The 103,231-nt window shown below is 33.8% G+C and overlaps 13 protein-coding genes, 1 non-coding gene and 12 pseudogenes across 18 annotated transcripts; 4 read left to right on the forward strand and 22 right to left on the reverse strand.

The window, feature by feature from the left end:
• Positions 1–7,257: 7,257 nt before the first annotated feature.
• On the reverse strand, positions 7,258–9,854 carry LOC105171807 (28 kDa ribonucleoprotein, chloroplastic). The gene is made up of 4 exons (XM_011093039.3): positions 9,286–9,854; positions 8,592–8,693; positions 8,214–8,486; positions 7,258–7,552 (listed from the first exon to the last, which is right to left on the reverse strand). Exons 1-4 carry the CDS (start codon positions 9,706–9,708, stop codon positions 7,499–7,501), a joined length of 852 nt encoding a protein of 283 aa, XP_011091341.2. The 5' UTR covers positions 9,709–9,854; the 3' UTR covers positions 7,258–7,498.
• Positions 9,855–11,283: 1,429 nt separating this feature from the next.
• Positions 11,284–13,755, forward strand: LOC105171806 (uncharacterized). The gene has a single exon (XM_011093038.3). The coding sequence runs from the start codon at positions 11,531–11,533 to the stop codon at positions 13,562–13,564; it is 2,034 nt and encodes a 677-aa protein (XP_011091340.2). The 5' UTR covers positions 11,284–11,530; the 3' UTR covers positions 13,565–13,755.
• Positions 13,756–17,067: 3,312 nt separating this feature from the next.
• Positions 17,068–17,913, reverse strand: LOC105171805 (major allergen Pru ar 1 pseudogene; annotated as a pseudogene).
• A 2,400-nt stretch (positions 17,914–20,313) lies between these two features.
• Positions 20,314–21,118, reverse strand: LOC110011240 (major allergen Pru ar 1 pseudogene; annotated as a pseudogene).
• A 1,853-nt stretch (positions 21,119–22,971) lies between these two features.
• On the reverse strand, positions 22,972–23,706 carry LOC105171803 (major allergen Pru ar 1 pseudogene; annotated as a pseudogene).
• A 2,011-nt stretch (positions 23,707–25,717) lies between these two features.
• On the reverse strand, positions 25,718–26,448 carry LOC110012708 (major allergen Pru ar 1). The gene has a single exon (XM_020697385.2). The coding sequence runs from the start codon at positions 26,349–26,351 to the stop codon at positions 25,872–25,874; it is 480 nt and encodes a 159-aa protein (XP_020553044.2). The 5' UTR covers positions 26,352–26,448; the 3' UTR covers positions 25,718–25,871.
• A 2,446-nt stretch (positions 26,449–28,894) lies between these two features.
• LOC105171804 (major allergen Pru ar 1) lies at positions 28,895–29,718 on the reverse strand. Its single transcript, XM_011093034.3, has one exon. It carries the CDS (start codon positions 29,628–29,630, stop codon positions 29,154–29,156), a length of 477 nt encoding a protein of 158 aa, XP_011091336.1. The 5' UTR covers positions 29,631–29,718; the 3' UTR covers positions 28,895–29,153.
• A 1,729-nt stretch (positions 29,719–31,447) lies between these two features.
• LOC105171802 (major allergen Pru ar 1) lies at positions 31,448–32,221 on the reverse strand. The gene has a single exon (XM_088885678.1). The coding sequence runs from the start codon at positions 32,101–32,103 to the stop codon at positions 31,627–31,629; it is 477 nt and encodes a 158-aa protein (XP_088741804.1). The 5' UTR covers positions 32,104–32,221; the 3' UTR covers positions 31,448–31,626.
• Positions 32,222–35,138: 2,917 nt separating this feature from the next.
• Positions 35,139–35,963, reverse strand: LOC148786749 (major allergen Pru ar 1 pseudogene; annotated as a pseudogene).
• Positions 35,964–36,460: 497 nt separating this feature from the next.
• TRNAE-UUC (transfer RNA glutamic acid (anticodon UUC)) lies at positions 36,461–36,532 on the reverse strand. The gene has a single exon. It is a non-coding gene; the product is annotated as a tRNA-Glu (tRNA).
• Positions 36,533–39,210: 2,678 nt separating this feature from the next.
• On the reverse strand, positions 39,211–39,937 carry LOC105171722 (major allergen Pru ar 1-like). Its single transcript, XM_011092925.3, has one exon. It carries the CDS (start codon positions 39,833–39,835, stop codon positions 39,359–39,361), a length of 477 nt encoding a protein of 158 aa, XP_011091227.1. The 5' UTR covers positions 39,836–39,937; the 3' UTR covers positions 39,211–39,358.
• Positions 39,938–42,397: 2,460 nt separating this feature from the next.
• Positions 42,398–43,098, reverse strand: LOC105171723 (major allergen Pru ar 1 pseudogene; annotated as a pseudogene).
• Positions 43,099–44,662: 1,564 nt separating this feature from the next.
• LOC105171788 (major allergen Pru ar 1 pseudogene) lies at positions 44,663–45,408 on the reverse strand (annotated as a pseudogene).
• A 1,383-nt stretch (positions 45,409–46,791) lies between these two features.
• On the reverse strand, positions 46,792–47,609 carry LOC105171724 (major allergen Pru ar 1 pseudogene; annotated as a pseudogene).
• A 2,507-nt stretch (positions 47,610–50,116) lies between these two features.
• On the reverse strand, positions 50,117–50,856 carry LOC105171725 (major allergen Pru ar 1 pseudogene; annotated as a pseudogene).
• A 2,612-nt stretch (positions 50,857–53,468) lies between these two features.
• On the reverse strand, positions 53,469–54,280 carry LOC105171789 (major allergen Pru ar 1 pseudogene; annotated as a pseudogene).
• Positions 54,281–56,213: 1,933 nt separating this feature from the next.
• Positions 56,214–57,050, reverse strand: LOC105171726 (major allergen Pru ar 1). The gene has a single exon (XM_011092929.3). The coding sequence runs from the start codon at positions 56,860–56,862 to the stop codon at positions 56,386–56,388; it is 477 nt and encodes a 158-aa protein (XP_011091231.1). The 5' UTR covers positions 56,863–57,050; the 3' UTR covers positions 56,214–56,385.
• A 1,786-nt stretch (positions 57,051–58,836) lies between these two features.
• Positions 58,837–59,642, reverse strand: LOC105171790 (major allergen Pru ar 1 pseudogene; annotated as a pseudogene).
• A 2,997-nt stretch (positions 59,643–62,639) lies between these two features.
• LOC105171791 (major allergen Pru ar 1 pseudogene) lies at positions 62,640–63,377 on the reverse strand (annotated as a pseudogene).
• Positions 63,378–65,055: 1,678 nt separating this feature from the next.
• On the forward strand, positions 65,056–65,783 carry LOC105171727 (major allergen Pru ar 1 pseudogene; annotated as a pseudogene).
• A 173-nt stretch (positions 65,784–65,956) lies between these two features.
• LOC105171728 (uncharacterized) lies at positions 65,957–68,523 on the reverse strand. The gene is made up of 5 exons (XM_011092931.3): positions 68,276–68,523; positions 68,030–68,152; positions 67,113–67,193; positions 66,930–67,025; positions 65,957–66,553 (listed from the first exon to the last, which is right to left on the reverse strand). Coding segments are annotated over exons 1-5 (597 nt in total). The 5' UTR covers positions 68,277–68,523; the 3' UTR covers positions 65,957–66,257.
• Positions 68,524–70,599: 2,076 nt separating this feature from the next.
• Positions 70,600–74,675, forward strand: LOC105171729 (S-adenosyl-L-methionine-dependent methyltransferases superfamily protein). Of its 3 annotated transcripts, none has more exons than XM_088886107.1 (5): positions 70,600–71,012; positions 71,413–71,641; positions 72,564–72,719; positions 73,455–73,885; positions 74,215–74,265. In XM_088886107.1, exons 1-5 carry the CDS (start codon positions 70,803–70,805, stop codon positions 74,248–74,250), a joined length of 1,062 nt encoding a protein of 353 aa, XP_088742233.1. In that variant the 5' UTR covers positions 70,600–70,802; the 3' UTR covers positions 74,251–74,265. The 3 variants fall into 3 exon arrangements, with proteins under 3 accessions (XP_088742233.1, XP_011091234.2, XP_020553206.2); XM_020697547.2 differs by lacking the exon at positions 74,215–74,265 and adding an exon at positions 74,332–74,675 and having other exon boundaries at positions 70,601–71,012; XM_011092932.3 differs by lacking the exon at positions 74,215–74,265 and having other exon boundaries at positions 73,455–74,144.
• Positions 74,676–74,762: 87 nt separating this feature from the next.
• Positions 74,763–77,054, reverse strand: LOC105171731 (plasmodesmata-located protein 2). Of its 2 annotated transcripts, XM_011092933.3 has the most exons (3): positions 76,020–77,050; positions 75,389–75,502; positions 74,763–75,300 (listed from the first exon to the last, which is right to left on the reverse strand). In XM_011092933.3, exons 1-3 carry the CDS (start codon positions 76,792–76,794, stop codon positions 75,293–75,295), a joined length of 897 nt encoding a protein of 298 aa, XP_011091235.2. In that variant the 5' UTR covers positions 76,795–77,050; the 3' UTR covers positions 74,763–75,292. The 2 variants fall into 2 exon arrangements, with proteins under 2 accessions (XP_011091235.2, XP_020553208.2); XM_020697549.2 differs by lacking the exon at positions 75,389–75,502 and having other exon boundaries at positions 76,020–77,054.
• A 4,410-nt stretch (positions 77,055–81,464) lies between these two features.
• On the forward strand, positions 81,465–86,987 carry LOC105171732 (uncharacterized). 2 transcript variants are annotated; one of them, XM_011092934.3, is made up of 8 exons: positions 81,465–81,725; positions 83,315–83,802; positions 83,898–83,970; positions 84,051–84,131; positions 84,261–84,324; positions 86,001–86,088; positions 86,186–86,270; positions 86,687–86,987. In XM_011092934.3, exons 1-8 carry the CDS (start codon positions 81,615–81,617, stop codon positions 86,723–86,725), a joined length of 1,029 nt encoding a protein of 342 aa, XP_011091236.2. In that variant the 5' UTR covers positions 81,465–81,614; the 3' UTR covers positions 86,726–86,987. The 2 variants fall into 2 exon arrangements, with proteins under 2 accessions (XP_011091236.2, XP_020553056.2); XM_020697397.2 differs by having other exon boundaries at positions 81,467–81,725; positions 83,320–83,802.
• A 501-nt stretch (positions 86,988–87,488) lies between these two features.
• Positions 87,489–93,725, reverse strand: LOC105171733 (uncharacterized). The gene is made up of 5 exons (XM_020697399.2): positions 93,441–93,725; positions 93,155–93,252; positions 88,766–88,869; positions 87,869–87,923; positions 87,489–87,782 (listed from the first exon to the last, which is right to left on the reverse strand). The coding sequence occupies exons 1-5, from the start codon at positions 93,621–93,623 to the stop codon at positions 87,662–87,664; spliced, it is 561 nt and encodes a 186-aa protein (XP_020553058.1). The 5' UTR covers positions 93,624–93,725; the 3' UTR covers positions 87,489–87,661.
• Positions 93,726–95,064: 1,339 nt separating this feature from the next.
• On the reverse strand, positions 95,065–102,804 carry LOC105171734 (pre-mRNA-processing factor 19). The gene is made up of 18 exons (XM_011092937.3): positions 102,645–102,804; positions 102,421–102,506; positions 101,375–101,446; positions 101,181–101,243; positions 100,281–100,367; positions 100,041–100,188; positions 99,836–99,957; positions 99,596–99,712; positions 98,346–98,441; positions 98,175–98,234; positions 97,272–97,346; positions 96,771–96,875; positions 96,554–96,673; positions 96,374–96,451; positions 96,194–96,290; positions 95,915–95,966; positions 95,634–95,704; positions 95,065–95,430 (listed from the first exon to the last, which is right to left on the reverse strand). Exons 1-18 carry the CDS (start codon positions 102,655–102,657, stop codon positions 95,315–95,317), a joined length of 1,578 nt encoding a protein of 525 aa, XP_011091239.2. The 5' UTR covers positions 102,658–102,804; the 3' UTR covers positions 95,065–95,314.
• Positions 102,805–103,231: the final 427 nt, after the last annotated feature.

The raw sequence follows: 103,231 nt of genomic DNA on the forward strand, positions 1-103,231 counted from the left end.
TGTTAAATATTACATGCGATTAAAAATTATAAAATATTAAATATGTGAAATTATAAATTTTAATGTCAACTTTAGGTTGAAATTTCGAAAAGAAATTGAAAAGGACGAAAGTAGTTCAAAAAAAATTGAAATTATTTACGAAAAAGCTAAAACAGCTATAAATACCCTCTATTGTGCTTTTAGCTTTTAACTTAAAAGTAATTTTTTTAGTAGTTTTTTAAACAAAAACATGTATTACAAAAACACCTCAAAAGTTTTTTCTAAGCTATAAACTGAAAAGCGTCTTGCAGAGCTCTCGTTTTTTAATATCATTTACACAAATTTATAAAAAAATATTTATATATATTTGAAGTACAGGATCTATACATTCATTTATAATAAATATTTTACGTTTAGGGTTTTGAACGTAAGGGAATATATTAAAATATTAAATATTAAATTATTTCCTTCTCTGACAGCATAAACTTTTAGATTATGTCGCGGCTTAGCAATTATTTTGCTTTGATTTTGTAGTTCTATTTTATCTTTTTTTCCTTTTTTTGTCATGTTCTTGTTGCAGGGACCTAGTTATCAAAAAGAAAATTATGTAGAGAAATTATTTTTATTTTATATGGGATTTAGATTTGGAAATGCTAAGGGTTTTGGAATCTTTTGTTACAATTTAGTATTTTATGGTATGTTCTATTTATGTGTAAATTGGCATTTATGTTACATTTTATGAGATAAATAACATAAAAAAATAAAATATGATATCATGGGGAATTGAACTATTTCAAATCCGAATTATTCTTCTTTATTTGGAAAATATTTAGGATGGCGAGTAATTGATGTAGATTTAATTTTACTTCCTAGTCTTTCGAAATATGTAATAAAGTATAAATATACGTGCACACTCCTATCGAAAGGAGACACCGTCCTATAAATATATGTATAGTCCAGGCAAGGGACACCTTCCAAATCTAAACTCTTGCTATCAAACTCACATTGTGCACTCTCTTTGCACTTTAAACACGATTTCTCTTACGAAATTTGTTACTATACTTCAATTCTTAATTACAATTTACTTTTTACGATTATTATTTCTTAAATTCGATACTAATTTGAGAGTCGGAGTGCTAAAGTGTTGTTTTGCAGGTTCCGTTTCTCAAGTTCTTTTATTTGTTGGCCCAAAGTCCAGCACCAAAGTCCAAGCTTGTTGGACCCATGCTATTTCCGCACGAATCAATTATAATAATTTATTATTATTATTTTAATTTAATATTTCAATTTAAAATATAAAACTTCAAAAATTTATGCAGTTTTTTTGTCACATTTTTAAGTGAATATATTTTAAGAAATATGTTATTTTTTTAGATAGATGAAAACATAAAAAAATAAAAAAAAAAGTACCCAAAACAAGTAAAAATAATATGAAAAATATATAAATACTATGAGGGTATTTTTGTCAAAAAGACCCAAAATAAGGTCAAAAGCAGTCAAATTACACCCCCAATTGCACAAGGAGCGCGTGTAATGTACCTTCCATTAATTACTAACTAAAAGGGCATTTTTTGCTGAGTTTTACAAAATATAGGGGAGTTTTAGCCTATTTCAAGAACATAGGGGTCTTTTTAGCTATTTCAATAAAATACAGGAGGGTAAAATGCATTTTAGCCTAAAATAGTACTTAAAAATTTAATTTTTTTTTCTATTTAAATTTGGATAAGTGAACCATTGATTATCTTTATCCATTTCGAGATAAATTTAGTTATAAATTTATTTTTATATTCAATATAATTAGAAGAAATATGTCTTTCATATGTTTAATAATCATGGTTGCACACGGCTATTAGCTTTTCTTTTTTTCTTTTTTTTTTTTTTAAGTGAGGTCGAAATATTAGTCAAAGTTAAAAATTATGACAAATGTTTTAACTATAGATAAAATTTGAGAAATATTGACTAATTATAGCATTAATTTACCATAATTTTTTTTTTTTTGGGGGGAAGGTAGGTTGTGTGACTTCCACAATTTTATACTTACTAATCACTTTAAATTAAATTTTAAATTACTTATATTTTAGCTATTGTATATTTTAAATAAATAGAATCAAAATTTTGTCCATTTTTTTTAGAAATACAATACTCCCGTGTTCTGGCACGGAGTACCATTTAATTAAGTATTTTTATTTTTAGATGGAAGCGATGACTGTATGTTATTATATCAAGGATAAATCGCATAAAACCTCTTATGTTTTTTAAATTTAGCTCAAAATTTTTTTGTATTAAAAAAATAGACAAAAAAAAAAATCCTTATAGTTTTTAAAATATTGCATACTCTCCCCTCCCATTAGATAAGTTTAATGGCATTAAATTTTTTACTGAATTGTCAATTATACCCTTCTTATAACAACCATTGATATTCAATTGTAAAAAATGAACAATCTAAATCTTAAATAAATTTAAAATATATTATTTATACATGTAATTATATATACACTATATATAATATAATAATATATATCAATATAGGCAATCACGACTGTCGCCTACTTGGACCGTGAAGCCGTCGCCGCCTAGACGAGGAGATGATGACATTGTTTAAATTATTCTGGATAACCTCACCTCGCCCTCGAAAGGGGCGGTGACCAGATTCTAGACGACATTGCCTTAGATCTGGGCGAATATCATCACCAGCACATAGTGGCTGGCGATGGAGAAGAAGAAAAAAAATATTAAAAAATAAAATAAAAAGAATTTATTGTTTTTTTTTTCAAATTTTAAATATTGAATAATTAAATATAAATAATTAATATTATTTGTTTGGTATTTTGATATTCACTTAGTATATTTTATAACTAAATAAATAAAATTTATTAAAATATGTTTAAAATTTAATAATAATTTAATTTAGTTAATAATATACAATTATTATAAGTGATTTTTAAGAAACTCATATACTTTATAAGTGTTTTTATATTTAATTTAATATATTTCATAAGTAAATATAATTTATTATAATGTATTTGAATTTAATAAATAACTTAAATTAATAAAAAATAATAATATAAATTAATTAATTTAAAATATATTTAAAAATGTAAAAGAAATGAACAAAACGGATGTTATACACTTAAAGTAACATAGAAAAATTCCAAAAAAGATGAAGCCCACTCGCACAATAGACGAGTGTTAGACACACACTGTTAATTTTTAATGAAAAAAGGAGTCTTTTATTGTATTTTATAGAATATATTGGGTTTTTTACTTATAAAATTAACACAAGGATTTCTCCCTAATTCACCAAAACACAAGGGGGTACTATGTAATTTACCTTTATATCAATATCAATAAACTTGTAAATATATCGATTCGATTGATAAATTCATAACACAATAAATTTACATGAGACAAATATTTATTATGATAAACTCATATTAAATAAAATAAATACATATATAATAATGAGATTCAAACCCATGACCCCAAATTTATTTATTAAACTTGAGCGCTAACCATTATCTAAAACATGATGGGTACTAGGTAGACTGTTTATCTCGAGAACTGTAATTTCTATTTTGAGTGCATATAATCATAGAAACCGTGATTAGAAGGTTGTTTTTGTGCTGAGAAATATGTGATAAGTGTTTCATTATGGTTTTGTCCTTCTGATGACCACACTATATATATAGTGCCTAACGTTTCTTGTATTTCACGATGTCAATATGCTATTTGTTGAATTGTGTGGATCATGCAATGGGTTAATAGTCTGATTTTCATGGATGTTCAACAACTAGTCAAATTCGCTAGTCGTCGTCAGATTTTTATTATTTTATGATAAACTGATCAAAATCCCATTGTAAATAATTAATTATAATTTTACTTATTTTTAAAAAAAATTATAATTTTTTTTAATAAATTTTAAAAATTTTCCATCTATCTTGCCTGTTTTTTGTTTTTACAATTATTTATTTTTTTAAAAAATATGCAGTAAAGGTAAAGTTGATAATATCAGGCCTCCCAAAGCCATATAATTTCATCAAATATTAAGAGGTATTGACAATTTCTCAAATAATGAGGAAGCATTCATAATTATATTAAATTTCATGAGAGTTTGTCATAATTTACCATATTTTTTGAAATGAACCGATTATATTTACATTATAAATTTTAATCTTTCATGTAAGACAATTAAATCAATTTTTATTTGATTGACTAGAAATAACAATAAATAGGTCTGGTAATTGGATTTGAACCTGAAAAAATCAGCTCGGACTCATTTTTAGTGGGACGGGTTTTAATCCAAAAAAGTAGACATTAGGGTGGGTAATGGGTTCGGGATGGATTGTGGGTCTATGAAGACCCGTTACAAGATCCACCCCAAAATCCAATTATAAATCACACTTATCAGTATTATCTTACCTCCAATATATTATGATAAAAAATAAAAGTATGTGAAAGTACAATATAAAGTTAATTGTCTGATAGTAATATTACCATAAAAAGAAGTTACCCTGTGTTAAATTTTTTAGAAGCACTTCTAAATTAATAAGATCGATAAATTTTACTTAAAATTTCGTGATACTTATTTTTTAATTAATTAATTTATTTTATATTTTGAATTTTGGATTAGTATTTTATACATTTCTCAGAAGCTATTTCATTTTAAATTTTACTGTGCTCGAGTAAATTTTTCTTCAAACAAATTAACAACGTGGAAATTTTATTTATTTATTTATTTATTTTTTAATTGGATATGTTTATTATTGTCTAAATAGCTATGGGGTATTGTACTATTAAATAGTATATTTATCGTTATCGTATTTTATTTTTTTATAAGTAAGGTTTTATTTATTATTTAAAAAGTAGTTATGTAAGGGTGTAGTTGTCCTTTCACCACCACGAACACAACTTAATTGTGGAGTAATGATGAGTTAAAATACTTTCCTCTTTACCCAAAAAGGTTTCTGGGGATCTTTCTACTTTTACTAATTCTTGATTGAGGACAATATTTAACTTCTGTGTTTATTTGTAATTTTTCAAAAAAATTGAGGAGTATTCGTAATTATGTCAAATTTGAATATAGGTAGCAATTCACCCTGATGTTTATAAGGGATAATTACATTATATTTTCTTGAGATTTTGTGTAATTACACGTAGACCTCTATGGTTTGGAAAATTAAATGTAACACCCTTGGAGTCTACAAACAAATACTTACCTCCGATTGACTTATTACTGATTTATTGCAAGTCAAATAAGTATTTTTATGACCAAATTACCCTCATACGTCTGCACACGTTAATGCATGAAAGTAGATACATCTTCACCGTTATAAGAGTAGTTTAGTTTTTAAAAAAATATTTTGACCCGTAATAAGTTACTAATAAGTCAATCGAGGGTAAATATTATTATTCATTCAATTTTTTTTATTAATATCAACAAATTTGATAAATTCTGTCTAACGAGAAACTTATTTGTTAGATGAAAACAAACCTTAACGATGCTAAATATAATTTCCCAAATCAAAGGAGGTCTTTCAGCCTCTCTTATAATTTTCTTAATTTTAACTCAATTTGCATTTTTTTTGTTCAATATTTTACTGCTTCATTGTGTTATTTGAATACTTGTTGAACTATTATATTTATTTATTCATATCTAGCAATAAAGTTGCATTTTATATTTCGAATGTCTTCAATTTAGTTTGAATCTTAAAAACGTTTTTTTCAATTTCTTTCAAAATTTTATTAATTGCTCTACACCAGCACGCTTTAGCAAGAGAAAAATGTGACCTATTCACATTTCACATGATATAGCAAGTAATATGAGACAACCAGCAAAGTCAAATAAAGAAAAAAGAAAAAGAATGATTACATTTTTACACCCTGACTTATAGTCTATTTACACAAATTATCCTTATCTTTTGAATAATTATACATACACCTACTAGAAACATCCACATTATTTCTACAACCATACCTAATTTTTTTAAAACAAATTATAGATCAAAATATAAATGTAATTATCTCATAAAAGTATAATATATATATATATATATATTGAGATCGAGTGTGAAAATACAAACGACATATGCATTATATTGTACGGATGCATAATGATTCACACTGTGTGATACTTTCAAAATAAAAAGTTCCCAAATATCTAACATATTTCTTTCTTATTTTCCCAAAAAAATTGCTTCCATATAATTTGAAGGTTCTTTTAAGAGGAAAACATCATAACCTGCAAAGTTTATTGGACAGAGTTATCTTCCAGCACTTGCCAGATACCATCCTTATGTTTGGGTTCGTTTTTGGGCCATCTCAGAGATGGCCCAAAATCAATGTAATGTTTGGCATGCAGTGTTTTATCCATTTTTATTTTATTTTTAGGTGTTTTTGTAATAATAGTGGGGAACAAAACTGACTGTCTTCATTTACAGCAGCAGATTTTCTCTTTTCTCTCTCGCAGAAATCGCCCTTCACCTCTGTTCATCGTCTTCCTTCTTCTTCAGATCTATACCGTTCTTGATCCCAAATTGGATGATTATCTCCTGCTCTTCAGCCCATTTTTCTCCAAACAGAGAAAAAGGGTTCAAGAAGTGAGAAAATTCCTCTATCCTCAACACTTCTTATTTCAATGAATCTTCTATCCTGAACAAAAAGATTGCTAGAGCTGTGGGTTCATATATTATTTTGCTTCACAATATTTTGTGGTTGTTAGTTACACATTGCTCATAATGCTAAACCTGAATATTACAATTTGTTTGTAATTGTTGAACTGCAGGATGAGATTGTCAGCACCAGTGGTCAGATTGAACCACCTGGAATGCATATGATATATCTTCCATATTCTGATGATATCAGACCTGTTGAAGAGATAAGAGTAACTTTTTAACTTCACTAATTTCTTAAGTGAAGAATTTAGAATTAAAAACAATATGGTGGATCTGCAGCTTCACACTGATACGAATTCCATGGCACCTCGAGCAACTGAAGACCAAATAAAGAGCGCCTCTTTGTTAGTGAAGCGTGTTGATCTAAAAAACTTTTCAGTTTGCCAATTTGCGAACCCTGGTATGTTCCATATTCTGAAGGACCGCTCTGTGGATTTTCTTATAGTAAATATCATAACAGTACTTTTTGTCTCCCACTACCCAACATCAAACATACCATACTTATTTTATATTATCTCCAAAAACAAATCCAAACATACACACTATCTCTAACTTATTTTTATTTATCTTTTTCTCTCTCTATCTCCACAAAATACCCTAAAACAAGTTAAAAACAAAACCAAACATTATGCATATATTTTACTCCTAACAGAAGTAACATCTGTACCTGCAATTTCCAGGAAGAGTTGAATCTGCATATAATGCAGAAATGGGATGTAAGCAAAGTAAAAATTGAATGGTGTTCCTATCATAGCTAGTTGCAATTGCAAGAGAGGAAAATCCCTTCCATTTCTTGAGTGAAATCAATTTGTGAGCCTTAATCAAATGTACAAGTTTCTCCCTTCTTTTTACTGTTTCTTCCCTTGTGCTAGGCTAACACGCATCGCCCGTCCTCCTAATTCCTGAAATACCAATAAACGGTAACGTAGTTAACAACAAAAATCTTCTGATGTAAATAGCTGTAGTTACAAGTTCTACAAGTCATTTCTTTTCAAACTATAATCTTCCCTATAAGTTTTGGCTTAGAAAAGCTTTACAATTGTACCCTCTTAATTGAAATACGAGACTTACATCTAACGAGGTTCATAAATATCACCCGTGCGGTCACAAGACCACATTCATCCTTAAAAAATGATTACTAAAGAAAAGGATGCCATGCTGTATAAAAGGGTTCAAGAACCAGTTCCCAACAAACGTGGGATGGGAGACTTGGACCGCATTCGAAAGGCATGGATGATATGCGGACGTGATAAACTTGACGCAGCAGAAGTTTTGGTGATTTTTCCCAAAGAAGAGGATGTATACTTAGCAAATTACACCAGCCACCAGGAAGGGCTTTTGGTAATTTTGAAAGATGGAACATAAAATGTTCCGTACTTTCAGACGAGGATGGAATAATCATTTATTATACTAATCATTAACAAATCAAGATCAGACCAACGTTCCTCTCAAAAAAAAAAAAAAACAAGAAGGATCAGAGCAATGTTAACCTTAGAATATGTATACACATTCCCCTAGAGTTTTGTTTGGAAAGCAATGAAAGTTTGAGATGGAAATTTATACCACTCCATTGAGAGCTTCAAGTGCAGTTTCCATTTCGGCTTTTGTCTCATAGCACACAAAACCATAGCCACGGGAGCGTCCCGTCTCACCATCATACAAAACTCTTGCTCCTACCACGTTTCCATATTCTTGAAATGCTTCTGTTAAATTTTCAGACGTAACAGACCAGGACAGATTTCCCACAAACAGCTTGTGTTCGGTTTCTGGATATAGGGGCTCCTTCGGCTTAGGCTTGTCTGAGAAATTAACTCTCAACGTTCGACCACCGTATTCCTGCAATGAAACAAGAGGTTCCAAGATAAACATGTTGAAGGGCTGTCCTAAAAGCAACTAGTTAAGGCACGGATGTTATTGTTTTTTCAATAAACGGATTCTTACGCTCCCGTCAAGGTTCTGGATGACTGTCTTGCATTCTTCGATGCTACTCATTGTCACGAATGCAAATCCTCTGCTTTTGCCCGTGTTCCTATCGTACAGAACCTACGTGTATTTTAATTCATTAGGCCTTAGATCTCCTTAACCATGAGGTCATGAAGAAGAAAAACACTGATACAGGCAATAGAACAAAAAATTAAGTATGTAATCAAGTCCTATGATGTAATTAAAGCAGAGGTTCCATCTTTTCAAGAACATAAACAAACTGAATTTTATGGTTGTGACAATGATTGGCCAAGAAATGCAAAGAGATTCAGAGGATTCAGAAAGTACATTATAGGTGGCCAACCCAAGTTCTTGCAAATTTAAGCTAATCACATGATGATGCGCTTCAAGGAGAGTGGTCAATTACACGACAAGTGCTTATAAAATTATCAAAGCTGCCGATGCGCTCTCATACAACCATCAATCCACCTACTAATTAATTCAGATTTCATGTGGCCTAAAGTATATAAAATCCTCACCAGATCATATATAATTCCAATAGAGCGATTAGTATTGGACATCATAATCATCAACTGATCTCACGATCTCTACTCAACAAAAACATCTCAATCATTAACTGATACCAAAGGATGCGATTTTGCAAGTTTATGGGCATAGATGCAACTAAAATCGGTCTTTAAGTTTCATTTACCTCAACCAGCTCCGGACTAGCATATTCTTGAATAATACCAGCAAGCTGCGCACTATCACAAAGATAAGGCAAATTCCCGAAGTAAAGCTTAGTGTTCACATCACCACTCTCCGTGGCAGCACCTCCACCACCACTTGTCACCTCTTCCTCCGCCTCTGGCGGCTCCTCCACCGGTGCAGTCAAAGCCGCCGCCTCTTCCTGCGCCACGGCAGCGGAGACACGCGAAAGCCTCCAGCTTTTACACGCACTACTAGTAATGGGGTTAAACTCGAAGACAAGAGAGTGGGAAACAGGCGCAGATTGCAAAGTTCTTGGGCATGAAATCTTGAGCAGATGATCGGAGGGCCAATTCTTGGAGCTTACGCATTTGAAGCTCTTGATGGATGTGGAGAAGGAAGAGGGTACAGCAGCAGTGGCTGCCATTTTCAGGCTGAAATTTGAGGAGGAAGAAGTGATGATGGGAGGGGTGTTTGTTACTTCAAAAAATTTTCTTGAATTTTTGAGGTGAGAGAGTGATGTTGAAGAATGTTGAGGTGGTGAGATGCAAAAGGGAAGAAAGTATGGGGTAAATGGTGATGTGGGGAGATTGTGTCCAATCAGAATGGAAAGTGATATATGTGGGATAAGGTTTTCAGGTCCACTTTGGGGGCCCTTTGTCTTTGTGTTCTGCTCTGCTCTTCACCACAAATTCATGTTTTTACACTGTTAAATTTTCTGCTCTAAAGTTTACTTTATTTAATATATATATATTATGTATGAAATTTTTTTAAATAAAATATATAATATTATTTTTATACACGTAATGTACTAATGTTGAATGGAGTAGAATATCATATTAAGTTTACAACCAAAAATCCAATTTGATGTTATAATGTTGCCAACTCTGTGGTGAGTAGAACATGAGGAAAGTCTATATGTATGTTTGGATTTATTTTTGGAAATAATATAAAGTAAATATTGTATGTTTAATGTTGTGTCTTGGGAAACAAAAATTACAACTTCACATTAGTTGATTGTTGTCCTAAAAGAAAATATTTAAAAAAATCTAAGGATGGATAAATTAAATAATCATAAAGCATATTAGTCCATTATAATATTTTCATTTCAAGATTCAAAAAGATATTTTGGGCCGCTTACCATGAGATTTGAGTGAAACTTTATAGAATGGGCTCGTTGTTGGATAAATTTAAGCTCATAGAAATATTTGTAATTTTTTAAATAACGAAAAGATATGTGTAGTCATCCAAACATGAGGGGAAATTGTTGGAACTTGCCATTGAATTGATTATATAATAAATATAATAAGTTTGTCGTATAATTAGTTTATAGTTTTAAAAAATGACCAATCACATAACAACCATAATTCTAATAAGTTAATTTTAAAAATTTATTATTATTATTATTATTTTTACAAAAGTGACTATTTCATTTTTTTCTTTTTAAAATATAATTTATTAATTTATATTTTATTTTTTTATAATATATTTTAAAATATAAAAAATTATGTAATATATATACATGCAGAAATGACGTGCCGTGAGAACTAATTCATTTATTGTAGATAGATATAAGTATGTATTCAATATGCATTATTTACTTTGTAGGATATTAATTACACTATAATATACAAAGACCAATTTGTCCTAATACCAACCAACTACATTTTAGTAGTGATCAATTTGATGTTTTTGAGTTAATGATGTTTTAGTTTAATAATTAAAATTGAGATTCTATGATTAAGTTTAAGATGATGAATTTGAGTCTCGTCAGATTTATGAGTATTTAACTCACTTAATGTAAGTTTATTGTAATCTTAATTTTTTGTAATAAAATTTATTAATCAAATTGATGTATTGTTCGATTTATTGATATTAATATAATTATGTAACCTTGAAATAAAAATTGACATTTTTGCTGTCAAATTTATAACAATTTTAGGTCATAATATACAATACGGTCTGCTAATAGATATAGCGCATTGCAAATCCATCGATTCAGTCAACCTTTTATTTCCTATATTTCATTTGGATTACAAATTTGATTATGATTGGGGGAGATTCAGTTAAATTCTCATCAAAATCCAGTTCATTTAAAAACCCTAATCCAGTGATACAATTAGTTTGAGGCTTTGAGCCCAAAACCAACTCAATACCCATAAAAAGGCTGGCCTTGATTCACCCTGTCAGGTTTTCGTCCAAGAAATCTCTTGCTGCCTCTGCTGAAAGCCTGAAACTAGTGATGGAGCATGTCGTTTTACCTCAGACGAGCGCCGGCAGTCACCCAATTTCTCTTTTCAAAATCCTATTTCAAGCACCGAGCTATTGCTACGCTGCGGGATTTGAAACCATTCAACTTAAAGATCTCAAATTTCATGAGAAATGGCCTTATTGGAGAAGCCGAGGAACTGTTCGATGAAATGCCTCATAAGAGCATAGTCACGTACAATGCTATGATTAAGGGGTATTTTCAGAATGGGTTTTATGAGAAGGCTATGTGCTTGTATAAAGAAATGCCGGTTCGTGATACGTTTTCATATAATACAATGATATTTGGGTTAATGCAGTACGGGGATGTTGAAGGGGCTGAAGAGGTGTTCGGAAGCATGGGGTATAGAGATATTGTGACTTGGAATTCGATGATTTCAGGGTATGTTGATAATGGATTGGTTGGTGATGCGGTTAGGATGTTTAATGCAATGCCCTTGAAAGATGTAGTTTCCTGGAATTTGGTTATTGCGGGTTTCGTGGAGGTTGGGGAGTTTGATAAGGCTGAGGAGTTGTTCAGAGGAATGGGCGTACGGGATGTTGCGTCCTCGACAATTATGATTAAGGCGTATCTGGGTGCTGGACGAATTGTTGAAGCTAGGGAGATCTTTGATTATATGCCGGTAAAGGACATTCAAGCTTGGAATACGATGATTAGTGGTTATGTTGAAAATAAATTTGTTGAAATTGCGGAAAGCTTGTTTCATAAGATGCCTGAAAAGGATTGGAACTCATGGAGTGTAGTGATAGATGGGTTTGTGAGTATAGGAAGGACTAATGAAGCCTTGAGGCTTTTTAACGAGATGCCTCAGAAGCTCCAGAAGTCATGGAATTCTATCATTTGGGGATTTGTCAAGAAGGGTTTAGTGGGAGAAGCTCATGCAATTTTAGAGAAAAACCCATTCAGTGGTACTGTATCATGGACAAACGTCATGATTGGATACTTCAATATGGGAGAGGTAGAGAATGCCATGAAAGTTTTTGAATTGATGGCTGCTCGTGATACAACTGCATGGAATGTTGCCATATTTGGATTGGGGGAAAACGATCACATTGAGGATGGTATAAAATTGTTTATCAAAATGAAAGAATATGATCTGCCCATGGATGAAGCTACATTCACAAGTTTTCTCACTTTATGTTCGAATTTGCCTTCCTTAAACCTCGGAAAACAAATTCATGCAGAAGCTATTAAGGTGGGAATTGACTGCTTTACTTCTATTGGTAATGCATTTGTTACAATGTACTCTCGATGTGGTAATATGGACTCTGCATTACTTCAATTTAATTCCATGACCTGCCATGATATAATTTCTTGGAACTCTATAATATGCGGATTGGCTCATCATGGGCATGGTGGAAAAGCTGTAGAGATGTTTGAAAGGATGAGACTATCAAGCGCGAAGCCTAATCAAATAACTTTTGTCGGTGTCCTTTCTGCCTGTAGCCATGCAGGACTTGTGGAACGTGGAAAATATTACTTCAATGCTATGCAAAATGAATATTTTCTTGAGTTGACAAACGAGCATTATACCTGTATGATTGATCTGTTGGGAAGATTCGGACTCATTGATGAGGCGATGAATCTTTTGAATAAAATGAGTATAGATGGACTAGAAGTTCATGCAAGTGTTTGGGGAGCACTACTTGGAGCATGTAGAATGCACAAGAACTTTTTGGTGGCGGAGATTGCTGGAGAGAAGATTTTGGCGTTAGAACCTTCTAACTCAGGTGTGTATATGATTCTTGCTGAAATATATCTGGCTAGCGGGAGGAGAGAAGAAGCCTATAGCATGTGGATTCGCATGAAAGAGAAGGGTGTGAAAAAACAACCTGGCTGTAGTTGGATTGAGTCAAGCATTGGCGGAAAAGTATTTTTGGCGGGAGATAAAACACATCCTGAATTTAAGAGTATCTCTGGTGCATTGAGCTTGATTTATCAGGAAATGGACATAAAAAATACCATGCTAAATATTGGTTCATCCTATGAAGCTATTGAAGAAGTGTATAGTTAATATTGTAAGAACTGTTGCTTAAACTATGTCGTAAATTCCGTGTGTTCAAGGGCAAAAAATATGTACTGGGTAAGAAATGGCCCTCTTGTGGACTTGGTGCCAGATGTCTACCAATGAGAGTCAAAGTCTTCAGAGAAATGTTTAGACTATCAATAGAAATGGGAAACGAGTGCTGATTTTCCTTGTGCAGAGATATAGGAATTATGGAAGAGTTTTGTTGTTGTCGTGGGGTGTGTGTATTGTTCTCTTTTTCTTTCGGGGTGTGCACTCACACAAAGGTATGTGGAAAATACGACCTTGTCTAATATGATCTCAGGGCTGTAAAACTATTTGTTCTAATAGGTAGATGATGCTCGAAAATGAGGCCTTCTTCCCCTTGCACCGCGTATCAAATGTCACTCATCGGATTTTGATTTATGTAGTTGACAGGTTATGATTACCAACAGAGTAACAGTGTTTATTTATTCAACATCGCGCCACAGAATATACCACAACTGCTTTAGCAGCTACTGATAAACACTACATATTAATCTCTCGGATGAGCACACACATTCATCCCCGGAATGTATGTTATCATAGCACACTTGGTTCCACAACGAGGATCGGTACAGTCATGATCGGTGTCACAATAATTGGACAGACACAGATGTAAGTTTTTTCTTGAAGTTATTACTCCTGATTTCATTTTATTAGCATCCACTCCCATTCCTTTCATATCTGAGGATGATATACCTGAAAAATAACGTTTTTTCACATATTATACAGCTAACGATTTTGGATGTCGTTACTGTGACATCGATAGAGAGTGGCAGACACTCACGATAGGCGAATAACATACCAGACGTAGTGACCAGAAGTAGAGCTAAGAAGATAAATTTTGGTATAGTGCTATTCTCCATGCTTAGTTTTGATTGAAACTGATAAGAGAGGAATGACCATATTTGTAGGGTGGTGCGACTTCCCTACACGTGATCATCTGAAGAGAACAGCTTCACGCGAATTTATCATTGTTATACCATCCCGGTACGCCAACATTTACATATACCGTTTTGTAAACACTTCAAATCTCTTTGCACTTGGCTGTAATTGCATAAACAATAGGTATATTTATATTACCTTCTCCTGTGGTTTGGTATGATCATATGTGAATTTTCTGTAATTTAAAAAATTATATTTAGTATCACCGACGTTTGTTTTCATTTAACAAATAGACCCATCAATTAGTCAAATTCATTGAATTTGCTGATATTAAAAAAAAATTTGAACGAAAAGTCATATTTACCCCCAATTGATTTATTATTTACTTTTTGCAGGTTAAACAATTATTTTCTAACTAAACTAGCCATATACATCTCCACTCTTATAAGAATAATTTGCTCAAAAAATTTTTGTTTGATTTACAATAAGTCTATAAGTAATGGAGAGTAAATACGAACTTTCATTCAGCCTTTTGCTGATGTCAACAAATTACGTGAATTTTACTACCAAATTGATCCATTTGTTAAATAGAAACAAACATTAAAGATACTAGATGTAATTTTTTAAATTATAAAGAATTTATATATAATTTTACCAAATTTCAGAGGAGGACAATGTAAGTATCCTAAATATTATTAGTATTTATTACGAGGGCCCTTGAGTATATAAAGGACCTATACATGAACAATTATACTGTCTTGAAATTATGGAATTCCAAAACTTTCCAACTTTTCATTTCTTTTTTTAGGGGATGCTAGGCGTAATTTTTTTAAATCCCCACCCCCCGCCCCCCCACAAATAAAGTTGTACTCATGAGTAGTTCCAGTAAAAAATAATATTATTTTATAGGGTTAAATGCAATTTAATCCCCTGATATAAGAAATGAGTATTTTTTTTAGAATTAGCAAATTACCCTATTGTATTTTGAAATAAAGCAAACTACTCCCCTAACTATTTAGAAAGTGGGGTAATTTGCTTCATTCCAAACACAGGGGGCATTTGCAAATTTTTTTCACAGAATTTTTTTTCCTCATTTAATATATCATCGAAGGGTAAATTGCATTTTACTTCTATTTTATATTTTGAAATATTAGCTCTAAATGCTTTTGTAGATCATCGGGACCCTTCCAACTTTTTACGGCTATATTTTAATTGATATATTTAGATTCGAGGGAAGAATTTTAAATCACTCTACATGAAAGAATTTGAGATTTATTAGTATTAAAAAAAAATAATTTAAAATTAAAGTTAAACTTAAAGAATTTGAAATTCTTTAAACTTAAAATTAATTAAACAAGTCTAGAGGATTTTTTTAAGAGATTTGAAGTTCATAAATTTAAATCTTTAGATCCAAATGTAACATGAAGGTTTTTGTGAATTAATGTGAACAAAAATTAAGGTCTTGTAATTTGATTTATTTAGGATATATAGGTGATCATAAATGGGAGAATGTTTTAATCTTTCAAACGTCATGTCTTTAGTGCTTGCAAACAAATTGAGGAGTTCTTTCCTTCACATCTTCAACTTTCGGATGCATTCAATTTTTTATGGCTCGTGCGTTGCCTGCATATTCAAATCTTGATAAGTGGTTTATTTATACAAATTTCTCATTTTTTTTAAATAATTATAAATATTATCCATGGCAGTTAAAAAATAGGGATAGTTTGTGTGATGCTGTCAATATTTTTGTGGGGTGTATGCATAATTTTTCAAAAGTAGGGATGATTTGTGTAAATGTTGTTGATATTTCTGGTGGGTTTATGTATCTTATTTCAAAAGCAGGGATGATTTGTATAATTTTTTAATTTTAAATTTACAATCTAGTAACTAATTCTATTAATATACTAATCAAATTATTTAATATTTTAATTATTAAAATATGTAATTTTATATAGAGAAAAAGTTAACAAAATAACTTAAACTTAAATTAAACAATGGTATGAATCATAAAAAAAATATATGGGGTCCTATTATTCATTTTCATAAAAAAACAGGGCATTTTTGGATTTTCATTGATTTTCTTCATTGAGAAAGGTTGCGAGGGGGTGATTTTTGTAATTTTTCAAAAGACAGAGAGAATTTGTATAGAAACGGCAATAGATGAGGGAAATATAATTATTCCCTTATATTATAGGGAATAACATTTTTTTTAAGACTATCCTCCAGCTTAATTTATCTAACAATTACATTCTCATTCTGTAATAGTGTTGCAAGCTGAAATACAGAATGACAAGTCTTCAACAGATTATAATAAAACATTGCATGTTATGGCATTAAATTCCGAAAAAAAATGCAATTTTAGTTTTGTAATTTAAGGGGGTCCTTTCTAATCTTGTATGAAATAGTTTTTGCAATTTAGTTCTGTAATTCTAACTTTTAACACTTTTAATTTTTTTGTTTTGGGTTAATTTGGCTGAAAAATTGCACGTGATTACACATGAACCAATTAATTGCCATCACTAATTCATGAAAATTGTCCAAAAAAAGGACTAAAATTACCAAAATTTTAAAATTACGAGACGAAATTGCAAACATTATTTCCCTTAGGATAAAAAATACCACAATCTAAGTTGCAGGTTAACATTACATTTTTCCACAACATGGTGATACATCCACAACCATATATAAGTTCAATATCTTGTGGAAAAAGGACACTTTTTTGAGGAAATTGCAGTTGAATACAACAACTTCAACGAACATGAAAACCAAACAAGTAAAAACATTCAAACAAGGCCAATCAATTGGCTTCTAGGCATCAGGATGGGCATGGAGGTAAGCTTCAATGGCCTTGAACATCGCCAATGCCTTCTCCTTTCCTTCCTTGATCTTCTCTTCAGTAATCTCAACGTCGCCCTTGGTCTGATAAATGCTCCTGTTCTTGCAAATGCATCCTCCGTCTTCAGTCGGAACGATCTTGACATGATAAGTAATCGACTCAAGACCCCCCATCAGAGCATCACCTTCAACAATGCTGTAGCTGTGGGTTAAATTCTCCGTATCAATAGCATCAACACGGTGCTTCACGCTCTTATACTGGCTGCCTTCCCCAAAACTGATGAGCTTGATGGTTCCCACACCACCGTCTCCTTCCAAGATCTCGACGTTCTTGATAGCCTGAGGCATGATCTTTGGGATGAGGGTGTCTGCATCGAGAACAACGGCCTTGTACATCTTAGCAGCTGGGATGGAGGAAGGAATCTCAATATCGTAAGTGATGGCGCCCATATTTATGTGTTGAAAAATGAAATGGAGAATGATAGATGGATCAAAGGGCTTGCTAATGTGCGTTTGGTGGTGTGAAGAGTGAGCAGCAGAGGTGGTATTTATTGTGTAAGATGGAATGTTCTCATTCACATATATTAATCATGCAAGTGCAGAATTATATATTACTTAACAATATGTGTGAAGTTGAATATTATGAGATTCGTTGTTTTTGAATATGGGAATAAGATGAACTGTAAGCACTCCACATTGGACCAGTTTGCTTATTCTAGATTGAAACTACACTCATTTTCCCTTATTTCTGACACGGTAGCCGACTTGCACCGCTGACTGAAGTTTCTATTTCAAATTCTCTTATATTTTTTATTCTATTAGTATATATATATATCGTGTATATAAAGATTATGTTATTTATTTAAAAAAATAATCTGTACAAACCGATTATCAAATTTACCAAAAATACCCCTTATGCATTTTTAGTCATCCATACTCAAATTTTTCTTCTTATCTATATATCTACACTAATATAATAAATAAAGATATTTTTTCACTCACAAACGATAGTTTGTGATTTCGAGACACCGAATATTTGTTGTATCAATAGAATCTTTAAGTTAATCAATTAATTTATTTATATATTTATTGAAATGTAATATGTTGGTTTACATATATTATTGTTACATATAATATGTTTAAAGCATAAAAAATTATTTTTTTATATGCATGCAGAATGACTTGCCATAACAGCTAGTAGAAAAAAAGAAAGACCCTACCGCAAATGGTGGTTAGTGATACCACTGCACTCACTACAAAAAAGGTTATATTTAATCATAGCTAATTGCCATGGTTAAAAACAAAATATTTGTAGCAAATAGTCATTGATCACGACTATGCAACGATTGTTGACCATGGCCATGCAACGATTGTTCGCCGTGATATCTGCGAGGGTGGTTAAAACATTTAGCCATGACAAATATTTTTACCATGGCATTAGCTACGGCAAATAATTTTTTTTTTGTGGTAAATCTATGTTTTCACATCGAGTTTTTTTTAATCATGATCAATAAAAATTATTTACTACGGAACATAACTATTAAAATTATAGTTAATAGTCACTTTTTTTTTCTAGTGACTAATTTTTAAATATGACAATGATATTTTTATAACAAATATGGGTATAAAACCGACAGTTAATCTTTTTTATTTTTAAAAAAGTAACTCTACCACATTTTAACATCACTACACAAATTCTTTTATTGTATTGATAATATTTTAAATTATTTTTCTTATATATTTCCTGAAATATGATTTGTTGGTTAATATAGTTTACTTTTTATTTTTAATATATTTTAAAAAAAGTATAAAATTATTTATTATATGCACGAAAAATTGGCGTACTGTGACGGTTGATATTAAATATAATTAAAGATACAATAGCATTTGAAATGAAAAATTCAATCCGCCCTATTTAGAGTTAAGTTAATTATTGGTTAATAATATGTTTATTGTGCTATCGACGACTCAATAATTGATGAAATAGAAGTCAACAGTTCTAATGATTAGATTAGTTTAGAGTGTGAGGGCAGGCAAATTTCAATAGTGGGCAGTCCGCTATTGACCGGTCTGCTTGTCCTCCGCTTTGGTATACGTCACTTTAAGAATTCGTCGCAAAAACCGTCTCCTATAAAACGTGTTTTTTTCCCCTCATTCGCCCCTTCTTTGCAACCAATTCAGTCTGAGGGAAAGCCCAAGAATGATTACATTTATCATGCGCATATCGGATTATCTTCCCAAGCAAAAAAAAAAAAAAAAAAAGAAAAATATTTGTTCCTATCGGAACAAGCACGAAATCTTCTTACCTTATTTTTGTTGGTCCACATGCTGCATTTCATTACAATTTTACCACAAAAACAATTTACTGTCCTCATTTCAGACATTTCCAATGACCAACTCTTGGTTTATATTCCCCCAAATTAGAGTCGGTTTTTCGTCTCAAGTAAATGAAGCTTTGTTCTGTTTTTGGTAGAAAAAGCAAAAACAGAGCAAAGGATAAGGGGTCAAATGGGGCTGATATTCCCTCAAAATTGGCCCTTGTGAGATGCACATACGACGTTGTAGGACTAAAATTGCACAATGTTGGAACTATTTAAAAGAATTGCAATAAATGAAGGACAAAAATTATAAACTTCTTATATTGTGAGGGGAAGGTGCCTTTCAACTTGAAACAGTAACAATTAATATGCTGGATATTCTTTGGGATTAATATTTTTTATTTTTCTGATATTGATCGTAGATGAGATATAATATATAAAAATATTTTATTAATTTGTAAAACATTTAATGATTTCATCGTGCGTAATATAGATATAAAATTTTGCTAAAACAAAAAACTTAAAATTTATTAGATTGCATACTAATTACTCTATCAAATAATCAAATTTTCGCCAAAGGTAACTTCTCTAACATGAAGTGCAATAGAAAACACTACACCAAATTGTAATAGAAGATCCAATCCGTATCAGAACATTCCGAATCAAGTGATACCAAACTTAATTGCAATCTGAGAAACAATAACTTTTATTGAAATGGTACAGTAACTTACAACTTTAAGTTTATGATGCTACCTTCAAGCCCCCAAGTACATAACTCAAAATCAAGAACAAAATATCACAATAGAATCTTAAAAATAAGGGAAATTGTGCCTCAGGTTGTATAATTTGCTCTTAGGCATTGGCATGAAGGTAAGCCTCAATGGCCTTGAACATCTGCATTGCCTTCTCCTTTCCTTCCTTGATTTTCTCTTCATTGATCTCAACGTCGCCCTTGGTGTGGTAAATGCTCCTGTTCTTGCAGATGCATCCTCCATCTTCCGTCGGCACAATCTTCACATGATATGTGATGGATTCAAGAACGCCCGCCAGAGCATCACCCTCAACGATGGTGTAGCTGTGGGTCAAATTCTCCGTGTCAATAGCGTCAACACGGTGCTTAGCGCTCTTATACTGGCTGCCCTCACCAAAGTGGATGATCTTGACGGTTCCAACACCGCCATCTCCTTCCAAGATTTCGACGTTCTTAATAGCCTGAGGCATGATCTTAGGAATAAGGGTGTCTGCATCGAGGACAACGGCCTTAAACATCTTGGCGGCTGGGATTGAGGAAGGAATCTCAATATCGTAAGTGATGGCAACCATGATTGAAGGCTTTTACGTTTGAGTGCAAACTCAGAAGTAATTAATTGGAGATGAGAAAGAATGTCCAATAGGGTTGTTGATGTGGGTTTAGCAGAGGTGGTATTTATAGTGTGAGATAGAACGTTCTTCCGGACTAGCTACGTTCAGCCGTACAGATACAGACACAAAAAGTCAGTGAAACCAAAGCGAAGTAGCTGTGTGTTATTATGAACAGACCTAGTAGACTTAGCGCACTCCATGATAGACTTCTTTGGTTGGAATTTCCTGACTGCTTCTTCAGCATCTGACTTGCCGGGAGGCATCATCTATTTTTTTTGGTTGGTGATGGAATTGATCAGTTCTTGTCATGGTCGTAGAATTACACAACTCATAATACATCTTTTGGTGGGAAAAATGCATTTGTAATTAACACGTGTCGTGATATGTTACTTTTTCTAAATTGTACACTAATTACACGACAAGTGCATTGACATCAATTATTTTCGTTTGTAATTATGGTGGGGTGGCATTTTGGTCCCTCCGATTTTAATTTTACAATTCTAGACAAAAACATTAGATCATAGATCATGAGATGTTAATATAATTATTCCTTTAGAAAATGTAGAACATTAGGTCCAATTTTTTGCAAAGAGATCCCAATTTTGTTAGAAAATCACTAGAAAAAATTATCCCAATAGTTAGGAAATTAGAATGGAGCGTTGTTGGTAATTAGCAACAAATTTAGTAGGGGACAATGATTTTAGATTTTTGTGATTTCAAAAGTAATATTTGAAACGAGATATTTTCTTGCTATGACTAAAAAAAGAATTTTAATGTTTGGAGTTGACCTCGGCAGAAAGATTGACAAATTTCTCGCAAAATTTTACTAACTAGTATTTTTGTTAACAAAATTTCTAGTAATATCAGCAATAAAAATATTTAATGCTAAAATTAGCCACGAACTAATTAACAAGTAAATATTTTTTATGCTAATATTTTTTATGCTAATTTGTTGTTGACGTAAATTAGCAAAAATCCTACTATTTGACATAATCTTTTGTAGTGGATAACACATGCTTGGCACGGACAATCCCTTTTCCAACAAAAATGGCATTTTTCAGCAAATATTAGATCAAAAGTGTAAAACTAAATTACAATGGACCAAAAGTGACATCCCAAATTTATAGGACAAAAATTACATTTTTCTCATCTTTGGATAGGGACATCTTTAATTATTTAAAGCATGTTTGAACAACTAATTACTTGTGAGTTTTATTTGGACTTCAGGTCAGAGCACCCAATCATAGACTTGAGTGTTTGCTAATTATCACTAAGGAAAAATTGAATATTCACGATTACGATTTAAAAACTATGGTGTTTTGTATTGATCATTAATTTCTAAATCCTAAATCATCTGCTTATCCTCTAAAATTTTCTCTCCGAATCTTTGTAACAGGGTTTAAATGCATTTTAGTCCTACATCATTTTAATTTTCTCGAATTTAGTCCCTTTTTCCGTTAGAGTTCCCCTTTTTCCCTGAAAATTTTTGTGCATCTCATCTGATTTTTTAAAATTAGGATTACTATACTGATTGGCTAATTTTTGTCCTATAACTTTATCAGATAGCATATTGGTTTTGCACATTTTTTATTTTCATGATTTTAATCCTTTGTTTACTGGAGTTCATCCTTCTTATCAATGGAGGTGAATTTCGACGAAGAAAAGGACTAATGAAAATTAAAATGATGTAGGACCAAAATACTATTTTGAAAAGTTGAAGGATGAAAACACCAATATATGACCTAAATTACGGAGACCAGGAATACATTCAATCATTTCTAATAGTATATTGTTTTTGGACTAATGGTGCAAATTTTAACAAGACTTAGGATCAAAATAAAATCCTGCAACATGCAGAACCAAAGTGAAAATGATCCATTCTTATTGGATCGATATTGCAATTTTACCTGAAGGTAACATACTACCTCCTTCACAGGGAACTTTGTCAGCAAAATAATAGTATTAACGTAATCATAGGACAAAATGGAATGTATATATCAAACTTTTTGATTATGTGATCGAACAGATTCCAAAGAAAACCTTTAGTAAGGAAATTGCATCATCATACAAACTTGAAAGAACAAAAAATCACAAGTAATAGCAATGCAAACAAGGCTTGTAATTAGCTTTAGGCATCAGAATTGGCATGAAGGTAAGCCTCAATGGCCTTGAACATCTGCATTGCCTTCTCCTTTCCTTCCTTGATTTTCTCTTCAGTGATCTCAACGTCGCCCTTGGTGTGGTAAATGCTCCTGTTCTTGCAGATGCATCCTCCATCTTCCCTCGGCACAATCTTCACATGATATGTGATGGATTCAAGAACGCCGGCCAGAGCATCACCATCGACAATGGTGTAGCTGTGGGTCAAATTCTCCGTGTCAATAGCATCAACACGGTGCTTAGTGCTCTTATACTGGCTGCCGTCACCAAAATGGATGATCTTGACGGTTCCAACACCACCATCTCCTTCCAAGATCTCGACGTTCTTAATAGCCTGAGGCATGATCTTAGGAATAAGGGTGTCTGCATCGAGGACAACGGCCTTAAACATCTTGGCGGCTGGGATTGAGGAAGGAATCTCAATATCGTAAGTGATGGCACCCATGGCTATGATTTTCGAGTTGAAATTCTAACAAAGAAGGAATAAGAAAGCAAGATTTACTTTGTTGAAAAGGCTTGTCTTTGTGACTTAGTCTGATGCGAAATGCAAGAAGGCGAACATCTATTTATAACGTAGATAGAATGTTCTCTTGCACCCTTAGCGCAAAATATCCATATATGACTTTTCACCACCCCATGGTTGTAGCCCAAAATTGTTGAACTCAAGTCAATTCTTTTTGTCTACTACTGTCAACTACTCCAATACATATTATGATATTAAAATTTTGTGATTTCTCTCTCTGCTTGATTTTAGATGACGTGATCGTTTAATAATAATGAGATGAGTTCACGCTTTATAGGAAAAAAAATACAAGTTTAATTCTGTAATTTATAGAAGTCACATTTTTGGTCCTGTACGAATTGATTTTCACAATTTAATCCTATAACTTTAAAAATTTGGCAGTTTTCATCCTTTTTGGCCGGAAAATTGCATCTGATTTGCACATGACCCGGTTAAATTGCAATTTTAGTTTTGTAACTTAGAGGACATTAGCAATTTTAGTCCTATAATTTGGGAGATTAACATTTTTTGTCCTGCATGAATTTATTTATAAGACATTGCAAGTAGATTGCAATTTCCAGCCAATTTGGTCAGAAAAGGATTAAAATTGCCAAAACTATGAAACTATATAACTAAATTACGAAAATCAATTTATATAGGATTAAAAATGCCCACCCTCCTAAATTACAGGACTAAAATTACAATTTTTTCCGCTTTGGAGTGTGGACGCGGGCCTAATAAAGAGTGGGCATTCCATTTTTGACTAGTCTACTGGTAGATTCTCATGTACTTAATTGCTATTATTCTATGTAAACCATTTCTATAGATCTGTCACTTGATTAAGCTTCTTTCCAAATTGCATTAATTGATATTTTGCACGTCTTTATAGAAGTCAACTATGTAAGAACTTAACACATATCTCAATAGAAAACACTTAATTTAGAACTCAAATTTTTACAGAACATGTGGAACTAATATTGTACTCTTTTGACTCATTGGAGATGAATCAAATTTATATTCAAGTCTCATTCATTTTCATGATGACAATTATTGAACTGAGATGAAGTAGCACAGATTAGCTGCCCCAAGGTCCATTTTTCACGATATTGAGGAATAGGTGTGGTCAGCAAGGCGTCTAAATCACTTAATTTTTATATACGGTGCGTATGTATTAAATAAAACAGAAGATGAAATAGAATTTGGTAAAAATACCAATTCGTCGCGAACCCATGGACGTTAGGAAACGTATAGTTGTTTGTTTATTAGTTAAGACGTGGAGCTAGTAATGTTAAAAATATTAAAAATAACAAGTAAGCTTACAATATTTAGATTTAAAGACATTTTAATCATTCAAATTTGAGCCCTCTGGGATTTCAATGCTTTGTTTGTACAAGACAACAAATCCCTTGTAAAAAATTAACACGCGCGCAAATATTATTTGAATTTTTTTTTAGAAAAAGGGCAACATAACATGAGAATTGTTACAAAAGAGCAATGAAACCCTTGTGCGGAGGTAGTGAACTTATTTTTTAAATAGGGTAAATTATATTTGCCATATGAATTATGTCCACTTCTACACTTTGTCATCGATTTATTTTTTTAACTTACCGCCTCAACTTTGCAAAATTTATTTTGCCATATATGACCCTTTATTTATTTTTTTAACATTACAAGGCTGTGTATATATATATGAAAAGTATCACATCATATAATCCCTAAATATCACATGTGCACTGCATGTGATGGCCTTTTGACAAAAAAATTGATCGAAAAACAATTATAAATGGCAAAGTATAAAATTTAGTAAAGTTGAGATGGTAAGTTGACACAAAAAAAGTTTTTAGATGCCAAAATGTAAAAGCGATCATAAATTCAAATGACAAAAATATAATTAACCCTTTTAAATATTTAGATGGTTGTACATTGCATATTTTTTTTCAATTTAAGATCCTTATTAGGGAAATTTTTGTCATTTAGTATTGTCACGGGGTAAAATGTAATTAACTCTTTAAGAACAACTATGAATGTTCAAGAAAATTATCTGGGAAAAGTCGTGCCTTCAACAAATCAAAGCAGTGATATAATTTCACAAGAACAGTGAAAAGCAACAGTAGAATACAACTTATTCATCATACTCTCAAACTGTAAATGCAGACTCGAAAACAACGACAGAATACACACAAGTGATGATAGAGTCCAATTTGTGGGCATTTTAGGCATCAGGATTTGCTTGGAGGTAAGCCTCAATGGCCTTGAACATAGCCATGGCCCTCTCTTTCCCTTCCTTGATCTTCTCTTCACTAAGCTGAACATCGCCCTTGGTGTTATAAATGCTCCTGTTCTTGCAGATGCATCCTCCGTCTTCAGTCGGGACGATCTTGATATGATAAGTGATGGATTCAAGAGCGCCCATCAGAGCATCATCACCTTCGATAATGCTGTAGCTGTGAGTCAAATTTTCCGTGTCAAGAGCATCCACACGGTGCTTCACGCTCTTGTATTGGCTGTCTTCGCCGAAATGGATGAGCTTGACGGTTCCCACACCGCCGTCTCCTTCCAAGATTTCGACGTTTTTGATAGCCTGAGGCAGGATCTTGGGGATAAGGGTGTCTGAGTCGAGAACAACGGCCTTATACATCTTGGCTGCTGGGATAGAGGAAGGAATCTCCATATCATAAGTAATGGCACCCATGGCTAAAATCTTACAAGTCTGAGAGAAATGAAGGTGAGGAAAATGAGATCAAATGGCTCGGATTCTACTTTGCCTTTTGGTGGTGTGAGATATGAGAAGCAGTAAGGGGTATTTATAGTTCAAGATGGAAAGTTCTTGTGTGTGAATTAATATGTAAAACTTGACAGTAGACAGCCAAGTTGCTTGTTAATCATATTCAAAATTGATTATGACAGCACGAATACGTTGACCTCAACTATGTATAGAATGTGATTCTATTCACACACCGGAAGGACCCTTATGAATTGATAATTTAAGCATTAATCATATTTTTAGTCTTATGAGATAGGCATCCTTTCAGTTTTTGGTTTTATGGGATTTTCAAGATCGGGAAACTCGAGCGCAATTAGTTTTATCTTTTTCAGAATTTTTGAAATGATTTTAAAATTATGAAAACTCGATATATTAAGTCTTATGCTCAATTTTTTTTGTAAAAAAATAGACAACATGGGCACGTGCGATGAGCTTGTTCATCAGTTGTACGTGTGAACAATCAAGCTAACGGACACGTGCATTGCAGGTGTTCTTGCAGTCTAATTTTTGACAGAATCTTGGACATTGGACTAAATGTGTCCAGTTTTATTATTTTTGGGACTATTTTGAAAATTTCATAAACTAGAGGACTAACCGTGTTGTATTTTTTAATGATAGGACCATTTTAAAATTTTCATAAAGCATAAGACTAAAAGTATTGAACCTTTTATCCTATAGGACTAAAAGTACAATATTTCTATTAAACAGTTAATATTAGATAAATATTTATCAGCTTATTGCTGGAAATAAATCGAAAAGGAGTGTTTTTATTTTACAACTTTTGCTTTCAAACTATTTAAATAAAGTTGATTTAAATCAAAAGTTATAAGCAGTCCTCTATAAATTTTCCGCATCTTACTGGATATTAAATTATTTTTTCAAATATTCCAACTACATTTTTTTTCACTTTTATATATTTTAAAAATAAATTATGGAGAAGATTGTAAGTTAAACAGTAACAAAAATTGAGAATATCTAAAAATAAAAATGAAAAATGAAAAGAAATTGAAATGATGTTTAGAAAAATAACTTAATAATATAAAATTAAGCTGCATAAATTACTACGGAGTTACTTATGACTTTTAAGTTTTAACTTAAATTAATTAATTTAAGAGCAGAAATGGTAAATAAATTAAAATAACTTTATTTTCATCAATGTAAATACATATGGGACAGATGCAAATTAAAAGAAAAAGTAAACTTACAAAATCAATACAAATAACGTAAATGACTATTTGTTATCATATATTAAAAGGGGTTTCAGAATAAAATTTGACGAAACTTGTCAAATTTAAATGTGTAACACCAAATAAGTTTTTAGTAATAGTACCAAAAAAATTATTCATTGTATATGACATAAATAAATCATATTACAGATTTTGCAAAAGCATATATTTATATATATTTTGTTAATAGATATAGCATTAAATGTTATTCTTGATATATAACATTATCGTTCGATAATATTATCTAATATTATCAACAATATAATTAATTAGAGAATAGTAGGTACCAAAAAATATTATCACCGATTTAAATACATATCGGCCAAAATCGATCAAACATCACCCATTAATTTGAACCATGTCTAATACAATAATACATGCTTGTCTCATATGCACATGACAATTTGCCAGGAAAAAATTCATTGAATATTCTTTAAGCACAGTACAAATATATATATAAACAAAATAAAACTTGACCTTCAATAAAAATCCCCCAAAATCACTCCAAATCCCTAAAATCACTCCTGAAATACATACAACTCTATATGATATAAACATACAATATACATGTCTAATTAAGTAAATGCCCATGGACTAATTCTATGAGATTTCAGTTAAGAGATTAAGGTTGAGATTCGATAAATAAATATGAGATCATGAATTTAATAAATTAGATATATTAGTTCGTAACATGATTACATGAAATCAGTTTTTATTTCTAACGACAAACTTATGTTTTTATGTTTATTGATTACTTTGACGTTAATTTTTAGGTTACTTAAAATTATATTAATTTTCAAAAGCACTTCTAGTTAATAAGATTTAAGTTTTACTTCCAATTTCATGATATTGATTTATTTTTGTTTGAAATTTTTTAAGTTTATATTAGTGTTTTATATATTATTTTGAGGCTATTTCATTTTAAATTTTACCGTGCCTTAATGATTTTCTTAAAATTATTTAAAAGTCTCTTCTAAAAAATTAATTACGTTGAAAAATTATTTTTTTATTTATTTTTTATAATGGATATATTTATCATTATCTAAGGAGTTTAAAAGTATTAGGACGATTAAATAAATTTTTTATAGTATTTTATTCTATTAATACTAATTCTGAGTATTACTAGAAAAGTTACTTAAGTAAGGGCACGAGGGTCTTTTCACAATGGAGAACGAAATTTTAATGCAATTTAAATTCAAGAACTTATGAAAATTTAGAATTCATACTTTTAATGCAATTTTAAAATTCAAGAACTTATGAAAATTTAAATTCAAGATGATAAATTACATTGTTGCCATTAGAAATAACACTACTTTATGCATGAACCCAATACTTTGACAAAATTCTCAAACCTTTATAGAAACATATAGAGAGAAGCGGAGTTTAGAGCAAAATACAACTTATTCATGATAACCAGAATGTTCAAATGCATGCTTAGAAGAACAACTAAAAATCAAACAAGTAACAGTATTCATCAAACGAAAACATGTCGCAGTGATGGTTTTCAGGCATCTGGATTGGCATGGAGGTAAGCCTCAATGGCCTTGAACATCTGCATTGCCTTCTCCTTTCCTTCCTTGATTTTCTCTTCATTGATCTCAACGTCGCCCTTGGTGTGATAAATGCTCCTGTTCTTGCAGATGCATCCTCCATCTTCTGTCGGCACAATCTTGACATGATATGTGATGGATTCAAGAACGCCCGTCAGAGCATCACCCTCAACAATGGTGTAGCTGTGGGTCAAATTCTCCGTGTCAATAGCATCAACACGGTGCTTTGCGCTCTTATACTGGCTGCCCTCCCCAAAATGGATGATCTTGACGGTTCCCACTCCGCCATTTCCTTCCAAGATTTCGACGTTTTTAATAGCCTGAGGCATGATTTTAGGAATAACAGTGTCTGCATCAAGAACAACAGCCTTAAACATCTTGGCGGCTGGGATTGAGGAAGGAATCTCAATATCGTAAGTGATGGCAACCATGGCTGTGAATTTTTAAGCTGGAAGTGGCTTAGAGAAAATGGAATAAGAAGGAAGATGTAATACTGGATATTGCGATGGGAAATGGGAAGAAGCAGGGGTGGTATTTATAGTGTTAGCTCCCATGTTCTCTTGCATGACATAGTGCCAGAAATCCATGTCCTTTCTCTATTCAATGGTACGATTATAGCACAAAATTGTTGAATTGAAGTCAATTCCTTTTGTCTACTTTAATAATGAGGTTAGTTCAAGCTATAGTGTGTGAAGGCAGATATGGCCGCATTCCGTTTTCGACTAGTCTGCTACCTCTACATTGTCTGCTATCATTCCAAACCATTTTGATCAGCTATGGTTCAAACAATTCAACTATTTGAAGTATATAGTCATGATCATGAGAAGAAACAATCCGTGAACTAATAACGGGGATATGAGAGATGTTCCAACTACCCCATGTAAAGAGAAAAGAGTCAAATTATATCCTTATATTTTTTAAAATGGTACAAAAAACTCCTCTTACGCATTCTGAGTACCACACGTGCCTTTTTCAATTTATTTTATTTTTTAATTAAAAATAATTTTTACACCCTTATTTAAATATCGTTAAATCTTAATTCCAATCTATAGTTCAGATGTATTTAGTGAATTATTGGTGTAGATTTTATTTAATTTAAATCAAAGATTTATATTTAAATTTTTGTATACAATTAAAAGTTAAACAATATATTTTAAATATATATATATAGAATGGAGGGGGCGGAGGCGTTGGGTTTGGCGGGGAGACTAGGTGAAAATGGGGGCGGGCAGAGATGGAGGGGTGAGGGGTCGGCCAAGCAAGGAACTGGAGGTGGGTGACGAGACGGCCAGGCGAGATAAGGTTGTGTATTATACCAGCTCTCGTATAGGGGTCTTTTGCTTCTTTTCGAATTACATAGGGAGGTATTTCGATTAAAATAAAATTATAACAAGGTATTTTTGCATATATTTTATACTGCGAAGGAGTAAATTTTAATTTTTTTTTAATATATACATACTATGCGTACATAATATTTTTGTAAATAAAATAAATAAGATAATTTTTTATACACTTAGAGGAAGCAAATGCAATCCGCCTTAAAAGGCTTTGATGTGATTGAGCACATAATGTTCCTCCAAATTTGATTAGAGCACTCAATAATAGACTGCTCTCCGACTTCCCACAGTTAATTTTCAGTTTGGTCAATTTTCTTTTCTTATACTGAATACAAAACCAGAAAATAATTAAGTTGGTGTAGAATTATTTAATGACACTAGCAAAGAAAAATATATCTTAGTACTGAATGTTGAGAAGATTGAGACAAAGTAATAATTAATATGGTAAATTACAACGAGTTTTTATAGGGTTTGATATTATTATGAATATTTTTTCAATTTGGATGTTGGTCTGGTATCAATGGGCTATTATGTAATCTTTAGATAAAAGGTTTGGAATTATCAACTTTACCATTACTGTATTTTTTTTTCCTAAAAAAAATTGTAAAAAAACGGAGGAGGTGGACGGAAAATTTAAAAAACTATAAAGGAATTATTCACTTAGTCCAAAATAAAAAATTTAGAACATTTTAAAAAATAAGTAAAACTATAATTCATAATCCACAAGGGCATTTTGTTTAGTTTACTACAAAAAATGGATGAAAACTAAACAGATGCTAATGAAATTTGTCAGACAATCGTTAAAATTAGTAGGATAGTGATAACCTAAACAACAATGTGTCTATAATGATGCTAGACTTCATGACAGTCTTTTGTAATTTACCCTAATTAATAATGGCAGAATTCACAGGTTGTGATGGTAACAATTTTCATTATGAAATAGGGAAACCAACTTTGAAGAAAGATTACAACACAAAAGTACAAAATATGTTGAATACAGAAAGTGCAACATAAGTACTTCCAAACAAACAAAATATTACACAGGTAGCTAGTTATTGTATATTGAAAAGTTCAACGTGATGATCAGCATTTAAGCCTCTGGGTTGGCTTGGAGGTAAGCCTCAATTGCCTTGAACATGGCCATGGCTTTCTCTTTCCCTTCCTTGATTTTCTCTTCAGTCAGCTCAAACCCGCCCTTAGCCTGATAAATGCTCCTGTTCTTGCAAATGCATCCTCCGTCTTCAGTTGGAACGATCTTGACATGATAAGTAATTGACTCAAGACCCCCCATCAGAGCATCACCTTCAACAATGCTGTAGCTGTGGGTCAAATTTTCGGTGTCAAGAGCATCGACACGGTGTTTCACGCTCTTATACTGGCTGCCTTCCCCAAAATGGATGAGCTTGATTGTTCCCACACCGCCATCTCCTTCCAAGATCTCGACATTTTTGATCGCCTGAGGCATGATCTTTGGGATGAGGGTGTCTGCATCGAGGACGACGGCCTTATACATCTTGGCAGCTGGGATTGGGGAAGGAATCTCAATATCGTAAGTGATAGAGGCCATGATTAAAATGTTCAAAATTTGAAAGAAATAAACTTTAGGATAACGAAAATAGAGAGCAAGGAGGGTTGATCAAATGGCTAGTTGATTTCTAGTATGCCTTTGATGCTGTGAGGTATAATGAGAAGCAGAAGGGGTATTTATAGTTCAAAATGGAAAGTTCTCAAGTATGAATTAGTCCGTTCGACATGCTTGTAAATTTAATTAAAGTTTTATATGGTAGCACAGATTTCTTGACCCAAACTCAATGATTTCGGCATTTTTCAACTATTTATGAAACTTTAATTATTGGTCGGTTGGTGTGGGAATCGGAATAAAAGATGAGATGTCAGCCTTCATATTAGACTCACCATACAAAAAAGAACAGTGTTGCCTGGCATGAGTTAAGAATTTGTCAAAAATTACATGAAATTTTTAAATTGATTCTGAAAATTTTAAAAAATAGTCGTAGCAAATAGTCATTGACCACGGTCATGCAATGGTTGTGGACCGTGGTATCTGCGATTGTAGCTAAAATATTTAGCCATGACAAATATTTTTACCATGACTCTTAGCCATGATAAATAACTTTTTCTTGGTGAAAAATTTATGTTTTTTGCATCGAAGTTATCAATAAAAATAATTTATCATGATTTTTAGTTCATAGCTATTAAAATTGTAGCCAATAGCCATTTTTTTTCTAGTGCCAGTTACATTATATTAATAGTTTCGAATTAGTGACTATCAATTAAAAGTCCAAACAAATTGATTATTAATTGGGTTCTAAATTAAATGTGCATAATAAATTTGAACTTTATATATATGGAACATAATAAATTTAGAACAAGCATATACCAAATTTTGTGCCTTAAGCATCTTCATGGATTAATAATCCAAGGTAAGTACAAGTGTTTTTTCTTTATTTTGGATGCAGGATTGTTAATAAACCGGCATGGATGCAGGACTTTGAATGCTATTACTTGAACTCTGATCACAAAACATTATCTGTTGCTACATTTGCATCTATGCACAACTGTTTTTTTGGCCGCCTTAACTAACATGTAGGAGCCCAAGAACTGTGCACAAGCATGCAAACATAAAGACTGGAGAGTAGCCATGGATGGTGAGTTGGATGCCCTGGAGAAAAATAATACTTGGACAGTAACACCTATTCCTCAAGACAAAGAGCTATAGGTTGCTGATGGATTTTTAAACTTAAGCTAAATGCAGATGGATCAATGATTAGCACAAGCTAGACTGGTAGTCAAAGGCTACAACCAAGTAGAAGGGATGGATTATGTAGATAGTTTCTCTGTTGGCAATGGCAACTTCATTGCATTGGCATTTACCATGTGGATGTCAACAATGCATTTTTACATGGCAATTTGGAAGAAGAAATTTATATGGTACCACCTGAAGGTTATATTGTTTTAGACGGACATGTCTGCAAACTAAACAGGTCCTTGTGTGGTTTAAAACAAGCATCCAGACAGTGGAATGCAGAATTCACCACCAGAGTTCAAGAATATGGTTTTAGCCAGTTTATGCAATTCCCTTGCAAGCAACATTGGGATGCAGCTCTACGTCTACTGAGATATCTCAAAGGGACAACAAACAAAGGCTTATTTTCTCCTCAGATACATCAAAAGAACTAGTAGCCTACAGTATGCTGACTGGGCCTCTTGTGTGGATACTAGGGGATCACTCAAAGGGTTCTGCATATGTTTAGGATCCTCCTTGATATCATGGAAAACAAAGAAGCAACACACAGTTTCCAGGTCAACTACTTGATTGCCACTTGATAAGAGATAAGTATAAAGAAGGTTTTTTGGCTCCTAAACATGTGGCGTCTAGTGCACAACTAGCTGATGTATTCGCCAAGTTTGGCTTGGTTCATCTATTACCAAGTCCAACTTGGGGGGGATGGAAGAAGCAAGGCTGCTATTTATTGTGTAAAATGGAATGTTCTCTTGCAAGACTTAATGCCAGAAATCCAATGGGGTTTCTCTATTCAGTGGAACATTATAACCCCAAAATTGTTGAACTGAAGTCAATTCTTTTTGTCTACTCCAATAATGAGATTATTCATCAGAGTGTGAAGGCATGGCCTACTTTAAACAATGGGCATTCCGTTTCTGACTATCTGCTTCCTCTAGACTGTCAGTATAGTTATTCAACTTTCTCTTACTTTTTCATGAGAAGAAAAATTCCCTGAATTATTAACAGGGACAGTTTAATTTCTTCGTATCCGAAACATAATTTTTTTTAGATCATCTGTAACTTTTACGCCTTTCAAGTTAGTAAAAGAGAATTAATTATTTTACCGCAGAGGAGTGGATTGAAATACTTTTGGAAATGGGAAAAATACAATTTACCCCCTTGTCATATGAGACATGGGCAAATACCCCTGTGAACAAAGAATTAGAAAATTAACTCTTTTGGAAATACAAACAGATTGTAGTTTGCTGCTGAAATGTCCAGAATACATTCACTGCCTTAATTTAAACTAAATACAGATAATTTTCCTTACAGATTTTTTAAGAGCACACCACTGATCGAAAGCTCTGCTATTTCAAGATACTTACCATAATTCTATCTGCATTCCTGGATTGTTAATCATTTTTATCCGTAAAAGAAATGTCATGATATGGACGGACGTATCATACTCTACCTGCATAATGCTGGATATATAATAGATGGTCGAGAAAGTTAATTTTTCAGTTTGTTCAGACTTGTTCTTCCTGCTGCAAGATGCCTGCTGATGAAATCTGTTACCTTGCACGGATCCTTGGACGGCCGGAATTTGCAAATAAAATCGAATAGAAAACCAGAAAATAAATTTGGTTTATCTTTGACTTGAGCCAAAATTTGTATAGAAAATACTTATGTTGGTATAGAAATGACATTAGTAAGGCAACATCCGAGTACGCATCGATCAGTACTCAGTTGGTATCTATGTTCCTCAAAATTTCTGTGCCAAGACTACTTGCATTCATGTTGGATGATATATATATTAGCTGTAAGATGCTATGAAGAACTATAAATGTTGACAAGATTGATTAAGTAATAATAATGGTATAATTCGCAGGTTGTAACTTCTTTAAATTCACAGTATGAAGCAGGAAATCCAACTTAGATGAAAGGATACAATTACACAAACGTACAGAATATATTCAATACAGAAAGTGCAGCATAAGTACTTGCAAACAAACAAAATATTACACAAGTAGTAGTATGCAAAAATTCAGTATGTAATTAATGACCAGCATTTAAGCCTCTGGGTTGGCTTGGAGGTACGCCTCAATTGCCTTGAACATGGCCATGGCCTTCTCTTTCCCTTCCTTGATTTTCTCTTCACTAAGCTCAAACCCGTCCTTGGCGTGATAAATGCTCCTGTTCTTGCAAATGCATCCTCCATCTTCAGTCGGAACGATCTTGACATGATAAGTAATCGACTCAAGACCGCCCATCAAAGCATCGCCTTCAACAATGCTGTAGCTGTGGGTCAAATTTTCGGTGTCAAGAGCATCAACACGATGTTTCACGCTCTTGTACTGGCTGCCTTCCCCAAAATGGATGAGCTTGACGGTTCCCACACCGCCATCCCCTTCCAAGATCTCGACGTTTTTGATTGCTTGAGGCATGATCTTTGGGATGAGGGTGTCTGCATCGAGGACGACGGCCTTATACATCTTAGCAGCTGGGACTGGGGAAGGAATCTCAATATCGTAAGTGATAGGAGCCATGGTTAAAATGTTCAAAATTTGAAAGAAATGAACTTTAGGAAAATGGAAATAATGAGCAAGTTAATTTGTAGTATGCCTTTGATGCTGTGAGGTATGATGAGAAGCAGAAGGGGTATTTATAGTTCAAATGGAAAGTTCTCAAGTTTGAATTGATCGCTTCCACTTGCTTGTAAATATAATCAAAGTTTCATATTTGTATATATATTGAGAGGCGGCAGCACAGATTTGTTGACCACAAACTCAATTATTTCTGCATTCGAACTATTTATGAAACTTTAATTATTGGTCGTTTGGTGTGGGAATCGGAATAAAAGATGGGCCGTCAGCACTTCATATTAAACTCACCACACCCAAAAAAAAAAAAAAAGAGAAATTTTGTCTACATTATCAATTATTATTAAATAAAATTAGTACAAAAATTTAATTTTTAACCACAATTAACTAATATTATCATGATTTATTATAATTAATATTTTAATTTCGTGTAAAACAAACACTAATAATAATTGTGTTTGTGGTAAATTAATATTTACAATGATTTTTTATTTTCGAGAATAATAATTAATCTTGACAACATATGAAATTTCTGAAATGACTAAAATGAAATGTTCCAAAACCTTTAGACTTCATAAAAATTCCGTTGCCGGGAATCGAACCCGGGTCTCCTGGGTGAAAGCCAGACATCCTAACCGCTGGACGACAACGGATGATGTGAATTGTCGACTGGTTTTTCATAGTTGTTGCATGGCCTTCACTGTGCAGTGTGCATCATAAGATCCCCCTTGATTAATATTTTGATTTCTGGAGCTTAATTTTCCTTTACAGGTATGATCAAAATTCTTTTTTTACCCTCAGTTTTGTGCTTTAATTACATCATTTATTATAAATAAAATTTAATGATGGATTCAATATATCATAATTCAAAATAAACACGTTCAGACCAGATCAAAAATAACAAATTACTATAGAGGTAGATTTACACCCTTTTTTTCCTTATTTGACCATAAAAATTAACCGTATATGACAAGAAGTTATCTTTTATTGGATTTCAAATAATGTATCCATGTATTATTATCTCTGCAACAATCCTTTTTAGATTTTTAATAACTTCAATATGAGAAGACTTTTTGTGATTCCAAAGATCATAACCCGTCTTTGGGGAATTTATTAAAACAATGCAAAAAAAAAAAAAAAAAAAGTTAATAAAGTAGAGTGAAAATGAAAGGATTAGAAAAGTGCCACAATTTTTTATTTTAAAAAAAAAAATTCCTTATGTCACCGCGGTCACAAACCGCGGTGACATTGTTTTTTTTTAAAAAAAAACTTTTTAATGTGTCACCGCGGTTCAAAACCGCGGTGACAAATTTTTTTTTTTTAAAAAAAAAATTATTTTATTTTACGACGAATAGCTGTCAATTTCTTATTAAAATTTCGACACTATTATGGCGAGTTGTTAACCATCAAATATACCGTTCGACTCCTATTGATGAGACGAACATTTCCCCACAAACAATTTCAAGTTTTATCAATCGTAAATAATGAATTTTTAGCACGAACACCGCACCTTTCGGCCGTCGATTCGCCGCCACCGGAGCGGCCCACGATCACGAACAACCACCACTGGACTCGCCTCGACCTAACGGTTCTAACGAGACCAACCTAGTTCAATTTTATTAAATATTTGTTAAGATATGAAAATTTGAAGTTTTTCCGCCGAAAATTCGCGTTAAAGCTGTTTGCTGTCATTTCTCCACCGTGAGGACGAATCACAGATTAAGACCATAACCGTTCAAATCCTGTCGTCCAGACGATTCCAACAAGACCAATCTTGCTCAATTTCATCAAGTATTTATTTGTTCAATTAAAATACATATGTTTTAAAATAGTCATAATTTTATTAAATTCTATTTATTAATTAATAATACTATTTATAATAATTAATTAATTAATAATACTATTTATAACTAATTAATAATTAATAATTAAATTTATAATTAATTAATAATACTATTTATAATTAATTAATAATTAATAATTAATAATACTATTTAGATCAGTCTTGCTCAATTTCATCAAGTATTTGTTGAAATTTAAAAATTTAAAGATTTTTCCACTAAAAATTCGCTGAAATTGTTTGTCAAATTTATTTTCTTTTTTTTTTATTTGTTCAATTAAAATACATATATTTTAAAATATTTGTAGTTTTATTAAATTCTATTTAGTTAATTATAAATAGTATTATTAATTAATTATAAATAGTATTATTAATTAATTAAATAAAATTTAATAAAATTATAACTATTTAAAAAATTGAACAAACAAATGCTTAATGAAATTAAGCAAGATTGGTCTTGTTGGAATCGTCTGGACGACAGGATTCAAACGGCTATGGTCTTAATCTGTGATTCGTCCTCACGGTGGAGAAGTGGCAGCAAACAGATTCAGCGCGAATTTTCGGCGGAAAAACTTCAAATTTTCATATCTTAACAAATATTTAATAAAATTGAACTAGGTTGGTCTCGTTAGAACCGTTAGGTCGAGGCGAGTCCAGTGGTGGTTGTTCGTGATCGTGGGTTGCTCCGGTGGCGGCGAATCGACGGCCGAAAGGTGCGGTGTTCGTGCTAAAAATTCATTATTTACGATTGATAAAACTTGAAATTGTTTGTGGGGAAATGTTCGTCTCATTAATGGGAGTCGAACGGTATATTTGATGGTTGACAACTCGCCATAACAGTGTCGAAATTTTAACGAGAAGTTGATAGTAATTCATCGTAAAATAAAATAATTTTTTTTTAAAAAAAAAAATTTGTCACCGCGGTTTTGAACGCGGTGACACATTAAAATTTTTTTTTTTTAAAGAACAATGTCACCGCGGTTTGTGACCGCGGTGACATAAGGAATTTTTTTTTTAAAATAAAAAATGGTGCGGTGCCACTCACTTTTTCTAACCCTTTCATTTTCACTCTACTTTATTAACTTTTTTTTTTTTTTGCATTTTTTTAATAAATTCCCCGTCTTTCTTTGATTTCAGGTTGATCCCCACAATTTTTTCCATAGAGCCCTATTAGATTAAAAAGAAATATAATTTTTCACTATGATTAATTAACATGATTAAAAATAAAAAAAATTATGATGATACTAATTAATCATGGTTGCGCAACGGCTATTAGCCGTTGTTTATGTAAGCGAGCCAAAATATTTGCTATAACTGATTTTATAGGTAAAACCATTGCGAATATTGACTAACCATGGTCAAACTTTAAGTTTTTGCATCGTTTTTCTTTGATCGTGGCGGATGGTATTGATTTATTATAATTTTTTAAGCCATAATTACTAATCCATTTTTTTATAGTATGGTGGAACAACCCCAATCACCAATATAAAATTTAATAGAAATCCAAAAAACACTCACTTTTATTGAAATGATTCAGTAACACAGTGCATCTTTTCATGATGGCAGAAAACCCAATTACACAGTATCATAACATATATAGTGCAATATTAGTGCCTCAGGTTGCATACATCTTCAGCTCTTAGGCATCAGGATTGGCATGGAGGTAAGCCTCAATGGCCTTGAACATCTGCCCGGCCTTCTCCTTTCCTTCCTTGATCTTCTCTTCGTTAATCTCAACATCTCCCTTGGTGTGGTAAATGCTCCTGTTCTTGCAGATGCATCCTCCATCTTCCGTCGGCACAATCTTGACATGATAAGTAATGGATTCAAGAACGCCCGCCAGAGCATCACCCTCCACAATGGTGTAGCTGTGGGTCAAATTTTCCTTGTCAATAGCATCGACACGGTGCTTCACGCTCTTATACTGGCTGCCTTCGCCAAAATGGACGAGCTTGATGGTTCCCACGCCACCGTCTCCCTCCAGGATCTCGACACTCTTGATGGCCTGAGGCATGATCTTAGGAATAAGGGTGTCTGCATCGAGAACGAGGGCCTTAAACATCTTGTTGGCCGGGATTGAAGAAGGAATCTCCATATCATAAGTGATGGCACCCATGGCTATGATTCTTGAGCTACAAAGTGATATAGATAAAAGGGATTGATCTATTGAATGTTTTGGCTATTAGGCTTATGATAGTGATGATGAGAAATGGAAAAATCAGTGCTGCTATTTATAGTACAAATAGAAGGTTCTGTTGCGGATCGATATCCTATGTAATTGTCTAGGTACAGTAAGGACTGCCTGGATTTTCAACACTGTTAGCCTCCAATGTAGTTGAACCCAAGTCAATTATTTATGTAAGCATTTATGAACTGATTTAACATTAAGTATTAGATATTTTATATGTAAGCACTCCATTGTGGACTGACTCTTGCTATTATCAGAGGATGTGGTTTATATGAACGCATTATTGTGAGGATAAATTCTAATTTAGATTGGATTTGGTCAAATTTACATTAGTTATACAATAAATATAATATACTTATTCTATGATTGATGTACAGTTTAAAAAAAAATGATGAATTATATGTCAAATATATCGTACTTGCCGAGAAACTAGTTATTTAATTATTATCATATGAAGTTGACCTTTAGGTCAAAGTCTTTTGCTAGGTTGATCTTTCAAAAGCGTGTTGAACCAGTGTAATTCATAAGAAACTTTCAAACCATAATTTGTAGAGATCAAGTGCTCGAGGGTTGAATTGAATTTTCTATTTTAAACTTTATTTTATTTAATATATTTAAATATTACGTATGTAAAGATAATATTATTTATTTTTATTTGAGCAAATTTTTTATATATATTGTGTATATATGTTAAATAAAATAAAAAATAAAATAAAATTTGAAATAGAAAATCAAGTCCCACCAACCATATATAGGTTGATCTGCTCTTTTTTTTATATTTATATTTTTATTAATAATGACTTCTAGTTTCTCATGTGATGATATGGCATTTTTCGTGTACTTTTCGTTTAAATTTGACAATTGACGTTAGTAATTTTTTGAAAAATAGTACATTTGGTAAAAGATGCCATTTTTGTCTGAAAAAGATACATGCTTGACACATGACAATAAAATTAGTATTTTTGGACAAAAATTGTATTAAATATGTTACTCTTTATATATATATATATACATATATTATCCTTCATTACAAAATTAAAATATAAGTGGAAACAAAGTGTCATCCCCATGAGTTATAAAATGAAAAATGCATTTTTTTTTTCTCTTCTGACTTCCCCTGTTGTGATCACTAGAAAAAAATTAATATTGGCTAGAACATTAATGACTATGATAAAAAATTATGGGAAATGATTATTATTGACTATAACTAAATAAAATCGATGCAAAAAACTAATTTTCTATCATGAAAAAATTATTTGCCACTGCTAAGAGCCGTGATTAAAACATTTGCAATGATTTTTAGCCATCGTAAATGTTTTAGCCACCCGCGCAAAAACTACGACCAACAACTGTTGCGCGGCGATGGTGAATAATTATTTGCTACGGCTATTTGTTATTAATCATGATAATTAACCGTAGTTAAATGCTATAATTTTTCTAGTAGATATATATAGTCTGAATTATTAGTTCCTTTGGACCCATGCCACTTGGACTTCATCCTCAATCTATTCTAGTTTTTCCTGTGAATTGGGAAAAAATATAAAGATAAAAGGACTGACAACATCTTTTGGCATAATTACATTTTTGATTTTGTAATTATAAATTATTAGTATTTTAATCTTGTAACTTATTTTATATATATATAGTTATTTTTTTGACATATTTAATCCCGAACATCTCATATTTAATTCTATTTTGATAAATTTAGTCATGTACTGATAATTTGGATTCCCTTTGATATCGATGTAGATATCATTTTTTGTCATATAACTATAAATTATTAACACTGAAATTATTAATATGGGAATGAATTTGCTAAAAAATAATCAAATGTGAGATGTTAAAAATTAAGTTGATTAAATATATAAATATAATAAATTATTGGATGATTTATAGTTAGAGGGCAAAAAATGTAACTCTATCAAATCTGTAATTGTTTGGTTGCTTGAAATTTTACAGAAGTAAGAATTCTTATAATTAGGTAGTAGAAACGCATGTAAGGACAAAGAACAGAAAAGTCAAACAACTCTATATATATGTTTAATTAATAGCCTTTCAACTTTATATTCTTTGCAATTAATATTCTTTTTTTGGAATAAATTATAGCTACCTTTTTTCAGATTTAACATAATTACGAATACTCTCTCATTATTGGTGGTGAGTGGTGGTGGTAAATCATTTTTTGTCACGTCAGCATCCACATAAGCTGACTGTGTAAGTAATGTCGATTTGTCGCCAAATCATAATCCCCAATTTGATTTGTTAATTTTCGGTCGCTTTTGGTCGAAAGGATCAAAATTACTATAAATTTAAAACATAAAGGACTAAAATTGTCAATCTCATAGTTACGACTTACGAGACTAATTTTGCGAACTCCATACATAGAGAACTAATTTTGCAATTTTGCACACAAAATATTACACCAACTTATACTACAACATCCAATTAATCCATACCACAACATTCTAAATCAACCCATATCAGACATAATAGCAAGCGAACAAACAATATCTTTTATTGAAATGACATAACAAAGTACAGTTTTAATTTTATGATGGTTGAAAACCCAAATACACAACTCAAAAGAACAAAATATCACACTAGTACGTGCCTCAGATCGTATATTTAGCTCTTATGCATTGGCTTGGAGGTAAGCTTCAATGGCCTTGAACATCTGCATTGCCTTCTCCTTTCCTTCCTTGATCTTCTCTTCATTAATCTCAACGTCGCCCTTGGTGTGGTAAATGCTCCTGTTCTTGCAGATGCATCCTCCATCTTCCGTCGGCACAATCTTCACGATATGTGATGGATTCAAGAACGCCCGCCAGAGCATCACCCTCCACAATGGTGTAGCTGTGGGTCAAATTCTCCGTATCAATAGCATCAACACGGTGCTTAGCGCTCTTATACTGGCTACCCTCACCGAAATGGATGATCTTGACGGTTCCCACACCACCGTCTCCTTCCAAGATTTCGACGTTTTTAATAGCCTGGGGCATGATCTTAGGAATAAGAGTGTCGGCATCGAGAACAACAGCCTTAAACATCTTGGCGGCCGGGATTGAGGAAGGAATCTCAATATCGTAAGTGATGGCACCCATGGCTGTGTTTTTGAAGCTTGAAATGATTAGAGAGAAGGTAATTTGTTAAACGGCTGGGCTGAGTGATGGGAGATGTAAGAAGTAGAGCTGCTATTTATAGTGTAGAATAGAAGATTCGCTTGCAGATTGATATCCAACTTGCATGTCATGTGTCCGGATTTGTCAATGGCTGTAGCCCAATATAGTTGAACTGAAGTCAGTTAATTTTTTGTGGAATTACGTACTGATCTAACAATGCAGACAAAGATGGCTGTAAACAGTGAGCAGGTCATTGTGGACTAGATAGCGTGTTTGTCATTATTAAATGGATGCTGGTTTTCTTACATATCTATGCATTAGTTGCAAACCACACCTTCTTTGATTATTATCAATGAAGTAGGGACAATGGGGCAAGAGGGGAACAATTTTCATTGACTTGTCTTCTAATTGACAAACTTTTATTCAGTCTATTCAGACTTCTTCCTGCTACATACTTCTTTCTTAATCTCATTTGGTTACCCCTAAAAGAAATTGGATGGAGAGATTGTAATTTTAATCCCACAATTATAGGGATGGCAATTTTTATCTTGTTGAAATTCAATTGCCACATTAAGCCTTGTAATTTTAAAAATTAGCATATCAAGGACAAAATTCGTCGAAAATTACAAATTTAGCCGGTGTTCAGCATGTGCACCTCATGTGTGTCCAAATTTGGCCAGATCTGTATTTTGCCGTTTTAGTCATTTTGTCATTTTAGAAAACCAAATAGGTCCTATAACTTTTAAATTTTCATGATTTTGGTTCATCAATCGCTAGAATTTGCAAATATTGTTCGAAAAGCACATGCTTTTTTTAATTTGGGCTTTTGTTATCATTGATCAGTTCCTGGCAATACAAAAGCAAATTTTGGTCCAATATTTTTAAAATTTTGATCTTTTAATCCTTTACCTTTCTAAGATAGTTAAATAGGTTCTATAATTTTTTTTTTTTTTGCGATTTTGGTTCATTAAATAAACCAATGGGGACAAAAACCTCAAATCAAAAAAAAAAAAGCACGCGTAGGGTGCATGCTTTTTTTTTTTTCGGCAACATTTGCAAACTCTCATGATTGAGGGATCAAAATCGCGAGAAATTAAAAAATTACAAGACCTCTCCTCTACTCTAAAAAGATAAAAACATTAAAATATCAAAATGTAAAAAATACAAGATGAAAATTACATTTAATTCGTTTGCCTTCAATTTGTCATTTTTTTCTCTTTAAATCGTAGAGCATATTACCAAATTCAATTCCCAGAGGACTGAAGTTGCGTCTCCAACTCAAGTTATGAGATCAAAATTATAATTTTCTCTATGAACGGCATAAAGTATTTATCTGTATGAAATATTTTTCAACAAAAAATCAAATTTTGGTCAAATATTTTGGTCTCGCTGTAATTCAATTTAGCAATTAAGGCCTGTAATTTAAACAATAAAATAGCCCATTAAGGACATAATAACAACCCAAAATAGCAAATTTGGCATGTGCCACTCAAGTGACCCCAAATTCGGGCCAAATTGCAATTTCTAAGGGGTAACATCCTGTTTACCTGTAAATCATAATACGAATTACAACACCACAATAAAGAATTAAGTAATTACACCCAAATATTTCGGATGAATCACAAACATAATCAAATTTAATTAACAATCCAGAAAACAATCACTTGTATTGAAATGATTAACAAAATACAACTTTAATTGTGTGATGCCAGAAGCCCCCAAATACAAAGCTCAAATGAACAAAATACCACAATAATGCTATAGTATCTTAAAAATAAGGGAGATAGGTAGTGCCTCATCAGGCTGTATATTCAGCTCTTAGGCATTGGCTTGGAGGTAAGCTTCAATGGCCTTGAACATCTGCATTGCCTTCTCCTTTCCTTCCTTGATCTTCTCTTCAGTGATCTCAACATCGCCCTTGGTGTGGTAAATGCTCCTGTTCTTGCAGATGCATCCTCCATCTTCTGTCGGCACAATCTTCACATGATATGTGATGGATTCAAGAACGTCCGCCAGAGCATCACCCTCAACGATAGTGTAGCTGTGGGTCAAATTCTCCGTGTCAATAGCATCAACACGGTGCTTAGCGCTCTTATATTGGCTGCCCTCGCCAAAATGGATGATCTTGACAGTTCCCACACCACCGTCTCCTTCCAAGAATTCGACACTTTTGATAGCCTGAGGCATGATTTTAGGAATAAGGGTGTCTGCGTCGAGGACAACGGCCTTGAACATCTTGGTGGCTGGGATTGAGGAAGGAATCTCAATATCATAAGTGATGGCACCCATGGCTGTGAATTTCAAGCTGCAAATGATAAGGAAGAAGGAATGAAAAGGTAATTTGTTGAATGCCTTGACTGAGTGATGGGAAATGTAAGGAGTAGAACTGCTATATATAGTGTAGAATAGAAGATTCTCTTGCAGATTGTATATTCCTACTTGCATGTAATATGTCTGGATATTCAATGTCTCTAGCCCCATATAGTTGAACCAAATTCAATTATTTTTGTGCATTAATTTATGAACTCATTTTATAACAATAATGTGGATCCATATTTCCTTGTCTGAAAAGAAGGCCAGGGTAAACAGTGAGCACCTCATTGCGGACTCATATTTTGTCATTCAGAGGTTGTGGGTTTCTTTTTTCTAATTTTATTTGTGCGATTTGCAAAGCATGTTTCCTTTCATTATGATCAGGGAATTAGTCAATCTTCAAGTTGAAGTCTTTCTGTAGTATCATCTTTCAAAACTGGTTGAACTAGTGAAAGATGAGAATAATTGCAATCTGTAGGGGCACTGTTTTGATTGACCAATCACTCTCTTTTTTTGGAGTTAATTGCACTTTTAATCCCATAGTATAAGGGATTTTGCAAAATTATTCTCATACTTTCATAATATATAATTTTAGTTACGTAACTAAAAGATGGTGCAAGAAATGGGTCCTGGCGCTGATTTCTTTATTAAAATGCTACGCATTGTGCCCATGGTAATTAAATCAAGCTGATAATAGTTTTTTTGGAGGAATAACCAATGAAATTAATCATGTATATTTCTCATAAACTTAGCTCTTTTTTTTTTTTTTTTTTCTGTAGGCAAAATACAATCTAACGCAATACTTAGGACAGGAATGCAACAGCAAAAATAATACTTTTAGAAGGGACTTAGCTTTACTTTCGCCCCTCTCTCTCTTCCTCGCAGCTCGTCATCAATGCCGACGATGTTGTTGTTGTTCCCAGCTCTCTCTTCTTTCTATTTTGTGCCTATTTCTTTTTTAAAAAAATGGGTCTATTGGGTTAGACCTGCCTCAATGGGTTTTTTAGTAGCGGTCCGAGACAAGGCTCGACTCAGGAAAACACGGTTTCAAGAACGAATTTTTCCAAAAAAGAAATGGTAATGGAAAGTGCAATGCGTAGCTAAATCCGTCTCTGCACTTTAAGAACAAATATAATCGTCTCCGTCTTTAAACATATTAACCTAGGCAAGATCCGTCTTTAATTCGGTCTCTTTCCAGAGACTCCCAATATAATCCATCTCCATTACTGTCTCTAATTCTGTGGCCGATTCTGTCTCTGAATCAATATCTAACTCTTTAGCTAAAAATGAAAATTTCAATTTGACCTTACAAAACCAGTTTGAAATTTTATTGTAAAAATCGATATTACACCTTGCATTACACATTACATAGATAATTGTCTTATATTATAAAACTTGCATCACATGTATGATTAAGAAAAAAATTTATAAACATGGCGTGTAAATATGAAGTATAGAAATAAAACATCAATTTACATTAAAATATTCAACTTATCAAAATATCTTGATGAATTAGACTCATCAAATTAATAAATTGGCAAACCCATGAACAATCAGTATTACTGAGATGATTAAGTAAAAAAGTACAACTAAAATTTTATGATTGTAGAAGCCCCCAAATACATAGCTAAAAAGAAAAAAATATCACACTAGTGCAATAGTATCTTAAAAATAAGGAGATAGTGCCTTTGGTGATGAAGTTAAGATTTAGGCATCAGGATTGGCTTGGAGATAAGCCTCAACGGCCTTGAACATTGCCAATGCCTTCTCCTTTCCTTCCTTGATCTTCTCTTCATTGATCTCAACGTCGCCCTTGGTGTGATAAATGCTCCTGTTCTTGCAGATGCATCCTCCATCTTCAGCCGGTACAATCTTGACATGATAAGTGATGGATTCAAGCACGCCCACCAGAGCATCACCCTCAACGATGGTGTAGCTGTGGGTCAAATTCTCCGTGTCAATAGCATCAACACGGTGCTTAGCGCTCTTATACTGGCTGCCCTCTCCAAAATGGATGATCTTGACAGTTCCCACACCACCGTCTCCTTCCAAGAATTCGACACTTTTGATAGCCTGAGGCATGATTTTAGGAATAAGGGTGTCTGCGTCGAGGACAACGGCCTTGAACATCTTGGTGGCTGGGATTGAGGAAGGAATCTCAATATCGTAAGTAATGGAACCCATGGCTGTGATTTACAAGCTGCAAATGATAAGAAAGAAGGAAGGTTATTTGTTGAATGCGTTGGCTGAGTGATGGGAGATGTAGAAGTAGAACTGCAATTTATAGTATAGAATAGAAGATTCCTGTATAGATTGATATCCAACTAGCATGCAATGTGTCTGAATATTCAATGTCCGTAGCCCGATATAGTTGAACCAAAATCAATTATTTTTGTACATTAAATTATGAACTCATTTGACAGTAATGTGGATCCATACTTCCCTGTTAGAAAAGAAGCTCAGGGTATACTGTGAGCACCTCATTGTAGACTGATATTAATTTTGTAAAATAAGAGGATGTGGGCTTTTTTTCTGTTTTTATTTGGGCGTTTTGCAAAGCATGCATTCTTTGATTATGAAAAGGAACTAGTCGACCTTCAACTCCAAGTCTTCGGGTAGGGTCATCTTTCAAAACTAGTTGAACTGGTAGAATTGATGAGAATACAGAGCGCATAATTTTCATTGACCGATCACTCTCTTTTCTTGGTTAATTGCAATTTTAATTCCATAATATAAGAGATTTCGCAAAATTATTTGCGTACTTTTATAATAGGAAATTTTGGCCATGTAACTTACAATAATGCGGAAAAGGGGTCCCACGGTATTGTTTTTACGAAAATACTACACGACGTGCACGTGGTCACTAATTCAACTGACCATAGTTTTTTGGGAAAAAATAGTCACTTGTATGTATGTTGTTATCATTATTATTATAATGCACTATTTGATCAACGATTTGAAGTTCGAATTTTAGATATAATCGGACTAACGACATCTTATTCAACTTGAAGTTTTAGACAAATCTAGTTGACAGATCTAGAGATATTGTATCAGAAAACTATTACTTATTCTTACTGACGAGAATTGCGATGGACTGTTTGAAACCCGTTAAATTGGAATCTTCCCTCCCAATTAGAGTATTTCCCATGGATTTCAAGTGATTTTCTTATGGCTATTTAAATTTCAGTTCCTACCATTTTGGGAAAATTATTTATTTAGTCCTTCAAGTTTGCCTAATATTAATTTTTGTAAATTTACAATTTTAATCCTTTGACCCGATTTCGGACAATTTTACCGGTACACAGCTTCTCGAGAGCAATTTTAGTCCATATCCATTCATTTTACATCTCGTATCTAATGCTCGCCCAAAATGATATAAGTGTTTTTAGGTTTATTGAAAAAATATTTGTTTATGTTTTATAGCATTAAGATGGACTATTAGTCTTTATCATCAAAAGGGCAAAAGAGTCATAAATTAGGCTGAAAGATCAAATCTAAGCAAGATTGATAGATAAAAGACTAAATCTGATATTGCCAAAAATAAAGGACTAAAATGAATTCAGTCCAAAGTTATAGGACGAAAATTTTCTTTTTTCCTCCATTTTTTAATTCTAACACCGAGTTTAATTTTTCCAACGACATTAATCCATCAAAAAAAATAGTCCCAAAACTTTCTGAATTGATGACCAGGGACAACCATTAGAATCTATCGGAGCTTCCGATAGATTTTACGATACATTTCCGACAGTCTAGTGTGTCAAGATCAATCCATTGGAAAAACTATAAAAAATTTGGATGCATAAAATTTTGCGACATATTTTGCGACAATTTTTGTTGGAAAATATTTCGCGAAAACTAAGCTAGTCGAAGTAGTACAGTGAAGAAATTTAGATGGGGGCAATTTTCATTCACAGATCTCTCTCTCTCTTTTATTTTTAATTTCTAACAAACTTTCATTCAGACCACTTTTTTTAAGTTACAAGATTTAATTTCCAATTACATTTCAACAAGATTAAAATTCTCTTTTCGTCGGGAAAAAGGCATGTGCTAGGTACATGACCTTTAATAGGGGCTTTTCGGCCGGATGGAACCAATATTGCCAAGTTTCTAAAATTATTAGATTAAATTGCGAAAATCAATTCATGTAGTATCAAAATTTTCAATCCCTTATGTTATAGGACGGAAATTGCAATTTTTTACTGAAAATTCCTATTTTTTGTACATCTCATAGAGAAAAAAAACATTATAACTCCTATATATAATTGAAAAATTAGAATCTAAAAAATATATTTTTCAAACTTTTCAAACCAACATGCCCTCCTACTGCTTTGGCGAGGGAAGAGTTGAAGAAGTAGAGAATAAAAATATTATCTTTTACTAGAATTTCACCTCTTTTTACTCCCTTAACAGAATAAAGTCCACAATTCAATAACATTAAAGACAAAAAAAATATAATTTCCAAAAACTTCAAATCAACATGCCCCCAGCAATATAGGGCGTGCGAAGGGTAGTGTTTAACAAATGGACTAAAAAATAAAAAAAAATATTGCAATTTTCATCTTGTTACTTATAGGATGGTAATTTTGGTCTATTGGCCGGAAAATGCACGTGTCAAGCACATGACTTAAAATTGGGGCATTCTGGCCAAATGAGATCGTAATTGTCAAATTTTTAGAGTTACATAATAAAATTATGAAAATCAATTCGTGCAGGATCAAAATTACCGCCCATAAGTTGCAAGATAAAAATTGCAATTTTTCCGCTCCTGGACGAATAATAAGCAATCCAAAAATAATATTTTTTATTAAAATGATCAAGTAACAAAGTACAACTCTAACTTAATGAGGCATGAAAACCCAAAATACATGGCTCAAAAGAACAAAATATCACACTAGTGCAATTGTATCTTAAAAAAATAAGCCGATGGTGCCTCTGGTTATGAAGTTCAGATTTACGCATCAGGATTGGCTTGAAGGTAACCCTCAATGGCCTTGAACATCTGCATTGCCTTCTCCTTTCCTTCCTTGATTTTCTCTTCATTGATCTCGACGTCGCCCTTGGTGTGGTAAATGCTCCTGTTCTTGCAGATGCATCCTCCATCTTCTGTCGGCACAATCTTCACATGATATGTGATGGATTCAAGAACTCCCGCCAGAGCATCACCCTCAACAATGGTGTAACTGTGGGTCAAATTCTCCGTGTCAATAGCGTCAACACGGTGCTTTGCGCTCTTATACTGGCTGCCCTCACCAAAGTGGATGATCTTGATGGTTCCAACACCGCCATCTCCTTCCAAGATTTCGACGTTCTTAATAGCCTGAGGCATGATCTTAGGAATAAGGGTGTCTGCATCGAGAACAACGGCCTTGAACATCTTGGTGGCTGGGATTGAGGAAGGAATCTCAATATCATAAGTGATGGCACCCATGGCTGTGAATTTCAAGCTGCAAATGATAAGGAAGAAGGAATGAAAAGGTAATTTGTTGAATGCCTTGACTGAGTGATGGGAAATGTAAGGAGTAGAATTGCTATATATAGTGTAGAATAGAAGATTCTCTTGCAGATTGTATATTCCTACTTGCATGTAATATGTCTGGATATTCAATGTCTGTAGCCCCATATGGTTGAACCAAATTCAATTATTTTTGTGCATTAATTTATGAATTCATTTTATAACAATAATGTGGATCCATATTTCCCTGTCTGAAAAGAAAGTCAGGGAAAACAGTGAGCACCTCATTGTGGACTCATATGTTGTCATTCAGAGGTTGTGGGTTTCTTTCTTCCTATTTTTATTTGGGCGATTTGCAAAGCATGTTTTCTTTCATAATGATCAGGGAATTAGGCAACCTTCAAGTTGAAGTCTTTCTGTAGGGTCATCTTTGAAAACTAGTTGAACTAGTGAAGATGAGAATATGGAGGCATAGTTTTCATTGACCGATCACTCTCTAGTTTTGGAGTTAATCGTAATTTTAAACCCATATCATAAGGGATTTTACAAAATTATACTTACGTTTTCCAAATAGGAAACTTTAGTTACGTAAATTGAAGATCGTGCAAAAATGTCCCGCAGTTAATTTCTTTACGAAAATGCTACACGTTGTGCCTGTGTTCATCAAGCTGATAATAGTTTTTTGGAGGAATTACCAATGGAATTTTCATGTAATATTTCTCATAAACTTAGCCATTTTTTTCCTATAGGTAAAATATAATTTACCCTCTATGATTTATAAAATATTAAAAAAAAAAAAACCCCTACATCAAGAAGCCTCTTTATATTTTCCAAAATAGGGCAAACTTTGCCCCTTCGATGCAAAAGTGTATAATATCGTGTCGAATTTTTTTAATTTTACCCCAATTTAACAACCATTAAATTTAAATATTTTATAAATGAATAGTTTAGATTTAATATAAAGGAGGGACGGGGTCGACGGGGGACGGCAGTGAGTGCGGGCGGTTTGGGGCTTTGGGATTGCGGCGGGCGGGGCTGGGGGAGGTTTGCCGGAGACAGGAGCTGTTGTATTTAAATGTACATATAATATATTAAATCTAACCTCTTGATTTTAATAAAGTAAAATCTAGATCATTGATTTTTTTTTTTAAATATGGACCTTTGGTTCAAAATTAAATTTTAATCTAAACTTTTTTTTTTATTTAAAATCAATAGTGATTTAGGAATCGTTGATTTGTATCCTGCAAAATCTCAACCATAGATATATAACAAGTAAAATCGAACAATTTATAAATTAAGGTATAAATTTAATTTTTATTGTTGAAATTTATATCCTATAAAATCGCATATGTAGGGCCCGTGTTCACACCGTAGGGGTAGGGCTGGAGGGGTATTTTGCCCTATTATGAAAAACATAGGGTATCGGGCCCTATTATGAAAAATATAGGTGGGGTCTTTATGATTTTTTATAGGGGGATTCTTCTGACATTTTATAAATAGCAGGAAGGTAAATTCTATTTTACCTTTCCCTTTATTGATAGTAATAATAATTGTGAGTAATATGTTTTGAGTGAATGTTCATACTTGTCTATATGTTGTGATCATCTATCCTTATGTTGTATCATTCGATTGAACCATTCGATTTTCAATTCAACTGTTTGGTATAATGAAACTGACACCATTTACTTGTTTTGAAGTTTTAGACAATTCCGGTTAATAAATTTTGAGAAATCCAATTTGACAAATAATGTTGTTTTTGCCAACAATATTTCCAATGGACTATTTGAAATATGTCAGAAGTTTTTAAAAGATTTGGGAATTTCCCCTCAAAATTAGAATATTTGGGACGGATTTCCAACTGATTTTCTATAGCTATTTAGAATTTCAATTTTCACCATAGTTCTCACACCTAGTTAATTTTTTCGACAGAACTTCCGGCCGCCTATATACGTTGGAAAAACAGTCCCAAAAATTTCTGAACTAATGACCACGAATAGACCATGGGAATCAGTTGGAGTTTCGATTTATTTACGACGCATCTTTGACGGTCTAGTGTGTTAAGCCCAATCGTCGCAAAAATAGTAAATTTGAGAGAAAAGTTGTCAGAAATTTCCTGTAAATATTATCAATTGAAAAACTTGGACGCATTAAATGTTGTGACATACTCCGACGGTTTCTGATAGAAAAATATTTTTGCAATAATTTTTTGACAAATTTGTTAAGGACGTCATGTTGACAATTCATATTCATCGAAAATTCAAGTGTGCCCATCAAAAAATGCATCTGCGACGGTTTTTCGCCTTAGTACATTTCCATCAACACTGAACTATTGTTTTGTATTGACCAAAAAACTGAAAAATTTACAATTTTCATCTTATAATATAACGGATGGTAATTTTGATTCTGTATAAATTGATTTTCATAATTCAGTCCTGTGATTTTGAAAAATTGACAATTTTAGTCTCTTTTTTTTGTTGGAAAAATGCATGTGTGGAGCATACAATCTTTAAAATTGGGGGTTTTCAGCCAAATGAGGCCGCAAATGCCAAATTTTAAGAGTTAAAGGACAAAATTACGAAAATCAATTCTTATCGAACTAAAATTACCACTCTTATATATATGTTACAAGGCAACACTCCTGGACGAATAACAAGCATGAAATTTAATTAGCAATCCATAAAAAAATATCTTTTATTGAAATGCTTAAGTAAGAAATGACAACTTTAACTTGATGACGCTTGAAAACCCGAAAAACATAGCTCAAGAGAACAAAAATCACACTAGTGCAATAGTATCCTAAAAATAAGGGAGATAGGTAGTGCCTCATCAGGCTGTATATTCAGCTCTTAGGCATTGGTTTGGAGGTAAGCTTCAATGGCCTTGAACATCTGCATTGCCTTCTCCTTTCCTTCCTTGATTTTCTCTTCATTGATCTCAACGTCGCCCTTGGTGTGGTAAATGCTCCTGTTCTTGCAGATGCATCCTCCATCTTCTGTCGGCACAATCTTCACATGATATGTGATGGATTCAAGAACGCCAGCTAGAGCATCACCCTCGACAATGGTATAGGTGTGGGTCAAATTTTCGGTGTCAATAGCATCAACACGGTGCTTAGCACTCTTATACTGGCTGCCCTCGCCAAAATGGATGATCTTGACAGTTCCCACACCACCGTCTCCTTCCAAGAATTCGACACTTTTGATAGCCTGAGGCATGATTTTAGGAATAAGAGTGTCTGCATCAAGAACGACAGCCTTAAACATCTTGGCGGCCGGGATTGAGGAAGGAATCTCAACATCGTAAGTGATGGCACCCATGGCAGTGATTTTGAAGCTTGAAAGGATGAGAAAGAAGGAATGCGAGATTGTTAAAAGCGTTGGGTGAGTGATGGGAAATGCAAGAAGTAGAGCTGCAATTTATAGTATAGAACAGAAGATTCTTGTTATCCTACTTGCATGTAATATGATGGGACTTTCAACGGTTCTAGCCCAATATCGTTGAACAAAAGTAGATGATTATATGAACTGATCTAACAATGCAGATGGACATTTTTCTGTTGGCAAAGATGGCCTGCAGCATAACTGTGATTGGCACCTCATTGTGGACTACCGTGTCTAATTGTGATTACTTGCAAAGATCAATGCTTTCTTTAATGATCATCATTGAATAGACCTTCAACTTTATTAAAATATTTTGGTAGGGTCATCTTTCAAATTAAGTTAGTTGAAGTAGTACAGCGAAGAAATTTAGATTGGGACAATTTTCATTCACAGATCTCTCTCTCTTTTATTTTTAGTTTCTACCAACTTTCATTCAGACCATTCAGACTCAGTTTTCTTCCTACCAAGTTGTGATACTCAAAAGCAATATGTAATTCCACAAACCCCCTAGCTTAAACTTGATTCTTAATCTCATCTGATTTTCTTCCCCCATGAAATTAGAAATTTTCAAAAAATAAAAGTTAAGAAAGGATGGAAAAGTTTTAGTTTTAGTAAGGGATGACAATTTTAATTCTGTCGGATTTTCAATCAGATAATTACTCTCTATGATTTAAAAGTTGGCATATTCAAGCCTTGCAATTTAAAAAATTAGCACATCAAACACAAAAATTTGCTAGAAATTGCAAATTTCACCTAAATTTGGAATGTACGCCTCCAGTCAGACCTAATTCTGATCAAATTCGCAACGCTAGCGAATTTTGTCTTTAATGTGCCACTTTCTTTAAGTTACAAGATTTAATTGCCAATTACATTCCAACAAGATTAAAATTCCCTTTTCGTCAGGAAAAAGGCATGTGTTGGGCACATGACCTTTGTAATTGGGGCTTTTTGGCCAGATGGGATCAATATTGCCAAGTTTCTAAAATTATTGGATTAAATTGCGAAAACCAATTCGTGTCAGATCAAAATTTTCAATCCCTTACATTATAGGACGAAAATTGTAACTTTTTTTTTTTTGAGGACGCGATGCGTGACGCCCAGGCATCTTGTATTTTTTTCTTGAACAACTCGTATTTTTGGCTGAAAATTCCTGTGTTTTGTACATCTCATAGAGAAAAAAATAAATTAATAACTCCTTTATATAATTGAAAAATTAGAACCTTAAACATATATTTTTCAAGCTTTTCAAACCAACATGCCCCCAGCATGGAATTTGGCGAAGATTGTACTAAACAAGTAGACTATAAAATATTATTATTTATTAAAAATCACCTAAGTTTTACCCCTCTTAGAGAAATAAAATGAGTAAAGTCCATACGTCAAAAAATTAAAATCATAAAAATATAATTTTCAAGCGCCGTAGAGAATATGCCCCAAGAATAGGGTGTGCTAACGGTATTATTTAACAAATAGATTAAAAAAGATCATATTTTTTAAAGAAATGCTTTTTTTTTTCTTTTGCTCTCATAGAATTAATGAATTAATAACTACAATTGAGAATTAGAACCTTAAAAATATATGTTTCAAGTTTTGGCGAGGGAAGATTTGAAGAAGTAGAGAATAAAAATATTATCTTTTACTAAAATTTCACCTAATTTTACTCCCTTAAAGAATAAAGTCCACAATTCAATAAAATTAAAGACAAAAAAAAATATAATTTTCAAAAACTTCAAATCAAGTTGCCCCCAAAAATATAGGGCGTGCGAAGGGTAGTGTTTAACAAATGGGCCAAAAAATGAAAAAATATATTGCAATTTTCATCCTGATACTTAAAGGATGGCAAATTTGGTCTATTGGCCGGAAAAATGCACGTGTCAAGCACATGACTTTTAAAATTGGGGCATTCTAGCCAAATGAGACCACAATTGCCAAATTTTAAGAGTTACAGAATAAAATTATAAAAATCAATTCGTACAGGATCAAAATTATCGCCCATAAGTTACAATATAAAAATTGCAATTTTTCCGCTCCTGGATGAATAATTAGCAATACAAAAAAAATATTTTTTTTATTAAAATGATCAAGTAACAAAGTACAACCTTTACTTTATGAGGCATGAAACCCCAAAATAATTGGCTCAAAAGAACAAAATATCACACTAGTGCAATTGTATCTTAAAAATAAGCAAATGGTGCCTCTGGTGATGATTCAGATTTACGCATCAGGACTGCCTTGAAGGTAAGCCTCAATCGCCTTGAACATCTGCATTGCCTTCTCCTTTCCTTCCTTGATTTTCTCTTCAGTGATCTCAACGTCGCCCTTGGTGTGGTAAATGCTCCTGTTCTTGCATATACATCCTCCATCTTCTGTCGGCACAATCTTTACATGATATGTGATGGATTCAAGAACTCCCACCAGAGCATCACCCTCAACAATGGTATAGCTGTGGGTCAAATTCTCCGTGTCAATAGCATCAATACGGTGCTTAGCACTCTTATACTGGCTGCCCTCACCAAAATGGATAATCTTGACGGTTCCAACACCGCCATCTCCTTCCAAGATTTCAACGTTCTTAACAGCCTGAGGCATGATCTTAGGAATTAGGGTGTCTGCATCGAGGACAACGGCCTTAAACATCTTGGCGGCCGGGATTGAGGAAGGAATCTCAATATCGTAAGTGATGGCACCCATGGCAGTGATTTTGAAGCTTGAATGATGAGAAAGAAGGAATGAGAAGGAAACGTAATTTGTTAAAAGCGTTGGGTGAGTGATGGGAAATGCAAGAAGTAGAGCTGCAATTTATAGTATAGAATAGAAGATTCTTGTTATCCTACTTGCATGTAATATGATGGGACTTTCAACGGCTCTAGCTCAATATAGTTGAAAAAAAGTAGATGATTATATGAACTGATCTAACAAAGCAGATGGACATTTTTCTGTTTGCAAAGATGGGCTGCAGCATCACTGTGATTAGCACCTCATTGTGGACTAGCGCGTCTAATTGTGTGATTACTTGCAAAGATCAATGCTTTCTTTAATGATCATCATTGAATAGACCTTCAACTTAATTAGAATCTTTTGGTAGGGTCATCTTTCAAATTAAGTGGCTTTCAAATACAGCGAAGAAATTTAGATGGGGTCAATTTTCATTCACAGATCTCTGATCTCTCTCTCTTTTATTTTTAGTTTCTAACAAACTTTCATTCAGACCATCCAGACTCAGTTTTCTTCGCTTAAACTTGATTCTTAATCTCATCTGATTTTCTTCCCCCATGAAATTAAAAACTTTCAAAAAATAAAAGTTAAGAAAGGATGGAAAAGTTTTAGTTTTAGTAAGGGATGACAATTTTAATTCTGTCGGATTTTCGATCAGATAATTACTCTCTATGATTTTAAAAGTTGGTATATTTAAGCCCATTTAAAAAAAAATTAGCACATCCTCAAACACAAAATTTGCTGGAAATTGCAAATTTCACCTGAATTTTGGAATGTACGCCTCACGTGAGACCTAATTCCGATCAAGTTTGCAATGCTGGCGAATTTTTCCTTTAATGTGCCACTTTCTTTAAGTTACAAGACTTAATTGCCAATTTCATTCCAACAAGATTAAAATTCTCTTTTCGTCAGGAAAAAAGCATGTGTTTGGCACATGACCATTGTAATTAGGGCTTTATGGCCATATGGGACCAATATTGCTAAGTTTCTAAAATTACTGGATAAAATTGCAAAAATCAAGTGGTGTAAGATCAAAATTTTCAATCCCTTATGTTATAGGATGAAAATGCAATATTTTCCTAAACACCTTGTATTTTTTACTGTAAATTCCTATGTTTTGTACATTTTATAGAAAAATAAATAAATTAATAACTCCTATATATAATTAAAAAATTAGAACCTTAAAAATATATTTTTCAAGCTTTTCAAACCAACATGCCCCCAGTATGGAATTTGGCGAAGATTGTACTAAACAAGTAGACTATAAATATTATTATTTATTAAAAATTACCTAATTTTTTTACCCCTCTTAGAGAAATAAATGAGTAAGTCCGTACTTCAAAAAATTAAAATCATAAAAATATAATTTTCAAGCGCCGTAGAGAACATGCCCAAAGAATAGGGTGTGCTGAGGGTTTTATTTAACAAATAGATTAAAAAAATTCATATTTTTTAAAGAAATCCTTTTTTTTTTTTTTTTTTTTTGCTCTCATATAATTAATAAATTAATAACTACAATTGAAAATTAGAGTCTATCAACATGCCCTCCTACTGCTTTGGCGAGGGAAGAGTTGAAGAAGTAGAGAATAAAAATATTATCTTTTACTAGTATTTCACCTCTTTTTACTCCCTTAAAAGAATAAAGTCCACAATTCAATATAGGGCATGCCAAGGGTAGTGTTTAACAAATCGACTAAAAAATGGGGAAAAAAGAAGATTGCAATTTTCATCCTGTTACTTAAAAGATGGCAATTTTGGTCTATTGATCGGAAAAATGCATGTACCGAACACATAATTTTTAAAATTGGGGCATTTTGGCAAATGAAATCACAATTGTCAAATTTTTAGAATTGCGAGATAAAATTATAAAAATCAATTCATACAGGATCAAAATTACTGCCCATAAGTTACAAGATAAAAATTGCAATTTTTTCACTCCTGTACTAATAATTAGCAATCCAAAAAAATATTTTTTATTAAAATGATCAAGTAACAAAGTACAACTTTAACTTAATGAGGCATGAAAACCCAAAATACATGGCTCAAAAGAACAAAATATCACACTAGTGCAATTGTATCTTAAAAAAATAAGCCGATGGTGCCTCTGGTTATGAAGTTCATATTTACGCATCAGGACTGGCTTGAAGGCCTTCTCCTTTCCTTCCTTGATTTTCTCTTCAGTGATCTCACCGTCGCCCTTGGTATGGTAAATGCTCCTGTTCTTGCATATACATCCTCCATCTTCTGTCGGCACAATCTTCACATGATATGTGATGGATTCAAGAACTCCCGCCAGAGCATCACCCTCAACAATGGTGTAACTGTGGGTCAAATTCTCCGTGTCAATAGCGTCAACACGGTGCTTTGCGCTCTTATACTGGCTGCCCTCACCAAAGTGGATGATCTTGACGGTTCCAACACCGCCATCTCCTTCCAAGATTTCGACGTTCTTAATAGCCTGAGGCATGATCTTAGGAATGAGGGTGTCTGCATCGAGGACAACGGCCTTGAACATCTTGGCGGCTGGGATTGAGGAAGGAATCTCAACATCATAAGTGATGGCAACCATGGCTGGAATTTCAAGCTGCAAATTATAAGAAAGAAGGAATGAGAAGGTAATTTGTTGAATTCCTTGGCTGAGTGATGGGAAATGTAAGGAGTAGAACTGCTATATATAATGTAGAGTAGAAGATTCTCTTGCAGATTGTATATTCCTACTTGCATATAATGTCTGGATATTCAATGTCTCTAGCCCCATATGGTTGAACCAAATTCAATTATTTTTGTGCATTAACTTATGAATTCATTTTATAACAAAAATGTGGATCCATATTTCCCTGTCTGAAAAGAAAGCCAGGGAAAACAGTGAGCACCTCATTGTGGACTCATATGTTGTCATTCAGAGGTTGTGGGTTTCTTTCTTCCTATTTTTATTTGTGCGATTTGCAAAGCATGTTTTCTTTCATAATGATCAGAGAATTTGGCAACCTTCAAGTTGAAGTCTTTCTGTAGGGTCATCTTTGAAAACTAGTTGAACTAGTGAAAGATGAGAATATGGAGGCGTAGTTATCATTGACCGATCACTCCCTAGTTTTGGAGTTAATTGTAATTTTAATCCCATATCATAAGGGGTTTTACAAAATTATACTTAACGTTTTCATAATAGGAAAGTTTAGTTACGTAACTTGAAAATGGTGCAAAAAATACGTTTCGCAGTTAATTTCTTTACGACAATGCTACACATTGTGCCCGTGGTCATTAAATCAAGCTGATAATAGTTTTTTGGAGGAATAACCAATAGAATTTTCATGTAATATTTCTCATAATCTTAGCCCTTTTTTTCCTATAGGTAAAATATAATTTACCCCCTATGATTTATGAAATGTTCAAAAACAAAAAAAAAACCCTGCATTAAGAAGCCCCTTCATATTTTCCAAAATAGGGCAAACTTTGCCCCTTCGACACAAAAGTGTATAACATCGTGTTGAATTTTTTTTAATTTTATCCCTATTTAAGAACCATTAAATTTAAATATTTTATAAATCAATAATTTAGATTTAATATAAAGGAAGGACGGGGTCGACGGGGGACGGCAGCGAGTGCAGGCGGTTGGGGGCTTTGGGATTGCGGCGGATGGGGCTGGGGGAGGTTTGCCGGAGACAGGAGCTGTTGTATTTAAATGTACATATAATATATTAAATCTAACCCCTTGATTTTAATAAAGTAAAATCTAGATCATTGATTTTTTTTTTTAAATCTGGACCTTTTGTTCAAAATTAAATTTAAATCTAAACTTTTTTTTTTATTTAAATCAATAGTGCTAATTATATTAAATATAAATGATATAGGAATCGTTGGTTTGTATCCTGCAAAATCTCAACCATAAATATATAACAAGTAAAATCGAATAATTTATAAATTATGGTATAAATTTAATTTTTATTGTTGAAATTTATATCCTACAAAACCGCATACGTAAGGCCCATGTGTCACACCGTAGGGCTGGAGGGGGTATTTTAACCTATTATGAAAAACATAGGGTATCGGGCCCTATTATGAAAAACATAGGTGGGGTTTTTATGATTTTTTATAGGGGGATTCTTCTAACATTTTATAAATAGCTGGAAGGTAAATTCTATTTTACTTTCCCCCCTTTATTGATAGTGATGAAGGGAATTAATAAAAGACTAATATACCCTTAGTATGTAGGGTAAGAATAAAGGCATAAAAATAGAGATTAAACCTATTACCCACGTGGATAATCTCAGAGACGGTTTAGGGCAATCTTATACCCGAAAAAGGTGGGCCACGATCGCGAGAGGACCGGTCGTGGAAGCGGGCATTAGGATCGTGCAGAGGACACGAAAAGGGATCAGTATAAAAAGAAGAAGGAAGAGAGAAAAAAGGGTTGGTCTAGCTTTCATATTTCACTTTTCATAATCTTTAGTATTTCTTTTACTGGATAAAATTCTCAATACTGACTTGAGCGTCGGAGTATCTACGCCGGTACCTAATCCGGCTAGGTAAAGTTTGTTCTGCTTTCAGGATATACAAGATCAGTCAGAGTTGAAAGGGGCGACACCAAGCGCGACCCGCGATCTCGGTCGGATCAGATAGTAATAATAATTGTGAGTAATATGTTTTGAGTGAATGTTCATACTTGTACGTATGTTGTGATCATCTATCGTTATGTTTTATCATTTAATTGAACCATTCGATTTTCAATTCAACTGTTTGGTATAATCAAACTGACACCATCTTACTTGTCTTGAAGTTTTAGACAATTCTGATTAATAAATTTTGAGAAATCCAATTTGAGAAATAATGTTGTTTTTGCCAACAATATTTCCAATGGACTATTTGAAATTTGTCAGAAATTTTTAAAAGATTTGGGAATTTCCCCTCAAAATTAGAATATTTGGGACTGATTTCCAACTGATTTTCTAGGGCTATTTAAAATTTCAATTTTCACCATTTTTTTAGTTCTCACACCCAGTTAATTTTTTCAATAGAACTTTCAGCCGCCTAAAACTATTGAAAAAGCAGTCCAAAAAATTTCTTAACTAATGACCACGAACAGACCATGGGAATCAGTTGGAGTTTCCTATTGATTTGTGAAGCATCTTTAACAGTCTAGTGTGTTAAGCTCATCGTCGCAAAAACAGTAAATTTGTGAGAAAAGTTGTCAGAAGTTTCCTGTGAATATTATCTATTGAAAAACTTGGAATGATTAAATTTTGTGATATATTCCGACGGTTTCTGATAGAAAAATATTTTTGCAATAATTTTATGACAAATTTGTTAAGGATGTCATGTTGACAATTTATATCCATCGAAAATTCATGTGTGCCCATCAAAAAATGCATCAGCGATCGTTTTTGGTCTTCATAAATTTCCATCAACACTGAACTATTTTTTTGTACTGACCAAAAAATTGAAAAATTTGCAATTTTCATTCTATAATTCAACGGATGGTAATTTTGATCCTACATAAATTAATTTTTAAAATTCATTCCTGTAATTTTGAAAAATTGACAATTCTAGTCTTTTTTGGGTGTCGGAAAAATGCATGTGTCGAACATACAATCTTTAAAATAGTGGTTTTCAGCCAAATGGGACCGTAAATGCCAAGTTTTAAGAGTTAAAGGATAAAATTACGAAAATCAATTCTTATTGAACTAAAATTGCCACTCTTATGTGACAAGGCAAAAATTGCAATTTCCCCCCTCCTGGACGAATCAACAAGCATGAAATTTAATTAGCAATTCAAAAAAAAAATATCTTTTATCGAAATGCTTAAGTAACAAATTACAACTTTAACTTGATGATGCTTGAAAACCCGAAAAACGTAGCTCAAAAGAACAAAAATCACACAGTGCCATAGCATCTTAAAAATAAGGGAGACAGCTAGTGCCTCATCAGGCTGTATATTTAGCTCTTAGGCATTGGCTTGAAGGTAAGCTTCAATGGCCTTGAACATCTGCATTGCCTTCTCCTTTCCTTCCTTGATTTTCTCTTCATTAATCTCAACGTCGCCCTTGGTGTGGTAAATGCTCCTGTTCTTGCAGATGCATCCTCCATCTTCTGTCGCCACAATCTTTACATGATATGTGATGGATTCAAGAACGCCCGCCAGAGCATCACCTTCGACAATGGTATAGCTGTGGGTCAAATTCTCCGTGTCAATAGCATCAACACGGTGCTTAGCGCTCTTATACTGGCTGCCCTCTCCAAAATGGATGATCTTGACGGTTCCAACACCACCATCTCCTTCCAAGATTTCGACATTTTTAATAGCCTGGGGAATGATCTTAGGAATAAGGGTGTCTGCGTCGAGGACAACGGCCTTAAACATCTTGGCGGCTGGAATTGAGGAAGGAATCTCAACATCGTAAGTGATAGCACCCATGGCTGTGATTTAGAAGCTGCAAATGATAAGAAAGAAGGAAGGTTATTTGTTGAATGCGTTGGGTGAGTGATGGGATGCAAGAAGTAGAGCTGCAATTTATAGTGCAGAATGGAAGATTCTTGTATAGATTTATATCCTACTTGCATGTGTAATATGTCTGGATTCTCAAGGGGTGTAGCCCACTATAATTGAACCACCAAATTAAATCAATTATTTTTAATATGAGCATTAAATTATAAAATGATTAAAGAATGCAGGCAGATGGACATTTTCCTATGTGATTACATGGTCTCAATAAAAGTGATCAGCACCTCATTGTGTACTAGCGCGTTTTGTAGTCTTTTGGGTAGGGTCATCTTGCTGTGCTAGTTGAAGCAGTAAAATGGAGATACTGCAGGCACAATATGAGCATCTTCTCAGCCAGAATTATTGCAGTTGAGTATTTAATGGTTATATAGACATAGAGGTGCATTTGGTTTGACGAATTTAAATTTGAAGGAAGATTTAGAAAAATAATTTTAAAGTACTTCATTCGAAAAAAAAAAAAAAAATTGAATTCTGTCGACATTCAACAAGATAGAGTTTAAAATTAAAATCGAAGAATTTAAAATTAATCCATTTTCTTTCTTTATTTTATATTAATCTAATATGAGTAATATCTTATCTCGTTGCTAACATTTTTATGTTTGTATAAACTTAAAATATAAAGTAAATTGCTACATCGTTTAATTAGTTTTTCACGTGGAATAAAACATGTGGTCAAAATTGACTTTATAATTCCGGAGGGAATTTTCACTTTATTAATTTCTTTTTATAATTTAAACTTCATATTTGAAATATTCTAATTTGACATTTATATATTTCTAGTGTGAATACTAGAATATCTTGTTGGAAATAATATAGTATTGATGCTACATATACATATTTATTTGAATTTATCTAAAATAAAAATAACATTTTATTTAATTATATATTTTATGCTAAATTATTAAATTTTAATTTACTGCAGGGCCAAATTGCTATATAAACTATAATAAGAATTAAGACGTAAAATGAATTTATTATATAAGATAGAATTTTTTTAAGATTGGGGTTGGGGGGGTGTTATTGGTGTTGCCATATAAAAAATGTAACATTTAATCATGATTAATTGTCACGGTTAATAATAAATAGTCGTAGCAAATATTTATTGGTTACGGCCACGCAACAATTGTTGGGCGTGATTTTTGCGAGGGTGGCTAAAACATAGTTATGACAAATGTTTTTACCAGTGCTTTATTTTAGCTGTAACAAATAATTTTTCATTGTGAAAAAGCTAATTTTTGCATCGATTTTATTTAATCGTGGTTTATAATAATTATTTACCATGATTTTTAGTCATAGCCTTTAATATTGTAGCTAATAATAATTTTGTTATAGTGTTCGTATACCACCCTTACCAGAAGATTTGAACTTAAATAAAGAGAACTTGCTTTGCAACTACTGGCTATACATATACATGAGAAAAACCATGTCCTCTTAATGACAAAACACTAGTCCACAATGAGGTGCTCTCTGTTTGTTCAGCCCATGTTTTCATACAGGAAACTGCCCATCTGCATGCATTATTAAATCAGTTCATAACTAAAATGCACAAAAATAATTGATTCAACTATGTCGGGCTAGAGCCACCGAATATCCGGAAATATAATTACATGCAAGTAGGATGTCAATATGCAGTGCAATCTTCTATTCTACACTATAAGTAGCTCTTCTACTTCTTACAACTCCCATCACTCACCCAACGCATTCAGCAAATTGCCTTCCTTCTCATTCCTTCTTTCTCATCATTTCTAGCTTCGAATCACAGCCATGGGTGCCATCACTTACGATATTGAGATTCCTTCCTCAATCCCGGCCGCCAAGATGTTTAAGGCCGTTGTTCTCGATGCGGACACCCTTATTCCTAAAATCATGCCCCAGGCTATTAAAAACGTCGAAATCTTGGAAGGAGATGGTGGTGTGGGAACTGTCAAAATCATCCATTTTGGTGAGGGCAGCCAGTATAAGAGCGCAAAGCACCGTGTTGATGCTATTGACACGGAGAATTTGACCCACAGCTACACCATTGTTGAGGGTGACGCACTGGCCGGAGTTCTTGAATCCATCACTTATCATGTCAAGATTGTGCCGACTGAAGATGGAGGATGCATATGCAAGAACAGGAGCATTTACCACACCAAGGGCGACGTTGAGATCACTGAAGAGAAGATCAAGGAAGGAAAGGAGAAGGCAATGCAGATGCTCAAGGCCATTGAAGCTTACCTCCAAGCTAATGCCTAAGCGCTAAATATACAATCTGAGGCACTATCTCCCTTGTTTTCAAGATATTATTGTGATATTTTCTTCTGTTTGAGCTATGTATTTGGGGGTTTCTAGCATCGTAAAAAATTGTACTTTGTTACTGTATCATTTCAATAAAAAGTGATTGTTTTCTTGATTGCTATCATATTTGATGCTTGCAACTGATCTAGGATGCTTTGGTATAAAATTGAATCTTTTATTGTAAATTACTGTCGTGTCTTGTTACTTTTTGTATTACTTTCGACATATACGCGCTATGTTTGTAATATGTTTCTTCAAATATACATGTTATAATGCGAGGTTTATATGTACAAAACCTTTTTCCCCTTGATAAAATTCTTATCTAGACTAAATTTGACAGTAATATATGGGTAACTTGCAACAAGTTCCGAATTCATATTACACATATCCTAACTACATTTCTAAAGATTGTTCGCGTTTCATCATTCTGTAATGAAAAATTTCAGTCATCAAGCATTTGCCCAATTCCTTCACATCACATGGACTCTGCACTTTTCCATTTCTGAGTTATATGATATCTATCAGCTTTCAAAGTCTTTCTTGTACAAAAATTTTCATCAATATTCCACCGGTACTAGGAACAAGTTTGTCCACAATATCAGTTCCAAGTCAGTTTACCGAGAAGCTTGTGGACTGATGATGGCGCTATCTTTTTCCGAGGTCCGGTTCTCATGCTTGAATCAGCCCCTTCCGTTCCACCTTTGGCTCGAGTATCGTCCTTGGGCTCAGCTGATCCCTTGTTATGTCCTTGTGCTGGTGTGAAACTCTCAGCAGCTGAAGATTTTGGGAAAATCTTACACTGCGGGCGTCTGTTCTGATTCGGGCCACCATTCTTTAGACCTGAATGTTCTTCTTTTCTTTCCTGTGTTCTACTGCCGATGATTCTATCATTTTCTGAATAAAATGAAAGATTGTTGTCAGTACAGCCCATCAACTGAACATAAAGAGATAGAAGCATACTACATCCAATTCAAACACTAAAAGAAGTGACTTTTTTTTGTGGTTATTACCATGGTTAAACACAAAAACCGTGACGAATATCAATTAACCACGCTAGGCAGCCGCTGTTAATCATTGTTTCTGCAAGCGCTGTCAAGGCTTGTTTAACGGTGGTAGATAGTTTTGATTAATTTTTTAAGCGGTACTCATTTGTAAGGTAGGAATAATTCATCTTTTTGTAGTGAGATGAAGGGAAAAACTGAAAGAGCATAATAAAGTTCAGCAACATCTTCTAAGTATTTTATTAGGCAATTCATAGAGTTAAACTGACCTGGACTTGATAAGACGGCACGCGGCCGTGGGGCAGAAGTAGCTCTAGCTTTTTTGGGACTCTCCTCCATGACTGTATTCTTTTTATTGGCTAGTTCTGTTAATCAACAGAGTAATGAATTCGTCATAAGTTACTCGACCACTGCAACACTCCCCTTAAACATAAAACTGATGAATATCAAACCTCTGGATGCGTAAAAACTAGGTGGTGGTGATTTTGGGGCATAGGAGCGAGGAACTCTCGCCACCGGTCCTGGGGAATCATCTACATATCCAAAAAACAGAACTCCATTAGTGCACGTCGTTAGGCTTCTCAATGACAAAAACTACGAGACACAAGCTTTGTGCTCACATATGAAATTTCTAGTTTCACAATTTAGACCCACCAATCTCACATAAATAAAGAGCTACTAAGACATAGACCTTCAGTGGCCGAAGCATACCCATTCAAGATCACATTATCAGAATTTAGACCCACAGTATGTAACACTAATGCGGAGTTCAGTGTCATTCCAAACGAAAATAAACCATTTTACCCTCCAATTACCATTAATCCCCAAACAGTCTTTTTAACCACATTGGGTCGTCTCCGATCCCGATAAGTCATCCTGCTCAATAAAGAAGGCCACAATTCAAATACCTCATTTTGACGGATTCACTTGGACCACTCGTATCAATACATGTTAAGGAACTACAAAGCATCTCCTCAACTCTATGCTAACTGTGTTTTTCCACCACCTTATTAACTTAAGCATCCTGGTTGGGGCTTACCCTTCAATCCCCGACAACATTTAAGCACAACATTTGTAAGGTGCAAATCGAATCTTGATCAAACCCAAATTCTGGTTTAACCGACCCGAAAGCTACTCGGATTATAACTCTTCTCAACCCCAAGGCCCAATCAATAACCCGACAGGAGGTAAAGAAAAATTGTACTAATCCTAACCAGGAATCTAAACAGAAAAGATCACCAATATTACTATAACAAAAGACTGGCCGGAAAACAGGACAGAACTTCAAGAAAGGCAATAACTGAGAAATTCAATGTATATGACTAAGAATTCATTAAGAGATCAAAAAGGGCAAATAATTAAGACATACCCGAAGAAGAGAAATGCTGGGGAGAGAGCCATTCAAACGCCTTCAAGGACTGCAAAGAACTCTTCTCATAAGCATATTGATCAGCTTCTTCTCTCTGTACTCTCACCTTCACTTTTGGATACACTTTCAAAAATTGAAAATTAAAGACATCCAAAACAAAAACCATTTCAGAAACAATAAATAGAGTGAAAGTATGATCGAAAAACATGATTCCAACAACAACAACAAAAATAAAAACAAACTCACTTAGATGCCTCCAAGATTGAGCTACACTGAGGGTTTTGGCTTCAGGGTCAGAGAAACAGGGACAACATGCAATTAGAACGAAACTGAAGGGAAAAGAACATGTGTGAAAGATGTGGGTATTTCGAAGGTGCAAAGGAAAGATTCTTGGAACCAAAATGTTAGAAAAGTGAGATGGAGTTGTTTGTCTTTTGGGGTTTGCGAATAGGAAGAGCCGTGGGGAGAACCGTCGTAATGTGAATAGGAAGTCAAATGTGAGTATTTTGTTGGAGATGGGCAGGTGCAGGTGTGCAGTGGTGGGTCCTGCGGCACACTTTCGGAAAGTTCTGAGGGGACGTGGGGCGTTGTTTAGAATCAGATGTGGTCAGCTGTTTATGTTGATTGTTCTAATTTTGTTCTTGTCGTCTCCGGTTAGGAGAGACACCTCATCCACCATCTGTCTCAAAAATAATGAATTTAGTTGACTCTGTTGGTGTTTTGTAGGATTGGAATTCAAAACCTTTAGTTATATATATATATATATATATATATATGAAATCAAACACATTTGTGTTGATTTCCATAATTATTAAGCATGAAAACCTCTAATCATATCTTTTGAAACCTTTAAGTAGAAAACAAAGTGATCCTCCATTGGTCTCATCATTTCATGTTTTTTGCTATTACAATTAATTACTATATCTATCAACAGTTTGTTAAGCTAATTGGAATTTACACTTGTTCAGAGGGCGTAACTCTTTTGCTCCCACCTTGAACATAATTAGTGTCACTTTCGATTTGAAATAAAGACACATGTTATGAAAATAAAATAAAAAAAATGATTACCATATATCATGTAAGCATTGTTATGAGAACTGAGGACATCGTTGATTACTCGTAGGCTATATATGATGTTCAAGATATCGAAATTATCAAACATATGTTCACACTCAAAGGTGACGGGCATTGTGGTTAAGAAATTATAACTAGTTGTTGATGGCACTCAACCTAATTGATAAAAAATAATTATATAATCTAATTCACTTCTCTTGTGATTTTTATCAAGTTGTAGCGAAAACCACACGAGCATACTATTACTTCTACATACAGCATGAAAGTGCGACGTGTATTATGTTTGCACTACAAGAGAACAGAATAATATCATAAACGAAAACCTGTTGGTTTCTAGATTTTACAGAAAAGAGATGGATTTAGCAACGAATTTAAACAATATATGCCGGAATATGTTCTTGATTTAGGACAACTACAACTGTAGAATGCTTTGCTTGCAAGTGAGGCTTGAGTCACGTTCTTGCCTCTGGAAATTTGCAGATGCATACATATGCCTTGTTGGTGTAACGTTTGTGTTTTTCATTATTTTAATTGGTAAATTACAACCATCTCCCTCAAATTTAGCATAATTACAAATACTTTTTTATTATTTAAAAAATTATATACACGTCTTTAATTTTGATGTACGTCTAACAACGAGTCCATTCCGTTAAATATTCATCCAATTTTTGTGGTCATTGACCAAAACACTTTTTAAAATTATGATTTTTTATATAATTTTTTATAATTTTTTTAAAATATTTTTATGAACTAATATTCTCTCTAAATTATTTATTTTGTAAATTGATGTTTGTTGCTCGTGCGATTTGATCAAACAATTTAGAATTAAAGATTTCAAATCTATAATAAAAGAGTCGATTTCGACTTATTTAAGGCATTCGCTTGTTGTGAATTTTAAGTTCTTAATTTCTTTAAAATGATATAATAATTTGAGGGACAGTTACATTTATTTTTATTTTTATTTTTTTGTATAATTACAGAAATTATTCGGAATAATTAAAAATGGGAGTGGTTTGTGTAAAGATGTTAACGTTTCTAAGAGGTATATGTGTAATTTTGCAAAAAAAAATAAGAGTAGTTTGTGTACATCTAGTTAACATTCTTAGTGGGCATATATGTAATTTTTAAAAAATAAAGGTGGTTTGCGTAAATAGACATATAGGTCAGGAGGTGTAGATGTTACTATCTCTAACTTTAATATTTATGTGATTTTAGAGTTATTTTAGATTCTAAATTCACTCATCTATAGACATATATGATTTCTGAGTTACACATACACCCACCAAAATATAATATTATTTACATGGTCATCTATAATTTTGAAGACGTCAACAACATTATATAAACTACACATGTTGGGTGATTTCTATAATTACGTTTCCGGAGTGCAAATGTAATTATTAAAACAAATTATTTTGAGTTAAATTCATTACGGCTATTTTAATTAGAAAATATGATTATAACAAAATACTTGTTTTTGGTCAAAATTCATTGAAACATTTCTTAATTATAATCCCAAATGCAAGAACAGCGACAGCCCAACCCTGCTAAAGAGCACTAGGATTTGCTTAAACCCTAATTTTTGTTGATTAGATCAAAACCCTAAAACCCTAGACTTGCTTTGCTTTCAGCTAGAACTTTTCTCGTCTACGAAAAAGAATTCTTTCGAAAAATTTTGAATCAATTTCTAACTGCAGAAATGTTGAAATTAGTGAGGTTCAAGCAAAAATCGAGCCTCCGGCGCTTTTCGACGGCGATGAACCGCCGTCATATCGAGGACGAAGGCGATTGGTTTTACTCCTCAGAGTGGTGGGGCGGTGACCCCTCTAATAGCCAAACAGTTTTTCGAGAAACTTCCCACAGTGGAAACGGTGTCGTATCTGTTCTTGCTCACCCTTGTTCCAAACCAGTACGTTCGTATGTTAAAAGTGTGAAGTGCAAATTTTTTTGTTTATTGATGTAATGTTTAAATGACTTTGAAATTATCTTCTTAGTTCTCTTGAGAATTGACAGTTCTATAGGATTACAGTAAACGGGAATGAGGAAGAAACTCCTCTGTTTGTTAAAATGAAAAAATAGTTGAAACATTCAGAGAAATGGATTAGTTGAAAATTGAGCTAAGTTCTACTTAGTGGTTTAATAGCAATGTGGAGATTATTCTAATTACTGCTTGCAACCATGTTTACATTCTCTGAGTTTCATTTCAGAATAATCCCTATATGCTACTGAAATTATTCTTAGCGGAACTTGAATGCGTCACATTGTTTTGGCATTAGATAAGTCATTAACTGGGTTTGATATTTTTGCAGGATAGATTTTACTGGGCAAGAACAGAAAAATGGCTTCGACAGAGGTATGCAGAGATATGTCCAGGTCTTAAACATGATGACAAATTCCGAGTTAGTGGTTATGAATGGAGAACACTTCATTTTAATGACTATACTCGTGAAAGCACCGTTAAAATATTGGCTGCATATAGGGAAGAAGAACCTGGAACTTTGTGCTTTATGCAGCAGGCACATTGTCTGGCTGTACCATGTAATTTCACCAGACATTTTTACTTCTCCTCTTTGGAAATGTTCCTGCCAAAACTATGAGGATTTCATTGTACTATGTCATATTTCCTTGCGGTTCTTATGTTCCAGTCTATCTTCATCTCCAATAATTTTTTAAGCATATTGAAAACTTTTCTAAAAGAGGCTGCTAATATCTGGATGTTTTGGAGTTCTCGTCGAGTTTAGTAATACACTTTCTCTTGTGATCTCGAAATTCATAGGTTTATTTTGTTTTAATTTCTCTTTTTTACTGTTTTGTAAGTTTGTATCCTTTTGATCTTTTCTTTATTGGTAAGTCTGTAACTTTTATTTTGTATAATAGTGTCTTTTACGGTGCTTCATTTTTATTTCTAAGTCAGAAATTTGGTAAACCTTGGCTCAAAACTCTTCTTATATTAAAGCTTGTTAACTTCATAGTATGGCACTGGATTTGTTGTTTCTGAATTGTTGATCGTCTCACCTATATGCGTAGAAGCTGGTTTACAGCAACTCTGTTTAACGCAATTGTCTTACATTCCAGAGTGTATCCAGTAGAGACCTGATTGGTCAGCATGCCCGTTTGGTTTTTGGAGGGCACATAGGGACATATGTCTATCTCATTATGAATTTTATTCTTAGATGTATTGTTGTTGTCTTCAATGGGAGAAAGGGAGAACAATGGTGGTAAAAGAATGCTAAAGATACTAAAACTTGACTACAGATGATTGTGAGGATAGTTTCGTATTGGGATTTCAAAACAAGATTAAATGCAGACAAGGATTGCACCATCAAAGTTTAAATGAATGAAATTATTCCTTTGTACATACCATTAAGAAAAATACAAATGCTCCCTTCTTCACCTCCCGCCCTTCCCTTTTCTTGAGCAAAACTTAGGTCACTCTTTATTGACTTTTGACTGTCTGCAGATGTGAAGAGTATGGTATCTGCTGGATTGGCAACCATCTCATCAAGTAATTATGATCTCGTCAAGAATGCTGTAGATGGGAAGCAAACTATGAATATTTTATGCATAGGTCATGGTGGAGGGAGCATACCCTTGTTTTTGGCTAGTAAAATTCGAGGTTAGAAGATGAACTTCCTTTTATATCGATGATCTAAGAAATATACTAGATCTATGTAGCATATCATTTTTTGGAGGTTTCATATGAGTGGATAATTGTAGTTTGGTACCTAAATTTCAGTCCTCACATTGTTAGTGCCTAATATTTGCATAGATTATGTAATTCACATTAATGATATTTTCTCTTTGGAGCTTTTGTCTGGTAGTACTTCGACATCATGTACTAACATAAGGAGGATTGTACCAATTACTTTTGTGAAGCTGACATCGGGAAATGAATGGGATCTTCTTTGCAAATGAAATACTATGATCCAATGTTTTTTAGCTGCTACTTCTTTAATAGATGAGTTAGTGTTTAACCACAAAATTGAGTACCTACGAGAAGAGGGGCAAAAAAATGACCAACCCCCTCTTCCGTATGCTTCTTATATATTTCTTTGGTGACTTTTTAAAATATATCTCTATTCTCATCAAAATGTCTCTTTGGCCTTAACTACGTGCAGTTTGAATCTGGGTGGATCCGAGGAACAAGAATGTAATGGGAGTTTTACATTATATTGACTAAGGATCTGCAGTTGTGCTGTTTCCTTAACAAGGAAAATAACATCTGCATTCTAATACACATTTTTGTCTCTGGTCCATTTGTGTCTGTGTGATCTTGTTCTTGTTTTTGCCCAAAAGTTTGCTATTTCCTTTTCTTAAGTGACTAAATAGCTTATTTGGGGGTTGTCTTCAGGTGCAGTGGTTCACATAGTCGAAATTGACCCTATTGTAATCTCAGCTTCAATTCAAGCCATGGGGTTTCCTGCTTTCTCAGTTATGACACCATCCAGCAAGCGTGCTTGTCCAAAACTATCTCCTATTGATGAGGTGTTGTGGAAAGGCACTCATGAAAGACTATTCTTATTTAATTCAGATGCAGAGAAGTTCATTTTAGAGAGCACCAATGTCTATGACCTCATATTTATCGATGCCTATGATGGGGAAGACATCTTCCCGCACAAGTTGTGGGAACCCTGTTCTCCATTTGTGCAAGCTCTGGGGAACCGACTTCATCCGGATCATGGAGCAGTTGTGGTGAACCTGCATGCAGATGTTGACTTGGTTGTTGACACACCAAATCCACCCGTTTTCTCCTTTTTGCCGATGGGAAAGCATGTCTCTCAGGTATGCCATGCGTATAAAGATGCTCTATTAGAGACTGAGAGTTCATCTAATGGTTTTGCATACACAGTATCTGTACCTTGGGTGTGCAATACATCTCTTGTTGTATGTAGAGGCTTTGACAGGCCTGAAGACAGTTCAGCCTGGAGTGTGGTTTTGAACTCTCTAATGTCTAAAGCCCTTCTAGTTGAGAAACTTGTAGATATGCCATTTTCATGTTTGCAGTATATAAAAAGAGGTTTCACCCCTGTGGATTAATATACATGGATTGAATGCTTTTAATGGGATTGAGATTTAGGTCCGCACGAAATTTACCTATCTTTTTGCCTCAGGTGCTACATGCCACTGATGGGTTTTCCATAATATAGGAAGAAACATATGTTCTTTCACTATATATAATATTGCTCCAGATCTTTTGGGTCAAATACATTGATTTTTTGAGGTCTCAGGACCTTGAGTCTTGGACAGCTACAATCATCAATATATGAAGATGCTTGGTGAATAACATATCATATGGATGATTGTGATTATCAAGCGCCCCTTGTCCAACACAGCTGCAGAATGGACAATTCAATTTAATTGAGAGGAAAAGGCTTTCCAATAATTTCAGGTATCTCTGATGATGGTGAGTTCTGTTAATTATTTTTTGTTGAAGTGAAAAATGGAAGAAGTTTTACCAATTTGGTAGTTCATTGACGTATAGAATGGTAGGACACAGATGGCAAGAACTCTCTTTCAAGAGATTGGGGCACTGATAAACAGCTTCAGGATGCTATTTGATCAATTTCCACAAGACCCTTTTGTTAATTGTACCTATATCTATGATGTCTCACTAAACTAAAAGCTAAACACAAACAACATAATACCAAACATATACGCATAGAGAGAGAGAAGGGCTTTTCCTTGAAAGCATAAAAGCTTTGAAGAAACAAAAGAAGATATTTCAGACAAAAGAAGAAAACAGACAAGAAAGGTCACATGGCAAATGGGACAAGAACGCTAAAACAGGTTGGTACTTGCCATCCTCTCATTTTCTCCACAAGCCATTACATTCTTGTGTTCTTTTAACAAGTGACCTTAACTTCATCCTTAGTTGATGGCAACAAAATTTCTATAGCAACATTTTCTTGCCAACAAGAGTTCTCATCCCTATCTCATCTTCACTGCCACTGAAAAATATCTTCTAGGATAAAAAATGCTACACAATCTGAAAAACCTACTTTCTCCGACCGATCTTATATTGGTTGATACAATGTTGTGGAATTCAAAATTGACAGCACTCAAGCAACCTAAGTCCATCTTCCTTAAACACATAATGATACAGATGGTTTTCTAGTTTGTGTAGCTTTTTGCAAGAAGAGAAAGCTCCACCTCAAGAATAACCTTTGGTTTTGTATATTTCACTTGGTCTCAATAATCTGCAAGAATTCAGACATCATCAAGATAATGCCATGAGATTGTAAAACGCAACAAAAACAAGATATGTCTATCATACTTGCTACCTACCATCTTTCTTCTTGATTAAACCTCTTGCAAACAGCAAACAAATGACTAAAAACCCCACTCCTGCTGCCCCTCCTAAGATTATAGCCACTGTTTTTCCTGTATTTTGCCCTGACCCTGTAATTAATAATCAAGACAACTTGCACTATTAAATTCAATTCATGTTTGGATAATCAATAACGAATCCAGAGATACGGCCCGCGAATCTATGCTAGACAATCCATCTTGTTTGGAGTGGTAAATTTTAAAATTCAGATATAAACATGTGAAGATCTTGATAGACTAATTCTAACGGATTCAGTCTCTTCATGACCATTGGATTACACGAGAAAGATGGTGAACGTCGTAATCCAAGGGCCAGTGGAGGACTGGCTCCGCTAAAACCGGACCACTGTATAAACGTCTCTGACATCGATGAAAACATATTCCTCATTGAATATTTGCTAACCAAGACAATATTAAATAACCTTAAAGGAGACAGATCAGAAACCAAACTTAGACAAAAACCCTAAATTTGCTGGAGGAATGCAACTCCCTATATTGTTATAGTGCAATTCACATACAATTAGGCAAAAGGTAATTAAACAAGAAAATGCAAGACACCGTTCACTTTTCAGCAAAGAAAAAGCAATACCTGAAGAAGAAGGAGAAGAATATGAGGCAGAAGATGATCTTTTAGGGACCCCATTTGGATAATAGCTGTAACTAATGAAACACTTGTGAAGATAGATTTGACCAGCAATGGAGCTCCCACACTCAACCTGAGCTCTCTGAACTGCACTTTTCACACACTCCACACAGTCAGAAGCTCCCACATCACCTTCGCACTGCCCCAACACATAAACAGACTGATAGCTTGTTGTGTAGAATCCACTGTTACTACTTATGCCATTTTCTAGTGAAGATAAAGCAGTGTCCCTTCTCTCTTCAAATCCAGCCCCTCCAACATTTGTTCCACTACAGCTCTTGTACAGCATTTCCATCCCAGATATTTGAGCAAAGCCTGCAACCTCATAGAGCATGTAACAGCCAAAAAGCTGGATTCTTGCAGCAATAGGCTTCCCACAGAGCTTGTCTATAAGTATAGGCAGCTTACTAACACAGTTATAGCAATCAACATTCGAGAGGTCACCTCTGCATTGGAAAAGACCAGTTATTGTGGTCTGCCCACTCCCAGAGGTTGTCTTGAAGAACTTCGCCTTCGAGGACTGGGCAATGAGGGTGCCAAACAGGGAAGAAAGGGCTTGTGAATAAACCCCAGTTGGATCTGATAAAGCCTGCTTTGCACAGCCCTTGTACACTAAGCTGGTGTAGTCAGTTGCAGATTTGGATGATGGTGTGAGCTCAAGAATGGTTAAAATGACCAGAAAAAGAGGGAGAAACCAAAAGGGATTTCCGGGCAAACCCATTGGGTGGAATCAAAGCATTCTTGTTTCCTCTGGAGGGTAAAAAGATTGGAGTTTTAGGGCTCTCGGAAGATGGTTTTTCAGTTAACAATGAGGAAAAAAGATTTGAAGGGTTGGCAAGATTTCTTGGTTTCCACCACTTTATTTTTTCACTCAACAAAAAAGGAGTCTTGGTTTTAGCTTTTGCTTACTGTCTACTGATGTTTGTCTATCTCTGGATTTGCACATATGAAGAGAGGTATCTTTTCCCTGTACAAAAATAGAGCTGTACTCTACAATATCCATTATATACATGGTAGAAATGTTGAAATCTCTTTTTCTTTTTTAAATGTAAAAATTGGAGTGCTTCTAAAATAATTTTTAAATATTGAATATTTTAGTATTTGAAGAGAATGAGAACAAAACTATTTAAAATAGAATAATTTTGAGGAAGAAAAGAATCAAATTTTGGTTGCCCCTCCCAGTTCAGAAATTTGACCAAATTGCATTGGAACTTATGCTTTGGAGTTTGAATTTGAATAATAATAATAACAATTTGTTACAGTACAGTAAATCTTTGTCATTTCTTTGACATGAGAATTAAATAAGAGTTCTATAATATCCTACTGACACCACCAAGTCCAACTCCAAAGGGAGAAGCTGATTTGTTTACTCAGAACAAGAAATTTATTACACTATTAAACTAAGCTGCCCATTAGGACAGTGTTGAGATTTACTCATCTTTAAAGTTGTAATTACTATAGCCAAAATTTTAATTCAAATTGAATTTGGACAGATTTAAGCACAATATATTTGACGTAAAAATTAAAATATAATTCAGAAAAAGTGATTATTTATTCTGTAATTAGTTCAATTCGATCGAATCAGATTTGAATAAAAATTTGTGTTATTACATATACTTAATTTATAGTGAATGATACTATATCCGTCTGTTACTTCAGACCGTAATGCTTGTTGTTTGATAAAAACAAGAGAAGAAAAAGAAACGTAGGAGCCGAGAGAATTAAAAAATAATAAAATAATTAAGAGTAAAAGAGTAGAAAAAAATACTGTTAAAAAAATGAAGGCATAATTATATAAAAGTGTAGATATTAGTTGTGTTCGTTTTCAATCTTTTGTAATTTGTTTTAGTTATACATAGATTTTAATTTTTTTTATATATTGATCCCTAAGTTTTGTAATTTTTGTTTAAATTATACATGGATTCTAATTTTATAATATGCCCTCATTATAATAATATAAATTTAATGTATAAATATAATTTTTCGACCCTCTCAAACTTTTATTTCGAATCAGCCCGTCATTAATCTTGGAGACTTGATTTTGACTTTTATTTGAAGGATAATAAATAATATAGGTGTGATTTAAGATGAATAATTTTGATGGAAATTGAAAAGTTATGCTAATTTTTATTTTATTTTTCCTTTTGAGTGGAGTTGGAGGTTAAGTATTTACTTTTTTGTTACCCAAACTTTTGAAATATTGATATTATAAAAACAAAAATTAAACAAAAAATTCATTAAAAGATTAAATTCTTGATAACCCATCCATGAGAAATATCTATAGATTCTATATTATATATAAATAAAGAGTATTTTATTGTTATCTTTAATTTAATAATATGTTAATTTTTTTTATCTTTTTTAATTGAATAATTATTTTTAACTTTTTCACTCATCATGATTTTTTAATAATTATCTTTTGGTAATTTTTTTTCTTATTCATTTTTATCTTATATATATATATATATTAAGTAAACTTTAACTCTATAAATAGTAAATAATATTATTTAAAAAAATATTTTATAAAAATTATGCACATACAAAGAATGTGAACACAAACTAGTAATGATAATTTATCTTGGTATAATTACACTCTTATTTCGAGGTTTTGTGTGATAACATGAAAATAAATAGGTCCCCATTAGTCAAAATTCATTAGTATTAACAAAAAAAATAAATTGATACTTACCTCAATTTATTTATTACAAACTTATGCATGTCAAATAATTTTTTTTACTAAATTATCCTTATAACGGTAAAAATATACCTCTTAAATGCATTAACGTGTGAATATGTATAAAGATACATTTAATCATAAAAATATTTATTTAACCTACAATAAATAAGTAATAAGCCAATCAGCATTGAATATGGATTTTATCCCTTTTTTTGGTAATATTAATTAAATTCAATGAATTTTCATTAACATAAATATCATTTGTTAAATGAAAATAAATTTTAAAAATATTATATATAATTTTTTAAATCACGAAAAATTTACGTATAATTACATCATATTCATGGAGTACATTTATCCCATTTACATATAAATCTTTTTATATATAGATGATCAATTATATGATATAATAATTGCGACGTGCATCGGTTATTAATAGAGCCCATAAATGCAGACCTATCTCCTTTAATTTTTGTAGCAATTATAATGATGAAATTTATTATGATATATATGTGTAATGAGTACTCAAATATCACATCTGCAAAAGGACCGAAATACCCCTCATTAAGGGCATTATCGTCATTTCGCGGTCAGGATCCGCGTATATTGTAGCAGGCGGGTCGCATGGGACCCGACCCGGATCGCGTACACCGACCGAAAACCCGGATAAGCACCACCGTTCGATCAGAACGCGCACCGACGAGATAAGGCCACGTGGCCCAGTACTTACCGTACAACTGTGTATTATAAATAGACCCCGACACGCCATAAATGAGGTAACTGATACGCATTAATTGAGACCGAACTCCTAGATCGAACCTATTTCATTCGACCAACCTAACTTGAGCGTCGGAGGGTCATTGTCGGGGACGTGCCCGACGAGCTCACAGTTCGTGTTTTCATTCTCAGGGAACCCAAAATCTGGTTTTGGACGAATTGGCGCTTCGAGTGGAGATCGAATCACGAGATCGCATATTTCGACCCGGATCAATGTGTGTGTATGAATGCTTGTTGTGACCTTTGAAAATTTGAGGAATTTATATGGGATTTGCTGTACATAAATATCATAAAACAAATTCTTATTTAAATTAAATTTAAATTTAATTAAATTAAATCAATTATATAATAAATACAATATATTTATTATTTAATTAATTGCTTTCCTAAATTATAAACATTTAATTTAATAATTATTGGGCAAGCATATTTAGGATATACTTATACTTTCTATGGCATCTACTACCATCTAATAACTAGATTATAAATTAACCACGGATCCTTTTTGATATTTTGGTGGTCCTATGGCGAGTAAGAAAAAAAAAGCTCCCTAACGAGGCATATATAAAATAGTTGATCCATGATCATAACTTTCTTTATTATAATTTTAACTGATTAATATCTTAACAAACAATATGCAATATATCAAAAAAAAAAAAAAAAAAGAAAAAGAAGCAATATGATAGCGACTAAATAATATTACTAGCTCAACTTACAAACTCTAATGTAAGAAGTAACACTTGGAAGTAACACGCAACCTTAAGTCAAATGATATAGCACCATCCAAGTAAAAACTCCAGCACCAAACAAACTGGGACAAGATTAGAGCAGCAAGAGGGTGGAGGCAAGATTAGATTCAAAGTTCTATGACTTAAATTAGCATCATTGATGAGTAAATTTAGATTGAGTTTCATCACTCGCTTACTTTGATTAGAAGAATCCGCGTACCTTGATGGGTTGGATACTGTGATGAACTTATGATCGAGAAGTTCGATTGAGAATTTGAGACGGTGCTATACAAAAATACTGAATAAAAAGTCATATGATATCAATGTTTATCCCATGATGGAAACCACTGCGGGAATTTCTCGTCTATTCCTTGATCTTTCAGTCCATGTAAAAAAAAAACGCGATGAGTTTTTCTTCAAAGTAGCAAGAATTTTTTTTTTCTTATATATGTATAGTACACTACTTTGGGTTGGATGTCCACTTGAGGGTTGAGCCCTAGGTTGCCTACCCTCAGGAATGGGCCTGAATTTAACCAAAATATTATCTAATTATATATTTATGTATATTTAAAATAAAGTAAAATGTATTAATACATTAGAGTTTTACCGCTTTTCCAGTATAATAATATATTGTTTTGATACCTTTTAATATGCTTTATTGATAAGTCAATTGATGAGATAGATATTGAGTAAATTTTATTATCAGTTGATAAGATGAAATAGTCCAAAAAAAAAAAGAGTTTGTAATGAATTATAAGTCTCTGTGAGTCTATTATAAATAGAGAACCCACAAATTCAAATTATACTGTTTAGTAACAAACTATCAAACAACTCTAGAATTTAAAGTGTGGATGTTGAAGAAGACACTGATTGACTTCTCTTGGACGGATGAAGAATTATTAGATTGAAGAGTGCTAAGATCCATTCATAGATGATAGATGAGTTTGTAGAGATCAAATTTATTGGTGACAAGACCTGAAGAGAAAATTCGTAAATTAAACAATACAAAATTCGCAAGGTTGGTATTTCACTGCCCTCATCAATATAATTAATGTGCACATTTTGTTAATAAATTACTTGATTTGCTATAATAATATCTTTACCAATTTTGAAATAACGCATTACACATACATTCTTTATATGTATATTTACAAATATATATATATATATATGTTTATGCATAGATATATAAATACATGGGAATTATACGCTTTTTTGGCTCAAAATATACGCGACAATGGTATACCTTGAATTATGTGACAACTCCGTATCGTGGGGTTTTCGAAATTTCTGTAGAACTCAAACCAAACCCCGAATCAAGAAAAGTAGGAGGAGAGGAGAAGCGCAAGGAAGAAGAAGATGATAAAGGAGGAGAAAATCACGCATGACATAAAAGACAGAGTTTCAAAGAAACTGTCAAGATTCTTTACTGCTACACCCTCTTCTCCAACGCCGGATCAAGAATCTGAGGTATCCCTTTTCTTATTTCCGTGGATAAATTCATGAATTTGATGTTTCGAGTTGGTTTCGAGATCTTTTGCGAAAATGGGTTGCAGTGCTATGGATGTTTGTGTTTGGTCAGGCAGTAAAAATTTGATCTTTGTGTTTTGATGCAATGCCATGTGCTGTGAGAATGGTTTTTTGCTTGGTTAGATGTGATAGTCTAGGGTAATTTATAGTGTGCGATGCTGATTGTGTAACTTTGACCTAATTTTGATTTAGTGATGGATTTGATGAAGTCAAACCAGCTGACGTTTGTTGGATTCAGTTTGTTTATGAAAGGAAAACAGAAAGAAAAATAGAAGAAACTGTGAGCTATATTCACATAGCCAACTAGAAAACTCATCCGCTTGGTTGTAATTGAAAAGGCAATGCTTTCCTCCTTTTTCGAGTAATGTCCGACTCCATTTGGTTAAACTGGTCTAAGATAAAATGGGGTTCTGGTACTGGACTATTTAGTGATGAAGTGGCTCTATGTCGTCTTGTTAGAAAATAAATATATTTAGTCAAGTCACCACTAAATTTACAACACCTATTAGAAGAATTATTTGGCCCACTGCAATCAATCAGAAGAGGGAAACCAATTCTGTTTGGCAGATCAAGATGAGTAGCTAACTAGTATGACAGTATGACAATTCTGTCCTTTATAATAATATGATAGCTTATTTTGAAGACAGCAACTCCGGCCCTTGTTTGTTTTGGTATAGATGCTGATTATAAGATATGTTCATGATGTTTGTTTGTTGTTCTCAATGTGGTTTTAGTGGAGAACTCTATTTTACTAGGCGTCAGATTTTAATGCGTATGGTATCTACATTACTCATGTGTAATTTTTTTCTTTATTTTAATTTTAAACTTTAAAGAGAAAGAAGAAATTGTTATTTGCTAGTGGAAAAGCACACTTGTGATTTTCTCCTGGTAAACTTTGGTTTCTTTTATGTATTACTTCTTGGTTTTGGATGTATGCAAGGATTTTGAAATGTCATGCACTGATGGTGAAGTTGAACTCTTTATTTGCAAAAGGTGATATTTTTGTTGCAGAAGTAAGAAAAAGTGTGTTTTCTTTCTTCTTCTCATATCAAGGCATATCTTAGTTAGACAAAAAGTATCCTCCTTTTGGTCCCTGCTTGTCTGCCTAGCTGTTTTTGTTGAAGGACTTTATTTTTTTCTTACCATATTTACATTTCTTATATGTTAGAGTATGAATTCAGAAATTTGAATTACTCGATTGTAATCTCTCTATTGATTTTTGCATGGAGAAATTAGTGTGAAATGGATACAGTGAAGTCTTCTGTCTACCCAGGCTGCATTTAGAATAACATATGCACACACACACACACACACAGAGAGAGAGAGAGAGAGAGAGAAGGTTAGCAAAGTATAATTGGATTACCTCATGAATTTACTGTTATGCCATGAAGGCTTATCTTATATTGATATCCAGTCCATGATCAATAATGCAAAGACTATAGGTCTTCATTTCTGAAATCACATGGATTTTGATATCTATAGTCTATTATGTAGACTGTCCTTATAACACCAGACTTCTATATGTGTAGGCCAGGCCATTTGCAGAACATGCAAAGTCTCTGTCTTCTATGGTGTCCCGACTCCCCTCAGCTAGTTTAGATTGGTTGAGACAAAGTGCAAACTACAATGGTGTCAAACCTATTGGATCACTTTCGTTGAAATGGAGAAGTAAAAGTTTCTTGCGGAAAGATAAACCCTTGTATGGATTTACAGAATCTGGTCATGAGCATGATGACCGAGCTATGATTAAGTCTCATGAAGAAAATGGAGAGCCTGACACTACAGAGAGCCCAAGTCAGAATTACAAATCATCCAATAGCCATCAGGAAAGTCAAGAACCTGGCTCTGGGAGAAGCACTAGTAGCATTGGCAATATAGCATCTATTCCACATAGTTTTAGCCAGTCCATGCCTTGCCTCCGCGATGAATCTCTTTTCATTTCTCCAGAGTTATATCAGTTTCTGAAGCCATCCCTTCCTAATATTGTGAAAGGTTGCCAATGGGTATTGTTGTACAGGTAAGAGTGATTAAAATGTTGGCTCGAATTTTTAATTCTGTGGTTCCATAATTAGATATTGATGTATGTTCCTAATCTAATTGAAAAAAGAGCAGTTCAATAAGACATGGTATATCATTACGCACACTCATCCGGAAGAGCGCTGATCTTCCTGGTCCTTGTCTTTTGGTAAGCCATCGCTATGACATTACAACTTTAGCAGGTGACAAGATGACTATTGTCAAGACTAAGTCCTCTTTTGCATGCAGATTACTGGTGATATGCAAGGTGCTGTATTTGGTGGTTTGCTTGATTGTCCCCTTAAGCCTACTGCAGTATGGAAATATCAAGTATGTCAATCCTTCTCCTAGCTTGAAATGATTTTGAAAATTACAAGTAATTATGACATCCTTTGCCATTTATACTTGGTACTTTGGACTAGTTTCAGTTTGTTAACGACTTAGTGACCTATTTGACAGGGAACAAATCAAACTTTTGTTTTCACAACCATATGTGGTGAACCAAGACTATTCAAAGCAACTGGTAAGAACTATACAGATAAGCATACCTGCAGATCATTTTCCTGTTTTTCGCTTGAAGGGGTATTAGATCTGAATTTGTGCTTATGTTCATGAAACTGAGAGGTGAGGATGAGGACCCCATTCCACAACCAAGTAATTTCCATTGATATGCCTCTTGAGCATATGCAGACTATTTGGATTTTTCTTTGAACAAAAACTTGGAACTAATACCTAAAGAGATCTTGGATGGCGTTCATGGGAGTCAGTAGATTCTCATTGATAATAAACCCTATCTGAGATCTACTCTTTAAGCATAAATTATCTATTAAACGGGCCAGACCTGATTCTTGTTCAGCATGTTTCCTGCTAAAATGCTAGACATCTTTGCGGAGGAATCTCATTGAACATAAAAAGTGAATAGTTGGTTAACAGATCTTGGTTGCAATTCTCAAGATCATTAGCTTCCCCTTATAAATCCCATTTCAGGAGTAACTTAAGCATCAAGTTCTCTTGAACATACATGTATCTTTGGCTACACGTTTATATTAACGCTGCTCTGAAGAAGGTTAGACTAGGTTTCTGTTTCAAACTATTTCCAGGTTAAGTTAGCTTTTGTTGTTTATAAGCTAAAAAAGGCTACTAGAAACACTTTTTGGTTTGAGTGGTTTTTTGTCTAGGGATGACGATAACTTTGCATGGTGTGGCATACCTTAGACTGAAACCACTTACATATTGTTGGTGATAATGCCAGGTCATTGTGCTCCTGCCAGAGAAAATGTAGATTGATTGTCAATTTTAGCCTTTCAGCATATTTGCTGAAGGGCAAAATTGCACTTTCGTCCCATACAAGAAAGGGTTTGCAGATGTAATCCCGAGCTTTATGGGCTAAACATATTTAATCCCATAAAGCTCGAGACTACAGTGCAAACCCCCTTATTGTATGGGCCTGAAAGTGCAATCTTGTCTTGCTGAAGCTTCAAATTTGTCTGTTAGCTCAGTTCCTCATAACAATTTCTCCAAGGATGTTTGATTTTCAGTTCTCCAAACTTCCAATTTGCAAAAAAAAAGAAAAAAAACTCAACCAACTGATAGAAATAGGAGTGATATACGATGATCCCTAGGGAATGAGGATGCCTAAGATGAAAATTTGGCAAGAAGAGCAAAATTGTCAATTCATGAAATTCACTCTGGCACGAGGAAAGTTGTTATGGTGTTAACACCACCCCTGACATATGGTGGTCACTGCAAGCATCTTATTTGCACTTACAACCGCTTCGGACGAAAATTGGGAAATGGAGAGCTAGCCTGTTTGCTAATCCCAAATTGAGTGGAACCAATTAATGATTTTTGTGACTTAAAGAATTGAAAGTGTTTATAAAATTCTAAAGAAAGGATATCTTAATTTGCTAAGCTGAACCATTTGACCCTTGTGACCTTGTGCTACTAATGAATCTTCTATAAGTGGTTTGATTTAACTGCTCAACTGTGTGACACCAGTTACACGTATTCAGATGCTAAAAGAAGGATGTCCTTGTTTTCCCTTTGTGTCTGTCATCATTTTTGTGTTGGGTTGTTGAAGACTTGATGAGGGAATAATAATTTCACTGTCACATTAGACTAGGAAGTTAAAATTGGAAGTAGTATTGGAGATTTTAGATATGAGCTAACAGGCTAATATTTTCCATATTACTTGAATAGGTGCCAACAGATACTTCTATATGTGCTTGAACAACTTGCTTGCTTTCGGAGGAGGTGCAAACTTTGCTTTATGTTTGAATGAAGACCTGTAAGTTCTTTTCAAGACATTGCAAAATTACCTGGATTATATTAATGTTATCCGTGGAGTAAACAGATTTTCTGACCTTGTTTGCTTCTCTATCAAGATTATCTGGGACCAGTGGACCGTCTGAAACATTTGGCAACTCGTGTTTGGCTCATGGTCAAGAGTTTGAATTAAAGAATGTAGAGGTACTGATTATTTGCCTAATAACCTGATTTTAGTACTTTATGCATCTCATGAGATAAATATGATCATACTCTTATTTGCCTAATAACTTGGAAGTTTCACGGGGGACTTGCCCTATTTCAGAAAACCAAGTAGTATTATGACTTCTGTTGCCTCCATTTGTTAACAGTACTGTTCCTCCTGAAGTTTTAGATCGTGTTTTCTCACGTAATCGTCACTATAAATCACCTGAAGATTTCAATCCTGCATAATAGAACTGTTCCTTTGGGCACATCTCATGGCACCAGAAAATGGAAGAGTCCCGTATAATGAATAGATTAGTTGATCTACTCTTTCAAACTGTGCCCTTCACTGTTTCTTCTAGTTCTTCGTTGAATGTTCTCTAACATGGTTTTTGCTCCTTTTCTCCTAATTGCAGCTTTGGGGTTTCGCACACGCTTCCCAGTACCATACCTGAAGCAAGACTTCATCTTTAGGATTTAATTTGCCATATGCTGATAATATTGATTGGTCCAATTCTTTCATTTTTCATTGTTAGTGTGAAGTTTGAAGGTAGTGCCCTCTTTTCTTTATAGAGGGGAATCCATCGTGTGTGTAGCGATATCGCTTCAATTGAATTGTAAAACTTAACCTTGGTATTTAGTGTGTAAAATACAGGAAATTTGTCGTCAAATTTAACTTAAGATGCGAGAAAAGAATGGTCAAAATATTAAACTGTCTTGAAATATGTTGTAAATTTAAGTCTGGATTATGTTGCATAATTCTTGCGAATTGATGTATATGTGAAAAGATAAGATACAGGATGAACAAACACTAATTGTAGAGCGACAAACTGAAGAGATCTTATGAACACATGTAGAATGATTTTTGTTTGAAAAAATTAATGCTAGTATCAAGCAGACTTTCTATCACAATACATTGGGATCGGGTTTGTGTGTGTGTGTGTGTGTGTGAGAGAGAGAGAGAGAGAGAGACATAACTGGATTTTTCTGAAGCAAGAATTTGGCATACACCAGGAATTTGAACAAGAGTTCAGAAGAACTGCCAAAAGATGATTGTTGGACGATAATCAAAAGATCTATTGACTGGCAACTTTTTTAATTCCAATATGGTGCCTGAAAGCACCATATTTTTCATGTCATGCAGCAATAATCGATTAGTAACATTCACAACAAACACGCTTGTAAATATGTTATGCCAATGCACCACCGTTTCACATATACGAAAAACAGAAAAGCTCAGATAAATAACAAGAACACTGTGGTCCGCGAAATACTCATAATCAACAAGACGAAAGATTAAATACTTAAATAACCATATGTGGTATTTTCTATGGATTCTCCCATAAACACAATATCTATGTGAAATCAAGAACAGGTTAGGAGGAGTTGCCTTAGGCCGCGGGCTTCCCGTTTGAAGTACTAGGAGTTGGAGTTTCCGCGGTAGAACTTGACCCTTTGCTGATCATTTCATCAAAAGTAGCTGGATCGAGATACGACTGGTACGGAGGCAACCTACATCATAAAACAAAACAACTTAGCAGATGAATCAATTTCAACAACAAAGATTGTTTTGGGATGTGTTAAGAGTCCTTCGATACCTGCTAGCTGTAATATTTTGTCCATCTATATTCATTTTCACATCAAAAATGTTACCTGCAAGAGTGGCAAATTTCATCAGTTCCGCTGTAAGATTACGATGTTTGTTACGGGCTGAAATTTCCAACCACCAAATTCTTTTTGGCTTATTACCAAAGCAGCAGACCAGTTGAGATGATAAAGAAGAGGGCAGATGGAGTTTCATGAGAATAAAAAATCAAATGCTTGAATAGCGATGGACCCATATTATGGTATTGATAGGGACTACGAATGGGATGATACACCATTTAGCAAAAGACCATGTATGGTCTGAAATCCCAATTACGATATGGAGCAGGTTGGCCTTCCTCACCAGACTCTGCATTCATGTTTCCCTTTAACACTGACCCTATCAATCTGCTTATTGTGTCTGCTCATTGGAACTGATTTTATAGCTATACCCGTTATATTCCAACATTTAAGCGAACCTAGCGAAGATTTCCAGGGAAACATCAATTAGAAGAAGTAAAGAATACCAAGAATATGATAATCAATGGACGTGGCAGATCAGTGGTAAAAGGCCATATTTTTTGTCTCTTCAGGTGCGAAAGAAACTTATCGGTTAAGTTTGAGGCTCAAAGAGCAGATGATTTCCGCACAACATGCAGGAAAATTTATTAAGACAGAAGAAAACCACGGAAACCAAAGAAACCTTTTAATCTTTTTTTCTTTTCTTGTGTGTGTGTGCGCACATTGAGGGGTCGAAGATGGAGTTGATTTTGTTCAAAACATATTGCCCTGTTCCAATATGTATTGAGGATTCACCCTTTGGCTTCCTATATTATTTAGTGTTATATCTTAGGACAAAACTACATGCACAATCAAGTCCTTGTTCCAGTATAACTTGCAAAGATGTTTACCTCCAAAGATAGTCTTGTCCGAGAAATACTTTGACATCAAATATTGCTTAAACTCAGCCTCGTACCTCTTGAATTTCTCAATATGTTCTTTGCTATCCATAATGCTGCAGAAGAACCATGAAGATAATTTAAAGCATGTCAACTCCACAAATGAATCAAGAGGATTAAGAAACATGAAGAACATAAATTAATAAGACCATCTACTTGGTTAAATATGACATAGGAGAAATCAAGTACCAGTATGTAAATGGCATACAGTTAGATACAACTTTACAGCCTGGAACGAGCTATGTAAAACACAACACACTTCAGTTTCTAGACACCTTCAATAGGAGATTTTCAAAGAGAGTAACTTCTGAATGCAAAAGTATTATCTGAAAGCTGCAACCGCCATAGGTCGTACTCTCACCATGATTCGAGAAAATGCATAGCAAAGTGGTGCTGACTTATAATCTTATTTTCAAGATTTAGGAGCTTTTTACTTTTTGAAGCGATCTAATCTCTTTCAGACTTAAAAACTAAAAGACAAGCAGATTTTCTTCAAAATACCCACAGCAAGATTTGAGATTTTAACGTAAAAATTTAGAGTGTCTATTGCCTTCTCATTTCAAGCCAATTGGAAAAACAAGACCAAGGTATGAGATCCAAGCTAGAAGAGAATTCAAGACCAATTGACACCCAATATTCAATTAAACTCAATGAGGATGTTTAAGAAACCAATACAAAGTGAGATATAACTGGAATAGGAGATTCGGATCCATGGAAAGTAATCCCCAAAGAGGGGTGAAAATGATGTTTTTACAGAAATGGAACCAACTGCTGGATATAAAGTATTAAATCAATAACATAAACCGTGTTCAGCTAATAAAAACAAAGATTTGCCCTGGTTTATATAAAAAGGCAGAAGAGAAGTTGATTAATCAATACCAGCGGCTGGTAGGAAGAGGAAAAAACTCTAATGTATACCCTAGAATTGCCTAGAAAGGATGAACACAAGAAGGTCTAGAAAGGGAAATTTTCAAAATCCATCAAGAAACACTTGTCCTTCACATGCAGAGAGCACGTGCTCCATTGTTTGCGTAAAAGTATGGATATACCTTCATTTGGTGTGTAAGTCATGGTGTTCGATGATGGCACATTGGGAATACAATAAAATGGGAAAATGAAAGTTATTGTGGCTTTTACCCCCAAGACTATCGACTATTACACCAAACCTCCAGTAGATTACAGTTATTTCTGCAGTCAGATTTTGCGAAAACTGATCGAAGTGGTAAGGCAGCTGTCATTACAGAGGGGAACAAGAATTCTTTTTGTTAGTAAGAAATATAGTATTATGAAGTAAGAATAACCAAAGTAATGACTGTGCACAACTATTAATGACAATGTAGAAATATTAACCAAACAATCCTTTAGCAAAAATATTTGGTCCCAGCTACATGAATGTGGCTATGCGAATCAAAGAAGTGCTCTGTACATGGACATTCAAAAGTTAAACATCCATTGGGCCAACAAAGGGATATCATTTCACTAGATCAATAGCCAAAGTTTCCTTTCAACTTGGGTGAAGCAACAGCACAAGAGCAACATCCACTCCTTAACTTCAGAAAGACAAAGATTTACTAAAGGAAAGGCTTATAAGTAATACCAATTAAGAAAATTCAGCGACAAGAAAAAAGCTGAAAGTACCTTCAGTGTATAGGTTCAGATTACGATTGTGCATAGGTAGAAATGAACCACAACATAAATGCATCTAGTCTTCATATTTAGAAAGTCTCAGAACTCAGTCAAGCATTCAACTGCTTAAAACTAGAGATGTATCAAATGATTTCTTAAGCAGTTCCATCCAAAAATGGAAAAGTGCAATTTTGCATCAAACAGCTTCAGTGGGGTATGAAAGAAAGGGGCCGTGATTTATATCATTAGCTTACATGTGAAGTATAGTTATTATAAGCAATCTTTTGGTGAATCAATAAACCAAATCCCAGTTGAGTTAACAGATCTGACTATCCTCAACCCAATTCGGATAATTAAACAAAACTATTACTTTGCCTATGATAAGCAATTAAGAAGAATCACGAAAGGTAGTCCTAAGTTCACCCTGGAAAAATAAATAGTTGAACAGGCTCTCTGACACTATATTGTTTCTGATAAGTTCCCGCATAGTATATTTTTCTGGAAGCACTTCACTAAGTCTTGAAAATAGAGCTGCTTTTACTGGCCTTAGACTGGAGTACTAACAATTCTGAATCATCAATCCCTTCAGAAATTATCATTTGCATCAACGTCATAACTCTTATCTTTAGTTAGCATGCATCTTCTTGGATCCACTCCAGATTACAATTCCTGAGTATGGTTCGCTATTATGCCTTGCATAAACTGCCAACTAATTCTAATAATAGGACAACCAAAATAAGGAAACTTATATCCTAAAAGTGCCGGTGATGGAGGAGCTGGATAATGCCCTATTACAGAATACCAAACCATAGAAGCTATAATGTGGTTGGCTCATAAAAGCATGATTTAATAGCTGTGGTACAGTGTTCTTATCCAAAAAAATTTCCTTCGCTGGGAAACTAGACACATTTGATTTCTGCAAAAAGCATCAGAAGATGAACATATCATCAACCTCAAAAAATACCACAACTTAAGCCATAAAATTTCAATCTGTATAGACAATCAAGCAAAAATATTCATCACATTCGGCTGTTAATAGGGGCAGTGTGTTTGTAGTCTCCTGTGGTGTATTTAATGCAACACGAAGTAAAGCATAAATGCTTATTTGGTGAAGCAGTTATAATAGTGCAGTAAGAGGCAGGAAATGAGATCCCACTGTGCACACTCCCAAATTTCAAGGCAACTTCTAGGGTAGGTGTTCCACGAGGTATTTCAATTGCTATTTAACATTAAACAAAAAAAGAACTATTGAAGGTTTTATAATCTCCGGAGAGTGCAAAAACATATCTGATAAGTATCAAAAGATTTAACTATCAAATCTAACTATGAATTTCTAAACTCGTTACACAGTCAAACTTGATCTTATAATCACGAAAATGCAATTTGTTAACTGGAATGGAACTCTTTACTTCAGAGATATATATATATATATATATATATATATATGGGGCAAAGATAATTCACATACTTCAACATTTTTACAATGATGAGTATACAAGAGATAATTGACCCAAGCACATGTTTGGGAAATGATGATGGGCATGTATGACTCATGATATGCATCCGGATAGGTAGATAAATAGAAAGACAGATAGATGGATGGACACATGAAAGGACGAATCTTGCTCAAGAGTATTATATTGGTCGCACTATCTTCTAATTCTCTGGCAAACAGAAAAAATTTGATCCTCACCCAGTTCATGAAAAACCAAATCGTATTGGGTTCCTTATAGATCTATAACAGATCATACTTAGAATTAGTACGCCATGCTCAACGCAGGGTTCACATCCACAATCCATGGCACATCTTATGTAAAAACAAAGAGGTCAGAAAAAAGAGAATTCCGGTTTCTTTTGCTTTACTGTTAGATAACATGTGAGCTAACACTTTTCTTACCGCATGCATAATAAATGCTAACACCAATAATTATACACTAAATAACAATTTAGCAAGTTGGTAAGCGATACTTAAAAGGCGATCTACTGAAATTTACCTAAATCAGTAAATACTTTAAACGTGGCGTGTTGCACAAACAAACAGTTATTTGGAGTTAAAACATGCCAAAAATGCTGCACCAGATCCATGCACTATGCTCATATATGTATAGCAGTAGCTAATAAATGCAAGATTCAACAAGAGTTTCACTAAAAACAGGTGAGGCCTTGTTTTCTCTGTTAATCATATGCAAGATCATCTATTCAGTTCGTTAAACTATTTACTTCTGTTACGTTCCTTGTTATTCAAAGCCACTATGTCGAATACTAACCTTTCACAAAGACAAGAAAGAACAGACGTATTCATTTCAACCTTAAAGTTTCCTTCAACAATTGAAACTTTCAACAAGACGATAATTCAATTCACTAAAACATGTAGGTGGGCGGGAACGTAAGCAGTTCAAAAATCCTTTAAACGAAGGCTTCTTTGAATAAATCATTTCACAGTTGATCTCCACATCTCCTTGTAAAACTAAGATATATCTCTGAAGAAGTAAAAGGAAGTCCAAACAAATCCCACAAAGTAAAAACACCTGAAACCAACAATTTTCATTTTCACATGGAATTAATGAAGTACAAAATGCAGGACATGCAGACAAAATTTCTAACCCAAAATCACCTCGCATATATCTCATTGAACAAAAATTGGCAGAATCATAAAAAGATGTGCTCCAGAAGAAAAAGATTGAATTTTTATAGAAAGAAGAAGCAAGAACTCACTAAATTGATTCTTCCACGGGTTCTCTTTTCACCTCCTTAGAATCTTCCATGGGTTCTGTTTTCACCTCCTTAGAATCCATGATTTCACTTGAGACATCCTTTAAAAACCCAAAAACAGTCAAAAAGAAGGCAAAACTCACCAGAGTTCTGATCACATAAACCACAAAGAATCCAAGAAAAAGATGGGTACTTTGTTAGAATCTTGTCTCTCTCTCCCTCTCCCTCTCCCTCTCTCTCTTCGTGTGTGTATGTGTGAGTGTGAATTAAAAGCCGAAAAAAAGTGAACCTGTGGTTGTTCATGTTTGACTAAAGGAGAGTGATTGGTTGAGGACTGGGAGTTGGCAACGGAGTTTGATGATGAAGCTGCGGCCGCCATTGAAGAAAACTCTCCGAGTGTAGGAGGATTTCCGGACACCCTTCTTATGACTTCATCGACTAATAATGCCTCCCTAATTACAGAAGAAACCATTGCAATAAATACATTCAAACAGATAATTTTTTTCCCCAATAAAGAATTAAGGAAAACATAATCAAACAGAGTGACAATAATTAATCAGTAATAAAGCAAGTAATTGTCACGTTTTCCTTTCAATAGAACTCACACAGACAGAGAGAGAGAGAGAGAGCAGTTTTATGGTGTGTGAATGTTGGTACCTGGCGCCAAGTACATAAAATCCAAACCCCACGCGCCTTTTGGGGGAATAACAATGAAGTCCAAGCAATGCACAGTTTTAAGAGTGCTTGGAAGCCATTTCAGTTTCTTATAACTTTGGTTAAAATTCCAATTGCATCCCACGAGATTAAGTCTAATTATAAAAATTTTCATCCTTTTTTACAAAATTATAAATATATCTTTTAAAATTATAATTGTAATTATAAGTACGCATCTTATTCATTGACAAAACTTTGCACAAGCACTTTCTGATCTAAAATTGATTGGGTGTTAATGTAATATTATCCTATAACTTTTGTTGTTTGCTTTTTCTTTTCATGGCTTGATTTTTTGTTTAAAATTTTCGTAACAAGAATGAGAAAGCAAGAGTACACAGAGATTGCATACGTGCCCGTACTTGTACCCGTACCCATATGATAAAAAAAAAAAAAAAAACAGAATTTAAATTTAAGTCCCACCAAACATTTTACTAAGGATTCATAACCTCAATGTTCAACCCTTAATCACTGGCCCAAGATGATGGTAGTGTGACTTGATATACTACAAGATAAAAAGTTGCTTCCAAGTTTAGCCATACTTTGATATAAAAATGATAAGTCGAACATCGCCAGTGCACCGCTTGGAGGGACTCAACGGCCTTAAGTTTATTAGTTGGTTACACAAAAATGTATACACGGTTTATTAAGGATAGGTACAGAGTTAGTTTTTGGTGGTGGCTTTTTAAACACTTGTAGCTTTTTTTTTTGTTCAATATAAGATTAATTACTCAATATATAAGATTCGTGAAATCTCAAATGGCTTTCTTCACTGTTCCTATTTGCTGCATATTTCTTCAGAAAAGAATATGAATTTTGTTAGTCAGAAATGAAGAAGATTCCCAGTAAAGGAAATGAAGTTGCTCGTAAAATTATCACAAGTCATCATACGGCTCTGATTAACGTAATTAGTAAGATGTCCATCCCACCATGGGTTCCACCATCGTAGAGTAAAGGGGTTTATGCAAACCTCTTAGATTGGCCCAAGGTCTCATTGTGGGAGTTCATCGGTACAATACCTCATATCCACAATGGCGTCATACGCTTCTGGATCAATGCCCGATTATAGCTCATTGACAACTTACAAGTTCTTGCTGCCATATCCAGAGAGAAAAAAGCATTGGAGATCTGGAAGCACTTCATAGAAAGCAGATCCTACAGTTGTCAATAATTTACTTCTCTTACATGTTAATGGAATAATCTTACACAAAAATAACCACTCCTTTCATTTCATATTCTAAACATACAATTTTTTTTCTGGTTGGTTCATTGCAAAATGAAAATGCCACGTAAAGTCTGTCGTATTCTAGCTCCCCACCCCAAATTTCGGGATTTTGCCGATTAATCCAAGAACCTCATAGAATTACACACATCTCATCTTTGTTCAGCTCACTACATGCGCCATGGCAATTGCAGCATCAAGAATGGCCATTAGGTTTACCTAATATTGCTTCAAGACTCCAATGCACCACCATCTTCAGGCAGCCCAAATATTCTAAGGTTTCTGTCCATCGATCCAACAGCTATGTACTTTGCATCGGGACCAAATTTGATACAAGTTGCTTTACCTACATCAGCAGAAGTCACATTATATTGTATAGCTTGAGCCAGTAGGCCCACAGGCAACAAGAAGAAAACTAATAAAGGCAGTATCAAGGACATTTGTGGTGAAAAAATACACGTCTCCGCAGAGAAACTCCATGCCTAAAAGTATCTTCTTGCAGGCTTATGAACATATTCATGCAGTTGAGTGGAGGATGGGGAAGTCTACCTGTTCCAGACAAGTCGGGGAATGTTTTGATGCAATTCCATTCAGATTTGACATTGGCAACTTGATAAACTCTGTAATGTACCATGAATATAAGAATAAGAATCATAACAAATTAATGATTAATGATGACGGTCACCACTTCAAGAATTCATATCAATTACAAAGTAGATGAGCTGGTAGCAGTTGGGGGTTTACCCCTCTGCAGGCGTGTGGGGGGGGGGGGGGGGGAGCTCAGTAGATCAAAGCTTAACAAAAGATCACTTGGTAACTCAAAAGATTACCTTATATCTGAGCCTCCTAGTGCCAGGTAACTACCACTATGGTCAAATTCCACTGCAAAATCGAGAAAGTATATGAGGTATTAGGAGACAAAAGTGTCCATGTGTTAAACAGCTGATGGAATTGATTATATTTGTCAACCAAACAGACAGTTCTGATTTCCTTTATTTTACAATCTAATAAAGCAATTAGTTGGAATGGCCACAAATGAACGAGTGTAAAAGCACCATCCAGTTTGTCTCAAAGATATTACAAAATCAGAGTGTACCATGTAATTATACCTGATTGCGTAGGTGTATTTTCATCATAAGGAGCAAAAGTCCTAAAGTTTTTCAATCTGCGCAGATCCCAAAGCTTAACACCATCTTGAGCAGCAGTCTGAAAGATCAAATATAATTATCATATTTTGGAAAAACTTGAACTGATCAGTTTGTTCACCATACCTATGGAGGAAAACTTACCGCCAAAAAGTAACCATTCTCTGAAAATGAAATGGCAGTCACTGCCCCAATATGTCCATCAAATCTCGCAACGTTTGCCTGCACATTGCCAATGACTCATACAACTTGAAGAATCCAAAAAAAAAAATAGAAGGGTTAAGACATTAAGTGAATTCAAAAATTAAATAAAAGGGTCTGCACCTGACTTTTCACATCCCAAATCTTAACCAGAGCCCCGGAGGTACCCGTTCCGAGGATCAGACCATCCGGATGAAAAGCTGCAGATGTGTAGCCCTCAGAAGATCCTGAAGTGTCCTCAACCTGCAAAGACCTTACAAATTAACAAAACCAGAAACAAAAGTCCAAATCAAACTTGAAGTGGTTTGCATTTCATCCAACATAAACACAGGGCTAGAACCTGAGTGAGGCATAAACCAGAAGCAAGCTCATAGAAGCACCACGTGTTATCAAGCGAAGCAGTGACAAAGTAATTATTGGTTGCATGGACTGTAACAGCTTGCACCTGTCATACAATAACGCATCCTAATCAAATCATGTCACAAATACAAAATACAAGATCGTAAAGATGTTACGTATCACCAAGCTGAGTAATAAAGGTCATATATGAGTTTGATTGTGGTAACCACTCCATTTTCTAAAAGTGCATATAAATTCTTAATATTTCCTGCTATTGAATGAGTGGACAAAAGGAGAATCTCAAATCATCATCTTCTTCAGCTAACTTAGATCAAATATGTATAAAGGAAATGGCTTGGCAAACTTAGAAGACAAAAACCAAATGACTCAAATGACCCTATCCACAGCATTGTGTTTGACACAGGTAAAAGTAGGTACCTAAGAGAAGCCCGATGCAAGTCATAACAGATACAAATTCATACATAGCACATAAATGAACTACCTCAGCAGTATGATCCTTCAAAACGTGCCTGCATTCATAATTACCATCTTCAGATCCTCGCCACACACGAACTGTCTGCAAAAAGCAGAATAATATACTTCAGCAAAACAACAAACTCATTGCAAACAGAAGTAGAAGAACAGAATAATATATTAAATGTGCTTCACACAACTAATTTTAGGCATTGGTAATACATAAACAGTACAGATGGAAAGCATCTTCAATAGAGGTGTACCTTCAACCTACACCAGTCTATTTGAAAACTAAAGGCTGAAGTACGGTAAAAAAAAAAAAAAACAGTTTGTGAATTGACAAATCCCAAGATGCATCAAACTAGTACAAGACAACAGTAAGGATCATGTGATTCCTGAACCCAGAGTACTTGATGCATTTGTTGAACTAAGAAAAAGTGAAGATTAACTTATGAATTGATGTCTAATTCACAAAGTTCCAAATTGTCATTCGTCGATCAGCACAAACATATACTCCTCAGGCACAATTTAGATTCTGAAAATAAATCCAGAACCCCAAAAAAAAAATGCTCTTTTTGTTTACATTATTTGGAAAGAAAGACACTTCTGAGAACCAAGGGTTCAATTTCCATCTGTAAGCAGAGAGATAACCAATTTACAAATCAAAAGAGCCCCAATATTCAAGAAAAGGAGCTATTTTCAAACTCATTAGGCCCAATAAAGCTTACCTAGTTTCAATTAACCATTAGACTACAAGCACACACTATAATGCAGTAACTCACTTCTGTAAGAAAATTAGAGTTAACCAGGAAAAGAAAATTAGAGTTAACCAGGAAAAGAGAAAGAGAAGAGACATACCAAGGTTTTGCCAACATAATGATCATATAAGCAACAAATTTGCAAGGAAGTTCTTATAAGGAGTATTAAGCACCTTATCAGCAGAGCCAGTAACTACTAATTCACCCTCTGCGGCAAATTTGACACTTGTAACCTACACAAGTACAGAAAAATGACAGCCATCTTCTATTAGAAAGCAGAAGTCAAAAATTATCAGCGGGAAACATGAACTGAAAGATGTAGGAAAATGCCAAAGTTAGCTGACCTTCTTTGAATGACCACTAAGAGTAGATACTACTTGACCTGAAGGTCTATCAAAAACTACAGCATTTGAATCAGCCCCAGCAGTGGCAATGATGTCCTGAAAGACATAAAAAGAAGAAGCAAGACAAGAAATGTGATATCTAATTGTTCCAAAACAATAGTTAATTAACCTTTATGGAGCTACTTAACATCGTAAAGGTGAATTCAATAGAAGTTTTGGTCATCTACAAGAATTGGCCAACAGTCAGTGCAACACAAGCTAGTGAACACATAGTTCAGAACAAATGAAATGGCATTTACAATTGATCAGCAATGCCTTTTCTGCCCACTGAAAACCTCATATCAATTATGAAGTAACATAACTGTGCACCAAATCCTCACTGTGTCCCTTTCCGAATGCTCAGATTATCAAAGCACAGACACCAATAATACAAGATAATACCGACTCATTAGAGGTGCAGTTCAGGCCGTTAAATTTTATCAATTATATCTCAAAAAAGAAATATTGATCAGAATACAGCTACGTTCATTTGAGGACCGCTTGTCTATTAAATTTGAAAAACGACAAAGAAAAAGAACTGAAAGGATATCTGACCGAACCAGCAAATAAAGGAAAACAGCAATGCCCTCCCCTACTTAGTGATCATCATGACATCAACCTATATTTTGTCATTCCTCAGTTGTATCCCACACTGTATACTACCACAATGAGCTCTCATAATCAAAGTAAATAGACAGACTTAACTCAAAATATCAAGCTTGTGAAAACAATATAACTTCAACCAGAAAAAACCTTGTTCCTTGAAGGTATTTTATCAACAAAATCAATTTGTTTTGCTCTTTACAGGAGTCAGACAATAAAGCATTTTAGAAGATGGAAAATCGTCCTTCTCTTGTATTCTCTTTTTTTTTTTTTTTCGGTTTTTGTAAATTTTGGCAGACAGAACAAAGAAAAACCATACTGTCAATAATAAAGGAAACCCACATCCCCGCATGAATCAACTTGAAAATATTTGAAGGCCAATAATTTATAGGTGAACATCCAGACCTGAGTCAATACCCAAATTATAAATTATGGTCCAGAGTCCATATCAGAACATGAGTTCTCAAGTGGTTTTGAACCAAATATGTTTTGGAAATAGATGAAAAATTCAGACTTAAATTTCTATGGGTGAGGATCAGAATGTTCACTTGGTGAAAAACCATTAAAGAGATGAATAAATGAGTGAAGCAAGAGAAAACTTTCCATACCTTGGAGTACAGGATGTCCAAAGACAGTATGCCAGGTTTGTTGGTCCGATGAAGAGGATTTACAGTGAGCTGAGTGTATCTCTCAACAGCATCAACAGGAGCCAGTGTTGAAGGTATCTGGTAGAGTACATATATATTAAAGCAATTAGGATTATTCGTCACGTTTAAATGCCAAAATTAGAGTTCAAAGCAGCCCCTATTTCATCTAGAGATGCAATACTACATTACTGCTGACTTTACCTGTCGCTTTTTCCTTTGTTGTGAAAGGACAGTATTACAATCTGTAAGCTCAGAAATGATAGTACTTGAGATTCCAGGACGAATTCTTTTCCCATTCGGATCCAACTCATCATTGTCGGCAGCTGCAAGAATAATGATCCCACGAATTAACATCCTGCACAAGAACTTAGCAAAGAATGAGTTTATATATACAAAAGTCAAGAACCTCTTTTCCCATTGCTTAGAGCAGCATCAGTGACTGCATTTGGCGCTGCTACTGACATGGGTATCTGTCTTTCAGCTTGCGCTAATAACGCCCTTGCCTCGTCCCTTTCCTTCTTCAGCCTTGCAATAACACGACAAGCAGCATCATGCTGCAATGGACAGCAAAAAGTTCGTAACCATAGAATAACACCCCAAATTAGAAAGATTAGAAGTCACAGAGCAACAAATCACTCATGAGTACCTGATATAAGGCATGACTTAACTCTTGCCTGGCAGTATGCAATTGTTGCTCCAGTGCAAAATTTGATAGCATCAAACCATCCCATTCCTAGTCCATAGAGAAAAAGGAGGAATATGGAGGTATCAACTAAAGAGATCCCCAATTTTACTTCTTTCAATCTGATGTGTTGGAATATTTTGGACGAAAAAAGTTAAAGGAAGGGATTTAATGAATAAAACTAGGATTTGATTCGAGAAAACCATTAATCCCTAGACCTCTAACCAGCTAAAGGGTGTAGATAAACTAAAAGAAATAAACCCAGAAGATAATTGAAAGATGAAAGCTACAAGCAAATTGCCTGTCTGCCATGAACAAACTCAAACGAGTGATTAAAAATTGACATTTTGCTACAAAAGAATAGTGTTGAAAAACCAACGAAATTATTCAACTCTACAAAGTTTCCCAAATCATAAACTACAAGTCATTGATCAACGCATGCACAAATATTTGAAATGCAAAATTTCGGGCAGTGTATAACTCTTGTTTTTTCTATGCAACCAAAATTGCCTAAGTTTAGAGTAGGTAAAAAAGAAAATCTTTTGCAGTTAGTCTTTGCCTCTTATACCTTCTCCAAAATAATAAAGATTTGGTGTTAAAGCACACAGGTTATTATCCAACTGAAAATCTAATGAAAATCAACAAAAACGGAAGGTAGCGAGACACAAAGTCCGCCTCAGATAGACAATAAACATGCACATCAAAGGGGAAGCAGAAGAGAACTGTATAAACCAATTTTTTTCAGTATTTCTGCCTTTCATAATGACATTTGAAAAAGAAATTCTGACAGTACATCACAATTGCAATGTTGTTCAGGATAAATATAAAATAGTAGCAAAGAAGCTAAGTAACAGTAGCACATACAATCTGAAACATTCCCAGCATTCCAGGAATACTTGCAGCCTGCACCGGTCGTGGCTTCACTATCTGCATAGAATGATGAAGCTCTAAATCTCTTCATTAAAATTTCAAAAGAAAGGATATGTATTCACTGGCGCAAACAACAAAAGGGCCAATTGTCAATCCCAGAATATTAGATTATTCAGCAAACTGCATACCTTTCCGGTCTTGACTGGAACAATATCATCCATTGTCAAGGGCTCTCCAGTAATAGGACATTTTCCATAATCCTAAGAGAATCATAAACAGTGTGTCTTCATAACAGATAGAATTACTAGCACAATCAAAAAACAATAGCAGAATCCAAAAGACATTGTATATTAGGTCAATACTTCAAAATACTGAAATCCAGGGTAGGTCCTTTATGCTCCAGGGAAGATATAAAAAGAAACTAAGATGATAATTATCAGTTTAAGGGTTGAAAATATCACCTCAACGGAAATTCATTGAGATGAATTAAAAGATCATCCAGATGTTATTACTCATAAAACTACAATCTAAACATATTTTCACCAAATTTGATGTTCCTACTGAACTATTTACAGCACTGAAAGAGTCATATAATGTGTACAGATTATTACCTCAATATCCTATGGCACATGAGTATAGATTATTACCTCAATATTTTTCCAGTAAGTAATTAATAATTTGACCAATTTCAGCATTTCGACTAAGACTTTAGTAACAAAGCAAGGAATTCAGAAAACAAAATCCTGTTCTGCTTGAAAAAACTTTATACCATCTCTTAATAACAGTAAGTAGAGGTTTGTCGATTATATACCTGTAAAGTGCTGATTTGAGTTGAATTAAGGGATTATTCAATTTTTTTCCTCTAAGAACTATAACTCTCCTGCATATTTTCACCAACTTGAACAATACAACTAAGACCTTATACTACAATGAGAGATTCAAGACTCTGAAGACTTTACTTGAGCAAACTTTTAGAGTTGCACAAGAAGATAATAAGTCTTGTCTTCTAGAAACTATATAGCAACAAGACACTTTCACCAAATATTTCTATTATTCACAAGAACGTAGACACTCATGAATCCGAACACCTTCCATCAGAAAATTTCACCTATTCCTCATACAGTTTTCCAGCAACCAAACATGCCTCGGATCAGATACATACTACTGAACCACGAAATGAAGATTAAAGTACACACATACGATATACAGTACAGTGATAAGTAAACATACGCACCGAGATGTGGCGCTCAATTAAGCGCTTCTCGAAGAGAAGACCAGAGCTCTTGGAGACGACGGGTTCCTCCGGCACCTCGCCGGAAACTGTACGGTCCCCATTCAAGCTAACACATCAGATAAGCCAAAACATACACAGAAAAACAGAAATACGATATACACACACAAAACAAGTTATACATAGACAAATAAGATAGTTAAAAGAGTAAAATAAGAGAAATTTACTCGAGCAATTCATGGTTGGTCTCTCACTGCGCGCTCTGCGAGGGCTAGGGTTTATGCTCGGAAGTACAGAGTGGAGAGAAGAGAGACAGTAAGAGTGGGAGGAGGAAAAATGTAAATCCAAAAAGAGGAGTATAAGATCCGACCCTAGGATTAGGGCTACTGATAATGCCAGAGCAAATATCCTAATGCCAGAGGGAAAAATAGTCCTTTGCCTTATTTGCCCTTTTCATCACCAGTCACCATCCAAAATGAAAGAGTTAATTCTTAAGAATAATTACATTCACATCTCCGATTTTTTATCTATTTACACAAATCACTCCAATCTTTTACATAATTACATAAATCAATCTAGCAGTCAAAAAATAAGATAATTTGTTTAATGATATTAACGTTTTTTATAGTGTGTGTGCAATTTAAAAAATATGAGTGATTTATATAAATAATATTTACATATTTAATGAGTTTACGTGTAAGTTTTTAGAACATAAAGATAATGTGTATAAATAAATCATAAATGAGGATTTCAAATATAATCAATCCTAATAATTATGATAAATCATTCATTAATGAAATTTACTTACGAAATT

This window comes from Sesamum indicum, linkage group LG10 (assembly GCF_026168435.1).
Source record: "Sesamum indicum cultivar Baizhima isolate 11 linkage group LG10, ASM2616843v1, whole genome shotgun sequence".
Classification (NCBI taxonomy): domain Eukaryota; kingdom Viridiplantae; phylum Streptophyta; class Magnoliopsida; order Lamiales; family Pedaliaceae; genus Sesamum; species Sesamum indicum.

Bases quoted from the DNA above. Each gene is read 5' to 3' on its own strand.
- LOC105171732 (XM_011092934.3), top strand. From the start codon at position 81,615: ATGATAAAGGAGGAGAAAATCACGCATGACATAAAAGACAGAGTTTCA. The intron at 83,803-83,897 runs GTAAGAGTGATT...AAAAAAGAGCAG, and splicing joins CAATGGGTATTGTTGTACAG to TTCAATAAGACATGGTATAT. The intron at 84,132-84,260 runs GTATGTCAATCC...CCTATTTGACAG, and splicing joins CTGCAGTATGGAAATATCAA to GGAACAAATCAAACTTTTGT.
- LOC105171722 (XM_011092925.3), bottom strand. From the start codon at position 39,835: ATGGGTGCCATCACTTATGATATGGAGATTCCTTCTTCAATCCCGGCC.
- LOC105171731 (XM_011092933.3), bottom strand. From the start codon at position 76,794: ATGGGTTTGCCCGGAAATCCCTTTTGGTTTCTCCCTCTTTTTCTGGTC. The intron at 75,503-76,019 runs GTATTGCTTTTT...TATTAATTACAG, and splicing joins TTCTTCTCCTTCTTCTTCAG to GGTCAGGGCAAAATACAGGA.
- LOC110012708 (XM_020697385.2), bottom strand. From the start codon at position 26,351: ATGGGTGCCATTACTTATGATATGGAGATTCCTTCCTCTATCCCAGCA.
- LOC105171734 (XM_011092937.3), bottom strand. The intron at 101,447-102,420 runs GTGCGTATGTTT...TGATTCTCTTAG, and splicing joins TAATTGAGCGCCACATCTCG to GATTATGGAAAATGTCCTAT. The intron at 101,244-101,374 runs GTATGCAGTTTG...CATTCTATGCAG, and splicing joins TTCCAGTCAAGACCGGAAAG to ATAGTGAAGCCACGACCGGT.
- LOC105171806 (XM_011093038.3), top strand. From the start codon at position 11,531: ATGTCGTTTTACCTCAGACGAGCGCCGGCAGTCACCCAATTTCTCTTT.
- LOC105171807 (XM_011093039.3), bottom strand. From the start codon at position 9,708: ATGGCAGCCACTGCTGCTGTACCCTCTTCCTTCTCCACATCCATCAAG. The intron at 8,694-9,285 runs GTAAATGAAACT...AAATACACGTAG, and splicing joins CTAGTCCGGAGCTGGTTGAG to GTTCTGTACGATAGGAACAC. The intron at 7,553-8,213 runs GTATAAATTTCC...TTGGTATTTCAG, and splicing joins TTGAAGCTCTCAATGGAGTG to GAATTAGGAGGACGGGCGAT.
- LOC105171804 (XM_011093034.3), bottom strand. From the start codon at position 29,630: ATGGTTGCCATCACTTACGATATTGAGATTCCTTCCTCAATCCCAGCC.
- LOC105171726 (XM_011092929.3), bottom strand. From the start codon at position 56,862: ATGGGTGCCATCACTTACGATATTGAGATTCCTTCCTCAATCCCGGCC.
- LOC105171733 (XM_020697399.2), bottom strand. From the start codon at position 93,623: ATGGTTTCTTCTGTAATTAGGGAGGCATTATTAGTCGATGAAGTCATA. The intron at 87,924-88,765 runs GTAAACATCTTT...CCACTCTTGCAG, and splicing joins GGACAAGACTATCTTTGGAG to GTAACATTTTTGATGTGAAA. The intron at 87,783-87,868 runs GTATCGAAGGAC...TTTATGATGTAG, and splicing joins CAAAATATTACAGCTAGCAG to GTTGCCTCCGTACCAGTCGT.
- LOC105171728 (XM_011092931.3), bottom strand. The intron at 67,194-68,029 runs GTATGTCTTAAT...TTGGATATGTAG, and splicing joins CCAGCATTTCTCTTCTTCGG to ATGATTCCCCAGGACCGGTG. The intron at 67,026-67,112 runs GTTTGATATTCA...GTTGATTAACAG, and splicing joins TAGTTTTTACGCATCCAGAG to AACTAGCCAATAAAAAGAAT.
- LOC105171729 (XM_011092932.3), top strand. From the start codon at position 70,803: ATGTTGAAATTAGTGAGGTTCAAGCAAAAATCGAGCCTCCGGCGCTTT. The intron at 71,642-72,563 runs GTAATTTCACCA...GACTGTCTGCAG, and splicing joins ACATTGTCTGGCTGTACCAT to ATGTGAAGAGTATGGTATCT. The intron at 72,720-73,454 runs GTTAGAAGATGA...GGTTGTCTTCAG, and splicing joins TTTGGCTAGTAAAATTCGAG to GTGCAGTGGTTCACATAGTC.
- LOC105171802 (XM_088885678.1), bottom strand. From the start codon at position 32,103: ATGGCCTCTATCACTTACGATATTGAGATTCCTTCCCCAATCCCAGCT.